Raw genomic sequence first — 144,179 nt, 5'->3', positions numbered from 1 at the left:
CGAATAAGTATTGCTAAAATAGACATAATGTCTGACGGGATAGCCGCAATCAATGGTTTTACAATGTTACTTATAATCCGTCTTGATTGCAAAATGTTTATTCATATGACCGGTTTCGGTTCCCCTAGAACCATCTTCAGATTTGTAACGATAATGATACTCATTTACTATTTCACGAATGTAAACCTTTTTCATCCTATCTAATCAACATCAAATGTACCAGAACGTACCTGATATTTCGGTTACAGGAGTAATCCGTGCACACACAGCAACCTTCACATGTGCGTCACATAAAACTGGTTGGCAGAATGCACGTCATTTATATTAATTATGTATAACACTATTACCGACAGGCGGCGCCTGGTACATTTTTTACAATGCATATGCACATACTGTATTCAGTAGATTTTTGTAATTAACTTTTTTCTCTAAAAATACTTAATTAAAATCTGTAGTGTCAAGGTGAAAATCTGTACCTATCAAAATTATAAAACACAGTGAAATTATCATTTTATACGATCTAGAAGCAAAGGGCGATTTTTATATCTATGGCGCTGGTGTAGACTTGTTTTCCTCCATGGTCTGCTTCCGTGGTTCCCGCCATTTCGGTGTTGTGCTGCGATCCGCTCAGCCGTCTGATGCCCATCGCCGTGGGCAGGAGGGCCGCGCAGGAGGGCCCTTCAACGACGCCAGGCGCTGCACGCATCTTCCAGCTTCCCAATCGTGCACCATCTCTCATCCCTCGGCCTGGACCTCCACACGCAACAGTTGACATCTTAGTAAGTCGTCATAAATACTAAAATTGGCGTTATGATTGAACTCGCTTTTGCTCGTTGAGGATTGAATCCGGATCTTTCTTTTTGTGGGTGTATATTTTAATTTCTTCCAAAATGTTAAGAAACCGTCCCATATGAGTTCTATGCAGGATGTCTAAATTTTGTTCAATGTTCGTGACTGAGTGCTTTCAGGCAATCATATGTGCCCCAAACGCTGTTTTGTTTTGAGAGTTGGTGTGCTCCCTGAATCTTGTCTCAAAGATCCTACCAGTCTGTCCTATATATTGTTCTTATAAATAAATATTCATCAACTGTTTACATGTATATCCGTTCACTACGGCCACTTGTTTTAAAATACTTACTCCTTTTCTACTTCTTGTTGGCTTCGTGGTAATCTTACTAGCCTGTATACCATCGAAGTAAAATATTCCCATTTGTATCGTGGTGGGCGACAAAAGCGCTCATCGATAACTAAATCTGTACACATATGTTTTCTGAATATGCTAATTTCATTCTTCCCATTTTTCTTTATTAGTGTTAAATCTAAGTAATGTATACAGTTGTCTTCTTCAAATTCCATAGTGAATTTAATTTTCGGGTGTTGAGAGCTCATTTTTTGTGCTCCATTTTCGATATCATTTTTATCTCCTTCGTGTAATAAAATAGAGTCGTCAACATATCTCCTGTCATATACAATTTCTAAACAGTCTGCGTGGTGTCTGTTTGTTCTATATCGTGTCTCCCTACCACTTTCGCGCAGCGACGCTCTGAGCGTGTTTTTTAGGAAATTGACTAGTTTGAACCTGGGACCTGTTGCTGGTAAGGAGACGCCAGACCACACGTGACATGTAGAATTCAGAAGAGTTCATTGAGACTAGCGATGATATAGCCAAATACTTAATGATTTCAGCGTCAGCTCCACTGCACTCCCTGTAAAAGAATCTTAATACTAACTAAATTTAGTGGAAGGGTGTCAAGGCATTCCTATTTTTAGTTAGCTGGTAAAATAACGTCGAAAATGCAGTTAAGTTTACCATTGGAAATTTTATTCTACTCACAAAACATCGTTTATAAATTGCACTATTGATAAAAGGAAATGTTTTAATACAGGATGGTAAAAACCAACTGCGTTCAACAAAAATGTGAACGAATATCCCCTGAGTGGGTTTCCAAGTTCTACAATGGATCGAAGGATGACCTATGCCATATCACAACTATAATCTAGGTTTAAATTAAGTTTCACAAAAGAGAAAACTATCAAAATGGTCTACAGTGACCCTCAATTATCTTTAATTACTTATCTAACTTGTCGTAAATTACAGTGGCTGATGTGGCTTCTCAATAACTATATAAAAGAAAAATCATCGCGTTTCAGATTTTTACTTCAAGTGGCAAATGTGAACACCATGAGCTTTAATTGACGATCGACACTAGTATTACGCAAGAAGGGGATGTAACAGATGAGACTTCTGCAGTTCTGAGTGAAGCTTTATGCGCCCTTATGCGGCATCGCGTGCGTTCATTACCTTGTCGGTGTTCGTCAGGGGGCGGCAGGCAGCACAGCTCCGTCCAGCTCGCCCTCTCGGAAGCAACTCTCTAGCAACTCTATCCTAACTTCTCCTTACTACAATTTACCGAAGTTGGTTTAAAAAAAAAACTATCTGGCTGTGTTTTCATCTGACCAATCAGGGTCTCAATGTTAACCTTAAGCTCCGCCTACAAAAATTCTGTCTATCCAATGAGAAACGTTATACTTTTCGTGGTGGGGCAATGTTTTTAAAGTTTGCAACGTAACAGACACGCGAAAAATTCTCACTCTAAAAACTTGCGGGTGGTGTGGACCTAGCGGTTAGCTGGCAACGTGGGTGTCCGTCCGTCCCTTATTGTAGGGCCTTCCAGCTTAACACGGTTCTGCTCTCGGCTTCTGTTCTCGTTTCTCCCCTTGGAACTGCGTCTGTCTCATGGTGGGAAGGTATGACATGCATTTAGGCATTCTTGTCAGTCTGTGGTATTCCATTTGCTCACTCATTACTCTTATTACTTTGGTTAATTTAATGTCACGATTTATTCGGAGCTATGAGACATACTACTGGATTTGCTTATCATGTCAGGGTTTTCATGGAAGGTGTTGGATTTGCCTGACACCTTACATATCACCACCCTTCGAACTTAAGTTTTGCACTGAATTTAGGCAATGATTGAATCGTTGTCTAAGTTAGTCAAAAATTATTGCTTTACCTAAATTTTGTTGCCTACTCTTCAGCCACGTTATTCTGGTTCTATGCTAGTTTGTATTACTAATTTATATTTTTATATTCTTCCAAATTATTCTCAAAAGTGACAAGAGAATAATATTTTTAGGCTATTATTAATTTTTAATTATTTTCTTTCTTTATTTAAGTGTGAAGTATGCTTTTTAAGAAGTTTTTTATCGAAAGTGAGGAGTCTTTCACATCGGTTTTCTTAGAAATATATTTTTTTTATAAATGTAGTAGTTAAGTAAAATCTATTCCTTACACATTTTCTAAATATCATGTACAAGTAAAATGTTTTTGTTTCTAAACACTCATTTCAACATTGTTACACTAACAAATAAGAATTGTTTCCAAGAATTGCGTTGACAAAGAAATATACATACACAAGTATTGAGACATTATCCTAACAAGTGGCACAAATGTTAAAAAAAGGGAAAACATCCAACAAGATAATTTTTTATTCTTCGTTTTTATAAGAAGAAAATAAGTAAAATATAATTATTCTTTTATTTTTATGAGGAGAAAATAAGTGGCATACAGTTTTATTGTTTATTATGCCTTATTTTTGTTCTTTATATACTGTCCATTTCAGAACTAATGACTTATTTTTATGGATAATCTATTTTTTTACTTAAGTCCATAGTCAATGACTGTTATTTTGTAGTTTATTATCTGTCTGGTGTGCTTAACTTACTTAGTTTTTCACACATTTCTTTTGCACAATTCCTACATCACATAATTTGATTTCACACATTCACACAATCCTATGAATGTTTAAGCATGAGGTTTGCGAATGTTTTTGCACAAAGGTGCGAGATGGATGTGGGCAAGTATTTGATGTACAGCTTCGTTCGTCATTCCTTGTTGGCTTTGCAAGTGTGTGTTGCTGTTGTGGAGGTCCCATTATGGAATGGAGCTGTGAGTGCAGAATCTGGTGGTTTACTGGCTTTGTATGCGTGAAAGTCATCGTTATGTGTCGCTGAAAGCGGTCGTTTTTCGTTGTAATACTTCGCAGACGACTAGTTTACAATAGGATAGGGATTTGGGAAGGTATGTCGTCTATTCTTCACCCATCTTCTTCCTTGGTCTCAATCTTGTAAATCTTCAACTTCTGTTCTTCCTGCTTTTTCTCTGCTTCTTACTTGATTCTTGGTTCTTCTCTGGGCAGGATATGGAAATATTTATTGATAACTAGTCGCTTTGAAGTTCTCCTCCTAATAACAGTTTGATAAATGGTTTGGACATGTCATTTCTACTTTGTGGACATTTTCTTCAGTTTCATGCATCAGCGTGCTGTTTAATAGCAGTAGTGTGACTTTTACACATATTTTTTGCCAGTGGTGGCTTGCCCAAGCCGTCTTCTCGTCAGGCCATGTTTTGCTCATTCCGCTGAGTGGGGGTGCTCGGAGACCTTTCCGGCATTCAGTGTTCGGCATCCCATCGCGTCTCTGCAGGGTGTTCCATCCCAGCAGGGTTCCGCCTAGCGGTTAAATTTATTGCCCACTTCAGTTAAAAGGGCCTTCTGTTGATCTCACTGTCCTTTCCCTTCTCTCGAAGCTTCTGCGTTGTAGGAATCGTGTCTTGCTAATTATGTCCTTTTCTTTCTTGATACTTCTCGCATTGCAACTTGTGGGTCGTTGCATCTCATCCTTGCTGGAGTTTTTACAATGGTTCTTACAAAAAGTTTTACTTAGTCATCTAACATATGTCTAGTACCTACATTATTTTGCGCCTTTTTAAAAGCTTTACAAATTTCGGCACCCTTTCCATGTTGCAATTCTAAGATATTTTGAATCTTAACTTCTACAAAAATCCTCAAATTCGTTTTTTATTATTGTGTAGTGTCGTGGTGTATAGCATTTTAGTATTTCATGCTGTTGGACTATCTACGCTTTATCCCTTCACCTTAATCTATGGTACTTTTGGTGTTATTTTTGTTTTTGTTTTTATTGAAACTACTTTCTTTTTCCCACTTTCCTCTCTCTTCAGTCTTCTTTCTCCTGACGATCTTATCTGCAACATAATCTTGAAATATTGTGCTGATTATTTACCAGTAATAAAATTAATCTTAAAAACTTTTTGATATAGCTCACATGGTGAAGTCCTAAGGTTTTGCCTGTTTTTGGGTTCATTAGTTCCACAGCATTATCATGAGCAATTCGGCTAATTATGACAGGTCCTTCGTATGCAGCGTAAAACTTATGTATTTTGTGTTTCTCTTTGCTGGAGAGATGGTGTGTTTTTACAAATACTTTCTGTCCTACTGAGAATGTTCTTTTAATTGCTGTTCTACCTCTTTCTTTTCTTTTAATAGCTGCCTGTCTGATGTTGGAGAGTGCTGTTGCTATGACCTGTTCGTGCTGTCTACATGATACAATAGGAAATCTAACATTTTCTCTGGTTATGTTTGGGGGTTCAATATTTTTAAGTACAGTAACTGGAGGTAGTAGTGTAGTGCTATGTGGCATTTCATTTATTACTTCTTGAAAATCTTTAAGGTATATATCTCAAGTGTTGTCTTTTGTCTGCATATAATCGGCATAAAGTGCCTATGTCCTTCATAGATCGTTCTGCTGGATTTACGCTAGGTTTGTACTTAGATATGTAGATGGATTTTATTTTGTGTTGTTTTAACGTGTTCTGCCATTGCACTGATTTGTATTGTGGGCTATTATCCGAAATTATTCGTTCCACTCGACCTACTTGTCTGAGAAAATCTTGTCTAAATGCTTTACTTATAGTAAGACCTGTTGCCCGTTTTAATGGTGTTAAGGTAACATATTTAGAAGTAAGTTCCAAAACGACAAATATGAAAATATATCCATTTTTTGTGCGTGGGAGGGGCCCCATCAAATCTGTTGCAGCTATTTGTTTTAATCTTTTAGGGATATTGGAAACATAGGTGGTTTGGTTTGGAAAGTGACGTGTTTAGCCCTCATACATTTTTTGCATTTGACTAATACTGTTATAATTCGTCTTTCCATATTAGGAAAATGGCTTGTTTGTTTTATTTTTAAAAATCATTTCTTTGGTCCAAAGTGGCCATTACTTAAATGTGTATACCATATGTACTTATTAATTAGTTCATCTGGGATATAAATTAACCATTCATTCGTTGCAACATTTCGTCTAAAAAATAAAACATTATTTTTTACGAGATAGTGCTGTCGAATGTCTGGAAAATCCTTACTTCTCCACTTGTTTGATTCCTAGTATTTCAGGATCCTTGTCCTGTTCTTTGCCTATGTTTTTCAATGCTGTCGTAATGTAGTTTTCGAAAGGTACTTGTTTTATATAGTACATTGTAAACTGTTCTGCTGCTTCCAAACCTATGTTATTGGATGCACCCTGTGGTCATCGTGATAAAGCATCTGCTAAGACATTCGCTAGTCCTGATATGTGTGTAATACTGAAGTGAAATTCTTGTAATATTAACATCCATTTTGCTAACCTCCCATGAGTTAGTTTGGCGGATAACAGAAATTCTAATGCTTTGTGGTCAGTGTATACTTTTGTTTTTCTTCCGAATAGGAAGTATCGAAAACGTTGGAAGCCCCATACAATGGCCAATGCTTCCAGCTCCGTGACTGAATAGTTTTTCTCGCTTTTTGTGAGTACCCGGCTGGCAAATGCAATTGTTCTATATGATCTTAGCCCTGCCTGTTCGTATTCTTGGAATAAAACAACCCCTAAACCTGTGGCTATCAGTGGCCATACAAAAATTTTGTGTTAGATCAGGATGTGCTAAAATCGGTGCTGTTAGTGCGTTTTTCACTTTTAAAAATTCTTCATTGGCTTGTTAGAGTGCCACCCTATACAATCCCATTAAGCTACAGGAATAAAGTATTCCAGGAGATATCTAAAATGTTAGATGACGATATTATTGAACCAGCTACCTCCATGGCATGTTTTTTCCAGTCAGTGCACATAGGCGTGTTGTTGCGAGAGAGTCGATCCAAATAAATTTTTTACAGAATCCGGTGAGACCTAGAAATCCTGAGAGTTTTCTTATTATATGGAGTACAGAATTCTTTGATTGCCGTTAGTTTTTCTGGGTCGGGCATTACCCCTTTCTCTGAAATTGTGCGCCCTAGAAATTTGACCTCTCGCCTTCCAAATTTGGATTTTGTTATATTTACCCCATGCTCTTTCATGATCTGTAAAAACTGATTTAATGTGTCGTTGTAATGTTCCAAGAGGGTTCTGCTATAATCACATCATCAACATAATAAGTAATTTTTTGTACAATTTGAGGACTGAGTATAGTATTAAATCCCATAAAAAACGCTGCTGATGATATGTTTAAACCAAATGGCAATCGTTTAAACTGGTAACATCTACCGAATACGATAAATGCTGTAAATTTTCTACATTCTGGGCCCAATTCTATTCGCCAGAAACTACTTCGTAAATCAATTGATGAAAGTATCTTAGCACCGTGGAAGTTTTGTATCAATTTCTCTAATTTTTCTGGGCGATCTGTCTCAGTGATTATGATTGTGTTGATCTGTCTGGAATCAAGCACTAACCTGATGCTCCCATCTCGTTTTTGTACAATATGGAGAGGGCTGTTATATGTGGAGGTAGCTGGTTCAATAATATCGTCATCTAACATTTTAGATATCTCCTGGAATACTTTATTCCTGTAGCTTAATGGGATTGTATAGGGTGGCACTCTAAATGGCTTGTGCTGTTTTACTTCAAACTTGTACTGAAAGTGTTTAATACTGCCAGTCTTAGGTAAAAATACTTCTGCTTTATCTCGTAAAATACCCTCTAATTCTCTTTTACTGTGTTCCGAAATACCTTGAACTTCTTGCAATTTTTCGTCGATTTCTTTATGGACTTCTAACATGAGTTGAGGCGATTCCCCCTTTAGTGCATACCATTCTAATTCTTCATCCTCTTTATCTCGCATCATTCTTAATTGTTTGTTTATGACTGGTATTTCTTCTAATTTTAGCTTTTGCTCAAAGAGAAGTGTGACATTCCCGAATGTTACGCTACCTTTACCCATACCTATTATCGCTCGTCTCTCATTTAAAAAATCTGCACCTTTAATCAAATCTACAGTTAGTTTAGGTATAATCACGAAGTTGGCTTCGATCTTTTGACCTTGACACGAAAGAGTTAACCTTGTTTGTCTCGTAACTTCCGCAGCATTGTTTCTAACAGGACCTCTTACTTTAATCTTACATGTTTTCAGAACTGGCAATTCCTCATTGGCATTACACTGCATGAATAAATTTTCTGAGATCGCAGTCAGTTCACTTCCGCTATCAATTACAATATTGACTGGGATATGCTTTATCATGGCCTTCACAATTGGTTGAATTTGAAAGGGTTGGTTCTGTCCTTCTTCTTGCATCATCGACTCCTCCACTGAATCATACATGAGTCTTTTTAGGAATTTCCCTTGTGAATTCTAACTTTCTGTAGGATAAGCTTCGACTGCTAATTCTCTCTCTTTTATTACCTCTTCTCTATTTCTTCCTTCATTTACGCTTTCTTCAGCATCCTCTACTTTTTCCTCATCCTCGTCTATCTTCTCCTTCTTCGTCGCTACTTCCACGTAGTCGCATCTAAATGCTCTAATTATCGCTTCATAACTTCATTCATTATATACGTTGGGTTGTGTGCCCACTCGTAACTTATTTTCAACTTCTGTCGACTGCGCATTATCCTCATTGAATTCGCTTTTCCTGGTTTCCATCTCAAATAGCTCTACAATACTAATTACTTCGTCCTTTCCTCCTACGTTCGTTGTGCATGCCTCTGGTAATTCATCTTCCTCGTCAGTATTCTCCCAATTAATTTCGTCCCAACACGATATTGTTATTTTCTTGTCTTCGTTTTCATCTGGTCCCTGCGGATTTGTTTCTTCCTTCTTCTCTTCTCGTGATAAGATTTTTACTTCTCTGTTCAAGGTGCTGCAATTGTCCTGGGTCGGTGCGTCATTCTCTTTGGCATGGGCGCTTAGCTGTCAATTCTAACGTTTATCAGGGTTTGGTGGTCTTACCTCCACCTCTTCTATGTGTATTCTCTTTTCTTGTTCAGCTTGTTGATAGCGGTTTCTTTGTTGATAATTTGTCGGTCTATTGGTTCTCCAGTACCTGTTCCGGTTGTTGTTATTCCCTCTGTAATAGTTGTTGCCGTTCCTGGGTGAATTATAGTTATTGCCATATTCTCTTCTAAATCCATAACCGGTTCTTCGTTGAAATCTATTGTCGTTTCTTGGTGCGAAGTTATCACATGGTTCGTAATTATTCTTTCTTCGTACTGTGTCTTGTGGAGTCCACTGTTTTTTGGTTTCGTTTTCACGTACGCTTCGTCTTTTTCTTACGTCATCTTCCGAAAATATGAACTCTAGTTCCCTTAGAATACCTTTAAATGGTTCGACGTATTTGCCTCCGCGACCTACTAATGATTGCTGGTATTTCAATGGTAGCTTCATCGCGCATAATTTAATCAACTCTCCGTCACTGCTTGGTACATCTAAGCATTGGTTTTTCTTTGCCATTAATTCGAAAAATTTCACAGGACTCTTCTCTCCTGAATTTTCAAAAGATGGGTTCTGTAATAATTCGTACTTCACTCTGTTCTGTGCTTCGCTGGACCAATATCGTGAGAGAAACTTCTCTCTGAAATCTTCGTACGATCGGCATGTCGCTGCAACATTCTGCATCGTTTCTGCGACTGTTCCTGACATGTGTGCACATATAAAGTCTAATTTGTGTCCTAGCGTCCAGTGTTCTGGTAATCCTACTCGGAATTGATCAATAAAAGTTCGTGGATGTAATGAGTTTCCTTCTCGAAAGTGTTGAAATTTTCTGACTGTGAGGAAATGATCGTTGTCGTACTTTGTCATAGTTCCATATGAAATTCGCGATTCTTCGTCACTTTTGTTTCTGATCATTTTTCCCGTCGTTCTTTCCTGTTGTGGTAGATCCATTGGATATTGTCCACTGTAACTTTCGCCTACCCTTGCGTAGTATCGTTGGAGTGTTACGCAATAATTTTCTTCCATCGGTTGTGAACGTGTAGCTGAATGCATTGCACTGTACTCTTCGCGACCTGGCTTTCCATTGTCACGTATGTTACTTTCCGCCTGTGATTGGAATCGCAAATGTGTAATATCTTCGTTAATTGCTTGTTTTTCCGGTGCTGTTACAGATACGGATGTGGTTGCAGACTCTGTGCTTGTTCGATCCAGTTCACTACGCTCTTCGATGGTTTGCAACAACTCTGTTCGCAATTTCTGAAACTGTCGCTTCGTTTGCGCTTCTATTTTGACTATGCGGTTATCAAATCTTTTCAGCGCTGCTTTCGTGATACGTTTGTGTAACACACTGTTTTCAACAATTTCACGCGCTGTACCTGCTGCTTGTCTAGTTATTACGTTTATGTGTTTCTCTAGTTTCTTGACTTCTCCCTGGATGTTGTTATGTAATGTTTTGATCTCGTCCTAAATGTCATTACGCAATGTTTGTACGTCCGCTTGTACCTTGTCAATGTCTGTTCTCAATTGATTGTGACTTGTTATTAAGTTTCCTATCACTTCTCGAGATTCTTTTGCCTCGTCTTCAATATGACTTAGGTGTAACTGAGTTTTTTTGTTTTGTTCTTTAATCTCACGCATTTGGCTCGTGGTTTCTGCATTTTGTTTTGTCGTTTCTGCATTTTGTTTTGTCGTTTCTGCATTTTGTTTCGTCGTTTCTGCATTTTGTGTCGTCATTTCTGCATTTTGTGTCGTCATTTCTGCATTTTGTGTCGTCATTTCTGCATTTTGTTTCGTCATTTCTGCATTCTGAATTTTAATTTGGTTCGAAATTTCTTTATTTTGTCTTGTCATGGTTTCCGTCGTTAATTGTAATAATTCTGCCAGATTGGTGGGTCCTATTGCGTTTTCTTCCGACGTCCTACGTTCTGTGTTTTCGGCCGAGTGTTGGTTCGCAAACGATTGCATTGAACTGTGCTGTGACACGTTTCTGCTCGCACTCCTTGTACTCTGTGGTGAGGGAGCTCTGATTACTTGTACTATGGGTTCTACGTATTCAAGACGCAAGTATGCTGACCTAGGTTTTCTGTGCCTTGACGTACATTATCCTCGTTATGGTGCGTTATATGTCCTATTTCTCGCGATACTGCATCGTCTGTTATACTGTCCTCTATTCTCTGTCCATCTTCATGCTGGGTCTCTGCCTCAATTCGGTCAAGGTCTCGATCTGCCATTGCTATACTTTCCGAATCCCTTATTTTCTGTTTCAAAAGCAATTCACGCGCCCTACTTCGCGTCAACATGAGCTCATACGATCTCACGCGTTTCAGAAACTTTTTGTTCACACAACTCGACACTTTCAAGACTGGCAATCCATTCACTTACTTGTTGGGTCAGAACCAACTTGTCGACGATGTATCCGCCACCTGTGCGCTTGCATTGGAGAGGAAACTTAATTCTAACAATAATTAAAATTCATAACTTAATTATGCTATTGTCTCTGACACTTTCTTACTATCTATCGCTGCAGCTACTGTTTTCGAGTATTTAAAACTTTAGGAAAAAAATTTTTTTACAAAAATTTTTCAACAAGATATTTTTCTGACCTAGTTAGGCATGTGGTCGACCTTCGACCATGGTATTTTACCATACTGGCAGGGTCGCCATTTTCTAAACAGTCTGCATGGTGCCTGTTTGTTCTATATCGTGTCTCCCTACCACTTTCGCGCAACGACGCTCTGAGCGTGTTTTTTAGGAAATTGACTAGTTTGAACCTGGGACCTGTTGCTGGTAAGGAGACGCCATACCACACATGACATGTAGAATTCAGAAGAGTTCAGTGAGACTAGCGATGATATAACCAAATACTTAATGATTTCAGCGTCAGCTCCACTGCACTCCCTGTAAAAGAATCTTAATACTAACTAAATTTAGTGGAAGGGTGTCAAGGCTTTCCTATTTTTAGTTAGCTGGTAAAATAACGTCGAAAAAGCAGTTAAGTTTACCATTGGAAATTTTATTCTACTCACAAAACATCGTTTATAAATTGCACTATTGATAAAAGGAAATGTTTTAATACAGGATGGTAAAAACCAACTGCGTTCAACAAAAATGTGAACGAATATTCCCTGAGTGGGTTTCCAAGTTCTACAATGGATCGAAGGATGACCTATGCCATATCACAACTATAATCTAGGTTTAAATTAAGTTTCACAAAAGAGAAAACTATCAAAATGGTCTACAGTGACCCTCAATTATCTTTAATTACTTATCTAACTTGTCGTAAATTACAGTGGCTGATGTGGCTTCTCAATAAGTATATAACAGAAAAATCATCGCGTTTCAGATTTTTACTTCAAGTAGGAAATATGAACACCATGAGCTTTAATTGACGATCGACACTAGTATTATGCAAAAAGGGGATGTAACAGATGAGACTTCTGCAGTTCTGAGTAAAGCCTTATGAGCTCAAAAATGCGGCATCGCGTGCGTTCATTACCTCGTCGGTGTTCGTCAGGGGGCGGCAGGCAGCACAGCTCCGTCCAGCTCGCCTCTCGGAAGCAACTCTCTAGCAACTCTCTCCTAATTTCTCCTTGCTATAATTAACGAAGTTGGTTTAAAAAAAAAACTATCTGGCTGTGTTTTCATCTGACCAATAGAAATATTCTTGGGTGAAACCTCCAGAAGACCCTTATATTTCAGTTTCTTGCTTAGGTCTTGTATCTTGGATTTTGAGTGTAGCCTTCAGCAGAACTAAAGTTAATCAAAGGAGGTCGATTAAAGTTTTGAGTAGTGTTTGGCATCTTTGTTGTAATATTGTGTGTTAATGTATAAAGTTTGTATGTTGAGTGCAACTGACAGCAACTTATTTTGGGGGCTTTCCACAACCTAATCCGCTCTGTCCTACTCGCCCAGGTATTTCACATCTCAAACAGCTTATAAAAAGCAGAGGTATATGATAGTGCCGATGTATTGAAAGGCAAACACGTGAGCTGGTATATGCCATGACATACTTGACCCGAAAGACTAGTCACGTTTATCAATTGCAAAATAGGAAGACGTGCTGCCATTTTTCCTCAACAGCAAGGGAAGTTCTATAGTAAACTTTTCAACATCTGATCCCAATAATGGAGTGATGTAAGTAATTCACAACACCAGAAAATAATTAATTTAGATCAACGAAGTTTTGGAGGGACACATTTGTGTAGGTAACACATTTAAGTGATGAAAACCGCGAAATCACAGTTTAATGCAAGCGCAAATATGAAATTCTGGTAGAGTAATAGCTCGTCCAGGGAGGCCGAGCAGTTCTAGGCGCTATAGTCTGGAACCGCGCGACCGCTACGGTCGCAGGTTCAAATCCTGCCTCGGGCATGGATGTGTGTGATGTCCTTAGGTTAGTTAGGTTTAAGTAGTTCTAAGTTCTAGGAGACTGATGACCTCAGAAGTTAAGTCCCATAGTGTTCAGAGACATTTGAACCATTTGGTAGAGTAATAACCGGTGTAACAGCCATAATATTGAATACAACCATGCAAAGGTGAGAGCATTGTGTCTTACTTGTTCCGGATGTCAGTTTGTGGCCTGAAGTTCCTTGCCTGTTGCACTTGGTAGGTCGATACAGGGATGGTTAACGCTGTTTGTGGATGATGCTGGGGTTCTCGTCCGATGATTTCAGGTATGTGCTCGAATAGAGACAGATCTGGTGATGAAGCAGGCCAAGGCAACATGTCGATACTCTGTAGAGCATGTTGGGGAGTGTTATCCTGTTGGAAAACACCCCTGGAATGTTGTGCATGAATGCCAGCACTAGAGATCGAATCACCAGACTGATGTACAAATTTGCAGTCCGGGTGCGTAGGATATCGACGAGACTGCTGCTGCTGTCATACGAAATCGCACACCAGCCCATAACTCCAGGTGTTGGTCCAGTGTGTCCAGCACGCAGCCAGGATGGTTTCAGGCCCTCAACTGATATTCTTCTAATCAACACACGGCCATCACTGGCATCGAGGCAGAACCACCTTTCATCACAAAACACAACAGATTTACATCCTGCCCTCCAATGGGTTCTCGCTTGACACCACTGAAGTCGCATATATATCATTGGTTGGGGGTCAGTGGAATGAACGCTACATGGCATCGGGTTCGGAACTGTCCTTGAAGTAACCGATTTATAACAGTTCGTTGTGTCACGTGGTACCAAATGCTGCTCAAACAGCTGCTGCAGATGCATTACGATTCGTCAGAACCGTACGCCGAACACGATGGTCTTCTCTCTCGGTAGTGCCACGTGGCCGTCTCGAGTTCGGTTTCCTTGCGAACGTACATTCTAGTGACCGCCGTTGCCGGCAAAAACGTACAGCAGCTACATTCCTTCCAAGTGCTTTTGCGGTGTCGCAGAAGGAACAGCCACCTTCCTGTAGCCCTATTACACGACGTCATTCTAACTCAGTGAAGTGTTGGTAATGCAGTCTTTGTAGCTTTAAAGGTATTTTTGTCTATCTAATACGACGGTTACAGCGTGTATTTAAAGCAAACCTGATTTGCATCCACATAGCTTTCAGATATGGGAACATGCGTACCATCTTTCGTTTATGTCCCACAACTCCTACCTTGTGTTCCGATTTCTCTCCGTGAGTGTAGAAGCCAGTACTGAGACACTTTTTCCTGGGAATTAATTTTGATGTTCTCTTAAAGAAAATTTACAATGTATTAGTAGTATGTCCACCAACTACCTGGATCACTATGTTTACATTTGTGGCTCTCGTACACAGAGGCTACTGTCTTAGTGACACAAGTTTTAACAGTTAAGTCATCATCCTTATTAGTTTAAAAGCACAACCCCTTTTCCACCTCCTCTCCATATCTCCAGCCAACCATAAGGCAGTATAAAAAACCCAGGATCATGAAAGAAACCAACTGTGCCTTATAGCCGACGTCTCCACCTCCCCATCCCCAACCAGTCACAGTGCAATATTTAAATTATTTGTGAAAATGCTGTGAAATTACATTATTTCCGACGCTCACACCCTCTTTCTCTCCTCCTCTTTCCAACTAGTACTGTTCAAATGAGGTGTAAAATGGTATCATATTATGCTATTTCCGACCCAGTCAGAATTTAGTACTTAAATGATGTTTCAGATATTAAGCAAAAAGAAAAAAAAATTTCATGACCTCAACTTGGAAGTTAAAGATATGCATTATTTCCCTTGAAACACATTCATAACTTCCGAAACATATTTACATACCTCTAGTGTCTTATTATTATGGTTAATATAAAAGGGGTCAAATTAAATATTTCCTGGGAAGGTCAAAGTCCTTTGTTTACACATAAACTGATACCTCTGACGTAATATTAACAATTATTCCAAGGTTCAAATGGTCCCAATGGCTCTAACAAGGGAACCTCCCCATCGCACCCCCCTCAGATTTAGTTATAAGTTGGCACAGTGGATAGGCCTTGAAAAACTGAACACAGATCGATCGAGAAAACAGGAAGAAGTTGTGTGGAACTATGAAAAAATAAGCAAAATATACAAACTGGGTCGTCCATGTGCAATATAGGCAATATAGAGGGCAGTGTGAGACGAGGAGAGCTGTGGTCCTGTGGTTAGCGTGAACAGCTGCGGAACTAGAGGTCTTTGGTTCATATCTTCCCTCGACCGAAAATTTTAACTTTTTATTTCCAGTTTATGTGACAAACCCTTATGTTTTCATCACTTTTTTTGGAGTGATTATTACATCCACAAGAAAACCTAAATCGGGCAAGGTAGAAGAATCTTTTTACCCATTCACCAAGTGTACTAGTTAGGTGGGTCGACAACATATTCCTGTCATGTGACGCACATGCTGTCACCAGTGTCGTATAGAATATATCAGACGTGTTTTCCTGTGGAGGAATCGGTTGACCTATGACCTTGCGATCAAATGTTTTCAGTTCCCATTGGAGAGACACGTCCTTTCGTCAACTAATCGCACGGTTTTGCGGTGCTGTCGCAAAACACAGACACTAAACTTATTACAGTGAACAGAGACGTCAATGAACGAACGGACAGATCATAACTTTGCGAAAATAAAGAAAGCAAAATTTCAGCCGAGGGCAGATTCGAACTAAAAGACCTCTCGTTCCGCAGCTGTTCACGCTAACCACGGGACCATGGCGCTCCTCTGCTAACATCGCCCTTAATGTTGCCTATCTTGGGCATGGACGACCCAGTTTGTATATTTTGCTTATTTTTTCATAGTTCCACACAACTTCTTCCTGTTTTCTCGAATGATCTGTGTTCAGTTTTTCAAGGCCTATCCACTGTGCCAACTTATAACTAAATCTGAGGGGGGTGCGATGGGGATGTTCCCTTGTAAGCATTATGGGACTCAACATCTGAGGTCATCAGTCCCCTACAACTTAGAACTACTTAAACCTAACTAAGGACATCACACACTTCCATGCCCGAGGCAAGATTCGAACCTGCGATCGTAGTAGCAGGGCGGTTTAGGACTGAAGCGCCTAGAACCGCTCGGCCACACGGTCCGGCTGTTCCAAGGTCAAAGGTGTGCACTATATACGTAAAATGGCTCCTCTGTGATCGTTACAAACATGTAATCTTTCCTTATTTCTTACGTCAAATACAATACTACTGTTAAAGAACTCTTTCAGCCGAAGCTATATATTCTCCCTGTATTTTACATGTCGAAAGTACTTACACACTAGTGATCCCTCTCATGGAAACTAATCATTCTCTCTCTCACACACACACACACACACACACACACACACACACACACACACACACACACACAGACGCACATACATACACACATCATTGCTTGTCTCATCCACACTCGTAAAACTGTGTCAGAATACCTTACTCTTACAATATATTACTGAGGGAATGAAAGGAGAAACAAACTAACCTATAAATTCCTGCTGCATCATAAAAACGTGGGCGGATAGAGTAAGCAAAAGCTGCGAACCAGAGGTTGCTGACGCGTTGCTCAGGAATGGTCATTCGTTCTCCGGGGTCGAAAGAGCGGTAAGAATCACCGCGTAGAAATCATAGCAATGACACAGGTGAAATCGGAAATTTTCAACGTTTCACTAACGACGTTACTGACCGCATAGGGAAAATCTTGAAAATGCGGAACGTCGCTACAATCTACTAATCCATCCGGAAGATTCAAGTACACTTAACATCTGCCAAGTATGCTCGCCATCCGCTGGGGAAAGCAGGAATTTATAGGATTCAGTGTCGTTGTGGGGAGGTGTATGTGGATACTATAAAAAGAACGCCCCAAAAACGACTAGAAGAGCATGCGGGCAGTTGCAGTCGAGGAGAGTTTGACAGATCAGCTGTTGTGGAACATGCTTTGCAACGAGAATACCACCACCTTCATTTTGATAGGACTCAATTACTGGCAACTACAAGCGGATACCACGAAAGGCTATACAGAGAGGCCACAGAGATTGTAAAAATCCCAGGAATTTCTATAGCAAGAAGGAGGGCGCGAAATTGAATAACACCTGGATTCCGGCGCTGAAGAAGACGTGTACCACTCATCTACCATCGGGTGACAGCAACGGCCAATTGCGCCCTTGCATTCAAAATATGTGACGTCACGCCACTGCACGGAAGCACGTGGAAGCGGAATTTTGCTGTAGTCAGTAGTGAGCCAGGATGTGCATCTGACATTCGAAGAAGCTACGATCCCCCTTGGAAACGGCGTCTACGGATGTGGACGAAACGTTGGGTTTCAAGGTGAAATCCGTTCCACCGCGGCATAATAGACCGGAACAATGTATTAACTGTGTTGAGAGGGGCGTATTAGTTGACACAGATTGGTCTATATAATCATGCGTTTTGAGCCAACTGTATGGGTCAAGATGTACAATGTATTGGAGCCATTTCGACGTCATGACAGCCATACTGTCTCATGCTGGTACTGTGTGCTCTAGTATTTGTACATTGTTGCATACAGCCCCCCCCCCTCTCTCTCTCTCTCTCTCTCTCTCTCTCTCTCTCTCTCACACACACACACACACACACACACACACACACACACACACATACATATTCATGCAAGCATGCATGCCATCTCTGCTTGCTCATATGACTGTGTGTGTGTGTGTGTGTGTGTGTGTGTGTGTGTGTGTGTGTGTGTGTGTGTGTGTGTGGGACGGAAGGGAGAGGGCTGTATGCAACAATGTACAAATACTAGAGCACACAGTACCAGCTTCAGACAGTATGGCTGTCATGACGTCGAAATATATATATATATGTATATATAGGGTCCTCTTTGATCGTGACAGGGCCAAATATCTCGCGAAATAAGCGTCAAAAGAAAAAAACTACAAAGGACGAAACTTGTCTAGCTTGAAGGGGGAAACCAGATGGCGGTATGGTTGGCTCGCTAGATAACGCTGCCATAGGTCAAACAGATATCAACTGCGTTTTTTGAAAAATAGGAACCCCCATTTTTTATTACCTATTCGTGTAGTACGTAAAGAAATATGATTGTTTTAGTTGGTCCATTGTGATAGATGGCGCTGTAATAGTCAGAAACATATGGCTCACAATTTTAGACGAACAGTTGGTAACACGTAAATTTTTTAAAATTAAAATGCAGAACGTAGATACGTTTGAAAATTTTATTTCCGTTGTTCCAATGTGATACATGTACCTTTGTGAACTTATCATTTCTGAGAACGCATACGGTTACATCGTGATTACCTGTAAATATCACATTAATGCAATAAATACTCAATTATGTCCGTCAACCTCAATGCATTTGGCAATACGTGCAACGACATTCCTCTCAACACCGAGTAGTTCGCACATGCATTGACAATGGGCTGACGCATGTTGTCAGGCGTTGTCGGTGGATCACGATAGCAAATATCCTTCAACTTTCCCCACAGAAAGTAATCCGGGGACGTCAGATCCGGTGAATTTGCGGGCCATGGTATGGTGCTTCGACGACCAATCCACCTGTCATGAAATATGCTATTCAATACCGCTTCAACCTCACGCGAGCTTTGTGCCGGACATCCATCATGTTGGAAGTACATCGCCATTCTGTCATGCAGTGAAACATCTTGTAGTAACATCGGTAGAGCATTACGTAGGAAATCAGCATACATTGCACCATTTAGATTGCCATCGATAAAGTGGGGGCCAATTATCCTTCCTCCCATAATACCGCACCATACATTAACCCGCCAAGCTCACTGATGTTCCACTTGTCGCAGCCATGGAGGATTTTACGTTGCCTAATAGTGCATATTATGCCGGTTTACTTACCGCTGTTGGTGAATGACGCTTCGTCGCTAAATAGAACGCGTGCAAGAAATCTGTCGTCGTCCTGTAATTTCTCTTGTGCCCAGTGGCAGAACTGTACACGACGTTCAAAGTCGCCATGCAATTCCTGGTCCATAGAAATAAGGTACGGGTACAATCGATGTTGATATAGCATTCTCAACACCGACGTTTTTGAGACTCACGATTCTCGCGCAATTTGCCTGCTACTGATGTGCGAATTAGCCGCGACAGCAGCTAAAAGACCTACTTGGCCATCATTATTTGTTGCAGGTCGTGGTTGACTTTTCACATGTGGCTGAGCACTTCCTGTTTCCTTAAATAACGTAACTATCCGGCGAACGGTCCGGACACTTGGAAGATGTCGTCCAGGATACCGAGCAGCATACACAGCACACGCCCGTTGGGCATTTTGATCACGATAGCCATACATCAACACGATATCGACCTTCTCCGCAATTGGTAAACAGTCTATTTTAACACGGGTAATGTATCACGAAGCAAATACCGTCCGCACTGGCGGAATGTTACATGATACCATGCGAAAAAACTGGCCCAACTAAAGCATTCATATTCTTTACGTACTACAAGAACATGTAATAAAAATGGGGGTTCCCATTTAAAAAGACGCAGTTGATATACGTTTGACCTATTTATTATGATTTTGATCATAAAATATATATAGTGGCAAATATTTCCAGTTCCGTCGAACATCATTACGTTGTTTTGACTTACCTGTATGCTGAGTCAGTTATTAAAACAAATAAATCTTTTTCGATTTCTTGACATTTTTCATGCAGTCATTTCGTCTTAGTTTTCTTGAACTTGCTATTTATTTCACTCCTAAGCTACTTGTATTTCTGTATTCCTGAGTCTCCCGGAACATCAGTAAACTGAAGTATTTCTTCTGTTACCCATGGTTTCTTCGCAGTTACCTTGTTTGTACCTATGTTTTCATTCCCAACTTCTGTTATCGACCTTTTTAGGGATGTACATTGCTCTTCAACTGTGCTGCCTACTGATCTATTCCTTATTGCTGTATCTATAGCGGCAGAGAACTTCAAGCGTATCTCGTCATACCCTGGTACTTCCATATCCCACTTCTTTGCGTATTGATTCTTCGTAACTATGTCTTAAATTTCAGCATACTTTTCATCACCACTACATTGTGGGCTATTATCCGAAATTATTCGTTCCACTCGACCTACTTGTCTGAGAAAATCTTGTCTAAATGCTTTACTTATAGTAAGACCTGTTGCCCGTTTTAATGGTGTTAAGGTAACATATTTAGAAGTAAGTTCCAAAACGACAAATATGAAAATATATCCATTTTTTGTGCGTGGGAGGGGCCCCATCAAATCTGTTGCAGCTATTTGTTTTAATCTTTTAGGGATATTGGAAACATAGGTGGTTTGGTTTGGAAAGTGACGTGTTTAGCCCTCATACATTTTTTGCATTTGACTAATACTGTTATAATTCGTCTTTCCATATTAGGAAAATGGCTTGTTTGTTTTATTTTTAAAAATCATTTCTTTGGTCCAAAGTGGCCATTACTTAAATGTGTATACCATATGTACTTATTAATTAGTTCATCTGGGATATAAATTAACCATTCATTCGTTGCAACATTTCGTCTAAAAAATAAAACATTATTTTTTACGAGATAGTGCTGTCGAATGTCTGGAAAATCCTTACTTCTCCACTTGTTTGATTCCTAGTATTTCAGGATCCTTGTCCTGTTCTTTGCCTATGTTTTTCAATGCTGTCGTAATGTAGTTTTCGAAAGGTACTTGTTTTATATAGTACATTGTAAACTGTTCTGCTGCTTCCAAACCTATGTTATTGGATGCACCCTGTGGACATCGTGATAAAGCATCTGCTAAGACATTCGCTAGTCCTGATATGTGTGTAATACTGAAGTGAAATTCTTGTAATATTAACATCCATTTTGCTAACCTCCCATGAGTTAGTTTGGCGGATAACAGAAATTCTAATGCTTTGTGGTCAGTGTATACTTTTGTTTTTCTTCCGAATAGGAAGTATCGAAAACGTTGGAAGCCCCATACAATGGCCAATGCTTCCAGCTCCGTGACTGAATAGTTTTTCTCGCTTTTTGTGAGTACCCGGCTGGCAAATGCAATTGTTCTATATGATCTTCGCCCTGCCTGTTCGTATTCTTGGAATAAAACAACCCCTAAACCTGTGGCTATCAGTGGCCATACAAAAATTTTGTGTTAGATCAGGATGTGCTAAAATCGGTGCTGTTAGTGCGTTTTTCACTTTTAAAAATTCTTCATTGGCTTGTTGATCCCATACTCATGGCATGTTTTTTCCAGTCAGTGCACATAGGCGTGTTGTTGCGAGAGAGTCGATCCAAATAAATTTTTTACAGAATCCGGTGAGACCTAGAAATCCTGAGAGTTTTCTTATTATATGGAGTACAGAATTCTTTGATTGCCGTTAGTTTTTCTGGGTCGGGCATTACCCCTTTCTCTGAAATTGTGCGCCCTAGAAATTTGACCTCTCGCCTTCCAAATTTGGATTTTGTTATATTTACCCCATGCTCTTTCATGATCTGTAAAAACTGATTTAATGTGTCGTTGTAATGTTCCAAGAGGGTTCTGCTATAATCGCATCATCAACATAATAAGTAATTTTTTGTACAATTTGAGGACTGAATATAGTATTAAATCCCATAAAAAACGCTGCTGATGATATGTTTAAACCAAATGGCAATCGTTTAAACTGGTAACATCTACCGAATACGATAAATGCTGTAAATTTTCTACATTCTGGGCCCAATTCTATTTGCCAGAAACTACTTCGTAAATCAATTGATGAAAGTATCTTAGCACCGTGGAAGTTTTGTATCAATTTCTCTAATTTTTCTGGGCGATCTGTCTCAGTGATTATGATTGTGTTGATCTGTCTGGAATCAAGCACTAACCTGATGCTCCCATCTCGTTTTTGTACAATATGGAGAGGGCTGTTATATGTGGAGGTAGCTGGTTCAATAATATCGTCATCTAACATTTTAGATATCTCCTGGAATACTTTATTCCTGTAGCTTAATGGGATTGTATAGGGTGGCACTCTAAATGGCTTGTGCTGTTTTACTTCAAACTTGTACTGAAAGTGTTTAATACTGCCAGTCTTAGGTAAAAATACTTCTGCTTTATCTCGTAAAATACCCTCTAATTCTCTTTTACTGTGTTCCGAAATACCTTGAACTTCTTGCAATTTTTCGTCGATTTCTTTATGGACTTCTAACATGAGTTGAGGCGATTCCCCCTTTTGTGCATACCATTCTAATTCTTCATTCTCTTTATCTCGCATCATTCTTAATTGTTTGTTTATGACTGGTATTTCTTCTAATTTTAGCTTTTGCTCAAAGAGAAGTGTGACATTCCCGAATGTTACGCTACCTTTACCCATACCTATTATCGCTCGTCTCTCATTTAAAAAATCTGCACCTTTAATCAAATCTACAGTTAGTTTAGGTATAATCACGAAGTTGGCTTCGATCTTTTGACCTTGACACGAAAGAGTTAACCTTGTTTGTCTCGTAACTTCCGCAGCATTGTTTCTAACAGGACCTCTTACTTTAATCTTACATGTTTTCAGAACTGGCAATTCCTCATTGGCATTACACTGCATGAATAAATTTTCTGAGATCGCAGTCAGTTCACTTCCGCTATCAATTACAATATTGACTGGGATATGCTTTATCATGGCCTTCACAATTGGTTGAATTTGAAAGGGTTGGTTCTGTCCTTCTTCTTGCATCATCGACTCCTCCACTGAATCATACATGAGTCTTTTTAGGAATTTCCCTTGTGAATTCTAACTTTCTGTAGGATAAGCTTCGACTGCTAATTCTCTCTCTTTTATTACCTCTTCTCTATTTCTTCCTTCATTTACGCTTTCTTCAGCATCCTCTACTTTTTCCTCATCCTCGTCTATCTTCTCCTTCTTCGTCGCTACTTCCACATAGTCGCATCTAAATGCTCTAATTATCGCTTCATAACTTCATTCATTGTATACGTTGGGTTGTGTGCCCACTCGTAACTTATTTTCAACTTCTGTCGACTGCGCATTATCCTCATTGAATTCGCTTTTCCTGGTTTCCATCTCAAATAGCTCTACAATACTAATTACTTCGTCCTTTCCTCCTACGTTCGTTGTGCATGCCTCTGGTAATTCATCTTCCTCGTCAGTATTCTCCCAATTAATTTCGTCCCAACACGATATTGTTATTTTCTTGTCTTCGTTTTCATCTGGTCCCTGCGGATTTGTTTCTTCCTTCTTCTCTTCTCGTGATAAGATTTTTACTTCTCTGTTCAAGGTGCTGCAATTGTCCTGGGTCGGTGCGTCATTCTCTTTGGCATGGGCGCTTAGCTGTCAATTCTAACGTTTATCAGGGTTTGGTGGTCTTACCTCCACCTCTTCTATGTGTATTCTCTTTTCTTGTTCAGCTTGTTGATAGCGGTTTCTTTGTTGATAATTTGTCGGTCTATTGGTTCTCCAGTACCTGTTCCGGTTGTTGTTATTCCCTCTGTAATAGTTGTTGCCGTTCCTGGGTGAATTATAGTTATTGCCATATTCTCTTCTAAATCCATAACCGGTTCTTCGTTGAAATCTATTGTCGTTTCTTGGTGCGAAGTTATCACATGGTTCGTAATTATTCTTTCTTCGTACTGTGTCTTGTGGAGTCCACTGTTTTTTGGTTTCGTTTTCACGTACGCTTCGTCTTTTTCTTACGTCATCTTCCGAAAATATGAACTCTAGTTCCCTTAGAATACCTTTAAATGGTTCGACGTATTTGCCTCCGCGACCTACTAATGATTGCTGGTATTTCAATGGTAGCTTCATCGCGCATAATTTAATCAACTCTCCGTCACTGCTTGGTACATCTAAGCATTGGTTTTTCTTTGCCATTAATTCGAAAAATTTCACAGGACTCTTCTCTCCTGAATTTTCAAAAGATGGGTTCTGTAATAATTCGTACTTCACTCTGTTCTGTGCTTCGCTGGACCAATATCGTGAGAGAAACTTCTCTCTGAAATCTTCGTACGATCGGCATGTCGCTGCAACATTCTGCATCGTTTCTGCGACTGTTCCTGACATGTGTGCACATATAAAGTCTAATTTGTGTCCTAGCGTCCAGTGTTCTGGTAATCCTACTCGGAATTGATCAATAAAAGTTCGTGGATGTAATGAGTTTCCTTCTCGAAAGTGTTGAAATTTTCTGACTGTGAGGAAATGATCGTTGTCGTACTTTGTCATAGTTCCATATGAAATTCGCGATTCTTCGTCACTTTTGTTTCTGATCATTTTTCCCGTCGTTCTTTCCTGTTGTGGTAGATCCATTGGATATTGTCCACTGTAACTTTCGCCTACCCTTGCGTAGTATCGTTGGAGTGTTACGCAATAATTTTCTTCCATCGGTTGTGAACGTGTAGCTGAATGCATTGCACTGTACTCTTCGCGACCTGGCTTTCCATTGTCACGTATGTTACTTTCCGCCTGTGATTGGAATCGCAAATGTGTAATATCTTCGTTAATTGCTTGTTTTTCCGGTGCTGTTACAGATACGGATGTGGTTGCAGACTCTGTGCTTGTTCGATCCAGTTCACTACGCTCTTCGATGGTTTGCAACAACTCTGTTCGCAATTTCTGAAACTGTCGCTTCGTTTGCGCTTCTATTTTGACTATGCGGTTATCAAATCTTTTCAGCGCTGCTTTCGTGATACGTTTGTGTAACACACTGTTTTCAACAATTTCACGCGCTGTACCTGCTGCTTGTCTAGTTATTACGTTTATGTGTTTCTCTAGTTTCTTGACTTCTCCCTGGATGTTGTTATGTAATGTTTTGATCTCGTCCTAAATGTCATTACGCAATGTTTGTACGTCCGCTTGTACCTTGTCAATGTCTGTTCTCAATTGATTGTGACTTGTTATTAAGTTTCCTATCACTTCTCGAGATTCTTTTGCCTCGTCTTCAATATGACTTAGGTGTAACTGAGTTTTTTTGTTTTGTTCTTTAATCTCACGCATTTGGCTCGTGGTTTCTGCATTTTGTTTTGTCGTTTCTGCATTTTGTTTTGTCGTTTCTGCATTTTGTTTCGTCGTTTCTGCATTTTGTGTCGTCATTTCTGCATTTTGTGTCGTCATTTCTGCATTTTGTTTCGTCATTTCTGCATTCTGAATTTTAATTTGGTTCGAAATTTCTTTATTTTGTCTTGTCATGGTTTCCGTCGTTAATTGTAATAATTCTGCCAGATTGGTGGGTCCTATTGCGTTTTCTTCCGACGTCCTACGTTCTGTGTTTTCGGCCGAGTGTTGGTTCGCAAACGATTGCATTGAACTGTGCTGTGACACGTTTCTGCTCGCACTCCTTGTACTCTGTGGTGAGGGAGCTCTGATTACTTGTACTATGGGTTCTACGTATTCAAGACGCAAGTATGCTGACCTAGGTTTTCTGTGCCTTGACGTACATTATCCTCGTTATGGTGCGTTATATGTCCTATTTCTCGCGATACTGCATCGTCTGTTATACTGTCCTCTATTCTCTGTCCATCTTCATGCTGGGTCTCTGCCTCAATTCGGTCAAGGTCTCGATCTGCCATTGCTATACTTTCCGAATCCCTTATTTTCTGTTTCAAAAGCAATTCACGCGCCCTACTTCGCGTCAACATGAGCTCATACGATCTCACGCGTTTCAGAAACTTTTTGTTCACACGACTCGACACTTTCAAGACTGACAATCCATTCACTTACTTGTTGGGTCAGAACCAACTTGTCGACGATGTATCCGCCACCTGTGCGCTTGCATTGGAGAGGAAACTTAATTCTAACAATAATTAAAATTCATAACTTAATTATGCTATTGTCTCTGACACTTTCTTACTATCTATCGCTGCAGCTACTGTTTTCGAGTATTTAAAACTTTAGGAAAAAAATTTTTTTACAAAAATTTTTCAACAAGATATTTTTCTGACCTAGTTAGGCATGTGGTCGACCTTCGACCATGGTATTTTACCATACTGGCAGGGTCGCCATTTTCTAAACAGTCTGCATGGTGCCTGTTTGTTCTATATCGTGTCTCCCTACCACTTTCGCGCAACGACGCTCTGAGCGTGTTTTTTAGGAAATTGACTAGTTTGAACCTGGGACCTGTTGCTGGTAAGGAGACGCCATACCACACATGACATGTAGAATTCAGAAGAGTTCAGTGAGACTAGCGATGATATAACCAAATACTTAATGATTTCAGCGTCAGCTCCACTGCACTCCCTGTAAAAGAATCTTAATACTAACTAAATTTAGTGGAAGGGTGTCAAGGCATTCCTATTTTTAGTTAGCTGGTAAAATAACGTCGAAAATGCAGTTAAGTTTACCATTGGAAATTTTATTCTACTCACAAAACATCGTTTATAAATTGCACTATTGATAAAAGGAAATGTTTTAATACAGGATGGTAAAAACCAACTGCGTTCAACAAAAATGTGAACGAATATTCCCTGAGTGGGTTTCCAAGTTCTACAATGGATCGAAGGATGACCTATGCCATATCACAACTATAATCTAGGTTTAAATTAAGTTTCACAAAAGAGAAAACTATCAAAATGGTCTACAGTGACCCTCAATTATCTTTAATTACTTATCTAACTTGTCGTAAATTACAGTGGCTGATGTGGCTTCTCAATAAGTATATAACAGAAAAATCATCGCGTTTCAGATTTTTACTTCAAGTAGGAAATATGAACACCATGAGCTTTAATTGACGATCGACACTAGTATTATGCAAAAAGGGGATGTAACAGATGAGACTTCTGCAGTTCTGAGTAAAGCCTTATGAGCTCAAAAATGCGGCATCGCGTGCGTTCATTACCTCGTCGGTGTTCGTCAGGGGGCGGCAGGCAGCACAGCTCCGTCCAGCTCGCCTCTCGGAAGCAACTCTCTAGCAACTCTCTTCTAATTTCTCCTTGCTATAATTAACGAAGTTGGTTTAAAAAAAAAACTATCTGGCTGTGTTTTCATCTGACCAATCAGGGTCTCAATGGAACCTTAAGCTCCGCCTACAAAAATTCTGTCTATCCAATGAGAAACGTTATACTTTTCGTGGTGGGGCAATGTTTTTAAAGTTTGCAACGTAACAGAGACGCGAAAAAGTCTCACGCTGAAACTTGCAGCTGTTGTGGTCCTTTTAGCGTTATCGTAAGATCTATACTGTTCTTCTGGAGGGCTCTATCTTTTAACATGGGCTGGGGGGTGGTCCTAACGTAACAGCGACGCGAAAAAGTCTCACGCTAAAAACTTGCGGGTGGTGTGGACCTAGCGGTTAGCTGGCGACGTGGGTGTCCGTCCGTCCGTTATCGTAGGGCCTTCCAGCTTATCACGGGTCTACTCTCGGCTTCTGTTCTCGTTTCTCCCCTCGAAACTGCGTCTGTCTCACGGTGGGAAGGTATGACATGCATTTAGGCATTCTTGTTACTCTGTGGTATTCCATTTGCTCACTCATTACTCTTATTACTTTGGTTAATGTCACGATTTATTCGGAGCTATGTGACATACTATTGGATTTGCTTATAATGTCAGGGTTTTCGTGGAAGGTGTTGGATTTGCCTGACACCTTACAAATTTTCTCAGCTATATCAGGATTTTCATCAAGTAATTCGTTTTCCAAGTGATTTACAAAAATGTCAACCAGCGTCCCAGCTAAACAGTTCCCCATTGCCAACCCGTCTATCTGTTGATAAATTTTACCATTGAAAGTAAAGTAATTGAACGACAAGACTCTTTCCAATGTTTCCACTAGTTCAATCACTTCCCCTAATGCCAATTTACCATCAGTGAGGAGATTTTTCTTAATGATCTCAATCGTTTCTTTTACGGGAATGTTTGTGTACAGATTGGTGATATCCAATGAAGCTAGTGAGGCACCCTGAGGTATAACTACATCTTTAATATCCTCGGCAAATTCATAGCTATTCCTAATGTTAAAAGTCCGACGATATGTATATGCCACCTTCAATCTCTTAATTAGCTCTTTATTTAATTTATAATTTCTGCTACTGGTATTATGACAGACATAAGGAAACAAATAGACAACAGTGTGTTTCTCTTCCAGGAGGAGGAAAAGTTTAAATTGAAAGTAATGAACCCGCAAATTCCCGAATTACGGTCACAAATAAAGCTCCATAAGGTTGAAAAATCGATTCGCCCAATCGTCAATAAGTTGTTAATGACAACGTCACTAGTACACCCAGTACAACACAAAATGGCATTCTTCATATCCACACTTATTCATATACATACAATCCCACTCAGCCCCCATGATGAACAAAAGAAATTAACATTATCATAGAAATTGCATGTAGAAATGGATACAACCCAGATGTAACTGATAAATTTAACAACAAAATCAAAAAGAAACAATGCATACCTACTAAATCAGATTCACAAGAAGGAAAAAACACATTCGTCCGCATACCCTTTATAAGTAAAATTTCTACCAAATTTGCCAATCTCTTTCGAAAAACTGGTATTCAAATTTCTTTCAGCACTAACAGCAAGCTACAACAGGTCATCATCCACAACAGTAAGACAAATAACCAATGCCACCACAAATCAGGTATTTACAAACTCATATGTGACAATTGCCCACAGTTCTACATAGGCCAAACTGAAAGGAGTTTCAGGTATTTACAAACGTTTATGTGACAATTGACCACAGTTCTACATATCCCAAACTGGAAGGAGTTGCACTACAAGATGCCATGAGCATATGGATGCCTTCCGGCCAAATAACTTTGATAAATCCACATTTGGGATGCACCTAAAAGACCATAGTCACTCAGCCATTATAGGCAACCTACAAATACTACACACTGTGAACAAAGGAAAGAAAATGAATCCTCTCGAAGAGCTAGAAATTTACATCCTCAGCTCTAGCTCACCAGACCTTATTCTCAACGAGGAAGTGTAGCTTGCAAACAAAATATCTTCATATATTTCATGAAATATTCAAAAATAAAAACTAATTATCCTCTAATATAATGACAAAGTAATATTCTATGGAAATTCGATGTATCAGTCACACAACAGTTCAAGTGTCATTATCGTAATTTGTAATAGTCATATTGTAAACACAAGCTGTAACTGCCATTGTGTAATTTGTAATAGCTTTCAAAATTTCATGTTTGTGACATCGTCGTACTTCCTAGATCTAAGTTCTCTGACAACAGTGTGGCTCAAAACAGTTCTAGCTGTCATTTTTTAATTTTTAATTTGTAATACCTTTCAGTAATTTCGTGTATATAACATCATTGTACTTCCTAGATCTAAGTTCTCACTCAAAAATTTGGATCAAAAAATTTCATAATGTGGATCAAAAAACTTTGCAGTCTATTATAGCTTTTTAAGTTTCTGTATGTGCAACGCCCTTGTACTTCCTGTGGCTAAGTTCTTTGACCATAACCTACATGTTTCTGTATGAGCAATATCTTTACACCTGCTACGTCTAAGATCTTTGACCACAGCCCACATGTTTGTATGTAAGCACAGCGTATTTCACGATTGCACATCGTAATAGTGAAATATACAGCTAAACTTTATAAAACTGAAATATGGACGTGAAAATGATAATAAGTGTATAACTAAGTGGAAAAACAGTCACCACAGCATAAGTATAATAATGATGCTTCATCTTTATGTAAGTATATATGTACTTTCGACAAATGCTTTCTTGACACATACAATTGTCCAACTTGTATCTGTTTAGTCACCAGCAAATAATTTTTTTTGTATTTATACAGTGATCTCCAGCAATATAAACATGTACATATATGTATAATCACCTGAGGATGGGCACAAGCCCGAAATCGGTCGTGTGACAATAAATAACCTTTTATTGTGACTGGTAGCAGAAATTTTTCTACAACCAATAAAGGAACAGTCACGGAGTTCAACAGCATCCACTATGGATAAAATTAATTTAATTTATTCCTTGTAATTGAAGTTGACCAGTGGTATCTTCTGCATTGTGGCCATTGACGTTCCGGTTACCTTCCGTGGTCGTTGAGGTGATATTCGGCAGTGTATTTTCCTCGTCGTGTTGTTGCTGTCCAGTGCAGCGTGTAGTTCGACAGCTGAGGTGTTGTTGGTCGCTGTGGGCGCCAATGTTCTGTGTGTCGTTGTATTGAAATCTTGTGGTCGCTTTGCTGGTTGTGTGGAGCGGAACTAATTAGGTTGATTGGTCGGTCGGCTGTCTGTCGGTTGGGTTGCCTTCAGTGCTGCCTGTCTCACCTAAACGGGCGTTAGTGTTACAATCCCAGACCGACACTTGGAAACTTCTAAACGCCGCTCCTTGTGTGTTACATAGTAATTTCGCTGTTCGGGTTTTCGTTATTTGGTTGATGTGTGACCATCAGCCAAGTATTAAGACCTCTTAATTTAATGTTTTTGTGTTGCCCTTAAGGCATGAGATTGTTATTCTTTTATGTGGGGCCTTCAGCCGAATTTTACATGATCTTTTAAGATAAGGCCTTCGGCCTCTTAAATTGAAACTCTTTTTCTAGGCCTTAAGCCGTTAAACGTATTTTGGTGATATGTGGCCTTCAACCGAGTTTTAATATCTCTTAAATTAATGTTCTTGTCTTGCCCTTAAGGCATAAGATTCTTATGCTTTTGTATGGGGCCTTCAGCCGAATTTTGCATGAAATGTTTTAAGATAAGGCCTTCTGCCTTTTGATTGAAACTCTTCTTATTGCTTAATATGTGGCCTCCAGCCAAGTTCCATTAAAATTAAATTGATAAGGCCTTTAGCCTGTTTATATCGAAGATTTAGAAAATATTCTTGGGTGAAACCTCCAGAAGACCCTTATATTTCAGTTTCTTGCTTAGGTCTTGTATCTTGGATTTTGAGTGTAGCCTTCAGCAGAACTAAAGTTAATCAAAGGAGGTCGATTAAAGTTTTGAGTAGTGTTTGGCATCTTTGTTGTAATATTGTGTGTTAATGTATAAAGTTTGTATGTTGAGTGCAACTGACAGCAACTTATTTTGGGGGCTTTCCACAACCTAATCCGCTCTGTCCTACTCGCCCAGGTATTTCACATCTCAAACAGCTTATAAAAAGCAGAGGTATATGATAGTGCCGATGTATTGAAAGGCAAACACGTGAGCTGGTATATGCCATGACATACTTGACCCGAAAGACTAGTCACGTTTATCAATTGCAAAATAGGAAGACGTGCTGCCATTTTTCCTCAACAGCAAGGGAAGTTCTATAGTAAACTTTTCAACATCTGATCCCAATAATGGAGTGATGTAAGTAATTCACAACACCAGAAAATAATTAATTTAGATCAACGAAGTTTTGGAGGGACACATTTGTGTAGGTAACACATTTAAGTGATGAAAACCGCGAAATCACAGTTTAATGCAAGCGCAAATATGAAATTCTGGTAGAGTAATAGCTCGTCCAGGGAGGCCGAGCAGTTCTAGGCGCTATAGTCTGGAACCGCGCGACCGCTACGGTCGCAGGTTCAAATCCTGCCTCGGGCATGGATGTGTGTGATGTCCTTAGGTTAGTTAGGTTTAAGTAGTTCTAAGTTCTAGGAGACTGATGACCTCAGAAGTTAAGTCCCATAGTGCTCAGAGACATTTGAACCATTTGGTAGAGTAATAACCGGTGTAACAGCCATAATATTGAATACAACCATGCAAAGGTGAGAGCATTGTGTCTTACTTGTTCCGGATGTCAGTTTGTGGCCTGAAGTTCCTTGCCTGTTGCACTTGGTAGGTCGATACAGGGATGGTTAACGCTGTTTGTGGATGATGCTGGGGTTCTCGTCCGATGATTTCAGGTATGTGCTCGAATAGAGACAGATCTGGTGATGAAGCAGGCCAAGGCAACATGTCGATACTCTGTAGAGCATGTTGGGGAGTGTTATCCTGTTGGAAAACACCCCTGGAATGTTGTGCATGAATGCCAGCACTAGAGATCGAATCACCAGACTGATGTACAAATTTGCAGTCCGGGTGCGTAGGATATCGACGAGACTGCTGCTGCTGTCATACGAAATCGCACACCAGCCCATAACTCCAGGTGTTGGTCCAGTGTGTCCAGCACGCAGCCAGGATGGTTTCAGGCCCTCAACTGATATTCTTCTAATCAACACACGGCCATCACTGGCATCGAGGCAGAACCACCTTTCATCACAAAACACAACAGATTTACATCCTGCCCTCCAATGGGTTCTCGCTTGACACCACTGAAGTCGCATATATATCATTGGTTGGGGGTCAGTGGAATGAACGCTACATGGCATCGGGTTCGGAACTGTCCTTGAAGTAACCGATTTATAACAGTTCGTTGTGTCACGTGGTACCAAATGCTGCTCAAACAGCTGCTGCAGATGCATTACGATTCGTCAGAACCGTACGCCGAACACGATGGTCTTCTCTCTCGGTAGTGCCACGTGGCCATCTCGAGTTCGGTTTCCTTGCGAACGTACATTCTAGTGACCGCCGTTGCCGGCAAAAACGTACAGCAGCTACATTCCTTCCAAGTGCTTTTGCGGTGTCGCAGAAGGAACAGCCACCTTCCTGTAGCCCTATTACACGACGTCATTCTAACTCAGTGAAGTGTTGGTAATGCAGTCTTTGTAGCTTTAAAGGTATTTTTGTCTATCTAATACGACGGTTACAGCGTGTATTTAAAGCAAACCTGATTTGCATCCACATAGCTTTCAGATATGGGAACATGCGTACCATCTTTCGTTTATGTCCCACAACTCCTACCTTGTGTTCCGATTTCTCTCCGTGAGTGTAGAAGCCAGTACTGAGACACTTTTTCCTGGGAATTAATTTTGATGTTCTCTTAAAGAAAATTTACAATGTATTAGTAGTATGTCCACCAACTACCTGGATCACTATGTTTACATTTGTGGCTCTCGTACACAGAGGCTACCGTCTTAGTGACACAAGTTTCAACAGTTAAGTCATCATCCTTATTAGTTTAAAAGCACAACCCCTTTTCCACCTCCTCTCCATATCTCCAGCCAACCATAAGGCAGTATAAAAAACCCAGGATCATGAAAGAAACCAACTGTGCCTTATAGCCGACGTCTCCACCTCCCCATCCCCAACCAGTCACAGTGCAATATTTAAATTATTTGTGAAAATGCTGTGAAATTACATTATTTCCGACGCTCACACCCTCTTTCTCTCCTCCTCTTTCCAACTAGTACTGTTCAAATGAGGTGTAAAATGGTATCATATTATGCTATTTCCGACCCAGTCAGAATTTAGTACTTAAATGATGTTTCAGATATTAAGCAAAAAGAAAAAAAAATTTCATGACCTCAACTTGGAAGTTAAAGATATGCATTATTTCCCTTGAAACACATTCATAACTTCCGAAACATATTTACATACCTCTAGTGTCTTATTATTATGGTTAATATAAAAGGGGTCAAATTAAATATTTCCTGGGAAGGTCAAAGTCCTTTGTTTACACATAAACTGATACCTCTGACGTAATATTAACAATTATTCCAAGGTTCAAATGGTCCCAATGGCTCTAACAAGGGAACCTCCCCATCGCACCCCCCTCAGATTTAGTTATAAGTTGGCACAGTGGATAGGCCTTGAAAAACTGAACACAGATCGATCGAGAAAACAGGAAGAAGTTGTGTGGAACTATGAAAAAATAAGCAAAATATACAAACTGGGTCGTCCATGTGCAATATAGGCAATATAGAGGGCAGTGTGAGACGAGGAGAGCTGTGGTCCTGTGGTTAGCGTGAACAGCTGCGGAACTAGAGGTCTTTGGTTCAAATCTTCCCTCGACCGAAAATTTTAACTTTTTATTTCCAGTTTATGTGACAAACCCTTATGTTTTCATCACTTTTTTTGGAGTGATTATTACATCCACAAGAAAACCTAAATCGGGCAAGGTAGAAGAATCTTTTTACCCATTCACCAAGTGTACTAGTTAGGTGGGTCGACAACATATTCCTGTCATGTGACGCACATGCTGTCACCAGTGTCGTATAGAATATATCAGACGTGTTTTCCTGTGGAGGAATCGGTTGACCTATGACCTTGCGATCAAATGTTTTCGGTTCCCATTGGAGAGACACGTCCTTTCGTCAACTAACCGCACGGTTTTGCGGTGCTGTCGCAAAACACAGACACTAAACTTATTACAGTGAACAGAGACGTCAATGAACGAACGGACAGATCATAACTTTGCGAAAATAAAGAAAGCAAAATTTCAGCCGAGGGCAGATTCGAACTAAAAGACCTCTCGTTCCGCAGCTGTTCACGCTAACCACGGGACCATGGCGCTCCTCTGCTAACATCGCCCTTAATGTTGCCTATCTTGGGCATGGACGACCCAGTTTGTATATTTTGCTTATTTTTTCATAGTTCCACACAACTTCTTCCTGTTTTCTCGATTGATCTGTGTTCAGTTTTTCAAGGCCTATCCACTGTGCCAACTTATAACTAAATCAGAGGGGGGTGCGATGGGGATGTTCCCTTGTAAGCATTATGGGACTCAACATCTGAGGTCATCAGTCCCCTACAACTTAGAACTACTTAAACCTAACTAAGGACATCACACACATCCATGCCCGAGGCAAGATTCGAACCTGCGATCGTAGTAGCAGGGCGGTTTAGGACTGAAGCGCCTAGAACCGCTCGGCCACACGGTCCGGCTGTTCCAAGGTCAAAGGTGTGCACTATATACGTAAAATGGCTCCTCTGTGATCGTTACAAACATGTAATCTTTCCTTATTTCTTACGTCAAATACAATACTACTGTTAAAGAACTCTTTCAGCCGAAGCTATATATTCTCCCTGTATTTTACATGTCGAAAGTACTTACACACTAGTGATCCCTCTCATGGAAACTAATCATTCTCTCTCTCTCTCTCTCACACACACACACACACACACACAGACGCACATACATACACACATAGCTCTGCGTTTCATACGTCACATACTCCTTGCAATCATGTGATTTCTAGTAATCATTGCTTGTCTCATCCACACTCGTAAAACTGTGTCAGAATACCTTACTCTTACAATATATTACTGAGGGAATGAAAGGAGAAACAAACTAACCTATAAATTCCTGCTGCATCATAAAAACGTGGGCGGATAGAGTAAGCAAAAGCTGCGAACCAGAGGTTGCTGACGCACGATGATAACTTCTCACCAACGCGTTGCTCAGGAATGGTCATTCGTTCTCCGGGATCGAAAGAGCGGTAAGAATCACCGCGTAGAAATCATAGCAATGACACAGGTGAAATCGGAAATTTTCAACGTTTCACTAACGACGTTACTGACCGCATAGGGAAAATCTTGAAAATGCGGAACGTCGCTACAATCTACTAATCCATCCGGAAGATTCAAGTACACTTAACATCTGCCAAGTATGCTCGCCATCCGCTGGGGAAAGCAGGAATTTATAGGATTCAGTGTCGTTGTGGGGAGGTGTATGTGGATACTATAAAAAGAACGCCCCAAAAACGACTAGAAGAGCATGCGGGCAGTTGCAGCCGAGGAGAGTTTGACAGATCAGCTGTTGTGGAACATGCTTTGCAACGAGAATACCACCACCTTCATTTTGATAGGACTCAATTACTGGCAACTACAAGCAGATACCACGAAACGCTATACAGAGAGGCCACAGAGATTGTAAAAATCCCAGGAATTTCTATAGCAAGAAGGAGGGCGCGAAATTGAATAACACCTGAATTCCGGCGCTGAAGAAGACGTGTACCACTCATCTACCATCGGGTGACAGCAACGGCCAATTGCGCCCTTGCATTCAAAATATGTGACTTCACGCCACTGCGCGGAAGCACGTGGAAGCGGAATTTTGCTGTAGTCAGTAGTGAGCCAGGATGTGCATCTGACATTCGAAGAAGCTACGATCCCCCTTGGAAACGGCGTCTACGGATGTGGACGAAACGTTGGGTTTCAAGGTGAAATCCGTTCCACCGCGGCATAATAGACCGGAACAATGTACGAGGGTCAGTCAAAAAGTAATGCCTCCTATTTTTTTTTCTACGTTTAATTGTCAGGAAATTTAAATGCAATTACATAGGTTGAAAACCACAACATTGAGGATCATTTTGTCATTTTTCAATGTAATCTCCGCCCATCTCTACAGTTTTGGTCCATCTTTGAACAAGGGCATGTATCCCAGCACGGTAAAAATCACAGCTCTGCTTCCTAAGCCATTGACGCACGGATGTTTTGACGGCCTCCTCATCTTCAGAATGAATCCCACGATGAGCTTCTTTTAGTAGCCCGAACAGATGGAAGTCTGATGGTGCCAGGTCAGGGCTGTATGGGGGATGAGGCAAAGCTTCCCATCCAATTTTGACAATCTCGTCAGAGGTGTGACGACTGGTGTGTGGTCTTGCATTGTCATGCAAAAGAAGAACATCTGCCATTGATTTTGTTGGGCGAACTCGCTGAAGACGTGCTTTAAGTTTGTTGAGGGTTGTGACGTATTGAACAGAATTTATTGTGCATCCCTGCTCCAAAAAATCAACCAGAATCACACCCTCTGTATCCCAGAAAACTGTTGCCATAACTTTCCCTGCCGATCGCACAGTTTTGAATTTTTTCTTCCTCGGCGAGCTTGTGTGACACCACTCCATTGACTGCCTCTTTGATTCGGGTTCAAAAAAATGCACCCATGTTTCGTCCCTGGTCACAATTTTTTTCAGAAACTCATCTCCCTCCAAACGGAAGCGCTGCAAGTGTTGGGAGGCTATTGTTTTCCTTGCCTCTTTATTCTGATCGGTTAACATTCTTGGAACCCACCGTGCACAAACTTTTGAGTACCCCAATTATTTAATAATCGTGATCACACTGCCTTTACTAAGAGAAATAATGCGACACACTTCATCTGCAGTCACCCGACGGTCACCACGAATGATGTCATCAACTTGCTGAATGTTGTGTGGAGTCACTGCACTCACCGGCCTGCCGCTCCGCTTTTCGTCAGTCAACGGTGTTTGCCCTTCAGCTTCCTTACAACGACGAACCCATCGTCTAACAGTGCTGACATCCACTGTCACAACACCATACACCTTCTTCAGTCTTTCATGAATGCGTATGGGCGTTTCACCTTCTGCATTCAAGAATTCAATCACACAACGCTGTCTCAAACGAACATCGATGTCGGCCATCATACAAACTTCTGCTGTGCTGCCACCTGTTGACACAGAAAGTTACTACTGCAGTGGATTGCAGAAGAAGGTTTGAGGAATGGCGCCAAATTCAAATTTTTCACTTAACTTAATTTCTTTAAGTAGAAAAAAAATGAGAGGCATTACTTTTTGACCGACCCTCGTATTAACTGTGTTGAGAGGGGCGTATTAGTTGACACAGATTGGTCTATATAATCATGCGTTTTGAGCCAACTGTATGGGTCAAGATGTACAATGTATTGCAGCCATTTCGACGTCATGACAGCCATACTGTCTCATGCTGGTACTGTGTGCTCTAGTATTTGTACATCGTTGCATACAGCCCCCCCCCTCTCTCTCTCTCTCTCTCTCTCTCTCTCTCTCTCTCTCTCTCTCTCTCTCACACACACACACACACACACACACACACACACACACACACATATTCATGCAAGCAAGCATGCCATCTCTGCTTGCTCATATGACTGTGTGTGTGTGTGTGTGTGTGTGTGTGTGTGTGTGTGTGTGGGACGGAAGGGAGAGGGCTGTATGCAACAATGTACAAATACTAGAGCACACAGTACCAGCTTCAGACAGTATGGCTGTCATGACGTCGAAATATATATATATGTATATATAGGGTGCTCTTTGATCGTGACAGGGCCAAATATCTCGCGAAATAAGCGTCAAAAGAAAAAACTACAAAGGACGAAACTTGTCTAGCTTGAAGGGGGAAACCAGATGGCGGTATGGTTGGCTCGCTAGATAACGCTGCCATAGGTCAAACAGATATCAACTGCGTTTTTTGAAAAATAGGAACCCCCATTTTTTATTACCTATTCGTGTAGTACGTAAAGAAATATGATTGTTTTAGTTGGTCCATCGTGATAGATGGCGCTGTAATAGTCAGAAACATATGGCTCACAATTTTAGACGAACAGTTGGTAACACGTAAATTTTTTAAAATTAAAATGCAGAACGTAGATACGTTTGAAAATTTTATTTCCGTTGTTCCAATGTGATACATGTACCTTTGTGAACTTATCATTTCTGAGAACGCATACGGTTACATCGTGATTACCTGTAAATATCACATTAATGCAATAAATACTCAATTATGTCCGTCAACCTCAATGCATTTGGCAATACGTGCAACGACATTCCTCTCAACACCGAGTAGTTCGCACATGCATTGACAATGGGCCGACGCATGTTGTCAGGCGTTGTCGGTGGATCACGATAGCAAATATCCTTCAACTTTCCCCACAGAAAGTAATCCGGGGACGTCAGATCCGGTGAATTTGCGGGCCATGGTATGGTGCTTCGACGACCAATCCACCTGTCATGAAATATGCTATTCAATACCGCTTCAACCTCACGCGAGCTTTGTGCCGGACATCCATCATGTTGGAAGTACATCGCCATTCTGTCATGCAGTGAAACATCTTGTAGTAACATCGGTAGAGCATTACGTAGGAAATCAGCATACATTGCACCATTTAGATTGCCATCGATAAAGTGGGGGCCAATTATCCTTCCTCCCATAATACCGCACCATACATTAACCCGCCAAGGTCACTGATGTTCCACTTGTCGCAGCCATGGAGGATTTTACGTTGCCTAATAGTGCATATTATGCCGGTTTACTTACCGCTGTTGGTGAATGACGCTTCGTCGCTAAACAGAACGCGTGCAAGAAATCTGTCGTCGTCCTGTAATTTCTCTTGTGCCCAGTGGCAGAACTGTACACGACGTTCAAAGTCGCCATGCAATTCCTGGTCCATAGAAATAAGGTACGGGTACAATCGATGTTGATATAGCATTCTCAACACCGACGTTTTTGAGACTCACGATTCTCGCGCAATTTGCCTGCTACTGATGTGCGAATTAGCCGCGACAGCAGCTAAAAGACCTACTTGGCCATCATTATTTGTTGCAGGTCGTGGTTGACTTTTCACATGTGGCTGAGCACTTCCTGTTTCCTTAAATAACGTAACTATCCGGCGAACGGTCCGGACACTTGGAAGATGTCGTCCAGGATACCGAGCAGCATACACAGCACACGCCCGTTGGGCATTTTGATCACGATAGCCATACATCAACACGATATCGACCTTCTCCGCAATTGGTAAACAGTCTATTTTAACACGGGTAATGTATCACGAAGCAAATACCGTCCGCACTGGCGGAATGTTACATGATACCATGCGAAAAAACTGGCCCAACTAAAGCATTCATATTCTTTACGTACTACAAGAACATGTAATAAAAATGGGGGTTCCCATTTAAAAAGACGCAGTTGATATACGTTTGACCTATTTATTATGATTTTGATCATAAAATATATATAGTGGCAAATATTTCCAGTTCCGTCGAACATCATTACGTTGTTTTGACTTACCTGTATGCTGAGTCAGTTATTAAAACAAATAAATCTTTTTCGATTTCTTGACATTTTTCATGCAGTCATTTCGTCTTAGTTTTCTTGAACTTGCTATTTATTTCACTCCTAAGCTACTTGTATTTCTGTATTCCTGAGTCTCCCGGAACATCAGTAAACTGAAGTATTTCTTCTGTTACCCATGGTTTCTTCGCAGTTACCTTGTTTGTACCTATGTTTTCATTCCCAACTTCTGTTATCGACCTTTTTAGGGATGTACATTGCTCTTCAACTGTGCTGCCTACTGATCTATTCCTTATTGCTGTATCTATAGCGGCAGAGAACTTCAAGCGTATCTCGTCATACCCTGGTACTTCCATATCCCACTTCTTTGCGTATTGATTCTTCGTAACTATGTCTTAAATTTCAGCATACTTTTCATCACCACTACATTATGATCTAAGTATATATCTGCTCCTGGGTACGCCTTAAAATCCAGTATCTGATTTCGGTACCTCTCTCTGACCACGATGTAATCAAACTGAAATCTTCCCGTATCACCCGTTTTTCCAAGTGTACCTCCTCCTCTCGTGGTTCTCGAAGTGAGTATTCGCTATTACTAGTTGAAATTTATTACACAACTCAATTGATCTTTCTTCTCGCCCATTCCTTGTCCCAAGCCCATATTCTCCTCCAACCTTTTCTTCTACTCCTTCCCGTACAACTGCATTCCAGTCCCCCATGACTATTTGATTTTCATTCGGATTTACGTACTGTTTCGGGATGCACTCAGCCTTGTGATACCAATTGAGGAGCTACTCGACCGAATAGTAGCGGCTACGGTCAAAGAAAACCATCACAACGACCGGGAGAGCGGTGTGTGAGACCACACGCCCCTCCTATCCGCATCCTCAGCTGAGGATGACACGGCGCTCGGATGGTCCCGATGGGCCACTTGTGGCCTGAAGACGAAGTGCTTTTACGCACTGTATTACCCTTTCAATATCCACATATACTCTTCATCTGCAGCTTTCGACGTCGGCATGTGTACCTGAACTATCTTTGTAGGAGTCGGCTTCCTGTCAATTATGATAAGTCTCTAAACGACTGGGAAATCATGGCCTTGGTCATACGAGTTCCGATTTCAGTTGGTAAGACCTGTTGGTAGGGTTCGAGTGTGGTTCAGACCCTACAAAGCCCTGGGTACTTGTCAACAAGACACTGTGAAAGCTGGTCGTGGGTACATAACGGTTCAGGCTCTGTTTACATGTAATGGACTGGGTCCTACGGGCTAACTGAACCATTCATTCAATGGAAATGGCTATTTTCGGCTACCTGGAGAGCACTTGCAGCCATTCATGGACTTCATGTTCTAAGACATCGATGGAATTTTTATGGGTGACAATGCGCCATGTCAATGGGCCAAAACTGTCCACGATTGGTTTGAAGAACTTTTTGGGCAATCAGGCGAATGATCTGGTCACCAAGATTGACCGACGTGGAACCCATCCAACATTTATGGGACATAGGCGAGAAGTCAGTTCGTGCACAAAATCCTTCACTAGCAAAACTTTCGCAATTATGGACGGCTATAGAGGCTGCATGGCTGAATCTTTCTGCAGGGGATTCTCAGCGATTTGTAGAGTCCATGCCACGTAGATCTGGTGCACTACGTCGGGTAAAGAAGGTCCGACACGATATTAGGAGGTATCTCATGACTTTTCATTACGTCAGTGTTAGGATTGTTGAAGGGATTCCCCAGCCTCAGGCGCTGTAGCAGCAGTAGAGCACCATTCAGCTGAATCGGTTCAAATGCTTCAAATAGCTCTAAGCACTACGGGACTTAACAGCCGAGGTCATCAGTCCTCTAAACTTAGAACTACTAAAACCTAACTAACCTAAGGACATCACACACACCAATGCTCGACGCAGGATTCGAACCTGCGACTGTAGCAGCCGTTTCGGACTGAAGCGCCTAGAACCGCTCGGCCACAGCGGCCGGCCCAGTTTTAATCTGCCAGGAACTTTCGTATCAGTGCACCCTCCGCTGCAGAGTGAAAATCTCATTCTTCATTAGATATGTGTCGAAGTCTCTGTACAAGTGTACAGGTATATTTTCAAACTTCTCAGTAAAGGTGTTTGGGTAGAGCCAAGGTTATTGCTGAACGTGGTGGTCTTATGGGGAGCCTCTGCGGATTTATTCACGTATGCGTCAGTGTCGCTCCCTCACGCCTCCCGCCCCCCCCCCCCCCCGCCCCCTCCACGATCAGGCAAAAGGAGAGCTTAAAAAACATAAAACACGCTTTGCTGCTGTCGATCACGTTCGGATTTCATTAAATGGTTTTGAACGATTGTAGTCGTTCCACAGATTACACCAGAACAATTGACAAGACACAGCTTAAGGGGACCACACCCTACCTATCTAACCCATGTTAATTTAGGCAAGTATTTGACCCATTTCTGAAAAAAAAAAACTATTTGATGTAGGACCTTAATATTTTCACTGTGGGGTTACATGATGCTAATAGATTCAACTGCAGTAAAAGCTACTTTATCCATTTTATAGTTTTTCAGAAATACTTTTTCAAATTTATCAACAAAAAATATTAAGTTTTTCTGCGGAAAATACTTTTTTGTGAACTTTCTAATGGGGGAATATTAATGAATGTAGTACCAGAGGTGGATCTTTATGTTATGCAGAGTCTCTGAAAACGTCATTCATTTATCTATGATGATTTCTGATATAATGGGGTATTGTACTGAAAATTGACTTTAAAGAAAAACTTTCGAAATTCGTTATTTAAAGTAATTAAAACTGTCGTGCTGCATATGATGGCCCTTCTTTGGCCTCTAGCAAGTCTTCACCTTCTTTTTCACCTTTCTGGGTGTTTGTCTTGTTTTCTTGGCCATATTAGATGCAGACCTATCTGCATCGGCTACCCTCATTTTATCGCAATGTTGCAGCCCAGTGATCATATTTTCACGAGGATTAATTGCCAGCTTTTTCAGTACCCAACACTTTCCAAAATTACCCCAACTGAATGTAATAACAGCATCATGAACTCCTAGTTCCATTGTATGCATGCCTACAAATACAGTTTTAGGAAGGCGGTTCCAAATTATGCTGTTGAAACATTCATTTGGGTTCTTTGTCTGCCCATGCAGACAATTCCTTAGAAGATCAAGATGAGCCAAGTCTCTGAAAATAGGTTAAATTGCTGTAATAACAGCAGCAGGAAGAAAAATGGTGAGAGCTTCTTTGATGATGCACTTTTTGAAGAATTACAATTAGAAACATCGTTGCCAGGCGACATAACCTCTTGTACAGAAAGCTTTCTAAAGTTGCTTCCTGGAAAAAAATTTTTTTCAGGTAAATCCTTTTCAGAATACTTGTATAAAACATAATCTACGAAATATGATGAAAACCAACAATCGATTGTTTTCGACCTGAACCCTCTCCTAAAATTCACATAATCCTCTCCGTTTTTCATTATTTCCCACGCTGTCTGCTTCTACCTATTCCCCCATTTCCCTGTATTCATACAGTACGTTTATTTTATTGAAATTGTCTATGCAATCCATGTGGACTGTAGCTACGATTTACAATCGTTAAGTCTTTCTTTAATTGGTGTGTGTATTGTGTGCGTGTGTTGAACCGGGGACCTAGAAACGACAGAGACGTTTCGTCCCGCCTTAGCACACAGTGGTCCACAACCCGACAACAGGCCACAGCAGTCCCCCCACACCGCCGCCGCCCCAGATCGAACCCAGGGTTATTGTGCGCTTTGGCCGCTAGTGGAGTGGACCTACCCCCCACCCGCCCCACCCCCGCAACGAGTGTTTGCATAGTAGAATACTTATGGCATACGTGTGTGTGGAGACAGTGTTTGCGCAGCAATCGCCGACATAGTGTAACTGAGGCGGGATAAGGGGAACAGCCTGCATTCGCCGAGGTAGATGGAGAACCGCCTTGAAAACCATCCACAGGCTGGCCGGCACACCAGACCTCGCCTCGATATTAATCCGCCGTGCGGATTCGTGCCGGGGACCGGCACGCCTTCCCACTCCGGAAGCAGCGCGTTAGACCGCGCGGCTAGACGGGTGGGCAAGAGAAGGGGTAGTGTTCATGATGTCCTTTCTCGCACCCTCTGACGCATTTCCGTGTCTAGTCTGAGCGGTGGTGTCTTCCTTGGTCACCCATAAGAAAACCGCATGCTCTGGGTGTCGCGTTTTTCACATTCATTGCAGTGTCAAACGAAGGGGTGAGATGTGGGTCAGAGAGGTTTGACCATCTTCCCATCGTTTAACATGCTCACGGTGCCATCGGGAAGGTTTGTGGTGAAACTCGTTGTTAACGTAACATTATTAACCCAACTCAAACCACACATGAACTTCTCAGGTCTGGCATTTTTTTCGCACGTGTCATCACCTTGCTGTTTGAAGTTCCGCCAAGCCGGAGGGTGACGCTTTTGCACCATTACAGAGGAAGGTTACAGGGATCTTTGAGCCAAATGTGAATATTCAACAACTCACTGGGACACAATTACAGGGTTTAAAAGAAGTGAATCTTTATTCGTGATGCACAGTGTGTTTTGAGACTACGATGCGGGTTGCCAGAATGTGGCTACTCAGTTTTGACAATAATGCATCCATATCCGTTGCGTATGTGTTGCAGGTAACGGTACATCTCCAGTAGTGTCGCAGCTGTCGTTGGGAGTTTTTATGTCGTTCGATTGCAGTCCGGTAGCGTGCACTATTTGGAATTGGGGCAGTGCTGTATTTACAGAATATACTCGTCCATACAGGGCCCTTCTCCGTGATACGCGCCGCTCACTGATATTAGTCCCTCGCACGAACAAACACTTTCAATTCACAGTTTACTTAATATTAATCACCGTCTTCGAATAATGTGCCACAGGGGTAATATCAGTTCCCATCAGATCACCGGAGTAAGCGCGGTCGGGCTTAGCTGGCAGTTGCATGAGTCACTATCCGGGTCTGCCGAGTGCTGTTGGCAAGCGGGGTGCACTCAGCCCTTGTGAGGCAAACTGAGGAGCTACTTGAATGAGAAGTAGCGGCTCCGGTCACGAAAACTGACAACGGCCGGTGACGCCGAAGGACTGAGGCGAACGGTCGGCACTGTTGTGCCTTCATGGCCTGTTCGAACAGCGTTTGCATTGTTTGTTCGTCTTTCTGTATTTCACATTGATAGCGGGGTACATATTAATTGAAGAGTGTGTAAGTAGGCTGTTTAGGTTTTTTTATTGGTAACGCCACCTCTGTATGAAAATCACTGGCTGTGCTGTGTGCAGTCTGTGGCTGCTTTGCATTGTTGTAATACTCGCCATTGTAGTGTTAGGCAGCTGGCTGTGAACAGCGCGTAGCGTTGCGCAGTTGGAGGTGAGCCGCCAGCAGTGGTGGATGTGGGGAGAGAGATGGCGGAGATTTGTAATTTGTCATGAACTGCTATATTTATATATGATGATATCAAGGTAAATACATTGTTTGTTCTCTACTAATATCTTTCATTTGCTAACTATCCCTATCAGTAGTTAGTGCCTTCCATAGTCTGAATCTTTTATTTAGCTGGCAGTAGTGGCGCTCGCTGTATTGCTGTAGCTTGAGCAGCGAAGATTTTTGTGAGGTAAGTGATTTGTGAAAGGTATAGTTTAATGTTAGTCAGGGCCATTCTTTAGTAGGGAATTTTGAAAGTCAGATTGCGTTGCGCTAAAAACATTGTGTGTCAGTATAAGCACAGTCCTGTATAAATTGTTCAAAGGGGACGTTTCATATGTCGACCCTTAGCCTAGGATACCTCACTGGAATCTTCTGATTTTTTCTTGTAGTTTGTGTAATTAGTGTAGCTATTGTTTATTGCTAGCGCGTAATTATATAGAGAATTTCCTTTGTAGTTGTAGTTTTTCATTGTTGTACAGTAAAACAGTTGTGGCATGCATGTAGATTTGCACCAAGTATTTCGCAGCTGCGCTGGCAATTAAGTAGACATTATTTCCATTGCTATGTTATTTTATTTTGCTCTTCAAATTGCGCTTTTCTGTGTTATAGTGTGAAATACTGTGACAATAATGGCGTGTGAAAAACGTAATACTAGGCTCCAAAGTAAACTGAGAAATGACAGTGAAGACGAAAGCAGTGTGTTAGCGCCGCAGAGTAATGAATTAACTAATGTTCAAAGTAGTAATTTGGTAATTGCGCATAGGGAAATGGAGCGGGTGGCAAACAGTGGTGTAGACAGTGAAACAGGCAGTGAATAGGGAAGCGTTATCGATCGATTGGTCGACAACAGCTCGCCTGAGGAATCGGGAATGACAGAACACAATATTGCAAATACTGCAGACTCAGGTTTTGGGTTCCCACCGTTTTCTCAAATGAGTCAAGACACATTTTCCACTTGTCAAAATGTGAATGTTGCCGGTGCAACTTCACTGCCGAAAAGCACTGAGGAACATGTTTCAGACACCAGTGCATTGTTATTACAATTAATGCAACACATGGGACAAAAGCTTGAAAAGTTAGACACAATGGAACAACATCAGAGACAAACACAGCAACAGTTAGACACAATGGAACAAAATCAGAGACAAACACAGCAAAAGCTTCAAAAGTTAGACACAGTGGAACAAAATCTTAAAAAGTTAGACTCATTGGAACAAACACTTGAACAAACACGTGAAGATTTAACTACTGAGTTACATAACATTGAATCGAAATGTCAAAAAGTCTGTAATGACGTAAAAACACAAATTTGTGAGCATTTTCAACCTATTTTTTCGCGGCATGAAAATGCATTACAGAATCACGAAGCAGCCATAAAAGAACTGCAAATTATTGTTCATGAAAATCATGAGACCTTGCAAGCTAAATTTGACTCAGTTGCATCTACCGATTCGGTTACGCAACTTGCAAAAACTCAGGAAAACTTTAAGGACACAGTAGATACTCTGAAACTTGGTTCAGAAAAACACACTGAAGAAATAAGGACACTATCGGAGAAAGTAGCCGAACTTTCGGATCAGGTCACTAACTTATCTACAAAGGTAGGTGATGATCTGAATGACACAAGACCCGTAGCCTTCACTGACACAGAAGAGTATGAACAAATAAGAAAATTCAAACAAAATCAGAAACAAATTAATACACAACACCAAAGAGAAACCCGGGAAGTACAAGATCAGCTGACACAAGTAATACAAGAATTACGTATTTCAGAGGACATTGGCGCTCCCACACGGGAAGAGGGACTTAGAAACACGGAAAAGCCGCAAAATAATAACACAGGGCATTTCGGAAGTTATGAAAGAAATTGGCAATGTGCACCGAATTTTGAGATGGAACGGCCGACACAAACTAACAATGACCGATATACGACTCGCCGACATGATGATTTTGACTATAAGCTGTTCATTACTACACGTAAATTCAAAACATTTAAGAATTCTGGCAACGACATTCATCCACAAGCATGGCTCCATCAATTCTCTCATTGTTTTCCTCCCAACTGGTCGTTGGAACACAGATTAGAATTTATGTGTGGCTACTTAGAGAATGAACCAGCTGTAAGAATGCGATCGGTCATTCACGATTGCCACAGTGAAGGAGAATTTTACCATGCCTTCCTCTCAGCATATTGGTCTCAAGCCACGCAAGACCGAATAAAACATGGCATCATAATGATGAAACATTTCGAACAATCTGAATTCTCCAGTCTTGTGAAATATTTTGAAGACATGTTGCACAAGAATCAGTACCTGTCAAACCCATACAGCCCCTCAGAACTCATCCGCATTTGCTTAATCAAATTACCTGAACATTTACGGCATATTATTTTAGCAGGACGTTGCAAAGACGACATTGAAGCTTTTCAGGGACTGTTACAAGAACTAGAAATTGACACTGATAATCGCGGAACGCGAAAACAAGGACACAACAATTACAGGTCACATCCGTCACAATTCCGTGACGACAGAAACAATAACCGGACACGACTGGTCTATTCTTACAACGCAAATCGTGACCAAAATAGACACCACCCGTACGACAACCGTTGGCAGAGTAATAATAGTTACAAAGAAAGATCACACTTCCGTAGTAATGAATATGACAGAGACAATCATAGAAACAGACAATATGACAACCAGAACTATTATTATCACGGGAGACAGAATAACTTCAGACGCAACAGTTCAGCGCGCAGTTACGATTCCGGGAGAAATTCTCCACCACGTGACCGACAAGAAAGAAACTATGGAATCTACCGACATGACGACAGACGATATGATCGTAACGACAGACCTGAATTGCATCAGAACTGGCGGGATTCAAACAGAGCAGAGCCTTCTCGGCAAGGTGAATTTGTAGAAGTTAGGTCTCCTAATCCCAATAACGACGCGCGCCAACAAAGAGACAGACAATGACTCGCGCCGCGGGCACCCACGTGCGCCGGCTGGCTCAGAAAAAAAATAACATTGACGCTAACCTTGTGAAAAATTACCGACGTATACTGCATGATAATTGCGTTCAAGCTGAAATTCTGCGTACTAGGAAGAGTAAGTAACGACTATCAGGCTTACATACTTAGGACACATACTGGTACTGCTAATGAGATTTTAATGCAACATTTTGGTTTACTTGAAAATACATTCTGGGTTTAATGTACTTTCTGTGAGATACCAGACGACACAGTGGTTAGTTTAAGTGACAACTACACGGTTTTATCACGACGCTTCTAATGAGTGACAATTTACAATGTTGCTTTTGTAGTGTTTCTGTTTTATTTCTGCACAGTTTTTCTGTTTTATTCTGCAAAGTAAAACATGTTTTAGTAGTAACTTTTGTGGTATAGCTACAATGAGATTGCCTTTTCTGTAGCACAACAATACGTTACAGCACAGTACTTTCTTCATCATGGCAATAAGCGTAATAACTAAGATATCTATACATAAAGCATTTCACTTTTGTTTATCATGAGGTAAGTACATTGACTTCTGCAGAAATTAGCTTTTGGAGGACGATAAGTACGACACTTCCACAGAATTATCTTACAGCAAGACGCACATTTAGCGCTACAGGACACGCATTTGAGTGATTAATTTTGTACTTAAAACATTTATTTTTAAAGATATTTGAAGTACAATGATACAAAGGTTTTCAGTGATACATTTCATTTCATTGCTGTAATCTGTAACACCTGAGGGTATAATTACATTAATCCTCAGGGGGGTATACGCCTACTTTGTGTACCATGTGTGTGGCAACCACAAGGAACTCTCGCTAATATGGTATTTGCTTATACAACTTTACACATCGGTACCATATTTCTCTAACACAGAATTACACAGCTATCTGATCATTTAACTGAGAGATAAACATTTTTTTATTACATCAGTGACAGATGTTTACGCAATTACACAGTTGGATAACTTCACACTTATGAAATTGTATTTTGTCTGTACTGTGTGAACTGTTCATATTTTTTCGGACCCATTGTGATACTATGAGAGCTTTGAATGATGTATTTGGTATGGGATCATGATTTTTAAAGTACGTTTGAGGCAGATGACACTTTTGACATGAGCAGAGAATTTTTTTAGGTTTTGACATTATTGCAGAAAGCTAATACGTTTTTGAGATTTGACTGAGGTGTTATGATGTTATTTTTTATGACGACGATGTGTATTATGCTGCTGAGGTATGTATATGATTAATAAGCTGGTGCTATATGAGGAATTTGGTTATGCTATGTATTTATTATGATGAAATATTGAAGTGTCATCGCAAGATTGACGTGTCGACGAATATATATATGTGTAATAAGGTAAGGAGTAATGAATAGTGATTAGGGACTCTGACTTATGGAAAAGGATGTTGGAAATCAAGAATCATACTTTAGAATTATGAAATGTGTGTACATGTGTGAATCATGTGTGAATGTATCACAATGCTGGCGAAAATTTTTTGGACACTGTTATATCAATAGCATTTTGTTTCTACACATTTGCAACGCAAATTCTTGACCTGTGAAACATTTTATATGAGACTGTCACTGTAGCAGAAACTGCTGTCGTAAATATTTCCGTAAGAAAGTTAAGTGACCACCTGCACGTAATGCGTCGCGGGCACCCACCTGGGCGACAGCCGCCTGAAAAAAAAGCCATTAGCCTTTCAGCGGCACAGGTAAAAAAAAAAAGGGGGGGGGCCATTATACTCGCTATTGACATTTCCTTGTCGAAAGCATACTGTGGAGCTCGTAATTTATGATATTTACTGAAATGCTTATGAATTGATGGGAAATATTCTTACATCTGCAAACCTGATAATGACAAGTGTCTTTCTACGAGAGTTGAGAGCTACTGACTTACGAAATGCCACATGACTATTGAATGATATTTGTATGCTTTGGTTTGCATAATTGCTTATTTCATTTGACATCTGTTTTCCAGCTGTGTTGCAGCATTGGTTTCATAAAATAAAATTAAATGCATTTGCTAATGTGAACACTTTGTCAACAGATCTATTAAATAATAATTTTGTGATCCACATTCTTCAAAAAAGGTGCACTTGGAAAGGAAAGAACAATAAGAAGGGACTAGTAACAGTAACTGCATACATAATATTCTTTTCAAGTACATGCTAATATTTCTTTTACAATAAGTTGTTGTGGTGCACCACTTTAATTACGTAGACATTAAGATGTGAATATACATTTCCCTTATTTGCATTGTTGTCTTTAGTGTAATGTTTTTTTTTTTTTTGCTTGAGCTATGCCATGTTTAGATATAAGTTATTTCTGCTGCTATTTGCCAGGCATAGTGCTACTGCACTTTAATTTGTGTTACTCTGCTAAGCCAGATTTATTTTTTTGTTTGCTGCACATTGCCTCATATTAGTTGTAATGTTGAATTGCTTGGTAATTTAGATTTACTGTAGCTTGCTTTGCGATTTTCCATTTTTTTATTGCTGTTTATATTAATTGTTTTATGTGCTGCTGCATTGCCTCGTCCCTTAGTTTAGCATCTGAGCTCAGTAGATTTAAGTTAGCTTAAGAGGGGGTAGACTATATAAGAAACTAACTATTTTAGATTTATAAGAAATAGGATACTGTACAGTGGAGAAAAACTATTATTGACAGAGGATGTGAACAAAATACAGAAGGCAGGCTTAGATAGGACTTTTTGGGAATAATGATGAACAAAAGGAGATCTCCATGCAAAATACTGCAGTAAAACAAACCCTGTCCTTTCCCTTTTGTGTTATCCCACTATATGTTTGTGTACCCTTGTGTATTTGTTTTCTTCCTGTCTCTGTGTAGTTTCATAGAATTTTTTCTTCTTTTAATATTAAGCTACATTCACTATGATGAGGAATACTGTTATCCTCGAATATAAATGGCATTAATAATATGTTATTTACCTTATAAATATGCTTACACATTATTTATTCTGTTTTGTTTTAATGCTCATGTGTGAAGTTGATGTTTCAAAAGTGATTCTGATCTTTTATTTTTGTACTCATGTCATAATTCCTGTAACACTGATGTATATGTTCATTTCTATTCTTTTGTAATGCCTGTACTACAAATGTTATCTGTATTATTATGTTCTTTAATGATGTATTTTGTACCTTTGTTATTGTATTTTTATGTTACCAAATTGTAATTGTTACCAGTTCTTCAAATTAAGTAACATTTCACTGCACACGTTTCTGTTGGTCATAGTACATGGACAATATGTGAGAAGTAGGGACTGATAGTGTTTGCACGTGTGTTAATGATTCAGCAAGGGACTGGACAACAGCATTGCTGGATCTAAGGACAATTCCAGAAACTTTGTGAGTGCACAAGTTGTGGTTTATGGACTTCCTATATTGTCCGCAAGACTCTTCGATGGTGATTGTGCACCTGCACATTTGCGACAGATGGCTGCTGGCTGTCTCTACCAGGACTACAGTGGGTCTGCATCTTTGATGGCCCACCAATTGCTACAAGGACTGCAGTGGGTCTGCACCTCTGGTGGCCCACCAGTACCGTAATTTCTACCAGGACTACAGTGGGTCTGCTCTGTGATGACCTAACTACCAATATTCTTCAAAACGTCGACTGACTCTGCTGTGGGTTTACTCTGTTGTGGCCCATTACCTGTCTGCATGTCGAGTCAGCACTGTCTTTCCGTTGGAAGGACAACACTACTTCTTCAAGACTGCATGGAAATCCACTACGTCTGTGTGCACTGTCTTTTACTGGTCAGACTTTGAGAAAAACACTGCAATTTTACTGTGATGAATGATGAGGACTGTCTTTATGGACTGTGAGAGAATTTTAGCTTTTGACCAACATTGTATCAATAAGTGTGTGCCTTTGATTTCTTTGTTATTGTAATTGTGAAAAAATTTTTAACAAATATGTATTGGCCAGTGCCCAAAAAAATTTGTAAAACTTTTTTTGGGTAGCATGGGGGCTATGTAAGTAGGCTGTTTAGGTTTTTTTATTGGTAACGCCACCTCTGTATGAAAATCACTGGCTGTGCTGTGTGCAGTCTGTGGCTGCTTCGCATTGTTGTAATACACGCCATTGTAGTGTTGGGCAGCTGGCTGTGAACAGCGCGTAGCGTTGCGCAGTTGGAGGTGAGCCGCCAGCAGTGGTGGATGTGGGGAGAGAGATGGCGGAGATTTGTAATTTGTCATGAACTGCTATATTTATATATGATGATATCAAGGTAAATACATTGTTTGTTCTCTACTAATATCTTTCATTTGCTAACTATCCCTATCAGTAGTTAGTGCCTTCCATAGTTTGAATCTTTTATTTAGCTGGCAGTAGTGGCGCTCGCTGTATTGCAGTAGCTTGAGCAGCGAAGATTTTTGTGAGGTAAGTGATTTGTGAAAGGTATAGTTTAATGTTAGTCAGGGCCATTCTTTAGTAGGGAATTTTGAAAGTCAGATTGCGTTGCGCTAAAAACATTGTGTGTCAGTATAAGCACAGTCTTGTATAAATTGTTCAAAGGGGACGTTTCAAGTTGCACTGGTATACTCCCACACGAAAGCCGGCCCACGAGCTATGGCTTCAAGTCAACACTCCTCGTCTCCTCCCCACCGACTACACTACTCGATTGTTCAGTATCGATAGTCCAGGCTCTCTTTTAGCAGAGATGTGTAAAGGAAGACTGAGAAGTCTGCGTTCAGATTTAAGTATTTGTAACATTTGAATGTAATGACATTCGTTACTACATGCAATGAATAAAACAATAATCTAAAAAGAGAAAGAAAAATACACTACTGGCCATTAAAGTTGCTACACCACGAAGATGACGTGCTACAGACGCGAAATTTAACCGACAGGAAGAAGATGCTGTGTAATGCAAATGATTATCTTTTCAGAGCATTCACACAAGGTTTGGCGTCGGTGACGACACCTACAACTTGCTGACATGAGGAAAGTTTCCAACCGATTTCTCATACACAAACAGCAGTTGACCAGCGTTGCCTCGTGAAACGTTGTTGTGGTGCCTCGTGTAAGGAGGAGAAATGCGTCCCATCACGTTTCCGACTTTGATGAAGGTCGGATTGTTGCCTATCGCGATTGCGGTTTATCGTATCGCGACACTGCTGCGCGCGTAGGTCGAGATTCAATGACTGTTAGCAGAATATGGAATTGGTGCGTTCACGAGGGTAATGCGGAACGCCGTGCTGGATCCCAACGGCCTCGTATCACTTGCAGTCGACATGACAGCCATCTTATCCGCATGGCTGTAAAAAACGTGCAGCTGCCTCTCCATTCCTAAGTCAACAGATGGGGACGTTTGGAAGACAACAGCCATCTGCACCAACAGTTCGACGATGTTTGCAGCAGCATGGACTATCAGCTCGGAGACCGTGGCTGCGGTTCCCCTTGACGCTGCATCACCGAAAGGAGCGCCTGCGATGGTGTACTCAACGACGAACGTGGGTGCTCGAATGGCAATACGTCATTTTTTCGGATGAATCCAGGTTTTGTTTACAGCATAATGATGGTCACATCCGTGTTTGGCGACATCGCGGTGAACGCATATTGGAAGCGTGTATTCGTGATCGCCATTCTGGCGTATCACCCGGCGTGATGGTATGGGGAGCCATTAGTTACACGTCTCGGTCATCTCTTGTTCGCATTGACGGCACTTTGAACAGTGGACGTTACATTTGAGATGTGTGTCTCTACCCTTCATTCGATCCCTGCGAAACCCTACATTTCAGCAGGATAATGCACGACCGCATGTTGCAGGTCCTTTATGGGCCTTTCTGGATACAGAAAATGTTCGACTGCTGTCCTGGCCAGCACATTCTCCAGATCTCTCACCAACTGAAAACTTCTGGTCAATGGTGGCCGAGCAACTGACTCGTCACAATACGCCAGTCACTACTCTTGATGAACTGTGGTATCGTGTTGAAGCTGCATGGGGCAGCTGTATCTGTACACGCGATCCATGCTGTGTTTGACTCAATGCCCAGGCGTATCAAGGCCGTTATTACGGCCAGATCTGAGTGTTGTGGGTTACTGATATCTCAGGATCTATGCACCCAAATTGCGTGAAAATGTAATCACAAGTCAGTTCTAGCATAATATATTTGTCCAATGAATACCCGTTTATCATCTGCATTTCTTCTTGGTGTAGCAATTTTAATGGCCAGTAGTGTATTTATATAAACATCCCAGAGCTGGTTAAATAATTTACCTTCATCACAGTGAGACAGGTGGTTGCGTAACCTGACGCTGCCACCTGTCCAGTGTCAAATGCCGTAGCTCTCCACTCTCCCTCTTCATTATGTCGACATTAATGCTGAAGGGCACTCCATGCCGAGGGTGATCGATAGTGTTGCTAACGCCTGTCCAAGTCCAGTCACTGCCTTCGCGTACAATACAGCCAGCACCTGCACACTCACTCACGAACCCGAGCACACCACCAACGCACGGTATGCTAACACATGCACTGACACGCTCACTGTTTGTCACAAAATAATAGGCAGGAAAGTGACGCTTAAATTATTATTAAGACAACCCCTATACAAACGATTTGTTTTAGGGGTTCCGTGCCTTGATCGGTAAAAACGGAACCGTTACACGACCGCTTTGTTGTCAGTGTGCCTGTCTGATTGTCTATTTGTCCGACTGTTGAAAACCCTTTTTATCACGAATGGGTGGATGTATCAAGTTGAAATTTGTGTGGTGTGCTTAAACCTGCGGTCCCTTGACCTTGTTCAAAATTGATGCCTCTAAGTCAATGCAGTGAAAAGATATGACCATTTATTTCACACATTTTGATACTCGCAAACCCACTCATCATAAACTATAGGGTACTTTCCACTAACCTAGAAGCATGAAGTTTGGCAAGAAGCAGGGCTTCACATTACAACTAATTGTAAATCTGTTAGTTCACTCATGCTTATAAATTAAGGATAATGCTAATACATGGTGAAACAACGCTCTCGTGAGCGGTTTGCTAGTTTAAATCACCCCGGGGTATGACCATGCAGTGCATTTGATCTGCGGTCGTCGCACGTTGGCGCTAGCAGCAGTCCACACATGCAGAGGTGTGTTGGTGCATGTCTGAGGACGGTGCAGCGAGTGTGCAGACGTTTTCAGACGTGCTAATGGTGATTGTGTGTTGAAAATGGCTCAAAGAACACACGTCGATGACGTTATGAGGGGAAGAATACTATGGCGACTGGAGGCTGGTCAAACACAGTAGGTCGTAGCACGGGCCCTCCGTGTGCCACAAAGTGTCATCTCAAGATTATGGCAACGATTCCAGCAGATAGGAAACGTGTCCAAGCGCCGCAGTACGGGACTTCCACAGTGTACAACACCACAAGAACACCGATATCTCACCATCAGTGTCCGCAGACGGCCACGGAGTATTGCCTTACTTGGGACCGTACCGCAGCCACTGGAACAGTTGTGTCCAGACACATAGTCTACAGACGACTGAGCAGACATGGTTTGTTCGCCTGGAGACCTTCAAGGTGCATTCTACTGAACCCTGGTCGCAGGAGATCCCGTAAAGCCTGGTGCCAAGAACACAGTAGATCGTCATTGGAACAGTGGTCCCAGGTTATGTTCAAGGACGGGTCCAGGTACAGTCTGAACAGTGATTCTCGCCGGGTTTTCATCTGGCGTGAACCAGGAACCAGATACCAACCTCTTAATGTCCTTGAAAGGGACCTGTATGGAGGTCGCGGTTTGATGGTGTGGGGTGGGATTATGATTGGTGCACTTACACCCACTGCATGTCTTTGACAGAGGAACTGTAACAGGTCAGGTGTATCGGGACGTCATTTTGCACCAGTATGCCGCCCTGTCAGGGGTGCAGTGGGTCCCACCTTCCTCCTGGTGGATAATAACACACGGCCCCACCGAGCTTCCATCGTGGTGGAGTACCTTGAAACAGAAGATATCAGGCGATTGTAGTGATATGTCCGTTCTCCAGACCTAAACCTCATCGAGCACATCAGGGATGCTCTCAGTCGACGTATCGCTACACGTCTTCCAACCCCTACGACACTTCAGGAGCCCTGCACAGCACTGGTGCAAAAATGGGAGGCTATATCGCAGCAGCTGCTCGAGCACCTGAACCAGAGTATGCCAACCCATTGTGCGGCCTGTGTACGTGTGTATAGTGATCATATCCCATATCGAAGTCGGGGTACATTCGCAGGAAACAGTGGCGTTTTGTGGCACATGTGTTTCGGGATGCTTCTTTCAACATATCACCAATACCGTGGACTTACAAATCTGTGACGTGTATGTTCCCTATATGCCTATGCTGTTAGCGCCAGTTTTGTGTAGTGCCACGTTGTGCGGCACCACATTCTGCAATTATCCTTAATTTATGAACATGAGTGTATATAAAACGAAAAAAGTAATTTCTGACACTTGTTTCCTGACTGTCTGTCCGACCGTCCGACCCCCGAATGTATCAAGTTGACATTTATGTCACATACTGAGGCCTACGGTCCAAAACTGAAGCCTTTTAAGTCAATACAATCAAAACATACCGCCATTTATGTCACACATTTTCGTATCCATTCATTTTCATATTCACTCATAAATCTTATAGGGTACTTCTCATTGGCTAGAATCATGACGTTTGCCAGGACGAAAGCGGAAGTAAAAGGGGAAAAGCTCATAGGAAAAAAGGTTTTCTTTCATTTATTATCCGACTTTCTCTGTCTGTCCTTCGATTAACATACGTTTTTCTCAGGAAGGGGTAGATGTATAAAGATGAAATTTGTCACATACTAAGGCCTATTATCCCTCGGTGGTGTATAAACGTTAAAATTCTAAGTCAATGTAATCAAAAGATACGGTCATTTATGTCACATACTTCGATAATAGCAAACTTACTCGTCAAAATCTATAGGGTGCTCCCTGCTGATCAAGAATAATGAAATTCGGCAGGCAACAAGGTTCCACAGTCCAAGTAAAGGAAAAAGAAATCAGAAAATTGCTTATTGTTAATGAAACCAAACGAAAAAATTTTGTTTTGTCATTTGTTATCCTACATTAAACTTAAAATTGAAGTATTCCCGGGACCGATATCCTTCCAGTATCAATGTCGATAATAAAAATCGTCGAGGTTTTCGACTCTCGGTATGGATGAACTGTCTGTATACGTAGTTAAGTATGTACTGAACACTCAGTGTGTGACCTATTCTTTTTAATGCTAGTGCGCGTTGGGAAGATATGCATTGTGTCAGACTAAGTGTTGTAAAAAATAACTGCAGTCTGAAGGCCGCCAAAAACATATTTGTAGAAATGAAGCAATTATACATGCTTTGATAAGAAATTAAGGGGAAGTTTTCAGTTTTGTAGGGTGTATTAGACCATTTCCGGCGATTTTTTTCAATTCACGTTTGAAAGTGGCTGTGAGGAATTAGCCACAGTAGATACTTAATCTCTTGTCAGCTGTCAAACAGAGTAGATGTGTTTTGGTACTATCGGTGACGAAGCAGATAATTTGTATTAAATTTTGCTGTAGGAGGATCCACACCATACCTAGTACCAAAGTCACGCTGAACAGTTATTACTGACCCGCACTACGCAAAACGCAGAACAAAAAACTGTTTTTGTTTTCCGGACAGCATTTTTACTAGAACTGAAGTGGGCGCACACTGCTGCCACCTAGCGGGGACCATGTAAAACTCGAGAGTTCGCTCTTTCCAACAGTATTTTATTCACGTACATATCTCAAATAACATAATAGTTACGATTTTCTTTTAAAAAATCGAGTGGTTCTTTTTGATACAGCCGTTATTTTGATCACAACCTATTTACTTTTCTATTGAACTTTTAACAAGAAACGCCAAAAAAATGTGTTTTCTACTCACAGTTTTGATAGTCTTATTTTTGATATCGGGCAACCGCAGCCAAAATTCCCGCCGCCGCCGCCGTCTGGTCGCCGCCGCCGCCGCCCTTCTCGCGCGCCGCCACCATGTCCCAACCCACCACCACTACCACTATCATTTTCACCTCTCCCTCCGCTGCTCCAACCACCATCACATGGAGCTCATCCTCCACCCCACTTCCCGTCCTTCCTTCTCTCCCTGTCCACCCCACCCCTGCGCCACTTTCGGCTGTACCCACCCCCAACTCCTCTTCCCCTATCACTGTCGCCCCATCGACAGCTACTGACTTTCTGCCGCTCCCCGCACCGCCTCCGACAGGCTCCAAGCCAGCACGGATCTCTGCTCGACGTTCCACAGTCTCAGTGACACCCACGCCCCCACCGTTTGCTTCTTCCGCTGCTCAGGGTGGTCCTGCCCCCCGCCATCTCCCCCTGCAACCCGTCCCCCTGCCCCCTCCCCACCCAGTGGTGTCCACGAAACCTTCCAAGCGCCCGAATGCTGACCCTTCCCCCGAAGTCTCCTCCAAAAAAACCCCCAATCCCCGTGACCCACCCACTCCCATGGACGCGGCCCCGACCCCCACCCCCGCCACGCCTGCCACCCACACCTTTGTCCTCTCCAATCCTGACCCTCAATTCCTTGATGCCCGCTCCCTCACTCTCGCCATCCGGAAATACTGCCCCAATGCTCCCATCTCCCAACTGATTCCTCGCAAGGACTCGGTCCTCATAAAATCCCCCAATGCTTCCTTCCACACCGACCTCCTCTCCCGCATCCCTCGTATCCAATTTGGCCAACGTGCAACCCTCACCCCCTACCACACCCCGTCCTCTCCCCGTCAGCCTCAACCTCCCCGACGTCCGCCGACCTTCACCGCTGTGATCACGAAGCTTAGCCCCGTGATCACGGAGGCTGAGGTGTTGGCGGAACTCAACTCCCGGCCCGACATCGAAATCCGCTCGGCCCGTCGCATCTTCAATGATGCCGGGCCGACTTTTCTCATGCGGATATTCACTGAATCCTCCTCCTCCATTGACCGCCTCCTCACCGAGGGAGCTCTCATCTACAATCAGCGCCATAAGGTGGACCCCTCCCGTTCCCCTGTCCAATCCTACCGCTTCCAACGCTGTCTCACCTACAATGACCGCGTTACCTCTGCCTGCAAGAACCCCCCTACTTGTCCCCACTGCAAAGCCTCCCACTTCCTCAAGCATTGCCCCAACCTCACCTCTCCCCCCTCCTGCAACACTTGTAATGAACCACATCCTACCTACTCCTCGAAGTGTAAAGCGAAACCTCCACCAGTAACCCCTGAGCTCACCGTCCCTGTCCGTCCTGTTGATGACCCCATCCACCCCAACAACTCGCTCCGCCCTCCCCCTACTGCTGAGGACATCATCCGTTTCACCACCATTGTGCTCCAAAACATCCACCCCTTCCAGCGCTCCCACACTCTTTCCCAAATCGCCCTCGCTGCCCGTTCCATCTTCCATCTTACCACCTATGGCACTTACTCCCACAACCAGGCCCACTTCACCTTCACCCCCCTCACCACCCTCGTCTAACTCTCCACTCCCATGGTACAACAACCGTACCGTATCCTGTACCACAACATTCGCTCCCTGCCCACCCACAAACTCCTCTTCCTCCACACCCTACGTCAGCACCGCGTGGATGCCTTCGTCCTCAATGAAACCTTCCTTCAGCCTCGTATCTCCGTCTCCACTGCCCCTTACACCCTACATCGTACCGATAACCCGTACCCTCTGGCACGTGGCGGAGTTGCTATAGGCCACCTCAAGCACCTCCCTGTCCGGCCCCAACCTCTCCTTAACAATCCTGCTGAGCATCTCACCCTCAGCCTCTTCTTCCCCGCCCTTACCATCACCTGTGCCACCATTTATGTCCGCCCTCGCACCCCCATCCCGTATGATTTCCTGGCCCACATTGACCGCACCTTCTCCACCTACGTGATTGCCGCCGACCTCAATATCCACAGCCGCGATCCTGCCGACCTCCGGCGGTGGCATCAGTTTCTCACCACTCTCCAGGGAGACCTGGTTCCCCTGCCCCAGCACACCCGGCCCGAATCCAACACCACTCCTGATGTAGTCCTTGCCTCTCCCAACCTCCTTGGGCGCATCACCGCGGATGTCCTTGACCTCATTGGCAGTGACCATGCTCCTGTCCTCCTCACTATCTCTAACGGTCGCCATCCCCGCCACGTTCCTCGCCCTGACGTCCCTCCTAAACTTGTCCATGATTACTCCCGTGCCAACTGGGATGCCTACCGGGATTCCATTCACACCCAGGTTGACAGCCACGACCTTACCCTCCAGTCTCCTGATGACATCTCTCGCACTGCTGCCTTCCTGCACCAGACCTTGTCTGACGCCGTCGCCACCCATATCCCCACCAAAGCCGTCCACCCTCACCGCCCCGCCCTGCCTCCACAGGCCGTCCTTCTCCTTCGGGAGTCCCGCCGCCTCTACCGCTCTTTTCTCCGCACTCGTGACCGGGATACACTTACCCCCCACCGGCAATTACAGCGACACATCCGCAACCTGCTTGTTGCGAAGAAACGCCGAGCCTGGCGCCAGACATGTACCCACCTCAACACCACGCTCCCCATCAACTCTTCCAAGTATTGGTCTGCTTTCCACCGCCTTACTGGGAACCGCCCCACCCCCCAGTACCCTCTCCTCCTTAATGACCGTCCCTTTCCTGACAACCTCAGTAAGGCCAACCACTTTGCCTCCCACCTCTCTGATGTTTTTTCCATCCCAGATGATCCCCACTTTGATTATTCCCTCTTCCCTGATGTCTTGGACCGTACGAATACCTCTGTTCCTCCCCTTGCTCCTAGCTTCCAGTACTTGGGCCACACCCCACCATCTGCACTTAACACTCCCATCACTACACAGGACATCAGCCTCACACTCCGCACTAAACGCAACACTGCACCCGGCCACGACTGCGTTACCTACCGCCACCTCAAACACTGCCCTCCCTCCTTCCTTTCCCTCCTTGCCGCCCTCTACAATGTCATCCTTGCCACTGGCTTCTATCCCGACCTGTGGAAAACCTTCCGTATCCTGATGTTCTCCAAACCCAATAAGCCTCCATCTGATGCCTCTTCCTATCGTCCTATCTGTCTCACGTCGGTGTTCAGCAAGCTCTTGGAATCCATCCTTTCCCGGGGCATCCATCTACACCTCCACCAAAACCACCTCCTCCCAAACACCCAATGTAGCTTTCGACCTTCCTTCTCTGCTGATGACCAACTCCTCCGCCTCACTCATCTCCTCTCCCTCCAGCTTAACTCCCGTCGCTCTGCCATTTTTGTCTCACTTGACCTTGAAAAGGCCTACGACCGTGTCTGGCATCCCAGTCTCCTGTTTAAACTCCAAACCTACGCCCTTCCTATCAACTACATCCGTCTGGTGGCCTCCTTCCTCTCCCGCCGCCCCTCCTACGTTACCATCCATCATGCCAATTCCCGCACCTTCTACCCCTCTGCCGGTGTGCCCCAGGGCTCTGTCCTCTCCCCTCTCCTCTACCTCCTGTACACAGCAGATATGCCCCAACCCCCCCCTCCAGTGCACCTCTTGCAATATGCTGATGACACTGCATTCCTCGCCCTCGCTCCTACCCTCCAACGGTCCCAACGCCTTCTCCAGAATCACCTTGACCTTTTTGCTGCATGGTGTTGAAACACGTATGTAACGCAGCAGCGATGGCGAGGCATTGTAGCATCTGTGACCAGAGAGTATGCGCTTGACCGCGCGAGTGTTGCGAGCGGTTCTCAGCCAGTAGCAGTCAGTCAGTCGTTGCGAGTCTGTCAGTTTAGTCGTTGCGAGTCTGTAACTCGGGCTGTAGTCGTCATGCAGAGCGGTCGGTCAGTAGTAGCAGCCCAGTGCGGTTGTGTGATGTAGGCGGTCGGCAACACTGGTCAAGATGAGGAATAAGGTATACTGTTAATTAATATAATCATTAGATAATGAAAAATTTTATTTATTGTAATTATTCTCCAACAAGTCTCCCAATAATAATTTTTTATTTCAAAAGCATTTTCTCAAAAATTTAATTTTTTATTGAACTCAAGATTTCGTTGCACTTCCCATTTCATTCCATTTCTTTTGAAGAAAAATTCCACTAAAAATCACAAAAAAAAAAGGGGAGAATATTATTATTTGCAATGCAGTTCCTCCAAGCGGTGCGCAACAAAAAGAGCAGATATGTGACATCCATTTATTCTGAGGTAAGACTTTAATTCTGATTGTTTTACACAGGGCCAAAGACCGATATTTCGGTTTAATTGAATTTTCTTGTCACTGAATGGACTTTACTTTTGAAGGATTTATATTTGAGTCAGATTGCGAATTTCACAATTTTGTTGCCATTGTCAGTACATTTGATTGTGGGCAGGTTACGCCTAGAGCAGTGTCCATTAGCATCCTTAAATAATATTGCTTTATTTTCTTTTAAAATTACGGTGGGGAGGTTACACTTGGCTCCCATTTCTATTGAGTATTGTCATTTACATTTCTTCTAAAATATTGCGGGGAGGTTACACTTGGCGACACCCAGTCCAGGATCGAATTTCGTTGAGAGTCTTTTGAAAAACAGTCACATATCCGCTCTTATTTGCTTAAGTATAATTAGGATTTGGCGCTACGCTTTTATTAACTTGTGACTTTCTTTCTACAGGTCAACGGCAATTTGTTGCTCTGTTGTATTTGTGTGTTGATTTTGCATTGTGCTTATTTATTTTCTGAAAAATTGTGACTATTGTAAAAATGCCGCGAAAGACTGTGAATAGTGTATCGCGAGGTATTTTGAATGAAATTACCGACTTAAACAGCGTGACCGATAGTAATTATGACACGCAGTGTGATGATGACAATCCTGCGTTCACTAACAATCAGTGCAATACAACCATTAATGATGACTTTTATCTTAATGATGAACAAGCGAACTCAATTGTCTCTTCTGTTCATTTGACGACAATTGATGACGCGGGACGCTCCATTGTAATGAGCGATACCCAGCTTAACACACCCGATTTGGAAAACTCAAGTAATGTGCAGACTAATTTGTCTAATGAAAATGAACAGGGTACACAAAGTACAACGGATTTATTTAATTCCGGAACAGTGTCTGATAGTGCACATCCGACTGATAAACCTTTTTGTAAATTACAGAATGACCAAATGGTCACACAAAACGCGACAATTGTAGATACACCATCAAACAGTACTGAGAATAGAGTAGGTAATGTCACCTTGGAGCAACTTATGGCAATATTGATAGAACAGAATAAAAGGCAAAGTGAGAAAATAGACAACAATTTCAAACAACAGAACGAAAAATTAGACAAACAAAGGGAAGATAACAAACAAGATAACGAAAATCTCAAACAACAACTCAATGAACAGGTCAAACAACTTAGGGAAGATAACAAACACTTAAATGAAAAACTTGACAATAATGACGAAAATTTCAAACAACTTAGGGAACAGAACAGACAGCTTAGTGAGCAAATTAGAGACGTTGCCGCGCAGTGCCATGACACTAAGGAACAGTTGCGCGTGGAAATTGAGGCTTGTTCTCAAAAAAATAGCGAAGAAATTAAGACTGTTGCGCAAGAATTAAGGGAAATGCAGACAGCCGCAACAGAAACACTCAGAGACGAAATTAGCGGAGTCGCTAAACAGTGCTCTGAAAAAGCTGCACAATTACGGGACGAGTTTAAAGCAATGACGGTAGAACTTTCGCGCACAGTGGACGCAAAGATAGACGCGAAATTCGAACAGCAGAACACTCAGATTAACGAGCGCTTTAGTCAGCACATACAGAACAGTGATACGCGTTTCCGCAAATTTATTCAAGATCAAAATAAAGTCAAACGTCAGGTTATGGAAACAATCACTGCACAAAGACAAGAGGACAAACGTAAAATGTTTGCGAAAGCGAAGACGTATGTAGATAATAATATTACTACAGTGTCCGGCAAAATTAATACCATAGAACAATTGAACGCGGAATTAAGGGATGAAATTTCTGATCTTAAATCAAAAACAGATACACACACAGTAAATATTCAAACAGTGACAGATAGATTCGAACAATTAGATCTAACACAGGATTGTGATGTTATCAAAGGTGATGTTAAAAAACTGAGCGAAACTACGCGCAAGTTGCAAAAACAGATTAATGCGTCTGATTCTAAAACCGATGATCAGGTTAAAATACTGACTGAAAAATGTGATGAATTGGCCAGTCGTATTGATGCTATCGAAAATACTAATGACAATAAATCAGACGATACTGCACCGGTTTCATTTATCCAAACGCCTGAATTTCAAAATTTACAGCAGACAATTAATGAGATCGATTCATCTCACAATACGTTACGTAGGAAGTTATCAAATTTACAACAAGAAGTAACAGAGATGAAAAACATTTCAGTTAATAACATACCACAACAGACGTCACTATATGAACATGTGTCAGACTCACGCAGCGTGTATAATGTGAACAATTTACAGAGACTACGAGACGTAAAATCCGAAAAGCCACGCGACTTGAAATCCGAAATGACACAGACGAACAGATTCACACACAAACCTGAACGTGTTATCAAACTGAGTGACGAGAACGTAGATTTCGAGCAATTTGCATTTGTAAGAAAATGTAAAGAATTTAATAGTGACAGAGCACAGATACACGATTTGCACTGTATACGACAATTTATTCTTGTACATTCACCGCTACTACCTGTAATGCAGAAACCAGCTTTGAACAAGATGCGACAATTTATTTTTGTATTTACAACAGCATTGCCTATAATGCAGAAACTAGAATTAACATGGATACAACTATTTGCTTTTGAATTTTTACCGCCATGGCCTGCAACGCAAAAGCTAAAAATTATTTGCAGTGCGTAAATGACCTCAGGGGATTCATTACGCTTTAATGAATATGTGCCGTAGCGAGCATAGGGCCCCGAGCTGTAGTAGTGCTGTTTCATCTTTAGTTTTCTGCACTGCTGCCTTCTCTTCTACTATCCTTTATATCTATCAAAACTGCTCTTTAACTATTGCTCTACCTAGTATTAAGAAACAAGTAATGAATACCCGATGTGACAAACTTTTACCGCATGTGACAATTTTCATTAGACACTATGTCCAGAACCAGCGTAATTTTAATAACGGATAAAATCGTAATCATCAGTATGTGTAAAATTAACAGCAAACGCATTTTTTGGTAACAATAGACTTTTTCACCACAACAGCATGAAAGTGAGCCGCTTAGCATGCCTAACCAACAATGCAGTCTACAAGGTCAACCAAACTTTAATGTTTCGCCGCGTGCACGTATAGTCCCACCCCCAACAAATAGTAACGCATGGCAGCAAAGAAATAACTACGTACAGGCAACACACCATTTCAATTCGTATCGCAATACGCCGTATAGAAATTACTATCTTGACAGACGTAAAAATAACGAGCACAATTTTCAGCGTACATTTAATAACAATCGATCTTTTCAGCAGCAACAACCTTGGCAACAACATATTATGATGAATGAAACAGACAATAGGTGTCATCCATAGCGTAACACGTCAATAAGAAATAAAAGAACAGTTCGTATAGTGGATATGCCACAACATTCTCCCGTAAATAATAACACGTACGATAAATTTTAACCAGATACAGCACAGATTGCATATTACAGTAACGCAAACATTACTTTTGACACGCAGAATTTTGTTCACGTACATAAACCCGCTACATATTGTTAAGAAAAAAGATGGCTCACTTCGCCTTGTACTTGATTCACGTCACATTAATGACATTATTATTAATGAAACAGACCGACCACAGACACTAGAGGAACTTTTACAGAAATTTCACGGTACAGCTATTTATTCCACATTAGATTTGAAATCGGGATTTTGGCAAATTCAACTTCATCCGAACTGCAGAAAATACACAGCTTTTCTCTGTTTCGGCGACTGTTATCAATTTTGCAAATTACCATTCGGCTTAACTATTTCCTCTGCAGCTTTTATTCGCGGTTTGAGCACTATACTTCCGACAGAACTTAAAGACAGAATTACGACGTATGTAGACGACATTCTTATCGCAGAAGCTAACTGGTATGAACACAATCTGATTCTTGAACAACTGCTGCAAACTTTTCATGCACAAGGACTTACAGTTAACCTCAGTAAATCGCATTTTGGCAAAACTTCTATAAAATTTCTTGGACACGTAATTTCAGCAGAAGGCATTGCGCCTGATCCAGAAAAACTTCAGGCTCTACGTGACATTAGTGTTCCTACGACGAAGAAGCAATTACGCAGTTTTTTGGGCTTAATTAATTTTTTTCGTAAATTTATTCATCACTCTGCTTTAGACACACCCAGATTATGCCATTTAACAGGTAAAAACAGTATTTGGTCTTGGGATAAGCAAGCTCATTCTGAATTCATGAACCTGAAACATGCTCTGTTGAATGCTCCACTGTTATCGCACCCAGATCTTACTAGAAATTTTTCCATTGCCACCGACAGTTCCAATACCGCTTTAGGCGTACACATTTTTCAGGAAATTGAAGAAGATGGTTCAACAGTTATTAAAAACATCGCATTTGCAAGCCGCATTTTGTCACCCGCTGAACGAAATTATTCTGTTACAGAACTTGAAACATTATGTGTTGTATGGGCTTTTACGAGATTTAGGCACTTTCTTTATGGCAGACATACCACCGTCTACACAGACCACAGAGCGATACAATTTTTACTTTCGGCTAAATTCACACACGATAGATTAAGTAGATGGAAACTGTATTTACAGGAATTTAATTTTACAATAGTTCACATTCCCGGCACGCAAAATGTTGTAGCAGACGCACTATCGCGTTCTCTCGGCAACAATCAGCAAGACGTAGCAACCAACTTCTGTAAAACAAATTTCAGTGTCATGTACATTCAGCAAGTTGCATTTGAAAACTTTATTTCATCGTCATTACAGGACATAGCACGAGAACAAAATAAAGACAATGTGTGGAAAGAAATTAAACACCTTTGGCTAGATAAGAATAATGTTACGATTAGAAACCACTACACTGTACGCAATGACATTTTGTTTCGCCGCTCTCATCCTGACAGCAACAATTGGTTATTATGCATACCTGACGAACTGGTCAACAAATTAATTTGGTATACTCATTTAAGCTACGCACATTACGGAGCACGAAAATGTTTTCTTATACTGAGACAGAACTGTTATTTTACTAACATGGAAAAACGTATACGACGAGTTTTAGCGTCTTGTAAAATCTGCCAGAAAGCTAAATCAGACACCACTTCACATATTCCTCCTTTATATCCCATTATACCTGTTAAATTAAGACACATGGCCGCAGTAGACATTTTTGGTCCGATTCCGAGAACTAACAGAGGTTTTTGCTACATTTTTGTCGCTGTTGAGCTCACTTCAAAATTTGTTACTTTCACTCCATTACGCAAAGCTACTGCTAAAACTGTTTCGAAAGCATTTGTAAAACATTTTCTATCTCATGTAGGGCATGTGATGAAAGTAATTTCTGACAATGGATCTCAATTTCGTAGTAGCGTATGGACACGCATGTTACGAGCCAGAAACATTTCTCCGATCTATATATCCAAGTACCACGCTTCTTCGAACCCCTGTGAAAGATTAATGAAGGAAATTGGTAAGCTGTGCCGAATATACTGCCACAAAAGACATATTGATTGGGATACACACATACTCTCATTCCAAGATGTAATTAATTCCATTCCAAATGAATCCACTATGCTATCTCCGACTGTTATACTGAAAAACGTTGAACCACCGAACAAAATTAAAGAATTAATAGAATTTCCCAAAAGTCGTCGCCTACGACACCATGAAATAATTGACATTGCGCTGAACAACATCAAACGTGCCGCAGAGCGCCGGAGAAGACAGCAAAAACAGGTTTGTACACGCCGCGTCTTTCACGTTGGACAGAAGATACTAGTACGTACACACTATTTATCCAGCAAATTAAAAGGTAAGTGCAGTAAATTTGAACTTCTATACGCAGGTCCATATCGGATTCGCAGCATCCCTCACCCCAATGTTGTACATGTCGAAACTTTGAGAACTAGAAAATCGAAAGGCAATCACCATATATCAAACATTAAACCGTTTATTGAGTGAAACCACTGTATGATTCAACACACTATGATGCCATTTACTAATGCAATTATTTCACGTGACTAATTACTGATGATTATCGTATTTTTTCTTGGCAAGTGCCCGGCAAGGTAAGGTTAGCAGGTCGCTCTTCTTGTCGTTACACATCAGACCGTGCACATTTTCCATTTTTTTTTGTATATGACTGTACTCCAGTTTTGTTTGTGTGCACTATGAAATAGTTAAGATATAACACACACCAGTCGACTTTGACATTTTTTTTGCCTTATGACATCTCAACATCGTGACTGTTTCACATTTTTTTTGCTGCTGCATTGTATTATTCTGTGTATATCTTTGTTTTTTGAACACTGTCAATGTTTTTGACATATTACGTTTTCTGTCATGTTATGCTGTAGGGTTAATTGTGTCACCATAAACCAGTCATTATTTAGTGGGTATATGATTTAAATGCAAGACATTAATCTCTGTTCATCAATTTCAGAAAGAAATGATGTATGTAAGAAATAAATTCAACAGAAATGGGAATTTCACCTACGGAATAAACGAAAGGAGATGCAATAACTTTATGAGGAAGAGTAAATGGATCAGGATTAACAAACATTAACAAGAATATACAATACTCATCACAGAATAGCAGTCTTAACTAATTTTTTCTTTCAGAATACAAGGTGATTGATGCAGGCTGTCAGAGAGAACTACACATCTTAGTTTTAGTGATGAAATATGCTAGAGATAAGGAATAGTTATGTAATGAGTAATGAAGTGATTTTTTGCAGATGATAGTGAATACTGATGAATAATGATGAAGGATATGCTGTTATGAATAATGAAGTTTTTCTTTACAGGTGATGATAATAATGAAGTTATGATAATATGGATAATGAAGTGATGGATAATGAAGTTTTTTCTTTACAGATGAGGATAATGTTGAAGTTATGCATTTATGCTACGTAGTTATTTAAGTATTTGTTGCAGTTTGCTTTGACAGCAGGTGTTACATTGCATAGTAGGATGACGGAAAGTTTTGGAAAGGACAGCTATGGAACACATTTTTATACACATTTCACTACCTGTTAATTCGAAGTTCACTACTTTTCAGCATAGTGTGCGTTTCTTCTTTCAGGTCAATAATCCGTTTTTGTATTTTTTCCAGGAGAAGTTTTTCATGACACTTACTAAACCTGTTACTTATTATACCTGTTCTAGTACTTGCATTTTTATATTTTTTACCCATTTGTGTCTATCGTTTATAAATGTGATCACATGTACTGCCTTGTTACATAATCTTGCTACAGCTGACTCATGACGAATGACGTTACCTATCCTCATTTGCTGCAATAGGTCAAAAGCAAATAGTGTTATGTTTCAGCAATTAATTATCGATCCCAACGCAATGCATTGCTACCAAAAAAATGTATTACCAGTCCCACATAATGTCACTAGTTTATGATAATTCTGAATAATACTGATCAACTCTGAATAGCATGTCACTTGAGTAATGACCTCTTAATGAGACTATATTCAAAATGATGCTTTGTCACTAGCTAATAACTGCCACTGTCTATTATAATGATACTACGTATAATGCCTGTGATTATTAATGATTTGCCTGTAATTGACTGATTTTAATAATGACTTTGTAATGGTCTGAATACTACTGAAGGAGGAACACTGTTTATTGTAATGTTACCACTTATAATGCTTGTGATTACTAATGATTTGACTGTAATTAACTGATTTTAATAATGCCTTTGTAATGATCTGAATACTACTGAATGAGGAACACTGTTTATTGTAATGAGTACTTGTAATGCCCATGATTATTAATGCTATGACTGTAATTAACTGATTTTTAATAATGACTTCGTAATAATCTGAATAATACTGAATGATGATTTTATTCAATACTTGCTGGCCACTGAGTGCCAATAATTAATGTCACTCCACGAATTGTTATTAATTATGCCATTGATTAGCTCTTGTTTCCAATGTTGATACTTTGTTGTTGGAAATGAATGTGACTGTTTCATAATGCTTTGTAATTAGGAAAAGACTAATGATTCTTAATAGATTGGAATGACATAATTAATTAACTATGGTACTGTTTAATAATGCTTTGTAATTAATTAAGGCTAATAATCCTTACTATATTGAAATGACAAATGATCAATTAATTAACGGTAATTAGACAAATGATTAATTAACGACAAATGATTAATTAACTGTAATTAGACAAATGATTAATTAACTGTAATTAGACAAATGATTAATTAATGACAAATGATTAATTAACTGTAATTAGGAAAAGGCTAATGATTCTTAATTATACTCTGTAACTGGAAAAGAATGCGATTATTTAATAATGCTTTGTAACTAGGAAAAGAAGATTACTGGTTCTATGTAAAACAATTAATGAACATTTTTCTGTAATACTACATACATGGTACAGAAATGTTCAATAACTGGGCTATGAATGCCGCACACTACTACTGTAATTGACAATATTATGTGACTTAATGTCCTTCACCTTATGAGCTAACTACCCTGAATTACTGCAATGTCCATTTGTCCTGTTTATCCTAGTGATCATGGAGCACTATCTTTGGTTTTGCACTAATTCTACGTTGGTGTGCCTTGTAAGAGTGTGGTGTTGACACGACATGCTGTCCACCACCGTGAGCAATGAAGACGTTATTATGGTCCCACTGTTTGGTGTACCTAATGTACTGCCAAAATGAAAACATGGAACATTACTACGACAGTTCAGTGTCTTTGCTACACTGATAAATTCTGATGGGAAAAGATCTTCAAGTTGTGTCACTTGGTGTTGTACTTCTGTGGAAAGATATGGACTTTCAGAGCAGCTGTGTGCAATCTAAAGTGCTACAACCATGATGCAATCCTTCCCTTCCTTATCCTGATTCTTGTCACATAAAGAAAAAATTTTTTTGGTAACATCGTTTATGTTCATAGGTTATACATTTTTCGATTCGCTAAACTCCAGTGTGAGTACACTTATGTCACTTTGGACATGATTTTTTGCCATTATGTTTATTTGTTGTGAAAATGCTAAAGACATTTTTCAGTGCATGTACACTTGTCAACATAATATTTTTTTTTTTTTTTTGCCAGTCTGTTTATTTGTTCTGAATATGCTAAAGAATTTTTTTCAGTGCCTGTGCACTTTATTATCTGTCAAATAATTTGTATATACTTTTCTGATTTGCTACTATGTTTTGTACTCACATTTTGTCTTTGTCTGATATATTTTGTACTTAGTGCGTGTGCACAACATATACTTTATGTACTACATCTAATTATTCTTGCCAGTCTGTTTATTTGTTCTGCATATACTAAAGAATTTTTTTTCAGTGCCTGTGCACTTTATCTGTCAAAAAATTTGTACATACTTTTTTTCTGATTTGCTACTATGTTTAGTATTCACATTTTGTCTTTGTCTGATATATTTTGTACTTAGTGCGTGTGCACAACATTTAAATATTCTGTAAGTTGTAGAATTTTGTTAGTTAAAGAAAAATTTTGCCGCGCTTGGCAAGTCCAAATGACTCACCATCGCTGCCAAATTTTTGCCCCCCCAGTGGAGGGTTATGAAACACGTATGTAACGCAGCAGCGATGGCGAGGCATTGTAGCATCTGTGACCAGAGAGTATGCGCTTGACCGCGCGAGTGTTGCGAGCGGTTCTCAGCCAGTAGCAGTCAGTCAGTCGTTGCGAGTCTGTCAGTTTAGTCGTTGCGAGTCTGTAACTCGGGCTGTAGTCGTCATGCAGAGCGGTCGGTCAGTAGTAGCAGCCCAGTGCGGTTGTGTGATGTAGGCGGTCGGCAACACTGGTCAAGATGAGGAATAAGGTATACTGTTAATTAATATAATCATTAGATAATGAAAAATTTTATTTATTGTAATTATTCTCCAACAAGTCTCCCAATAATAATTTTTTATTTCAAAAGCATTTTCTCAAAAATTTAATTTTTTATTGAACTCAAGATTTCGTTGCACTTCCCATTTCATTCCATTTCTTTTGAAGAAAAATTCCACTAAAAATCACAAAAAAAAAAGGGGAGAATATTATTATTTGCAATGCAGTTCCTCCAAGCGGTGCGCAACAAAAAGAGCAGATATGTGACATCCATTTATTCTGAGGTAAGACTTTAATTCTGATTGTTTTACACAGGGCCAAAGACCGATATTTCGGTTTAATTGAATTTTCTTGTCACTGAATGGACTTTACTTTTGAAGGATTTATATTTGAGTCAGATTGCGAATTTCACAATTTTGTTGCCATTGTCAGTACATTTGATTGTGGGCAGGTTACGCCTAGAGCAGTGTCCATTAGCATCCTTAAATAATATTGCTTTATTTTCTTTTAAAATTACGGTGGGGAGGTTACACTTGGCTCCCATTTCTATTGAGTATTGTCATTTACATTTCTTCTAAAATATTGCGGGGAGGTTACAGTGTAACCAATGGCTCCTGAAACTCAATCCTTCCAAGACCCAGGCAATCATCGTAGGTCGTACCACTCGCTCCTTCCGGCTCCTGGATTTCTCCCTTACTGTCTGCGCACGTCCTGTCCGTCTCACCCCCACCCTCACCTACCTTGGCCTCACCATTGACCGTCACCTCACCTGGACCCCTCATCTCCGATCCATCCAATCCAAAGCCCACAACCGCCTCCGCCTCTTCAAACTCCTCTCTGGCCGGACATGGGGGTTGCACCCCTCTACCATCCTCCACACCTACAAATCCTTAATCCGTCCCATCCTCTGTTATGCCAGTCCTGCCTGGATATCTGCCCCCCCCAAATTCTATCAGTCCCTCCAGATCCTTGAGCGTCATGCACTCCGCCTCGCCTTCCGTATCCGCCTCCCGTCCCCCACGCGGCTCCTCTATGATCTCATTCCTTTCCCCCATCTGCTTCTCTTCCTCGAACATATCCGCATCCTCTACACCTCCCGCCGTCTTGAACCCCCTCACCCCCTGGTTGCTCCTCTCCTCTCCCATCCTCGCCCTCTGCCCCGTCTTCACCGTTGTGTCCCCCCTACCCTCCATCTCTACACCCTCCATCTCCTTTCCCAAGGTGGCTTCCGTCAACTCCCCCTCCCGGATGATGCCCTCTCTCCCTCCATTTATCCTTCCTATCAACTCTGATCCTCCCTCCCCCTCCTTTCCTCTGTCCTTTCCCTGGGCTCCCTCTTCCCCCCCCTTCCGTCCTGTTTCCTCCCCACTACACCTCTCCCTACCTCCCTTCTCCCCCCCAGTCCTTTTGTATTCCCCTCCTCTGCCTACCCCCCTCCCTGTCGCGTCTGCCCCCCACCCCTCTTATGGGTCCTCATCCTCCATCAGCTCCTTTCCCGGTTCCCCCCCCTTCGCTTTTACTCTCCTTTCCCCCCCTTTTTGTTTTCCCATCTCCTGTTCAGTTTCCCCCCACCTGCTCTCGACTGTGGTGTCACCTTTGCCGACTTTTTCGTGCTGTGTTCTAGTGACTATTCAGTGTTGTGTTGCGAACAGAAACCATGCTGTCGCTGGGTGTGCGTTTTATATACTTTGCGAACAGAATCCAGACTGTCGCCGTGTTTTTTTTAATTGTCTATTGTTTCCCCTGTCTGCTCCGTATGTATTTTTATTCGCTTCATCATCCCTCTGTTGTTTGTTTTCATTTCCCCATTTTCTTTTCACCTTGTTACTCAATGAGTCCCCGATTTTATCGCCTGTTTTTTATTATTATTTATTCTCCTGCTCTTTGTCAGAAAACCTGTAGGCTGCAGAGCGGCGTCCTAAGCTGCTGCCAGCCCGCCCCCTTCGGGGGGAATTGAAATTCAATAAAGGAAAAAAAAAAAAAAAACCAAATTCCACATGCTGAATACAGTTTTTCACACTCGCTGTTAAAATACTTCCTTGCCGCGCCATAACTTTTTAAAATACTGTCACCTGAAGATGCATCCCTGATGATGCGAAAAAGGCTGTGAATTTTTATTAAAAGTTTTTTAACAGCCAGTGCGGAAGATTTTTAACAGCTTTCAGTCAGTCTTTTCTTTAAAACCCTCGCAATACAAAAGAGGGTGGCGGGGGGTACTTTGTGCCCACTTTTTGAAAATATTGTAATCTAGGCAGTTTCTTTATATTTGAAAATTAAAAAAAATATTGTTAATGAATTTTTCGACCAGACGTGTTTAGACTTTTTAGTTAAATTTAACCTAAAAGTTTAAGTTTCGGTAGTTTTCACATTTTGCAGTGAAGATCGTATTCAATATTTCCTGGTTCAGGGCCTTAGTTACACATTAGAATCCCTTTAAATTTATGTTTGGGGGGGGGGGGGGGAGGGGGTAAAAATCTACAATAAAAAATGAATTTTGAATTTTTGAAGTTTTTTAAAGATAATCATAAAGTCGGTGATACACGTTATTGTTATGGCATTCTTATTGCAGAGAGCGTGGTAGAGGATATTTCAGACTCTGGATCCGGAATACACATTTTTAAAAATTATTTCAGGCTGGGCAGAAGGTACCCTCCCTTCCCCCACCCTTGGTAATGCTCGTTATGAAAAATGCTTTAGTGTTTCTAGCGTTAAAGTTGACTTGTTCGTCACAAGCGCAGCGGCAACCTTTCCCTTGTTTGCTCTATTTTCGATCTATTGCCTGGCCTTACTGACAAGGGAACCTCCCCATCGCACCCCCCTCAGATTACTTATAAGGTGGCACAGTGGATAGGCCTTGAAAAACTGAACACAGATCAATCGAGAAAACAGGAAGAAGTTGTGTGGAACTATGAAAAAAATAAACAAAATATATAAACTGAGTAGTCCATGAGCGAGATAGGCAACATCAAGGATAATGTGAGCTCAGGAGCACCGTGGTCCCGTTTTTAGCATGAGCAGCTACGGAACGAGAGGTCCTTGGTTCAAGTCTTCCCTCGATTGAAAGGCTTAATTATTTATTTGCAGACAATTATTATCTGACGTGTTTTCCTGTGGAGGAATCGGTTGACCTATGACCTTGCGATCAAATGTTTTCGCTTCCCATTGGAGAGGCACGTCCTTTCGTCTACTAATCGCATGGTTTTGCGGTGCGGTCGCAAAACGCAGACACTAAACTTATTACAGTGAACAGAGAAGTCAATGAACGAACGGACAGATCATAACTCTGCGAAATTAAAGAAAGTAAACTTTTCACTCGAGGGAAGACTTGAACCAAGGACCTCTCGTTCCGCAGCTGCTCACGCTAACCACGAAACCACGGCTCTCCTGAGCTCATACTGTCCTAGATGTTTCCTATCTTGCGCATGGACTACTCAGTTTGTATATTTTGCTTATATTTTTCATAGTTCCACACAACTTCTTCCTCTTTTCTCGATTGATATGTGTTCAGTTTTTCAAGGCCTATCCACTGTGCCAACTTATAACTAAATCTGAGGAGGTTGCGATGGGGAGGTTCCCTTGTGAGCAACTCTTTAGTAAAGATTAGCTCCACGTCCGGTTTTCGTAATTTGAAGTCATTCTAAATCGAAACGTACCCTTGAGACTTCAAAAAACACGCTATACGGTACGAATTCGCAGTTGCTCCCTACGGAGAGATGATCTGTTTAGCCAACTCCCGGGAATGGAGACTGAACTCTCTTTGGGACAGCACAGTCTTTGGTATTTTTACCCCACATCTAAAATTGTCATTATATTTGCGTAATATTTATTTACTTAGATCCAATTTCTTTTAAAAAAAAGAAGAAAAAGTACACAAATTTCTACATAAATTGTGCTAAAATTATTATTGCGCCTGCGAAATCTCCATCGCACTGAAGCATCGAACTGTTGTCTTAAGTAGTTCGTCAGCACCAGGTCCACCTTTCGATGAACCCGTAATTTTTTCCAGTTCTTTTTGCAATGAATTTAACCTCTTTAACAACTAAAGCTTATCGACAGCAACTGATCGTACTTCTCCGTTTTCTTTTGGCGATTCCTACATTCGTTTCATTTAACAAACCACAAGACTGGCAAACTTCTAAATATTTCCACTAATTCTCAAACGAAAAGCCCGTTCAGCTGTTTCCGAACCCATTCCTACTCCACAACACAGCAAATTGCGCAAAATAAACACTTTAGCGGGCGAGCCAGATGTGACCAAGATATGTGATATTAGTCAGAGACTATGAAATCCAAGGGCTTTGCACAATAAAATCTAATTTCAATTGTTGTTGTTGTCTTCAGTCCAGAGACAGGTTTGATGCAGCTCTCCATGTTACTCTATCCTGTGCGTAGGTCCGTCAAATTGCACAACCTTCAATATTATCTACAGACGGCCAGTAATGTTGCACAATATGAACTACTACGCAATATTATTGACAGTTAGGATTCACAGGGACAAATATTTTCAGTTTTACTCAGATAAACGTTTCAGTCGGAGTTAGCATCTTGACTGGCTATTGTGCGGTCACTGCTGATTTGTTTTAGACTCCTACTGCTGGAGACAGCATCTGGACTGAAATTAATATTCTTTGAGCTTCCAGGATTGGGAAGTCCAGAAATTAGACGGACGGTACAATACATCATTCAGTAATCGTCCCCCGATGCGCCGACCACCACAATATGTGTTTCGTATTGTTGTGCAAGCTCCTAATGTGCAAGATGTGCGTTTCCTGGTAGACCTACCACGGTTGTATCACGTGAATGTTCACATTTATCAACTGGCGTCTCAGTTACCTTAGCACAGATTTTACTTCACTGTTATCTAATCTCATGCCTCGTATAATAATGATAACAGCAATAGATTACAGATTCCGGTGCTGCGACAGATATAAATACTGGATCCGAAGTACAGACAACACAGCCCAAGTGCATTCTCCTTTAGTCACTGGCCTAGCACGAACTCAAGGCAAGGAAGTCATGGACGGCAAACTGCAGTACATCACTTTCTACAATGGTCAGAAGATGCCCATTGTAGGCCTGGGTACTTGGCAGGTATGTTAACTACAGTGTCACGCACACAGGGTAGCAAAGTGTCCGAGGGGTATTCTAAGGGATTACGGGAATCTAACGGTTAAAAAAAATTATCCCGTATCGAACAAATACGGGACGCCAAAAACAGTATTTAGTATTTTTCCGATACTTTCTCTCTTCCGTGTGTCGAAATTATATCAGTGTTAGGCCCATATATCCGAACTCAACATAGTGAAATATGAATTTTTCTTACAACACTTTTGTCACACTAAAGATGCAATACATCACGTTACTTATTTGTTATTAGATCATACATTTGCCTTAGTTAACTGTAGCCTAATTTAATTAATTCAGTCTATTTATTCCTGGAAAACATGCTCTAAGAAGAAGCAAGAGAAACGACGCAGCACGATTTGTACGAATGGGACGGAAATCAATAGACGTGATTTACATGTACACATAAAACAAATGATTATAAATTCAGAAAAAAATTGGATGGTTTATACAAGAGAAAGGGCTTCACAAATTGAGAAAGTTGATAACGCACTAGTTATGGAAGCCGTTATCCGGCTTGGTATTGATTGATGGAGTTTTTGCATGTCATCCTGAGCGATATCGTGCCAAATTCTGTCCAACTGGTACGTCAGATTGTCAGATCCAAACTGGTTGCAGGACACTGCCCATAATGATCAAAACGTTGTCACCTGGGCAGAGACCCAGTGACCTTGCTGACCAAGATACGGTTTGGCAAGCATTAGAAACTCTTACCGTGTGCGGACGTGCGTTATCTTGCTGAAATGTAAGCGCAGGATGGACTGCCACAAAGGGTAACAGAACGGCGCGTAGAACATCGTCGACGTAACGCTGTGGTGTCAAGCAAAACGGAGTAACTGCTTACACAAAGGTCCAGATGTGGACGAACGCATTATTGACTTACTCAATTTGTAGAACACTTTTTCTTGAATAGATCAAGCAGTTTTTCTGAAGTTTTAACCCTTTGTTTGTCTGTACATGTAAATCACATCTATCGGTTTTGTCCGGTCCAGATAAGTCCTTTATAGTGCGTCGTTGTTTTTGTCATACGGTGTACGCCGAAAATCTGATACATTGCTTCATTTATACAAGCGAATGCTGCGGACCCAAATGGATGCCAACCACATGCAGACCAAAGACGTCAGTCATCGACCGTCTACGCTTGAATGTCTAGCGAATACGATTAACATCGAATAATAATGTCTAATTTATCTCCGAAGCGGGTTAAGTGACTACATAGTTATTTGAAAGATGGAGAAATTAATACTGTTTTTAGACTACAATGATTAGCGTTAACTTTTCTATTCATTTCATTGCGTATGTCCTTCCATTAATAAAATAACAGCCGATAGGTGTAAAAGTTTGGAGATGTCATTGACGTCTGCTATTGGGGTGTTACAGCAGTTAGTAAGCCTACACACACACATGCTGACCATCACACATTCCCTCTGAACGTGTAGGTGTCTCTCTAAATAGTGTGTTTTACGTTTGGGATCACAGTCACTTTGAAACTCATCAAAAAATCCTTTTTCTACATGAAGCTATCTTCTACTTGAAATAAAAAATTCTCTCCGTCCGAAGAGGCCCCTGAAATCCCAGCGGTGCCGACCAACAGCGGTGTCTTCCTCAGCCGATAGGCATCGCTGGATGTGGATATGGAGGGGCTTATTGCCAGCACAGCATTTCTTGACTGTTGTCGGTACACTGTGGCAAGGCCGTTGACGTTTGAAATAAAGTTATTTTTTCATTTCGTCGCTTATTAGTTAATTTCATTCGCTTGTGAAATATCAAGCCGTCTGGTAGCAAGAATAACAACAAACGTCTTTTGCAGCTTCATGCAGAAAAGAAATAATACTGGAAAGAGCTTATATTCTTGCTAAATGTTTCCCCAATTATTTACTTTTGCGATCTGGGTTTAGGGTTCTTTGACCCATTGCTTAGTATTTCGTCAAGCAAATATAAAAAAGTGTTCTTTCTTTCTCGAAATAATGTTCCGCCAACTACTGTCAGTAAAATCAACAGAAAAAGTAAATATAAAAATGCATAGAATTTAGTTAAAAAGTCTTTAAAGTGGTACTTTTATGTCATATAACAAACTGAGCCATGTAATTTTCTAAGGTTTTATTGTTTCTTGTGCAGCTGAAATTGTGCATAACTTTCTTTGTTATATTACTCAGAACATTAAGAAGTGTTTCCTATTTAATATTATTTTTATCATTATTCATCCCACTAGGCCTCTTTGATTATTTACGAACGGGGCGCGACTTGCTTGTAGCAAATAACAAGATATAAAGATTGTATTTAAAAAGAAAAACAATATCACGCAGGAAATTGGCTTGTTTCAAAGTCTCCCCAATTTCCTCCGCCAACAAAATATGCAGACCACAAGACGACCCCGATGTGAACAAATGTGCACTGCTCCAGGTGTAAATAAGTGTTCTATAAAACATTGTATGTGAGAAAACTAAATACATTAGATTTCAAAAATTTCCACCTCATGTAACGTGTACCTAGGTATCGTTTCCTATTGTTGAGCAAAGCTGATTGTTGGACGGCCCCGTGTTGCACAAGTTAACAGTGCCGTGATTTATAACTTTAAACTTAATGAAATTCAAATAAAGAAAATGAATCTGATTAAATGCCGGAGGAAAGTAACTGTGTGCTCAACGGAAACTATAACTCTGTACTGAAGAACAAAATGAGAGTTACGTGATATGAAATGCAATGTAGAACTGAAATAACCAAGAAAAATGAATTACTGCACTACCTGCCAGCAAATAACTCTTTGGAATGACCAATACAGTTCACTGAAAATTTAGGCCGACGCGTGACAATCTTCATTACATACAGTTTGCTCCAGAAGGCTAGGTGAGATCTGCCCTGGAATAAAAGTAACTTACTTCTTCCTCAGCAGGCTGTGTTTGTGTCTGGAGTACTGACGTTCTAGAAAGGAAATACAAATCCGCAGACGCCTCAGCTAAAGATAAATAATCTTCTCTAAATTTTTTTGCTTCAAAGAAACAATCTGTCACTGCGTGTGGTGTAAGGTGCAATGCACACACGACACAATATTTAAAGCTTTACTATGAAAATTGAGAGGTGGATTTACTTTAAAGAAAATCGCTTTTAAGAAATCAAACTGATTATTGACAAAAAGACTGCACAGCATAAGGAGACTCTAACAATTACACATCATTACATAAGATAGCACAAACATCTGAATCAGTTGAGCTAATTGTAACATAATGAAAAACAAAGGCATCAAATTAACATTGGTCATGAAACTTATTAGTTGTCTTCAGTTAATGGTTTTGAAAAGCAAACATTTCATTCTTGCGTCTGTCTTCATTAATTTTAAAATTCCTTAAAAATCTTTCCCGTCGATATAAAAAACGAGACAGTTTTTTAAATGAGTTTTCATCTTCATGATTAGGTGCTCCGGATATTTTCTCCCAAGCCGGCCGGAGTGACAGAGCGGTTCTAGGCGCAACAGCCCGGAACCGCTCTGCTGCTACGGTCGGAGGTTCGAATTCTGCCTCGGGCTTGGATGTGTGTGATGTCCTTAGGTTAGTTAGGTTGAAGTAGTTCTAAGTTCTAGGGGACTGATGACCTCAGATGTTAAGTCCCATAGTGCTTAGAGCCATTTGAACCAATTGAAAGAAATATTGCACTGAAATATCAGCACCAACTAGTTACTAATGACATTCTTCCAGGTAAAATTCTAAGCCCGAAACTGAAAGTGTAGGGGAGGGGAAGGCTAAAGTTTTTCCTACAATCATAAGTATTTGCTGCCACTCAGTTATGAGGTTACAGTGATGGATTTTAATAGGAAACTGATCATCCAAAATAATACTTAAATGATTAAATTCAGATATAGAAGACCGACTGCTCCAGGAGCTAACAGAACAATCTTTTATTTTACTACACAAGAATAATTTCGCTATATCTACACTATGTGATCTAAAGTATCCAGACAGCCCCAGAAACATACGTTTTTCATATTAGGTGCATTGTGCTGCCACCTACTGCCAAGTACTCCATATCAGCGACCTCAGTAGTCATTAGACTTTGTGAGAGAGCAGAATGGGGCGCTCTGCGGCACTCAAGGACTTCGAACGTGGTCAGGTGATTGGGTGTCACTTGTGTCATACGTCGGTACGCTCGATATCCACACTCCTAAACATCCCTAGGTCCACTGTTTCCGATGTGATAGTGAGGTGGAAACGTGACGGGACACGTACAGTACAAAAGCGTACAGGCCGACCTCGTCTGTTGACTGACAGAGACCGCCGACAGTTGAAGAGGGTCGTAATGTGTAATAGGCAGACATACATCCAGGCCATCACACAGGAATTCCAAACTGCATCAGGATCCACTGCAAGTACTAAGACAGATAGGTGGGAGGTGAGAAAACGTGGATTTCATGGTTGACCGGCTGCTCATAAGCCGCACATCATGCCGGTAAATGCCAAACGACGCCTCGCTTGGTGTAAGGAGCGTAAGCATTGGACAATTGACCAGTGGAAAAATGTTGTGCGGAGTGACGAATCACGGTACACAATGTGGCGATCCGATGGCAGGGTGTGGGTATGGCGAATGCCCGGTGAACGTCATCTGCCAGCGTGTGTAGTGCTAATAGTAAAATTCGGAGGCGGTGGTGTTACGGTGTGGTCGTGTTTTTCATGGAGAGGCTTTGCATCCCTTGTTGTTTTGCGTGGCGCTATCACAGCAAATGACTACATAGATGTTTTAAGCACCTTCTTGCTTCCTGTTGTTGAAGAGCAACTCGGTGATAGCGATTGCATCTTTCAACACGATCGAGAACCTGTTCATAATTCCCGGCTTGTGGCGGAGTGGTTACTCGATAATAACATCACTGTAATAGACTGGCCTGCACAGAGTGCTGACTTGAATGCTACAGAACACCTTTGTGCCAGGCCTCATCGACCGACATGGACACCTCTCCTCAGTGCAGCAGTCCGTGAAGAATGGACTGCCATTCCCAAGAAACCTTCCAGCTCCTTATTGAACGTATGCCTGCGAGAGTGGAAGCTGTAGTGAAGCGTTAAGTGTAGGCCAACACCAGACTGAATTCCAGTATTACCCATGGAAGGCACCACCAACTTGGTAAGTCATTTTCAGCCAGGTGTCCGGATACTTTTGATCACATGGTGTATTTTCTGTCATAATGATTGTGTTACAGAATTCATAAGTTGTATACAGGGTCCCCCAGAAGCAGTCTGGAAAGCGTTTCGCAGGGGGTTATGCTGAGAAACAATTGTTGATAAAAAAAATTAGATACGTTGCACCGTTTCCGAACTAATTAGCCTAGAAGTTAGCCAATCAGGCTTGCGAATTCAATCGATTTTTACATTTTTGTCAGCTTTATATTTTGACTAAAGTTCAGTCTTGATCACACCATTTATGTTTCAATGACATAGGTAACCGGTTTCGGTTATTTTTACATAACCATCATCCGCCCCAGTAGCTGAGTGGTCAGCGTGACGGATTGCCGTCCTCTGGGCCCGGGTTCGATTCCCGGCTGGGTCGGAGATTTTCTCCGCTCAGGGACTGGGTGTTGTGTTGTGTTCATCATCATTTCATCCCCATCCGGCGTGCAGGTCGCCCAATGTGGCGCCGAATGTAATAAGACCTGCGATATGGCGGCCGGACCTGCCCCGCGAGGGGCCTCCCGGCCAATGACGCCAAACGCTCATTTCCATTTCCATCATCAGACCCATGGCTCCCTTAGGATGGTAGGCGGAGCTCTCCTCAGCTGCTACGAAGTCAACTGATGACTTCGTAGCAGCTGAGGTTATGTAAAAATAACCGAAACCGGTTACCTATGTCATTGAAACATAAATGGTGCGATCAAGACTGAACTTTAGTCAAAATATAATAATCTATTGATCACGGTATTCCAAAAAGTTTACCAAAATTTGTCAGCTTTCTTGTTTGATTTTAGGCGAGACCGTCTCTGACGGGCTGCTTGAATTTGCGAACATTACTGTCTAACAGTCTAACTTCAGTGCTAATTAACTCTGAAACGGCTCGAAGTATGAAGTATTTTCTTAGCAATTTTTTCTCATCACACAATACACTGCAATACCTTCACAGCTTTTTCAGACCGGCTCTGACCACCCCGTATATCACTCAAATAATCAGGCAGAAACAATAAAGAGACCTGGGTTCGAATCCCCAACTTGACACAAATTTCCATTTGTCTCTTCAGACTGCATATACAGAGTGTTTCCGCAAGAGCGTGTAAAAATTTAATATGGTATAGGAGAAGCTCCACTGAAAAATTTGAGGTAGGGAACCTGGAGAAGCCAGCTTAAGGAGATAATAGGAATAAAATCACATTACTGTGTACTTTCTTGTTTTCGTTAGTTAACTGCTAATACCATCATTGACCATTTGTACGGTATCTTACAAAATGTGCTGAAACTAACGACTGTCAGCTTCAATGTAAGCATGACATCGACGAACAAGATTCTGACGCACCCTGAAAAATACCCCTGGCGTGTTTCGAATCACATCACAGACAGCTACATTTCTGGCAACTAATTACATCTCGGTATCCACTGGGATACGCAGGTGAGACCGGTGCCGCGCGGCTCCTCTCAGCTTGCATAATCATTGCCGCTCCCTTCATTTAAAAAATGACGGCATATTGGACGTGAATGGTGGGGAGTGGCTAAAGGGCAATGCTCAACGGTACCATGTTATAAATATCATATATTGCCTGAGGACGGACCGATAAGTGGTGCGAAACCGGTCGCAGATTTAATAAAAATCATTGATACAGCCAGTGCGGAATTTTCTTTGAAGCAATAAACATTCCTGTATTGACCGACCACGTGTGGCAGGCATGCAACACCATAGCACAAACGAACATCCGGCACCTGTACATCACGATGCATCTATATTTGCATGCTTTCTTTCAACATTCTGGAGGTAGCACCGGTTATTAATGTACCAGCGTTTCACGTTTGCAATGCCCTCTCTCGAGCTTATACTAACCTGTGAAGATGTAATGTTACTTACTTAAATATGTTATCTAGACAAATGTATTTCCGAAATTCCATTTATCTACGTTCATTATTTTTTGGTATTGCTATTTTTTCTGCCAATGTATATATTAATTATATCATACATTTCAAGAATTTTATATTTAAATGACCTAAGTATTCGAAAAAGAAACGAACAAATTAGTAACCGAAGCGAGACTCGCTCCAGCGATTACCAGTCTCGTGCGCAAGCGATTTTTCCCACATTGCTCCACGTAAATGCTCGCTGAACATCATGCTTTGTTAAAAAAATTTGAACTGATGACAATCGACCCAGGGTCCCGGACAGGGTGGCGAGACCGCTTAAAATCGACCTTATTTTACTGCATTAAAGGTAGTTCAAATGGCTCCGAGCACTTTGGGACTTAACATCTGTGGTCATCAGTCCCCTAGAACTTAGTACTTAAACCTAACTAATCTAAAGACATCACACACATCCATGCCCGAGGCAGGATTCGAACCCGCGACCGTAGCGGCCACGCGCATTAAAGGTGGTTGGAAAAGTTAAAAGACGATTCTCTCGAGAATTTCTGAGAGTTGCATCTACCTAATTTTGCTGATTGATATTAAGTTCTGAACTTCACGTACCATTAACATAAAAAATTATAGTGTTCCGATTGGCCTTGTAGTTTCCTTCGAAGCGACTATCTTGCGGCGTGCAAACAATTACATGTTGCAGGAGGCCTTGCAGGGCCAACAAAAACTGATTTGCAATCAATCTATCTATCTATCTAGAATGAGATTTTCACTCTGCAGCGGAGTGTGCGCTGATATGAAACTTCCTGGCAGATTAAAACTGTGTGCTCGACCGAGACTCGAATTCGGGACCTTTGCCTTTCGCGGGTAAGTGCTCTACCATCTGAGCTACCGAAGCACGACTCACGCCCGGTACTCACAGCTTTACTTCTGCCAGTATCTCGTCTCCTACCTTCCAAACTTTACAGAAGCTCTCCTGCGAACCTTGCAGAACTAGCACTCCTGAAAGAAAGGATATAGCGGAGACATGGCTTAGCCACAGCCTGGGGGATGTTTCCAGAATGAGATTTTCACTCTGCAGCCTTTCTTTCAGGAGTGCTAGTTCTGCAAGGTTCGCAGGAGAGCTTCTGTAAAGTTTGGAAGGTAGGAGACGAGATACTGGCAGAAGTAAAGATGTGAGTACCGGGCGTGAGTCGTGCTTCGGTAGCTCAGATGGTAGAGCACTTACCAGCGAAGGCAAAGGTCCCGAGTTCGAGTCTCGGTCGGGCACACAGTTTTAATCTGCCAGGAAGTTTTAATCTATCGCTTGAGCCTTGTCCCGCAGTTACGGCAGTGTCAGTCATCGTTAACCAGATTTGGCATGTTAATGTTTAAGGGGTGGCCAGATGCCCTACCTGCCGCCGCCTCGTGACCTCCCCCCCCCCCCGGGACGGAATTAGTGTACCCCAACTGTTTGCGTCGAGTGTAATCCATGGAATAGTGCGAAAGTGTTCAGATGTCTGCAAGACGTGTAACTAAGGCGAAAGAGGGGGAACCATCCCGGTATTCACCTAGCGGGATGTGGAAAACCCCCGAAAAACCACATCCAGGCTGGCCGGCACATCGGCCCTCGTCGTTAATCCGCCGGGCGGATTCGATCCGGAGCCAGCGCACCTACCCGAGTCCAGGAAGCAGCGCATTAGTGCTCTCGGCTACCCTGGCGGGTAAACAAAAATAATTTTCAATAATTCATATAAATATTGACTGAATTTAAAAATTGAAAATGCTGTCATAATCCACTGACTACGTGGCACAATGTTATGTAAAAGACTTAAGAGCCGGCCGGTGTGGCCGTGCGGTTCTAGGCGCGTCTGGAACCGCGTAACCGCTCCGGTCGCAGGTTCGAATCCTGCCTTGGGCATGGATGTGTGTGATGTCCTTAGGTTAGTTAGGTTTAAGTAGTTCTAAGTTCTAGGGGACTGATGAGCACAGATGTTAAGTCCCATAGTGCTCAGAGCCATTTGAACCATTTGAAAAGACTTAAGACTATCAGGCATTTATTGTAGATCACAATTGTTTATATGGGTTGAGATGCAAGTTCATAGACTATATTCATTCAGAATTTGAGAGTGGCCATATTAGTTAGCTGCAACAAACTTTACACTTAATTTCAAAACTTTTACGAAACATGTTCTCACTGACTACTACCCTTCCCTACAAAATAATAAAAGGAAAAAAGTTTATCGCTTACTACATTTTCGTTGTTCATGTAATAAAACTTCACCAGCGGGAAAGACGTCGTAATTTATTGCTTCTTCGTTACCAAATCTTGTTGTGACGGATTCTGCAGACACTAACAACATATGCCACCGAAAATACCTGCAAAATTATTTCATTCTACGCCACACGTACAGCCGTGACAAAAGTCGTGGGACGCACTTATACAGGTGGCAGTAGTATCGCGTACACAAGGTATAAAAGGGCAGTAGATTGGCGGAGCTGCCACTTGTAATAGGTGAGTCATGTGAAAAGCTTTCCGGCTTGATTATGACTGCACGACAGTAATTAGCAAACTTTGAACGCGAAATGGTAGTTCGAGCTAGACACATGGGACATTTCGTTTCGGAAATCACTAGGTAATGCAGTATCCCGAGATCCACAGTATTTAGAGAACACCAAATTTGAGGCATTACCTCTCACCTCGAACAACACAGTGGCCGGCGGCCTTTGCTAAGCGACCGACGGCAGCGGCGTTGGCATAAAAGTTGTAAATGCTAACAGACAATCAAAACCGCGTGAAATAACCGCAGAAATCAATGTGGGACGTACGACGAACCTATCCGTTAGGACCATGCGGCGAAATTTGGCGTTAATGGGCTATGGCAGCAGACGACATCGCCTGCAGTGCTTCTCCTGGGCTCGTGACCATATCGGTTGGACCCTAGACGACTGGAAAACCATGGCCTGGTCAGGTGAGTCCCAGTTTCAGTTGGTAAGAGATGATGTTAGGATTCGAGTGTGGGCAGACCCTACGAAGACCTGGACGCAAGTTGTCAACGAGACGTTGAGCAGGCTGGTGGTGGCTCAGTAATGGTGTAATCTGTGCATACATGGAATGGACTGGGTCCTGTGATCGAACCCAACTGATCATTCATTGAAAATGATTATGTTCGGCTACTTGGAGAGCATTCGTGGACTTAAAGTCAAAATTTTTATGGATGACAATGTGCCATGTCACAGTGACTCAGTTGCTCACGATTGACTTAAAGAACTTTCTCAACAACTCGTGCGAACGATTTGGCCATCCAGACCAGCCAACTTGAATCACATCGAACATTTATGACATATAATTGAAAGCTCAATTTGTGCACAAAATCCTGCACCAGGAACACTTCAGCAATTATGGACAGCTATAGAGGCAGCGTGGCTCAATACTTCTGCAGGGGACGAGTTGTAGAGTCCGTGCAACATCGCCTTGCACCACCACTCCAGGCAAAACCAGGTCCGACACGACAGTAGGAGGTATCGCATGAATTTCCACTACTGGCCATTAAAATTGCTACACCACGAAGAAATACAGATGATAATCGGGTATTAATTGGACAAATATATTATACTACAACTGACATGTGATTACATTTTCATGCAATTTGGGTGCATAGATCCTGAGAAATCAGTACCCAGAACAACCACCTCTGGCTGTAATAAAGGCCTTGATACGCCTTGGCATTGAGTCAAACAGAGCTTGGATGGCGTGTACAGGTAGAGCTGCCCACGCAGCTTCAACACGATACCACAGTTCATCAAGAGTAGTGACTGGCGTATTGTGACGAGCCAGTTGCTCGGCCACCATTGACCAGATGTTTTCAATTGGTGAGAGATCTGGAGAATTTGCTGGCCATGGCAGCAGTCGAACATTTTCTGTATCCAGAAAGGCCCGTACAAAACCTGCAACATACGGTCGTGCATTATCCTGCTGAAATGTAGGGTTTCTCAGGTATCGAATGAAGGGTAGAGACACGGGTCGTAAAACATCTGAAATGTAACGTCCACTGTTCAAAGTACCGTCAATGCGAACAAGAGGTGACTGAGACGTGTAACTAATGGCACCCCATACCATCACGCCGGGTGATACGCCAGTACGGCGATGACGAATACACGCTTCCAATGTGCCTTCACTGCGATGTCGCCAAACACTGATGCGAACATCATGATGCTGTAAACAGAACCTGGATTCATCCGAAAAAATGACGTTTTGCCTTTCGTGCACCCAGGTTCGTCGTCGAGTACACCATCGCAGGCGCTCCTGTCTGTGATGCAGCGTCAAGGGTAACCGCAGCCATGGTCTCCGATCTGATAGTCCATGCTGCTGTAAACGTCGTCGAACTGTTCGTGCAGATAGTAGTTGTCTTGCAAACGTCCCCACCTGTTGACTCAGTTATCGAGATGAGGCTGCACGATCTGTTACAGTCATGTGCAAAAGATGCCTGTCATCTCGACTGCTAGTGATACGAGGCCGTTGGGATCCAGCACGGCGTTCCGTATTACCCTCCTGAACCCACCGATTCCATATTCTGCTAACAGTCATTGGATCTCGACCAACGCGAGCACCAATGTCGCGATACGATAAACCGCAATCGCAATAGGCTACAATCCGACCTTTATCAAAGTGGGAAACGTGATGGTACGCATTTCTCTTCCCTACACAAGGCATCACAACAACGTTTCAACAGTCAACGCCGGTCAACTGTTGTTTGTGTATGAGAAATCGCTTGGAAACGTTCCTCATGTCAGCACGTTGTAGGCGTCGCCACCGGCGCCAACCTTGTGTGAATGCTCTGAAAAGCTAATCATTTGCATATCACAGCATCTTCTTCCTGTCGGTTAAATTTCGCGTCTGTAGCACGTGATCTTCGTAGTGTAGCAATTTTAATGGGCAGTAGTGTACATCCGTGTATCTTAAGGACGTGGCCTCATAAACACTGAGATACGTGGAGAACGAACTTTTACAGCTACAAATTCTGTTCACATGTCTGTCTTGAGCGAAATACTGGGACTATATTCTTCTAGTATTTGACGATGAGAACACTTTTGAACTGCTAAAAACTTTATGTATAATTTCAAAACTTTACGAATTTTTTTTCTCTCTGAAGCCACCCAGAAAACCTTGAAAGGGAAAAAAAGTTTATCACGCCCTGTGACTTCGCAGGCGGTAAAACCATCGCATCAGAGAAGATGTTTTAATTTATTTCTTCTTTATTACTAACTATATTCGCTATATATTTTGCGAACAGTATCCACATACAACAGTGAACATACCTGCAAAATTGTATCATTATACGAAACATGAGTTCACGAGATTTCTACGTCTCCGTCTACATGATTACTGTGCTATTCACAATAAAGTGCCTGGTAGAGCGGTCAATGAATCATCTTCAAGCTGTCTCTCTACAGTTCTACTCTCGAACGGCACGCGGGAAAAACGAGCACTAAGTTTTTCTGTGCGAGCCCTGATTTCTTTTATTTTATCGTGATGATCAAATCTCCCTATGTAGGTGGGTGCCAACAGAATGTTTTCGCAATTGGGGTGGAAAACTGGTGATTGAAATTTCATGAGAAGATCCCGTCGCAACGAAAAACGCCTTAGTTTTAATGATTGCCACTCCAATTCACGTATCATGTCTGTGGCACTTTCTCCCCTATTTAGCGATAATACAAAACGAGCTGCCCTTCTTTGTACTTTTTCGCTGTCATCCGTCAGTCCCACCTGATTGGAATCCCACACCGCACAGCAATACTCCAGAATAGAGCGGACAAGCGTAGTGCAAGCAGTCTCTTTGGTAGACCTGTTGCACCTTCTAAGTGCTCTGCCAACGAATCGCAGTCTTTGGTGTGCTCTACCCACAATATTATCTATGTGATCGTTCCAATTTAGGTTATTTGTAATTGTAATCCCTAAGTATTTTGTTGAATTTGACGCCATTTGGACTGAGATACGTCAAAAAAATAGCCTTTGCTTATAAAGGAGCACAAATTTCCCATAATATTCTTAGTGTGTAATGTTGTGTGCCTCACTGCTTTTTTTGAACTAATTTGTGCCTGATTTTATTCTGAGAAGCTCAGTAATGTATGTAAATAGCGTAAATGTAAATGTGACTCAAAATGTACTTGAAGTGAAGTGAAGCACAGCTGGGCAACAAGAAACCCTTAGCGCGCAATCCCCGCAACGATAGTAGTTGTGAATCCTTTGAGTATGGACTCTAAAAAAACAGTTGGTTTATTTTAAAAAATGAAAGAGGACTGTTGATCTGTATCTTGTGGAAAGAGGGCGTGTTGCTACGCCGTCGCTCCGAACGTATTGTTACAAGTAATGAAAATCTCTGTTTCAGTGATAAAACCGAGTAAAGTATGTGTAATAGTTGCAAAACATTTATGTATAAAAATTTTCTGGAAAAGAAGAATAGAAATATCTTGTTTTTTGGAAAAGGACGTGAACTTAATTGTCGTCGCCGGCTATCAGTCGCCAGAACTGTAAGTGTACAAAGTTCACTAACATATAGGAAATGCGTAACAATCTCTCATAATTTCTTAGTTACAGTAATTGTATTATGTTCTTGTATAATAGTATGGTGCAGAACTCCACTGACCAATATTGATGTAGCAGGACGTGTAGTTTGAAGGAAGTTTGTGTGCCAAGTAATCTCCTTTTCTCACGAAAAGCAGATTGCTGTTTGATCTTATTTTCTTACAACAGTGGTCCCTTAGGTATGAAAAGCTACAAAAACGTAGGCTCAAAGCTATCCGCAATACGGCCAAGTAACCAACAGACTCATATTTCTTCCCCCAAATTATAATACACTTCTGGCCATTAAAATTGCTACAGCAAGAAGAAATGCAGATGATAAACGGGTATTCATTGGACAAATATATTATACTAGAACTGACATGTGATTACATTTTCACGCAAATTGGGAGCATAGATCCTGAGAAATCAGTACCCAGAACAACCACTTCTGGCCGTAATAACGGCCTTGATACGCCTGGGCATTGAGTCAATCAGAGCTTGGATGGCGTGTACAGGTACAGCTGCCCATGCAGCTTCAACACGATACCACAGTTCATGAAGAGTAGTGACTGGCGTATTGTGACGAGCCAGTTGCTCGGCCACCATTGACCAGACGATTTCAATTGGCGAGAGATCTGGAGAATGTGCTACCCAGGGCAGCAGTCGAACATTTTCTGCATCCAGAAAGGCCCGTACTGGACCTCGTGCATTATCCCGCTGAAATGTAGGGTTCCGCAGGGATCGAATGAAGGGTAGAGCCACTGGTCGTAACACATCTGAAATGTAACGTCCACTGTTCAAATGCCGTCAATGAGAACAAGAGGTGACCGAGACGTGTAACCAATGGCACCCCACACCACCATGCCGGGTGATACACATGTCCAATACACGCTTCTAATGTGCGTTCTTCGTGATGTCGCCAAACACTCCTAACACGAGGCGTCACAACAATGTTTCACCAGGCAACGCCGGTCAACTGCTGTTTGTGTATGAGAAATCGGTTGGAAACGTTCCTCATGTCAGCACGTTGTAGGTGTCGCCACCGGCGCCTACCTTGTGTGAATGCTCTGAAAAGCTAATCATTTGCATATCACAGCATCTTCTTCCTGTCGGTTAAATTTCGCGTCTGTAGCATGTCATCTTCGTGGTGTAGCAATTTTAATGGCCAGTAGTGTACGTCAGCTACTGGTGCAGAAGCTGATCATTCAGGTACGAGTTACGACTTAAAAAAAAAATCTCAATCAAAAATCATTCTCTCTCTCTCTCCAAGCACATATATAAATTTTCATATTATTAAGACAAAAGTCATTTTATAAGTGACTTCCGAAAATTAACATAATTTCAATCATTTTGTAGACTGTTTCTTAACTGAAATTATGTAACACATTAACTCATTTGTAAAATAAGGAGAGATTTTGAGCTGTTAAATGGAAGAGAGGTCCAGTCTTTAAGGACTCGGGACTTACTGGCTATCACAATTTCAGGCCAAGGTGGGCGAAGTGGGTAAAGCCGTGGACGCGGCCCTAGCAGCCGGCTACAGGCACATCGACACCGCCTACTCCTACCGCAACGAGAAGGAAATAGGTGAAGTGCTGAAGAAGTGGTTCGATTCTGGGAAGCTGAAGAGAGAAGACATCTTCATCGTCACCAAGGTAGGTAGCTAACTAACGTATACCCGCTAACTAATGCGGCTCGCATTTTACCTTCATGGTTCACCTGGCCATCCTGTGCAAATAAATCATTCCACTGCTATGTGCCTTGTCCCGTAGTGACGTTACACTTCGTTGTAGTTGTAGTCTGAAGACTGGTTTGGCGCAGCTCTCCACGATACTCTGTCCTGTGCAAGACCCTCCATCTCTGCGTAACTATCGCAACCTGCATCCGTTTAATCCACCACAGTGCGGCCCCGGGAGTAGACAACATTCCATTAGAACTACTGACAGCCTTGGGAGAGCCAGTCCTGACAGAACTCTACCATCTGGTGAGCAAGATGTATGAGACAGGCGAAATACCCTCAGACTTCAAGAAGAATACAATAATTCCAATCGCAAAGAGAGCAGGTCTTGACAGATGTTAAAACTGCCGAACTATCAGTTTAATAAGCCACGGCTGCAAAATACTAACACGAATTCTTTATAGACGAATGGAAAAACTGGTAGAAGCCGACCTCGGAGAAAATCAGTTTGGATTCCGTAGAAATGTTGGAACACGTGAGGCAACACTGACCCTACGACTTATGTTAGATTAAGGAAAGGCAAACCTACGTTTCTAGCATTTGTAGACTTAGAGAAAGCTTTTGACAATGTTGACTGGAATACTCTCCTTCAAATTCTGAAGGTGGAAGGGGTAAAATACAGGGAGCGAATGGCTATTTACAATTTGTACAGAAACCAGATGGCATTTATAAAAGTCGAGAGACATGAAAGCGAAGCAGTGGTTGGAAAGGAAGTGAGACAGGGTTGTAGCCTCTCCCCGATGTTATTCAATCTGTATATTGAGCAAGCAGTAAAGGAAACAAAAGAAAAATTCGGAGTAGGTATTAAAATCCATGGAGAAGAAATAAAAACTTTGAGGTTCGTCGATGGCATTGTAATTCTGTCAGAGACAGCAAAGGACCTGGAAGAGCAGGTGAACGCAACGGACAGTGTCTTGAAAGGAAGATATAAGATGAACACCAACAAAAGCAAAACGAGGATAATGGAATGTAGTCGAATTAAGTCAGGTGATGCTGAGGGAATTAGATTAGGAAATGAGACACTTAACGTAGTAAAGGAGTTTCTGCTATTTGGGGAGCAAAATAACTGATGATGATCGAAGTAGAGAGGATATAAAATGTAGACTGGCAATGGCAAGGAAAGCGTTTCTGAAGAAGAGAAGTTTGTTAACATCGAGTATAGATTTAAGCGTCAGGAAGTCGTTTCTGAAAGTATTTGTATGGAGTGTAGTCATGTATGGAAGTGAAACATGGACGATAAATAGTTTGGACAAGAAGAGAATAGAATCTTTCTAAATGTGGTGCTACAGGAGAATGCTGAAGATCAGATGGGAAGATCACATAGCTTATGAGGAGGTATTGAATACAATTGGCTAGAAGAGGAGTTTGTGGCACAACTTGACTAGAAGAAGGGATCGGTTGGTAGGACATGTTCTAAGGCACCAAGAGATCACAAATTTAGTTCAAATGGTTCAAATATCTGTGAGCACTATGGGACTTGACGTGTGCAGAAGTTGTACAAAGCTGTATCACTTTTCAACATAATCTCGCCCACGTTCAATGCAAGTCCTCCAGTGCTTACAAATTGCATAAATTCCTCTAGAAAAAATTCTTTTGGTAGTCCGCGCAACCACTCATGCACCACATGGCGTACCTCTTCATCAGAACGCAACTTCTTTCCTACCATTGCGTCCTTGAGTGGTCCAAACATATGGAAATCACTTGGAGCAAGGGCTGGTGAGTATGGTGGATGAGAAAGACACTCAAAATGCAGGTCTGCGATTGTTTCAACTGTTGTACGGGCAGTGTGGGGCCTTGCATTCTCATGCTGCAAAAGGACACCTGCTGACAGCACTCCACGTCGCTTTGATTTGGTTGCAGGCCGCAGATGACTTTTTAGGAGATCTGTGTATGCCGCACTGGTGACAGTGGTCCCTCTAGGCATGTAATGTTCCATAATGACGCCTTTTTCGTCCCAAAAGAGAGACCTTCCCTGCTGATGGTCCTGTTCGAAACTTCTTTTGTTTTGATGGTGAGGAATGGCGCCATTCCTTGCTCGCTTCCTTGCTCGCTCTCTTCGTTTCCGATTGGTGGAAGTCAACCCAGGTTCCGTCCCCAGTAACGATTCTTGCAAGGAAGCCATCACCTTCTCGTTCAAAGCACCGAAAAAGTTCTTCACAAGCATCAACACGTCGTTCTCTAATTTCAGGAGTCAGCTGCCGTGGCACCCATCTTGCAGACACTTCGTGAAACAGGAGCCCATCAGGCACAATGTTGTGTGCTGACCCATGCCTAATCTGTAAACATGCTGCAGTGTCATACAGTGTCACTCGGCGATTTTCCTTCACTATGGATTCAACTGCTTTAATGTTCTGTGGAGTCACAACTAGCTGTGCCTGACCTGGACGAGGAACATCTTCCACTGAAGTCACACCATTTGCGAACTTCCTACTCCATTTTTACACTTGCTGCTGTGACGAACATGCATCACCGTACTGAACCTTCATTCGTCGACGAATTTCAATAGGTTTCACACCTTCACAACGCAAAAAAACGAGTAATAGAACGCTGTTCTTCCCTGGTGCAAGTCGCAAGTGGGGCAGCCATCTTTATACTGATATTGCGACGGTATGTGTGCATCTGCACTATGCTGCTACCTACAGGCCATTCTGCACACTGTTTGTAGCACGCTTACCAACTTACAGGATAACGGCGCGAAATTTCGATCAGTTATTACAAATTTAAGGTTTTCATTTGACTCACCCTCGTAGGGATCAAGAAGATAAGAGAGAGAAATTTGAGCTCATACGGAGGCATATAGACAGTCGCTTTTCCCTCTCTCTACCTGCGAGTGGAACAGGAAAAAATACGACTAGTTGTGGTAGATGGTACCCTCTGCCACGCACTGTAAGGTAGCTTGCGGAGATGCAGAATGAAAGGAAGGAACAAGAAACAGCAGATTGCTCTCACGGTGAGACATCTTCACAAGCGAAAATAGACTCCGGTACGATGGGGAACACGTAAATTAACTCTAACAAAAATAAAGCGACTCGGTTGTTTTCCATGATGTCACAACGTGATGCAATAATTACGAAATTTTGGACCACTCGGAGATAAAGTGCGCAACTTTCTGGACACAAACCACGTTCACCTATCTCTATATGTGTCTGGTAGGTTGTAAAACCAGGACGCCTCTATGAAAGTGAATTTAAAAAATGCTAACTAAATCGCATAAGTAATACAGATAATCTTGCTATTGACTCCTTCATTGTGCCCATGATGCGTTTGGGGCATAGGCCATCGTCAGATGACCTGGTAATAAGTACTGAGACGAGTGCAAATAATGATATGATACAATACCGCTTTACCTATGAAATGAGGTTACGTATAAATCTCAAATTAAATTAATTGTGCAGAGTTTTGAAGAACATAAGTACATACCGCCATTATATGCTTTGTCAAGACAAAAATGTGCTGTCGTATGCAAGAAGAAGACCTAACCAGTAGCCGGTCACACTTACTGTGTCAAGGCATGGGTTATGGAGCCATGACGTAAACTCGTACCACTGGAGGGCAGCACTTCTGATGACGTGTAAAACAGAAATGTTACTATAAAGTACACTACTGGCCATTAAAATTGCTACACCACGAAGATGACGTGGTACAGACGCGAAATTTAACCGATAGGTAGAAGATGCTGTGATATGCAAATGATTAGCTTTTCGGAACATTCACACAAGGTCGGCGCCGGTGGCGACACCTACAACGTGCTCACATGAGGAAAATTTTCCAACCGATTTCTCATACACAAACAGCAGCTGACCGGCGTTGCCTGGTGAAACGTTGTTGTGATGTCTCGTGTAAGGAGGAGAAATGCGTACCATCACGTTTCCGACTTTGATAAAGGTCGGATTGTAGCCTTTCGCGATTGTGGCTTATCGTATCGCGACATTGGTGCTCGCGTTGGTCGAGATCCAATGACTGTTTGCAGAATATTGAATCGGTGCGTTCAGGAGGGTAATACGGAACGCCGTGCTGGATTCCAACGGCCTCGTATCACTAGCAGTCGAGATGACAGGCATCTTATCTGCATGGTTGTAACAGATCGTGCAGCTCCCTCTCGATCCCTGAGTCAACAGATGGGGACGTTTGCAAGACAACAACCCTCTGCACGAACAGTTCGACAACGTTTGCAGCAGCATGGACTATCAGCTCGGAGACCATTTGTGTAGTTACCCGTGACGCTGCATCACAGATAGGAGCGCCTGCGATGGTGTACTCAACGACGAACCTGGGTGCACGAAAGGCAAAACGTCATTTTTTCGGATGAATCCAGCCAGGTTCCGTTTACAGCATCATGATGGTCGCATCCGTGTTTGGCGACATCGCGGTGAACGCACATTGGAAGTGTGTTTTCGTCATCGCCATACTGGCGTATCACCCGGCGTGATGGTATGGGGTGCCACTGGTTACTCGTCTCGGTCACCTCTTGTTCGCATTGATGGCACTTTGAACAGTGGACGTTACATTTCAGACGTGTTACGACCCGTGGCTCTACCCTTGATTCGATCCCTGCGAAACCCTACATTTCAGCAGGATAATGCACGACCGCACGTGCCTTTCTGGATACAGAAAATGTTCGACTGCTGCCCTGGCCAGCACATTCTCCAGATGTATCACCAAATGAAAACGTCTGGTCAGTGGTGGCCGAGCAACTGGCTCGTCACAATACGCCAGTCACTACTCTTGATGAACTGTGGTATCGTGTTGAAGCTGCATATGGGCAGCTGTACCTGTACACGCCATCCAATCTCTGTCTGACTCAATGCCCAGGTGTATCAAGGCCGTTATTACGGCCAGAGGTGGTTGTTCTGGGTACTGATTTCTCAGGATCTATGCACCCAAATTGCATGAAAATGTAATCACGTCAGTTCTAGTGTAATATATTTGTCCAATGGATACCCGTTTATCATCTGCATATCTTATTGGTGTACCAATTTTAATGGCCAGTAGTGTATTTTCGCTGAGGCTGTGGTTTTTTTAATGTTATTCGTAATCATTTCTAAAATTGTGAACCTCAGATTCGAACTGATGCACCATACATTCGCCGGTAGAAGCAGGGTACTTGATGGTGCGGTATTGGTTCAGTAAGCAAATTTCTGCCTCATGACTTTGCATAAGATCTTTACGTCTTTGTCTGTAATGAGTCACGAAACACTGAGCACGAGCTTTAACTTAGAAGACTAAGAGATGCAATGGATTTTGATTTGCCATCCTTTTGCGGAGCGGAGCTATTCTTAGACCCATGATGGGTTTTATCCGTCCTGCTGATACTTGTGACTGAACGATTCATTGTTACTGTGAAAATCTGTCGGAAAAACTACGATTCCTCTGCGTTAGAGAGATTTCTCCATTTGTGTACTCTGTTCAGTGGACTGAACATCCAATAAAACTCCGCCAATGTGGGACTATTCGCATTCTGCACCTGAAGCATGAACGATGAGCATATTCCTAACCGCTGTACCGGCAAAAGAAAAATTGCAGTCGTGGTTTTCGCACTTGAATTTACAATCCCGAGTGAAATGTTGCAACTTGGCAGTCCATTCTTTGAATTGAATTTTATCCATATTTTGCACCTGCAAACGTCACTGTATTTAATAAAGTATGAATTAAAGAAAAACCTTTGGTAGAAAATTTTCGTGTTTTTTTTTTTTTTTTTTTTTTTTTTTTTTTTTTTTTTTTTTTTTTTTAATACACGATTCATTTTTGTCTCTGTGGGTCTATCATCAGATTAACTTGTCAATACATGATTTATTTTTGATCTTGAATGAGGTGAAATGAATGCCCCTGTCATGAAAAGGTTCGATATTACGTTATGAGTTTTGTAAACCAAATGCGAAAAATATATGGGAAACAGTGGTAAAAATGAAGAGTTCAAACTTACCATATAATCGAAGAAAACCGTTTTCAATTTTTTAATAAGTTACACAGCTGGAGCATTCTCGCTGTTATCCCACGCATCTTGGCTGCAAATTTCGTTAATCTGGGAATTCGGTCTGTTGTGCTGCTGTTCATCAATTGCCTTCCAATGGGTGCTTTCACACAGGATAACGCCAGCCCACATACCGCTTTTGCAACCCAACATGGTCTACAGAGCGTCGACATGTTTCTCTGGCCAGCTCGATCTCTAAGTCTGTCTCCAGTCGAGCACATGTGGGACACCACTGGACGAGGACTCCAGCGCCATCCATAACCAGCATTAGCCGTCCCTGTGTTGACGGTCGAAGTCTAGTTGGCATGGAAGTCCATCCCATCAATTGACATACGGCATCTGTACAACACAATGTATGCGCTTTCGCATGCTTGCGTTCAATACTCCGTTAGTTACACTGGTTATGAATGTAGCAGCATTTGACATTTTCTGTGGATTATCTCTAGTTTACATTAACTTGTCAATTTGCAATGCTAATCACTTACTCATGTTATCTATACTGTTGTATTGCCGAAATTTCATTACTGCATGTTAATTACGAGGGTCACGCCAAAATAAATGCACACTATTTTTTTAAAACTCCACCTCTTATTCTAAACGTTTGAAAGCCTTAAAGTGTGTAGATACATCCTTTAGGAACAATATTTTAATTTCTCCACATAATTTCCATCCCTCTCAACTGCCTTACGCCATCTTGGAACCAGAGCCTGTATACCCGCAAGGTAAAATTCTGGACCAACCTGCTGGAGCCACTGTTTGGAAGCGTGCACAAGGGAGTCATCATCTTCAAATCTTGTTCGACGAAGAGAGTCTTTCAGTTTCCCAACGAGATGACAGTCACATGAAGCCCGGTCAGGACTGTAAGGCGGGTGTTTCAGTGTTGTCCATCCGAGTTTTGTGATCGCTTCCATGATTTTCTGACTGACATGCGGCTGTGCATTGTCGTGCAAAGCAAAACATCCTGCTTTTGCCGGTGTGGTCGAACACGACTCAGTCGAGCTTGAAGTTTCTTCAGTGTCGTCACAGATGCATCAGAATTTATGGAGGTTCCACTTGGCATGATGTCCACAAGCCAGAGTCCTTCGGAATCGAAAAACACCGTAGCCATAACTTTTCCAGCAGAAGGTGTAGTTTTGAATTTTTTTCCTTGGGTGAATTTGCATGATGCCACTCCATTGATTGCCTCTTCGTCTCTGGTGAAAAATGATGGAGCCATGTTTCATCACCTGGGACAATTCTTCCAAGAAATTCATCTCCACCATTCTCGTACTGTTCCAAAAGTTCGCTGCATACCGTTTTTCTTGTTTCTTTGTGAGCCACTGTCAACATGCTGGGAACCCACCTGGCACAAACCTTTTCTGACGCCAACGCGTTCAGTACTCTCCAAACACTTCCTTCCCCTATCCCAGGGTAGCGTGACAATTCGTTCACTGTGATGGGTCTGTCAGCAGTCACCAATTCGTTAACTATCTCCATATTGTCTGGAGTATGTGCAGTACGAGGCCTGCCGCTGCGAGAACAACCCTCAATATTGTCGTGCCCACTTTCATCATGTAACCTGTTTGCCCACCGACTAACTGTACTGCGATCGACAGCAGCATATCCATACACCTTTTTCAACCTCTTGTGGATGTTTACCACTGTCTAGTTTTCACAGTACACGAATTCTATGACAGCACGTTGCTTCTGACGAACGTCAAGTGTAGCAGCCAATCTTGAAGACATGCTGTGGCGGCGCCACTCACGGGAACAGCTTGAACTAAGTTTGAAAACAAGCGGGAAGGATGTATCTACACACTGCAAAACTTTCACACATGCAGAATGAAAACTGTATTTTTACAAAAATAGTATGCTTTTCTTTTGGAGTGGCCCTCGTACTTTTTGGTGTTCCGATTTTTTGTCGTGCCAGTGTATTTATAGTGTAATAAATCCTTTGTTGTTGACATTCTTTAGCGAAGATACTGAGTGGGTAACTTCTTTTCCAGCTGCCCATGATGGGTATGCGACAGTCGTCGGTCGAGAAGTACCTCAAGAAGTCCCTGGCTGATCTCCAGTTGGACTACGTAGACCTCTACCTGGTGCACAACCCTGTCGGCATGCAGGACGTCGACGACGGGACCTTTCCCCCCAAGGGCAAAGACGGGAATGTGCTCCTGGACCTAAACACAGACCACGTCAGCATATGGAAGGTAATGCATTTATTGCAGGTAACTGCAGCATAACTGGGCACGAGCAGGGAGTAAAAGTACCGGCCTTCTGACACCCAGAGGAATATTGTTTGGACAAACGTGGCCACACTGCGCTCAAGGACAATGTACTGGCAGTGGAGGGCACGGTCGTTCGTCTCTGTTGCGAATCCCCCAAGCTGCGAGGTGAGGCGAGTAATCTGTTTTCCTCTCCGCAAGAAAAAACGCACCGTTCCCTAGTGTTAACAGGGATCGTCGGACGAATGATATTAATGTTTAAAAGTGATGTAAATTTAAAGCTGGCAGAATGAATGTGCATGGTGAACAATGTAGTGGCCGTCCCTCAACCATGACTGTTGCTGTGGTGAAAAACATCGCAGAAATGATTGACACGGGACTAGATAAAAACAACGTTTCCAAATGTATCGCCGAGCGGAGTGGCCGCGCGGTTTGAGGCGCCACGTCACGGACTGGGCAGCTCCTCCCACCGGAGGATCGAGCCCTCCTTCGGGCATGGATGTGTGTGTCTTAGCATAAGTTACTTTAAATAGTGTACAAGTCTAGGGACCGATAACCTCAGAAGTTTGGTCCTTTAAGAATTCACACACATTTGAAGATTTTCCAAATGTATCGAGATCTCATCTGCTATAAAATCATTACTAACACACTTTATATATGAAAATTGTTTGCCAGGTGGGTACTAGAACTTCACAGACTAACACAAAGACAGCAAAATCGCGACTTCAATGGAATTTCTCGAACGCTTCCAAATGGAATGTTAGTTCCTTGAATTTGCACCCCCGATACGAAAAGACAATCTGTGCTCTGGCGGCATCCCTGTTCATCATCAGCTAAACAATTTAAAACCGTCGTTTTGCGCCGAAAAATGATGGCCACTGTCTTTTGCGCTAGTGAAAGGCGTCTCCTCATTCAATTTTTGCCCTATGAGGAAACAGCGCTGCGTGGTACTGAAATTTTCTAAAAAGAAAATCTTACGGCGGGAAATGGTAGAACGAAACAAGGGGGATGTTATCGAAAGCAGTCTACTTGTTCTATGATAAAGCACGTCCCTCAATAGTAAATCCCACAAAGCAGTTTTTGGATTCATTCGGTTAGGAGTTCATCAACAACCCTGCTCGCAACACTTCACATTTTCCTCTTGTGAACTCTCTGACGTTATTTATGAGTGCTAACAGGTTTTCTGCAGATGGTTTAGGTCTAGATTTCTGTCGACAGTTGGCCGAAAAAGCATTGGATAACTTTTTTGATGAACATACTGGAGAGCTCTTCCATTAGCTCAGAAAGTTCAGTAAGGATGATGACCAAGTCGAAATATAAGCCGGCCTCTCGTGGCCGAGCGGTTCTAGGCGCTTCAGTCTGGAACCGCGCGACCACTACGGTCGCAGGCTCAAATCCTGCCTCGGGCATGGATGTGTGTGATGTCCTTAGGTTTGTTAGGTTTAAGTAGTTCTAAGTTCTAGGGGACTGATGACCTGAGATGTTAAGTCCCATGGTGTTCAGAGCCATTTGAACCATTCGAAATATAATCGTTGATAAATATAGCTGTGACTTTCAAATTTTTCGTACATATTCCTTTTGTTTATTAAACAATTCAAATGTTCAAATGTGTGTGAGTTCTTATGGGACCAAACTGCAGAGGTCATCGGTCCCTAGACTTACACACTACTTAAACTAACTTAAACTAACCTGTGCTACGAACAACACACACACACCCATGCCCGAGGGAGGACTCGAACCTCTGGCGGGAGGGGCCTATTAAACAATTCAGTACACTTAATTCCTGAATATGATACAGCCATAAAGACCTTCCTGAAGAATTTGATGGTTAGACCGGTCTCTGCAAGCGTTTCCCTGAAATGTATTCAGAATTCCAAGCTTTAGATTGTACTCGTCATTTGCGAAGCAGCTGAATGTGACGGAATTTCGCAGATCTTAATGTTTCAGTGGTATCCCTGAGATCAGAGATGATATCCGATTTTATTGAAAAATTTGTGGAGAAAAAAATGTGTTGCATATTCGTAAAGTGTAGTTGTGGTACACACAACCGTAGAGAACAGTAATAAGACTTCGCCGACCATTCTGGAGGAACTATGACGTCAAAGATATTTATCTAAGAAAATTTAATGCGAGTATAACACCCAAGTTTGCCCCACGTCTGCCATCTTTCACCAAGAACATGTGATGAAAATTTGATCACTTTCCTTTGCCAAAAAACATTTGATAGTGTAACACCGGCCATAGCCAAGAATCAGTAACCTAATTTTGTGCTCAGTATGAGTAATGACAAATGCCAAACACATGCAGGAACGTCTGGAACTGTCGAAATATCATTTGAAGTGGTTAGAAGAGAAAGGAGGTTCAAAAGTGGTTCAAATGGCTCTAAGCACTGTGGGAGGTCATCAGTCCCCTAGAACTATTTGAACATAACTGACGTAAGGACATCACACACATCCATGCCCGAGGGAGGATTCGAACCTGCGACCGTAGCAGCAGCGCGGATCCGGACTGAAGCGCCTAGAACCACTCCGCCACAGCGGCCGGCGAGAAAGGAGGATACTTTGTCAGTCACAAAGCAACTGTTGATGAGACATGGATATACGACCATGAACTACAGAGAAACTGGCACAGCATAGAGTCATAACATCGGTCCTTATCTGCAGCAAGGAATTTCAGTGCCAAGCTTCTGCTGGAAAGTGGATAATGACAGTATTTTGAGATGTGAAACCTTAATAGTTGATTAATTACACTCCAAAGGCCCAAAGGTCAACACTAGCAGCAGTTGTGAGTTATGGCGAAATTTCAAATACTAAATAAAAACGAAAGTGAGATTTAGCTTGAGGGTAGTGACTCCCTTTTACTGATGGTGAAAAAGTCCACTGGATTCCAAATCGTGGTTCTGACCTGGTGGACCTCCCACCGTATAGTCCTGATAGAGTTTCAGGTGATTTTCCGGTTTCTGATCCAATGAAGGGTCACCTCCATGAATCCAGTGTTTACTTGGATGACGAAGTTGTGGAGACAGTGCAAGTGTGCAAGTGCATAAAGCCACAGAGCTTCCTCAAGGGCGGAATTAGGAACATTGGTAAGGGTTGGGCCAGGAGAATGGGAGTTGAAGGACATTATGTACGACTTGTAGTGGCATACATTGCATAGTGCACTTAAAATTGTACTCATTTGTATCAGTGACTCCTTTCCCATCTGTCCATTCTTAAGGGGACCACACTCTGCCTCTCCAATCCATGTTAATTTAGGCAAGTATTTGACCCATTTCCGAAGAAAACTATTTGATGCAGGACCTCAATATTTTTACTGTATGTTACATGATGCTACTAGAGTCAACTGTACTAAAAATCTACTTTATCCATTTTATAGTTTGTAAGAAATACTTTTTTTAAATTTATTAACAAAGAATATAAAGTTTTTCTGCAGAAAATATTTTTTATCTACTTCCTAATGGGGGAATATTAATGAATGTAGTACCAGAGGTGGCTTTCTATGTTATGCAAAGTCTCTGAAAATTTTATTCGTTTATCTATGATAGTTTCTGATATAATGGGGCATATATAGGGAAAATTTTAGTTTGCAGGAAATTGACTTTGAAGAAAGAACATTTGAAATTTGTTTCTTACAGTTAATTAAAACTGTCCTGCTACATGTGGTGGCCCTTCTTTGGCCTCCTGCAGGTCTTCCAGCTTCTTTTTCACATTCCTGGATGTTTGTCTTGCTTTCTTGGCCATATTAGATGCATCGGCTATCCTTATTTTATCGCAATGTTGCAGCCTAGTGATCATATTTTCACCAGTATTAAATCCCATCTTTTTCAGTACCCAACACTTTCCAATATTACCACAACTGAATGTAATAACAGCATCATCAACTCCTAGTTTCATTGTATGCATGCCTACAAATATAGTTTTAGGAAGGCAGTTCTAAATTATGCTGTTGAAACATTCATTTGGGTTCTGTGTCTGCCCATGCAGACATTTCCTTAGAAGATCAAGATGAGCCAAGTCTCTGAAAATAGGTTTAATTGCTGTAATAACAGCAGCAGGAAGAGAATTCTGGTGAGAATAAGATTCTCCAGTTACCTGAGCCCTATTCTATTTGCACCACGAATTTTCTCCTGACGGACGCAATCCATGACGTGGCTTATCATCAGCGGAGGACATACGGAAGAATATGGCCCAAACATGTTCATTGACTCCAAATTTATTTTTCCTAATTGCCTGCCCATAATATACCTGCAAGTTTTCAATCACACTTGAACAAAACTAACCGCGTGTTTGAAAGCGTTTTCTATACAAACAGCACAAACAAAAGAATACCGACCGCTGCACTCCAAGGATAGCCAACACACTCAGGAGTAAGAATGAAATCCCTAACGTGCAATGCAAAGGGATATAAATATCTAAAATACACTAATGGCCATTAAAATTGCTACACTAAGAATAAATGCAGATGATAAACGGGTATTCATTGGACAAATATATTATACTAGAACTGACATGTGATTGCATTTTCACGCAATTTGGGTGCATAGATCTTGAGAAATCAGTACCAGAACAACCACCTCTGGCCGTAATAACGACGTTGATACGCCTGGGCACAGAGTCACACAAAGCTTCGATGGCGTGTACAGGTACAGCTGCCATATGCAGCTTCAACACGATACCACAGTTCATCAAGAGTAGTGACTGGCGTATTGTGACGAGCCAGTTGCTCGGCCACCATTGCAAAGACGTTTTCAATTGGTGAGAGATCTGGAGAATGTGCTGGCCAGGGCAGCAGTCGAACATTTTCTGTATCGAGAGAGGCCCGTACAGGACCTGCAACATGCGGTCGTGCATTATCCTGCTGATATGTAGGGTTTCGCATGGATGGAATGAAGGGTAGAGCCACCGGTCGTAACACATCTGAAATGTAACGTTCACTGTACAAAGTGCCGTCAATGCAAACAAGAGGTGACGGAGACGTGTAACCAATGGCACCCCATACCATCACGCCGGGTGATGCGCCAGTAAGACGACGACGAATACACGCTTCCAATATACTTTCCCTGCAATGTCGCCAAACACGGATGCGACCATCATGATGCTGTAAACAGAACCTGGATTCATCCGAAAAAATGTTTTGCCTTTCGTGCACCCACGTTTGTCGTTGAGTACACCATCGCAGGCGCTCCTGTCTGTGATGCAGCGTCAAGGGTAACCGCAGCCACAGTCTCCGAGCTGATAGTCCATGTTGCTGCAAACGTCGTCGAACTGTTCGTGCAGATGGTTGTTGTCTTGCAAACGTCCCCATCTGTTGACTCAGGGATGTAGACGTGGCTGAACGATCCGTTACAGCCATGTGGATAAGATGCCTGTCATCTCAACTGCTAGTGATACGAGGCCGTTGTAATCCAGCACGGCGTTCCGTATTACCCTCGTGAACGCACCGATTCCATATTCTGCTAACAGTCATTGGATCTCGTCCAACGCGAGCAGCGATGTCGCGATACGATAAACCGCCTTAGCGATTGGCTACAATCCGACCTTTATCAAAGTCGGAAACGTGTTGGTACACATTTCTCCTCCTTACACGAGGCATCACAACAACGTTTCATCAGGCAACGCCAGTCAACTGCTGTTTGTGTATGAGAAATCGGTTGGTAGCTTTCCTCATGTCAGCACATTGTACATGTCGCCACCGGCGCCAACCTTGTGTGAATGGTCTGAAAAGCTAATCATTTGCATATCACAGCATCTTCCTGTCCGTTAAATTTCGCGTCTGTAGCACGTCATCTTCGTGGTGTAGCAATTTTTGTGGCCAGTAGTGTATATGCAGAAAAGTGGGTGAAAGAAAAGTGGGGGTGCCACGTAAACAGACGTGGTAGGAAAATGCTCTTTAAATACTCGAAAAAAAAATTTTTTCAGCGAAATACTTTTCAGAGTACTTTAATAAAACCTTAATCTATCGAAATGTGATGAAAACCGGAAATCGAGTTTTTTCGACGTGAACCACGGTGTGGTCCCCTTAACGCCACACTTGGGTACAGCGTGCTGTTAATGTAATGGTGTGGTGTAGTCGGTGCGTTGATCTGCACGTTGGGTTTGCTCTGTGCAGGGGATGGAGGCCCAGGTGGACGCTGGACGGGCGCGCTCCATAGGGCTGTCCAATTTCACCGCGCGCCAGATCAAGCGCGTGTGGGAGTCTGCGCGCATCAAACCCGCCAACCTGCAGGTGGAGATGAACGCCTACTTCCAGCAGCGAGAGCTCAGGGCCTTCTGTCGCGCGCTGGACATCACCGTCTGCGCCTGGGGTCCGCTGGGCACCCCTGGCATCTACACCTTCGTCGAGAGGCATGGCGGCGATGTCAACAAGTACGTACTTCCTAATCTCCCATCAACAGACGACTTAGGCACAGTGTGGACGAAAGTCATGTGAAGGGACGATGGCTCGACTCGATCGTTGTCTGCTGAGTCATCTGCGGTGCATTTGTCTCCGCGCAGTTCTGATGAAAATGGATTTCTAACGCCCAAAATGCAAATCTGCAACTATACGACTCGCGGTAGACCGTCAATTGTCACTTGTGATTACGCAGAGGCGACGAGATGTCCATTGTCATGGTTGGTTGTTATGGGGAAGGAGACCAGACAGCGAGGTCATCGGTCTCATCGGATTAGGGAAGGACGGGGAAGGAAGTCGGCCGTGCCCTTTGAAAGGAACCATCCCGGCATTTGCCCGGAGTGATTTAGGGAAATCACGGAAAACCTAAATCAGGATGGCCGGACGCGGGATTGAACCGTCGTCCTCCCGAATGCGATCCATTGTCATGTTTAAAGCTTTCCTGACGTACTGATTGTTCCATAAAAACACGGGAGAACTGCCGGATATCAGTAACGTCCTGCCACAGGCAGGCACACGTTACTGATATCTGGCAGTTCTCCCGTTTTTTTATGGAACGAGATGTCCATTCATCGCCGGCTGGAGTCGCCGAGCGGTTCTAGGCGCTACAGTCTGCAACCGCGCGACCACTACGGTCGCAGGTTCGAATCCTGCCTCGGGCATGGATGTGTGTGATGTCCTTAGGTTAGTTAGTTTTAAGTAGTTCTAAGTTCTAGGGGACTGATGACCTCAAAAGTTAAGTCCCATAGTGCTCAGAGCCATTTGAACCATTTGTCCTTTCATCGAACACTTGTGTTCATCCTAGACCCAGCTGACCTTGGAAACCTGAATTCACGTCTGATCTCTGACACACTATGACCCGTACATCTTTCACCGATTTTCAATCCCACATCCACAAACTTGCGACATGCTGCCCTGTTCATTTCACTCATTTCTATTACAGGCTACTGAAGTATCGTTTCGACAGTAGCAGCGAAGTAATAACTACACTAAAAAATCATTACAGGCTAAAAATATGTACCAGGCTGTGATTGGTAAGAAAAATTTCTCATTCTTCGTAGTGAAGCTCCAATCATCAACACACAAGCTGAACTTTGGTACAGCCCTCTGTGGGCTCAGCTTGAAGACAACTCCCATAAAAATGCTCACGTCTGTATGAATAATATTCTCTGCTGCTAGTGTAAAAATTCGTGGTCTGCTTTGCTATGAAATTCATCTCAACTGTCAACCAATTCTTCAGCATTCTGTGCACTACTAAATGAATAATTTACACTGTTTCTCATAAGTCAAGGAAATTCTTCAGACCTAAAGAAGTAACAAAAGTATTTTTTGTCCAATGCAGCTGGAAGTGTAGAGGGAATGATGTAACTTTCTGTTGATCTATTGTGGAATTGGGACAGCGGCTGGTCAAATATTTAACAAAAAATTCGCCGAACAGGCATGCAGATTGAGAAGTTGTTTTATTTTATTTTCGTTACCAGTTTCGGCATTTCATTATGCCATCTTCAGGCCCCATACCACTTCACAAAAGTAATAGGTATTGGTATATTGGGGCCATATGTCTCTGGATGTCGTGAATTCTCAAGTGCATCCTTCAAAGAATTGACTGCAATTGCGTAGTCAAATTTTCAAAGGAAGCACTTGAGAATTCACGGCATGCAATATGCCAACACCGATTATTTTGGAGAGGCGCATATGGGCCCTGAATATGGCATAATGAATTCGCGAATTTAGTAGCGAAAATAAAATAAAAGAAATACTCAATTTGCACCGCTGTTTGGCGAACTTCTTTGTTAAAGGAACAATGCAATGTGGATAAAACAGTTCCAAACAAATAAGCTATATTCGAACTCAGAATGCGGTAGAAACCATTAACTCCCTTATCCCTAATTCTCTAAGAACCGGAACGTCCAAAAGCTTGTTTTATACGTATCTAAATGTTTGTGATGTCATATCACCTGAGCTGGCAAGGAGACTTAGGTATCGATGTCGGTCGGTGAGGCCTGGCACGAAGTCGGCGTTCCAAAACATCCCAGACGTGTCCTATAGGATTCAGGTCAGGACTCTGTGCAGGAGAGTCCATTATAGCGATGTACATTATGAACAGGTGCTCGATCGTGTTGAAATATGCAATCGCCATCCCCGAATTTCTCTTCCATATTAGGAAGCAGGAAGCTGCTTAAAACGTCAGTGTAGGCCTGTGCTGTGATAGTTCCACGCAAGAAAACAAGGGGTGCAAGCGCCCTCGATTAAAAACACAACCACACATAACACCACCGCCTCCGAGTTTTACTGTTGGCACCACACGCGCTAGCAGATGACGTTCACCGGGCATTCGCCGTACCCACATGCCATCGGATCGCCACATTGTGTACCGTGATTCGTCACTCCACACAACGTTTTTCCACTGTACAATCATGCACTGTTTACGCTCCTTACACAAAGCGAGGCGTCATGTGGCATTTGCCGGCGTGACGTGTGGCTTATGAGCAGCCACTCGACCATGAAGTCAAGTTTTATTACCTCCCGCTTAACTGTCATAGTACTAGCAGTGGATCCTGACGCAGTTTGGAATTCCTGTGTGACTGTCTGGATAGATATTTGGCCATTACACATTACGATCTTCTTCAACTGTCGGCGGCCTCTGTCAGTCAACAGATGAGGTCGGCCTGTACGCTTTTGTGCTGTACGTGTCCCTTCACGTTTCCACTTCACTATCACCTTAGAAATAGTGGACCTAGGGATGTTTAGGAGTGTGGAAATGTCGCGTAGAAACGTATTACACAAGTGACACCCATTCACCTGACCGCGTTCGAAGTCCGTGAGGTGCGCAGAGCGCCCCATTCTTCTCTCTCACGATGTTTAATGACTACTGAGATCGCAGATAAGAAGTACCTGGCAGCAGGTAGCAGCACAATGCACCTAATACGAAAAACGTATATTTTTGGGGGTGTCCGGATACTTTTGATCACATAGTGTAACTGGTCTCGGAACAGAAAAGCAACTACCATCTCACTGCAGTAGAAAAGCGTCAGGACCGGATGAGATATCGTTAAGTTTATACAGAGATTATGCGAAAGAAGTTGCCCCCCTTCTAGAGGCAGTTCATTGTAGATCGCTTGAGCAATGAAGGGTACGAAGGGCCTGAAAAAACCGCAGGCCATTCTCGTTTCCAAGAAGGCTCGTACGAAGCCATAATTACAGGCCTATATGGTTGCGGAATTATGGAACCTGTTTTATGCTCATTAATTATGATGTTTTTGGAGAACGATAATCTCGTCTATACAAATCAACATGGATCCTACAAAGAGAAATCTTGCGAAACTCACTTTGGTCTATTCCTGCATGAGATTCACAACACTGTGGACTTCGGCGTTCAGGTTGATGCTGTGTTCCTCGACTTCAGAAAGGCATATGACACCGTCCCGCACTGCCAGTTACTGTAGAGCAGTAATAACCGTGTCGGACCAGATTTGCAACTTGATTCAAGACTTTCTTGCAGAATGAGTACAGCAGGTCGCTCTTAACGGAACAAGATCGGCAGATGTAAAGGTAGTTTTGGGGCTACACCAGTAAAGTATAACTCGACCATTGCTGTTTACAACGTACGCAAATGATCTAGTAGATTTCGCACAAGCTCTTTAAGGCTGTTCGAAAATGATGCGGTTGTCCATAAGGAAGTAACAACGCTAGAAGCCAGTAACGATTTTCAGAAGGGCTATAAATGACTGACGAATGGTGCAGGCTCTAGGAACTGACCCTGAACGTAAGCAAATGAAAGATATTGCTCATACATAGAAAAAGAAGTCCACTACTATAGAAGTACATTATTGATTAATAACTGCTGGAAACAGTAGTCAGCGTATAATATGTAGGAGTATCTATCCGGAGCGACTGTAAGTGGAATGACCACATAAAACAAATAGTAGGAAAAGTAGATGAAGAATCTTAAGGAAACGTAATTCATCTGCTAAAGAAGTGGCTTACAAGGAGTTTTTTTCGCCGGTTTCTGAGTTGTTCTTCAATCTAGGTCACCTAGAAAGCAGGAGATCCTGTGTTCGAATCCCGGTCAGGCAGAGATTTTCACTGGTGGCCACTGATTCCGTTTAATCTCGCAATGCGACTGGCATCAGTAATACCTTCCCTTCTCTTTCCTTTCTCCCCCCCCCCCCCCTCCATCTTCAGTTTACATGTTGATTCTACGAAGGACTAAGGCCTCTTAGAATTTTTAGTCAGATCGGTTGACAAAATTTTACTTTCATAGTCAGTGCACGTTTTTCTTGTTGCTCCCCTTAATCTCATTTTGATTTCAATGCTGTAGTAGTTCCCCTTAAAACGGTACGACACGTTTAAAAGTGGAGCAAGAGGAGATAGGGAAAATCCAATGAAAAGCGGTGAATTTCGTCACGGGGCCGTTTAGTTTCGCCGACAGCGTTAGCAAGATACTCAGCAAACTCCGTTGGCAGACGTTGCAAAAGAGGCTTTGTGTATCAGGGAGAAGTTAACTATTGAAATTTCGAAAGAACGCTATCCAGGAAGAGTCTGACAACATATTACTTTCGCGCACTAATGTCGCGCAAAATGACTGCTACGAAAAAATTCGAGAAATTAGAGCCAATACAGAGGCTTACCGACAATCAATATTCCCATGCGTCTTTTCCGAGTGGGACAGGACAGGTTCCTTCAGAGTTGGGTTGGGTTGTCTGGGGAAAGAGATCAAACTGCGAGGTCATCGGTCTCATCGGATTAGGGAAGGACGGGGAAGGAAGTCGGCCGTGCCCTTTCAAAGGAACCATCCCGGCATTTGGCTGGAGCGATTTAGGGAAATCACGGAAAACCTAAATCAGGAAGGCCGGACACGGGATTGAACCGTCGTCCTCCCGAATGCGAGTCGAGTGTGCTAGCCACTGCGCCACCTCGCTCGGTTGCTGGCTCCCTTACCTACTTTACAGGGCGGGCAAAGTCCTACAAGTTCTATGATGAGGCGTGGACGTCCCACAGCTTGTCACCTATTCACAGTGTCACCATCACTGAACCTTTTTATGTGGATACGTTAGGGCCCCAGACAATTTAACTACACTCATGCTCATAAATTAAGGATAATTGCAGAATGTGGTGCCACACAACGTGGAACTACACTAAAGTGGTGCTAATAGCATAGCCACATAGGGAACACACACGACACAGATACGATCACCATGCACACGTACACAGGAAGAACAACGGATTGGCATATTCTGTATAAGGTGATCGAACAGCTGCTGGGGTACAGCATCCCATTCTTGCACCAGTGCCTGTCGGAGCTCCTGAAGTGTCCTAGGGGTATGAAGCCATGCAGCGATACGTCTACCGAGAGCATCCCAGACGTGCTCGATGGGGTTTAGGTCTGGAGAACAGGCAGGCCACTCCATTCGCCTGATATCTTCTGTTTCAACGTACTCCGCCACGATGGCAGCTCGATGGGGCCGTGCGTTATCTTCCATCAGGAGGAAGGTGGGACCCACTGCACCGCTGAAAAGGCGACATTCTGGTGCAAAATGACGTCCCGATACGCCTGACCTGATACAGTTCCTCTGTCAAAGACATGCAGGGGTGTACGTGCACCAATCATAATCCCACCCCACACCATCAAACCACGACCTGCATACACGTCCCTTTCAAGGACATTAAGGGCTTGGTATCTGGTTACTGGTTCACGCCAGATGAAAACCCGGCGACAGTCACTGTTCAGATTATACCTGGACTCGTCTGTGAACATAACCAGGGACCATTGTTCCAATGATCATGTACTGTGTTCTTGACGCCAGGCTTTACGGGCTTTCCTGTGACCAGGGGTCAGTGGAATACATCTTGCACGTCTCCGGGCGAATAAACCATGTGTGTTCAGTCGTCTGTAGACAACTGTTCCAATCGCTGCAGTAAGGTCCCGAGCAAGGCTACCTGCAGTACTCTGTGGTCGTCTGAGGGCACTGATGGTGTTGAACACTGTGGATGTCCCGTACTGTAGCGCCTGGACACGTTTCCTGTCTGCTGGAATCGTTGCCATAATCTTGGGATCACACTTTGTGGCACACAGAGGGCCCCTGCTACGAAATGGTGTGTTTGACCAGCCTCCAATCGCCCTAGTATTCTACCCCTTATAAATACATTAATATGTGTTCTTTGAGCCATTTTCAACACACAGTCACCATTAGCACGTATGAAAACGTCTGCACACTTACTCGCTGCATTGCACTCTGACATGCACCAACACACCGATGTGTATGTGGACTGCTGCCAGCGCCGTGCGACGACCGCAGGTCAAAGGCACCGCACGGTCATACCTCGAGGTGATTTAAATCCGCAAACCGCTCACCAGACGGTTGTTTCACCATGTATCATCATTATTCTTAATTTATGAGTATGAGTGTATCACAAAGATATAATAAAATAGACTCAAAATGTTCATTCGGTAATTTTCTGGCAGGCTTCGCAGCCGATAGGGCGCACAGCAAGGGAAACTGGGCCAGTGGTAAATAGCACGAACGGGTTAATACCAGGGAGACTACGAGCAGTGAAACGCCCGTATCTTGTACGGCGAGTAGGAACATTCCACCCTGGATCTTTACGCGAGAGAGGAAACCAATGTAGGCACAGAACGATGAAATATTCTGGAAGACAGAAAAGAAAACTGGAGGACAGCAGATGCAAGGTACTGCGTCCGAGAGCAGGGCAGGCCTTCAAAGCGCGTATATAAAGGTCATACAGGAGCAGCGAAAATGAGATTCGGCGCAGAAGTTGAAGAGAGCACAAGTGGATGGAACACTGAGCAGCTTCTAGATGGTAGCAGCCACTGCTGATGGGACGATAAAGACTTCAACCACGAGAAGATGGTGGCACTCGGGTGGACGCCACTGCAGGTGTTAGATATGTAGCAACTTTATCTTGAAACTTCCTGGCAGATTAAAACTATGCGCCGGACCGAGACTCGAACTCGGGACCTTTGCCTTTCGCGGGCAATTGCTCTACCAACTGAGCTACCCAAGCACGACTCACGCCCCGTCCTCACAGTTTTACTTCTGCCAGTACCTCGTCGGGGTACAAAGAAGGAGCCTCCTAGAAGATTGTGAGCCTAAAGTCTGAAGACAGGCACAATCGGGCGTACCCTGGAAACGATGAAAGATTTCACCGGCTAAACCTTCTAACGCCAGATCAAGTTAAAGTCCAAAACCAAATTAACATCAAGATGCAACGGCCTTTATCAAGACCACCCCTTGTGACCATCTCGATAAATATTGAGGGATTCTCTAGTCATAAGAGTGTTTTATTAGCAGACATGTGCTATAAGCATAAGTGTGATGTATTGTTGGTGCAGGAAACACACCGGGGAGCCACCAGCCACAGACCTAAAATAGCAGGAATGGATTTGGCCATTGAAAGACCTCACGACAAGTATGGGAGTGCCATTTTCATCAGACCCGGGCTCAACGTAACATCAGCCGCAATGACAGAAGTAAATAACATTGAAGTACTTACCATTCGCGCCCAGAAGTTCTCTGTGACGTCTGTGTACAAACCACCAGATGTGTACTTTGTTTTCTATGAGCCAAACAATTTTACAAATGACCATATTAATTTTGTCATGGGTGATTTCAACTGCCATGGTGAAGCATGGGGGTATAATGAGACTGATGAGAATGGTGTACAGCTTGAATCCTGGGCTGACACTAACGACCTACAACTCATTCATGACCCAAAACAGCCAGCATCGTTCAACAGCAGAAGATGGAGAAGGGGATATAATCCTGACAACATCTTTGTGAGTAGGAAGTTGGCAGCACAGTGCATGAAGCTTGTTGAAGAACCTATCCCAAGTACACAACACAGACCTGTCGTTTGTGTTGTGAATGCCATGGTTAAACCAGAGGAGGTGCCTTTCCGAAGATGGTTAAATTTCAAAAAGGCAGACTGGCAGAAATTTAAAGAGCAATTGGACGAAGAGAGAAAATCCCTCCTCGACCAGATGAGTGTGGTAGATTTATCGATCTTGTGAAAGGGATCTCAAGGAAAAACATCCCAAGGGGTTGCCGTACCCAGTACATCCAGGGTCTGACCGGCAGCAGCAAGGTCTTACTTGACAGGTACCAAAACCTGTTCACTCAGGACCCCTTCAGCGAAGATACGATGGAGGCTGGGGAGGAACTAATGCAGGCTATTGCTGAGGATAAGAGATCACGGTAGTGCAAACTAGTCGAGAATCTTGACATTAAACAAAACAGCAGACGTGCATGGAAATTACTGAAAAACTTAAGTGGGGACCCAACTGACCACCAGCAGAAGAACAACGGGGTAACAGCAAATCAGATTGCTAGCCAACTTCTGAAGAATGGGAAAACCAAAGGGAAAAGAGGAAGAGAAAGAATTATACCCCAAGAACAAAAAGATTATGGACTCCTCAATGCTTCATTCACAGCAACCGAACTGGAAGACGCCATTCAGAGTATGAAACTGAATAAGGCCGCTGTAACTGATGACCTTAGATCGGAGCAGATAAAACAGTTTGGGCCCAAAGCTCGAAACTGGTTACTACAAATGATGAACACCTGTATTAAAGAGCTGAATATTCCAAAACTATGGCAGCAGGCGAGAGTGGTGGCTTTACTAAAACCTGGCAAGGAGATAAAGGACCCCGAAAGTTAGAGACCAGTGTCACTACTATGCCATCTCTATAAGATACTGGAGCGGATGATTCTCAACCGGGTGGCAGAAACTATAGATGGAAAACTCATAAAGGAACAAGCCGGTTTCAGACCAGGAAGATCTTGTTGTGGGCAAATACTTAATCTGACGCAACATATAGAAGACGGGTTTGAAAAAAAATTAATAACTGGAGCAGCTTTCATAGATCTTACTGCTGCATACTACACGGTAAATCACAGAAAGCTATTGCGCAAATTATATCACCTCGCAGGGGACTGTCGGTTGACTATGGTTATTGGTAGTCTTCTGCAGAATCGAAGATTTTATGTCTCCCTAAATGGTAAGAACAGTAAATGGCGACTGCAGAAGAATGGCTTACCACAAGGAAATGTACTTTCTCCCATCCTTTATATTGTGTACACTAATGACCAACCTATACCTCAAGATGCAAGACTGTTCGTACATGCTGATGACACAGCTGTGGTGGTCCAGGGGTCCAATTTTGATGCAAACATCTGGAAATCTCTCTAGAGCTCTTGTAGAACTGGCTCAATACTATGACGCAAATCACCTCAAGCCAAACCCTGACAAAACCCAAGTATGTGCTTTCCACCTGCGCAGTAGAGATGCTGGAGTTGAGCTCGACGTTTCATGGCAAGGTAAGAAGCTAAAGAACTGTCCAACACCTAAATACCTTGGGGTTGTACTCAACAGAACGCCTTCCTTCAAGCAGCATTGCCAAAACACCAAGGCTAAAGTCTGCTCCAGGAATAACATCATCTGCAGGCCGACAAACTATGAATGGGGAGCTCAGCCATCAGCACTGGGAACATCAGCACTTGCCCTGTATGTTTCTGCAGCAGACTATGCAGCGCCAGTATGGGAAGCATCTGCACATGCTAAACAGGTTGATGTAAGTGTAAATGAGACAATGCGAATTGTTACAGGCTGTCTCAGACCCACACCAACGGGTAATTTGTACCTACTTGCTGGAATTGCCCGATCCAAGACCAGAAGGCAGGTGGCAGCAGACGCTGAGAGAACAAAGAAAGAAACAGATTCTCGACACCCACTGAATGGGCAAGTCACTCAGGCTCGGAGGCTTAAGTCTAGAAATAGCTTTATTGCAAGAACCAAGATCCTTGACGGTTCACAGGAAGATAATAGTCCGTAAATGGGTGAATGAACAAACCGCACTGCAGATAATACCAAAAGAGTAAATGGCACCTGGAAACAAACTTCCTTATACAGTGTGGAGAACACTAAATAGGCTGAGGGCTGGTGTGCCCAGATGCAAAACTAATCTGTGCAAGTGGGGACTGCTGACTAACGATGATGACGTTCTTTGCGGATGCGAAGAGGTACAAGACGAGGCACATCTGCTCATGTGCCGACTACTGCCGGAACTCTGCAGTTTTAGTGACCTGCTACAAGCCAACGACAAAGCCGCACTGGTGGCTAACTATTGGAAAAATAAAATTTGATCTGGACACGGAAAAGTAAAGTAAAGTACTTCGTCTCCTACCTTCCAAACATTACAGAAGCTCTCCTGCGAAACATCCCCGAGTTCGAGTCTCGGTCCGGCACACAGTTTTAATCTGCCAGGAAGTTTCATACCAGCGCACACTCCTCTGCAGAGTGAATATCTCATTCTGGAAACATCCCCCAGGCTGTGGCTAAGCCATGTCTCCGCAATATCCTTTCTTTCAGGAGTGCTAGTTCTGCAAGGTTCGCAGGAGAGCTTCTGTAAAGTTTGGAAGGTAGGAGACGAGGTACTGGCAGAAGTGTGAGGACGGGGCGTGAGTCGAGCCTGGGTAGCTCAGATGGTAGTCGGCTCTCAGCCGTGGCAGCGTGCGGACGGCCCCGCGCGCCGGCCAGTGCTCCGCTGCAGGTGTTTGTTTACTTCCGCGTCGTAGCTTTAAGGCTTGTGTACGTCCACTGTGAACAACATGTCGAGCGCTTACCGCCGTGCGACCCTTAAAGTTTCCTTCCCAGCTGAACGTGCGCGACCTCGTGCACATGAAGTTGAAACGTTCATACTTGAAGAAGTTCGTTTAGATCCTAACCACGTTATCGGAATCCATTTTTCCATCACGAGTAATGACAAACACCGAGGTGTGTGAAGATGTTATTCCCCGCAATGCCAATGGACTTAAGTTCAAATACTCTGATGGTCACGTCGGAGCTGTAACACTCGCAGAGTACGGTCAACGTACGATTAGGGTGTTTGAACTACTTTTTGAAGTGCCGAAGGACGAAGTTGTCTCTGCGTTACAACCATACGGTAACGTCATCGGTTACGTAGAGGAAAAATGGCAAACCTTGACGACCTACCATGTCCTTAATGGTGTGCGTCAGGTCAAAATTGAACTGAAAAAACATATACCATCATAGCTGACAATTGGCGGGGTGCAAGCCATTGTCATGTACGACGGCCAACCCCGAACATGTGCGGGTTGTGGACAAGAAGGCCACGCCAGATCCGCCTGCATGCGACGCCGCCTGATCCAGACGTCCCCAGCGGTGATCACTCAGATCCCTTTGACATATGCCAAGGTTGCCAAGGAAGGTAGCACCTCTACACAGGGTCTTCCCGGCTCCGTTGACGTCGTCATCAGGTAGATGCAACCGCTACTGAAATTCCTTCTGAGGTGTCACAGACGCCAGATCCTGACCTGCCGAATCATCGCAGCACTGTGACTGAAAATGCTACTGAGATGGACGTTGATCCGGGAGTTGTACCTACTTCTGCTTTCCTTCAGACTGGTCCGGAGTCAGACGAAATCCACCCGCAATCAGACTCTGAACGACATGTTCGAAAACAAGGGTCGACACGAAAGAGAAAGAAACGTAGCCGCACACCCCCTGATGAATCCATTCTACGGATGGATACAAGGGATGCAGACCCGAAGAAGGACGACAAACCGCTCTTTGATGACCAAAGAGTCTGATGCGAACGACCCGCCACAGGCGACCACGGGCAACGAACACCCCTCCTTACTGGCGCCGTCGCCCCCACAGGTTGACGTTGGAGAGAGCCTATCCGCTGAGCCGAAAACTACGTCTCCTCTCCACGTGGATGATGTGCACAGCCGATGCCCTACCGCAGTATCAGTCTCCTGGGCGGACGACCTGGAGATCGAAGGGACTGGGGTGGACGCTGCTGATGATGGGGCGCCCCCATCGGTTGCGCCCGCGCCCGCAAACTCTCCACAATAGCAGCCTCTTCAGCGGACCGGCAAGATCGACGACCTCTCGCTCCTGAAGGAGGAGCGCCACCTGTGCCTGTGGGACTACAACACCAGCATTATCGTGTCGCAACGATTAACCTCGCGACCATTCGTGCGCCCCACAAACTAGCGCTGCTCCGCGATGTGATTTATGATGCGGACATAGATAATGCGCTTTTTCAGGAAGTGCATGTCGCCGATTTTTCACCACATGGCTTCACGGCGCATCTTTCTCCCGCTTCGGACACCGGTTTTGGTGTTGCCATCATCTTACGAGAAGGTCTTCCTGCCGAAGATGTCCTATACCTCCCCAACGGCAGAGCTACGGCCCTTACTCTCTTTGGTGTACGCATTGTCAACATTTATGCGCCGTCGGGCTCCAGCTACCGCCGTGAACGCAATGCCTTCTTCGCGAATGAAGTTACACCCCTTTTTATGGGACCACACGATGACTGGGTCATGGGTGGAGACTTCAATTGCACCCAGCGACCTCAGGATCAATTGCCGCGAGCTCTGGAAACAGTCGTCACGCGGCTACAATTTGTCGACACGTGGAGACATGTTCACGATGATCTTATGGGCTTTACGTACTACACTGCGCACTCCTCTAGCCGACTGGATCGCATCTACATCTCGCGATCCCTAATTCAACACACTCGACAGGCTGAAATCTGGCCTGTTGCTTTCTCAGATCATGAGGCTTACTTCTGTGATGTTGTTCTCACAAGACAGGCAGTATGGCACGGACGTGGTTTATGGAAACTGAACACGGCACTTCTTAATTCACCTGACTGTCGACTTCTAATAGAAGACACTTGGATCACATGTAATAGACGCCGTCCCAGATATCCGTCTACCATATCGTGGTGGATCCAGTGCGCAAAACCTGCTCTTCGAAAAACTTTGATCCGGTATGGCAAAGATGTTGTAGCCTGGAGGAAGAGCACTATGGACTTTTACTACAGGATCCTACGAGAATGCTCCACGATGCCAGCCTCCCCTGAGTGCCATACAAGGATGAACCATGCTAAGGCACAAATCTCTAATCTCATGCGGAGGCATTTGGAAGGAGCGATAGTACGATCTCGTACTGCTGATCGCATGCCTCATGAACATCCGTCGATGTACCATATCATCCAAGAACGCCACAATCGACGCCGAAACTTGATTCACGTCCTAACAGACCAAGAAGGGCGTCGCTACGTAACCCAATCTGCAATAGGGAATGTGCTTCATACCCACTACCAGCAGCTCTACGCCGCAGTTCCACATTCCCCAGAGTTGATCGAGGAAGTCTCGCAGCTCCAGTGGTATCCCAGGAGATGCGGCGATTGGCTTGATGTCAGAGGTGACTGATGATGAAGTCCACGATGCGATCCGGGCAGGAACCAACAATCGCTCCCCAGGACCCGACGGTCTTCCCCTCGAATTTTATCGCACCTTCCGTGATTTGTTAGAGTCCACCTTCACCTCCATCTGTCGGGAACTGAGGTCTCCAGACGTACCTGTGCCGGACGCTTTCATGGAAGGAATTATTATTCCTGTACATAAACCGCATAGTGGCAACAATATCAGTGACTATCGGCCCATCACGCTCCTTACAGTGATATGAAAATCTTCACTCGCCTTTTGGCGGCGCGACTTAAAAACGTTGCCCGATATGTTGTGTCGCCAGACCAAGCACCTTTGGGAGGGGATAATAATATCCGCACGGCTTTATGCCGCTACAGGGATATGATCGCCGTTACCCAGGCACAACACCTCTCTGGGGCACTTGCGTCTTTGGACTTTAGTCAAGCTTTTGATAGGGTTGACCATTCTTTCCTTACGGCCGTTCTCCACCATATGGGTTTCCCAGTCGCCGTTATCACGGTAGTGATGCGCCTTCTGAGGGGTGCCTCATCCAGGATTATGTACAATGGCAGACTCACTACTCCGATAAAAATAGGTCGATCCGTACGTCAAGGTTGCCCTCTATCAGCGGTTTTGTACGCCTTTTCCTTGGAATCCTTGCTATGTGGATTAAGACAACGTTTGGTATGGTTGTCCATAGATCGCTACCGATTCTGTTGCACGGCCTATGCTGACGATGTAGTCATTTGTTTACGTAATGCCGACGAGGTTCGAGCTGTTTTGACGTGGGTAGCGACTTACGGTGAGGCATCTGGTAGCTCTTTAAACGTAAGTAAGTCACAAGTTATGTTCATTGGCACGGGACTTCCCGTGGAGAGCGTTACACCTCTCACCACCGTTGATACCATTCGCTGTTTGGGAATAGATTTTTCATCTGATCTCCGGCGTTCAGCCACCATCAACTGCCGACGCCTCCTTTTAATGATCAGAGCAGGTCTTAAGGACCATCGCCTTCGATCTCTAGATATTCTCCAACGAACTCGATATGTAAATATACACTCCTGGAAATTGAAATAAGAACACCGTGAATTCATTGTCCCAGGAAGGGGAAACTTTATTGACACATTCCTGGGGTCAGAGACATCACATGATTACACTGACAGAACCACAGGCACATAGACACAGGCAACAGAGCATGCACAATGTCGGCACTAGTACAGTGTATATCCGCCTTTCGCAGCAATGCAGGCTGCTATTTTTCCATGGAGACGATCGTAGAGATGCTGGATGTAGTCCTGTGGAACGGCTTGCCATGCCATTTCCACCTGGCGCCTCAGTTGGACCAGCGTTCGTGCTGGACGTGCAGACCGCGTGAGACGACGCTTCATCCAGTTCCAAACATGCTCAATGGGGGACAGATCCGGAGATCTTGCTGGCCAGGGTAGTTGACTTACACCTTCTAGAGCACGATGGGTGGCACGGGATACATGCGGACGTGCATTGTCCTGTTGGAACAGCAAGTTCCCTTGCCGGTCTAGGAATGGTAGAACGATGGTTTCGATGACGGTTTGGATGTACCGTGCACTATTCAGTGTCCCCTCGACGATCACCAGTGGTGTACGGCCAGTGTAGGAGATCGCTCCCCACACCATGATGCCGTGTGTTTGCCCTGTGTGCCTCGGTCGTATGCAGTCCTGATTGTGGCACTCACCTGCACGGCGCCAAACACGCATACGACCATCATTGGCACCAAGGCAGAAGCGACTCTCATCGCTGAAGACGACACGTCTCCATTCGTCCCTCCATTCACGCCTGTCGCGACACCACTGGAGGCGGGCTGCACGATGTTGGGGCGTGAGCGGAAGACGGCCTAACGGTGTGCGGGACCGTAGCCCAGCTTCATGGAGACGGTTGCGAATGGTCCTCGCCGATACCCCAGGAGCAACAGTGTCCCTAATTTGCTGGGAAGTGGCGGTGCGGTCCCCTACGGCACTGCGTAGGATCCTACGGTCTTGGCGTGCATCCGTGCGTCGCTGCGGTCCGGTCCCAGGTCGACGGGCACGTGCACCTTCCGCCGACCACTGGCGACAACATCGATGTACTGTGGAGACCTCACGCCCCACGTGTTGAGCAATTCGGCGGTACGTCCACCCGGCCTCCCGCATGCCCACTATACGCCCTCGCTCAAAGTCCGTCAACTGCACATACGGTTCACGTCCACGCTGTCGCAGCATGCTACCAGTGTTAAAGACTGCGATGGAGCTCCGTATGCCACGGCAAACTGGCTGACACTGACGGCGGCGGTGCACAAATGCTGCGCAGCTAGCGCCATTCGACGGCCAACACCGCGGTTCCTGGTGTGTCCGCTGTGCCGTGCGTGTGATCATTGCTTGTACAGCCCTCTCGCAGTGTCCGGAGCAAGTATGGTGGGTCTGACACACCGGTGTCAATGTGTTCTTTTTTCCATTTCCAGGAGTGTATATATCGCATCCCGAGTTCCCCATGTAGCAAAAGTTGTACCTTTCCCGATTACTGCGGCAAGTCGCATGTTGGCAGCGATGGCATCTTTCGTCAGCCCTGGGCTGTTGTTCAAAATTAACTATGCAACCCTTACTCTTCCCCGTGAACGAGGTGGGATAGGTCTGTTTCACGTGCCGGATAGAGCTCGCGCCCTATCTGTCAGCTCCCAGATGACGGTATGGACACGTTGCCCAACGAGCCTCACTGGTCCCCTCCTGTCGGCATATTCGCCGGTCTCACTGTCAGCCCCAGTGATGATCTCGGATGTTCCAGCCCAGTTCCATTATATACGATACTTCTTTCTTGAACTCAGTTATCTACGCCTCACCTTACCAAGACAACTTTTACTCAAGACAAAGGCAGTCTACAATGTCCTCCAATGAGGTCGTCCACCTAACCCGATTGAACAAAAGTTCCCCCAGGTTGACTGGCGTCATGTATGGCGCGCCGTGTTCGCCTGTTACCTCGACACGAATGTTCAACCTGTCTGGTACCTAACTGTCAATGGTAAGCAAATCAACCAATTTCGCCTTCATCGTATCCACCTCGCCCAATCACCTCTATGTTCCACGTGTGGAGTGCCAGACAATGATGAACATCGGTTTGTTTGCGGACCGGCGGCGGAGGTTTGGCACTTAGTTCGTCGTATTGTGGCTTTTCTAACGCGGCACATTCCGAATCAGATTACTCCCCTTTCAATCTTATTTCCGGAACGTGACTATTTTCCTCGGACAAACACCAATGCTGTGAATTGGATTCGCGGACATGCCATTCACTACCTATTTGGACAAACTGTCAACTCTGTACTCGATTTTTGGACATACCCCAATGACCGTTATTATGTCGTTGTCCGTCACCCAAAATACAGACAATTTTTCTCAAACTTCCTTGGTAGTGCTTTCCACGACCCGCCTCGCGGCTGGAATGTGTTAAGCCAAGAGAGAAGTTTTCCTGTTTGGAACCAATGAACATTTCTGAACAATTTAACGGAACACAACAATTTCGAGAAGACGTGACTCAACATATTACCAGCGGGGCGCAGAAGGCCTCTGATCAACTACAGAACAAAAAGAAAAACAAAAAGAAAAAGAAAGGAAAAGAAAAAATAAAATAAAAATAAAAAGAATAAAAATAAAATTAAGAATAAGGAAGATTTTTGTTTGTTTGTAAGGATAGCCCTAACCTTGATTTCCCATATTTCCCCTGGTATATAGGTAGCTCTCTGGAGCAGGTTTAGTCAGGAGCCAACGCCTGAAGTGGACCAGATTTTTTTTTTGTTATTGGATGAACAGTGGCGGTGGCACTTAGGGTTTTTTTAATAAATAAAAAAATTAAAAAAAGAGTTTCTAGGCCCATGATAAAAAAGCGGTTCCAGAAAAAAATAAAAAACAAAAAAAAGCGGTTCGAGGCAAAAAAATACAAAAAAAGATGGTAGAGCACTTGCCCGCGAAAGGCAGAGGTCCCGAGTTCGAATCTCGGTCCGGCACATAGTTTTAATCTGCCAGGAAGTGTCATATCAGCGCATACTCCGTTGCAGCGTGAAAATCTCATTCTTTTCTTCCGAATAATATTGAATATCTCATTGGTATTGGATATCTCTCTCCCTCAAGTAGTTGTCGTATACAGTTTCATTTGCTAGTAGGAACAAGTCACTGTTTAGTGCCTGTCTTCTAGTTAGTACGAATTATGTCACGGCGGCAGTGATTGAATAGTTAGGCCAAGGGGCCAGTGATTCAGGAGTGAGCGGAACGAGTTGTAGCAAAGACACTTGTCTGTGTCAGTAGTGATAAAATACGAGAATCACACTGTGAAGACGTTTCTGGCTCAGCCCGTAGGGATTTGTAGGAAACTGTTTGCAGAAGAAAGGGTAAAGGGTCGTAACTTTTATGTTAACAGTCAAATAAACTGGTTTAAGGGAGATGTTGTACCTTACTACTTCGGCAGACCAGCGCAGTCTAAATCCCGTCTTACCCCCCTTGGTACAAGAACTTGTCAGTTGTTCCTACGCTGCCTACACCACCTTACGTAGCCCAGAACGTTCTATTCCCTCTCATCTTCGTTGTAAAGGTCACTCACAGTGTCGTTAACATCCTGATTGCGCCACGCAGGTCATACCGACACTGTATTGGCAACCTGGTCGAGTACCGGGATGCGACTCATGCTCACAAGAGCAGCACACGAAATGACGACCACTTCCACGTTTCCGAGATGCTCGTCCCCAAAGCCAATTCACAACAATCCACCTTGCGTCAAAGTCTCTTCTGTCAACAGATTTCCCCATTTGTGTCGCTTACCATCGCTAGAATGATTACCCACTCGCCTATCCTCTGCTTACATGTATTGTTTGACACGTTACGTGACTGCATCTTCACCAGTCGGCAATCGTTGTCCCGGTGGACAGCGGTCACAACGTTTTGCTTATCAGTGCACGCTTGCAATTCCAGTGTGCCGAGATACGACCTGCTGGGAGATGAAGTCGTGAAGCGCATCGCGCAGAAACACGGCAAGACCACCGCCCACGTGCTGTTGCGCTTCCTCATGCAGCTGGAGGTCGTCGTCATTCCCAAGAGCTCCAACCCCGCTCGCGTTAAAGAGAACTTCAAGGTGAGTGTGCACTACTAACATATTGTCCAGATTACACCCCCTAGGCCTGGAATACCCAAGCTGTTTTATCACTGTAGGCACTTGAGATGAATCTCGTGTTTTTTTCGTAATGTTATCTTTCATCTGTTAATTTTTTATATTACATTGATAGACTTAAGTGCTGTAAAATTTCTGTTTCTGTGTCTTGTTTTAAAACAAAGGAGTTGTTGCACTTCACTATTTAGGTTCAATGCTCACCAAAGACGTTTCTCTTGCAATGGCTACAAACAATTTTCTGCATCCTTTCGTCTTTAGAGTCACACATATAACAACGCTTCTTCATCGCTGGAGCTTTTTCTTTCACTATTGCACTTTCCATGCAATGAATAACAGGTTCCTGAAGTACTAATTTCGGTCTTCTTTTGATATGGGGTGGAGCCAAATCTTTAGCGAATTCGGCAAGAAGTGTCTGATCCCTGTTTTTGATATTTTTGACGTGATATGTCTGGTTTTTATTTAAAAAATAGCACATTTGCTGAAACTCCACACACATCAACTGAGTTCGTGAATATTGCCAGGTGCCATCTTACTTTCCTTTTGCAGGAGTAAGTAAGCACCATCTGATCTAATGATTCTACCCCGCCTTACGTCTCATTATACAGGGCTATTACAAATGATTGAAGCGATTTCATAAATTCACTGTAGTTCCATTCATTGACATATGGTCACGACACACTACAGATACGTAGAAAAACTCATAAACTTTTGTTCGGCTGAAGCCGCACTTCAGGTTTCTGCCGCCAGAGCGCTCGAGAGCGCAGTGAGACAAAATGGCGACAGGAGCCGAGAAAGCGTATGTCGTGCTTGAAATGCACTCACATCAGTCAATCATAACAGTGCAATGACACTTCAGGACGAAGTTCAACAAAGATCCACCAACTGCTAACTCCATTCGGCGATGGTATGCGCAGTTTAAAGCTTCTGGATGCATCTGTAAGGGGAAATCAACGGGTCGGCCTGCAGTGAGCGAAGAAACGGTTGAACGCGTACGGGCAAGTTTCACGCGTAGCCCGCGGAAGTCGACGAATAAAGCAAGCAGGGAGCTAAACGTACCACAGCCGACGGTTTGGAAAATCTTACGGAAAAGGCTAAAGCAAAAGCCTTACCGTTTACAATTGCTACAAGCCCTGACACCCGATGACAAAGTCAAACGCTTTGAATTTTCGGCGCGGTTGCAACAGCTCATGGAAGAGGATGCGTTCAGTGCGAAACTTGTTTTCAGTGGTGATGAAGCAACATTTTTTCTTAATGGTGAAGTGAACAGACACAATGTGCGAATCTGGGCGATAGAGAATCCTCACGCATTCATGCAGCAAATTCGCAATTCACCAAAAGTTAACGTGTTTTGTGCAATCTCACGGTTTAAAGTTTACGGCCCCTTTTTCTTCTGTGTAAAAAACGTTGCAGGACACGTGTATCTGGACATGCTGGAAAATTCGCTCATGCCACAACTGGAGACCGAAAGCGCCGACTTCATCTTTCAACAGGATGGTGCTCCACCGCACTTCCATCATGATGTTCGGCATTTCTTAAACAGGAGATTGGAAAACCGATGGATCGGTCGTGGTGGAGATCATGATCAGCAATTCATGTCATGACCTCCACGCTCTCCAGACTTAACCCCATGCGATTTCTTTCTGTGGGGTTAGGTGAAAGATTCAGTGTTTAAACCTCCTCTACCAAGAAACGTACCAGAACTGCGAGCTCGCATCAACGATGCTTTCGAACTCATTGATGGGGACATGCTGCGCCGAGTGTGGGAGGAACTTCATTATCGGCTTGATGTCTGCCGAATCACTAAAGGGGCACATACCAAACATTTGTGAATGCCTAAAAAAACTTTTTGAGTTTTTTTATGTGTGTGCAAAGCATTGTGAAAATATCTCAAATAATAAAGTTATTGTAGAGCTGTAAAATCGCTTCAATCATTTGTAATAACCCTGTAGTATTTTATTACATCAGCTTTAAAAGCATCTTCACTAAATACAGTTAATTTATGATGCATTGTGGAGAATAGTACTACATTTTTACACTTTTTTGGAATGTATAACAGTAGAGTACGAACGCTCTCCTTTTGGCAAAAATTCTCTAGGGAAGAAAATTTTATTTTGTCGAACTGTTCCTACAAGCGTCAACTTATCTTGTAGCAGGAAATCTGCCATATCAGTGGATGTGAAGAAATTATCCATTGCCGCAATAGTCTGTTGGAAGATGACTGAAAACATCGAAATTAACATTTTCATCTCTATCATTTTCATCTTTTCCGAGATATGGTAACCGTTTCCGCGTATAGAAATTTTTAGTGTCACTCATATAGAATATTTTCATTCTATACTTATCAGGATTTCAACTCACACATGGTGCAAATTGTTCATCGATAGCCAGTTCCGTTTGGTAGATAACATTGTCTAATATTACGATTTATGTCCTCCTAAATATCTCTAAATGTAGACAATTTATCTTTCACTCTTCCAACATTTCTTGTAGCTTTATCATCGACCCACAGAAACAATAACAAGTCTTCGAAACTCTGACGACCCATTGTGGTTCTAAATATTGGTGGACCGTACTTTTTGCTCCACAGTACTCCTATATTGGACAAATTGCTATTTAGATGACCAGCTGCTGTCAAAAGACTACTCAGTGTTCTTATTTCTTTACTACCATATTTTCTCCAACTCTTCTCGAGATTCTTTTCCTTAGATATCCTTTCAGACCTGTCGCTAGTAAACTGTACAATTTCTTCTGTAATATCTGAACAAAAGTATAGTTCAAATCCGCCTGTCGGAATTACAATAGTTTTCAAAGGGGGGAGTTTGGCTGTATCAACTTCACATTTTATTATATTACGTTTCCTTAGCTTTGTTTCCTTACGTGCAGTTTTATTCGATACTTTCAATACTTTCAGTACTATTGGTATTATCTTCATCTTCTAGGTTTGAAATATTTGCTAAGTCATACTCATCTACGTTTGAAATATTTGCTAATTCATGTACATCACTTTCTTCACTGACAATACTTACATTACAATGTTCCCGGTCTTTATCTTCATCATTTAGTATATAGTCCGAATCTTTATCAATAAAATCGCTGAGACCATCAGATTCTACCCATATTTCAAGAATTACTTGATCTCTCAATTTTCTGTTAGGTATGTTGTAAAAGTAACAGTAAATATGACATGTGGAATAATGGGGTCTACTGCCGGATGCTTGTGTCGCTCTGGCCCAATATTTCGGCCACGTAACTCGTCTCAGGTAGCACCTGAAGAAGGCAAAGAGTTACGTGGCCGAAATATTGTGCCAGAGCGACACAAGCATCCGGCAGTAGACCCGATTATTCCACATGTCAAGATCTCGCTGGGAAAGCCTGAAGAGTTACAACAGTAAATATGTTTCGTTGCTACCATATACCATTCAGCAATGGACAATTACATTGCAGAAGTGTGCAAAGGAATAAGAAGACATGAAATCAGTTTGAGAGACTCGACTCAGGTGCTAATGCATGAATATTTTTAAAAATCAGTTTAAGCATACATACAAAACGACATTAAATCTTGGTGCTTATCGTTTATAGGACGAAAACATGAAGTTAGGACAATAGCTAAATGACGAAATTGCAGTACAAATACTTATGACTGATAAAAAAGACAATATGCAATAATGAATCACAGTGAATGATCTTAGGTGTTCTAGGGGTTGATAAGGATGACTGTTGATTGTTATAGCCCATAAGCGACTTTTCTATGGCAGTTATAACGGGAAGTAACAAATTCAATTTGCTCTAAATGGAGCATATCTCCTGGATGCTTGGTGCGTCTAGAAAAGGTAGCATCAAAACCCGTACTGCTGTTCTTGTTCTACATCAAATCACTTGAAAATAATTACATATTATTTGTATTATTTAATGCAGAAGTACGGGGTACCGTAGATAACACAGTAGGATGAGGGTAAGTTTGGGTGATGAGAAGGTAGTGGGCTGAAACAATAACGTGAACTAATGAGAGGAATGTGGAGAGGATCATTATGGAGCAATGTGGTAATATTAGGAAACCAGCTCTAACAAACAGATCCTCTGATTAAAGGAGGAGTGCCGTAGTGTACCAATATGACTATTACTTTCCATTATAGGGTGGTGGTAGGGCGAGTAACAGTAATATTTCAATAAAGGAAAGAACATGACGGTACCGTGTGGTAACATTAGGATAATTGAGGGCAACAAGCAATTCCATGATTAAAAGAGGCATGCGGTAGTATAATAGTCTGTCAGATTAAAACTGTATCTTGGACCGAGACTCGAACTCGGGACCTTTGCCTTTCGCGGGCAAGTGCTCTATCAACTGGGCTACCCAAGCACGACTCACGACAGGTAGAGCACTTGCCCGGATCCCGAATTCGAGTCTCGGTCGGGCACACAGTTTTAATCTGCCAGGAAGTTTCATATCAGCGCACACTCCGCTGCAGTGAAAATCTCATTCTAATAGTGTGACTTTTGTTACGTGCGATGGAGATGTAACACGCGATGTAACCTAGTAGGATGTGAGTAGAGGACGGAAATTAGGGCATCATGGTAGGATAATGTCATAACGTTTGTGTTACTGGTGGAAATAACTGGATCACGACATTATAGAGCGGGTAAGGCAATAAGACATGGTAACTGGACGTAACAGGAGGTTAATCCTGTAACACAGGACAAAGGTCATTAAGTAGTGGACACAGACTGGTCAGTACCAGCGCTGTGGGTTGAGCGAATTCTGTGGACTAAGCTGTACATTCTGTTTCACCAATATGGGCAACACAACAGCCATACTACAAGTATGCTTTACTACCTGAACGTTGTAGCGTACAGTCCTCATCAGTATTGTAGTGCCACAAGCAAGCGAGCGCGATCGCACGCGCACACACACACAGACACATGCCGCGTGCAATGTTCATCATCTCCTAACATTTTTTTTTCATGCAGGTTCCACAGTTGCTATGCATTTTCTGAATGACCCCTGCAACTATTACTTTCTTTTCAATTTTCGTATTATCGCACAAGGCGATTTTCAGTTACCTAGATATACACTACTGGCCATTTGTTACACTTAAAATTGCTAAACCACGAAGATGACGCGCTACAGACGCGAAATTTAACCGATAGGAAGAAGTTGCTGTGATATGCAAATGATCAGCTTTTCTGAGCATTCACACAAGGTTGGCGCCGGTGGCGACACCTACAACGTGCTGACATAAGGAAAGTTTCCAACCGATTTCTTCAAAAATGGTTCAAAAAATGGTTCAAATGGCTCTGAGCACTATGGGACTTAACTGCTGTGGTCATCAGTCCCCTAGAACTTAGAACTACTTAAACCCAACTAACCTAAGGACATCACACACATCCATGCCCGAGGCAGGATTCGAACCTGCGACCGTAGCGGTCACGCAGCTCCAGACTGTAGCGCCTAGAAACGCACGGCCACTCCGACCGGCACCGATTTCTCATACACAAACAGCAGTTGACCGCCGTTGCCTGGTGAAACGATGTTGTGATGCCTCATGTAAGGAGGAGCAATTGTCGTATTGTAGCCTATCGCGCTGGTCGAGTTCCAATGACTGTTAGCAGAATATGAAATCGATGGATTCAGGAGGGTAATTCGGAACGCCGTGCTGGATTCCAACGGCCTCGTATCACTAGCAGCCGAGATGACAGGCATCTTATCCGCATGGCTGTAACGGATCGTGCAGCAACGTTTCGATCCCTGAGTCAACAGATGGGGACGTCTGCAAGACAACAACCATCTGCACGAACGGTTCGACGACGTTTGCAGCAGCATGGACTATCAGCTCGGAGACCATGGCAGCGGTTACCCTTGACGCTGCATCACAGACAGGAGCGCATGCGATGGTGTACTCAACGACGAACCTGGGTGCACGAATGGCAAAACGTCATTTTTTTTCGGATGAATCCAGGTTCTGTTTACATGATGGTCGCATCCTTGTCTGGCGACATTGTGGAGAACGCACATTGGAAGCGTGTATTCGTCATCGCCATACTGGCGTATCACCCGGCGTGATGGTATGGGGTGCCATTGGTTACACGTCTCGGTCACCTCTTGTTCGCATTAACGGCAATTTGAACAGTAGACGTTACATTTCAGATGTGTTAAGACCCGTGGCTCTACCCTCCATTCGATCCCTGTGAAACCCTACATTTCAGCAGTATAATGCACGACCGCATGTTGCAGGTCCTGTACGGGCCTTTCTGGATACAGAAAATGTTCTCCAGATGTCTCACCAACTGAAAACGTCTGGTCAATGGTGGTCGAGCAACTGGCTCGTCACAATGCGCCAGTCTCTACTCTTGATGAATTGTGGTATCGTGTTGAAGCTGCATGTGCAGCTGTACCTGTACACGCCATCCAAGCTCTGTTTGACTCAATGCCTAGGCGTATCAAGGCCGTTATTACGGCCAGAGGTGGTTGTTCTGGGTACTGATTTCTCAGGATCTATGCACCCAAACTGCGTGATAATGTAATTACATGTCAGTTCTAGTGTAATATATTTGTTCAATGAATACCCGTTTATCATCTACAGTTCTTGTTGGTGTATCAATTTTAATGGCGAGTAGTGTATCTGTTAGCCGTTTGATTATAAAATATATGCGCTGACAAATATTGCCTTTTTTGCTGCATTGTATCTGCATTATCATCTGTCTTGCGAAACGATATGCTTACCCTGTGAAACATATATTACAACTGATATAATAAATAACTTACGAACTTGCAGGTGTTTGATTTCGAGCTCTCCGCAGAAGACATGGAAGCCCTGGAAGCGTTAGACAAGGGACGGAAAGGCAGACTGGGGACCGGAAACCTCCTCCCTGGGTAACTATATTATAATACTCGTATTTATTTCATCTTGGCAATAAGATATTTTTTCGCTCAACTTCTCTTTTCGAACATCATTGTTACATCTTTCAAACCTATCATCAAGAACGAACATTACAGTACTCACTAGTTACTGATTCAGATAGTTCAGCGAAATCTCAGACATGTCCATTAATAACGAATTGAGTGCGTAATCAGTAATGTTAATAGTAATATTAATAGTAACAGGAACACAATAAAAATAGTAGCAGTAACAGAGGGACATCAGAACTGACTCAGTTATAATATATCTATCAGGAGGAGATCCGAAGTGCAGTATCTGCAAAGAAGCTGAGAAAAAAATCTGCCACATGTTGAGCCGTTGCAAATAACATCGCTTAGGCTGGTTACAGATAGAGGCACAGTGCTGTAGCTGAAGTGATCCACTGGAGCTTGTGTCAAAATTACCGTCGGCCAGTGGCAAGCAACTAGTGGGACCACAAGTCAGAAAAAGATGTTGGAAACTCTAACAATACCACCACTAAATAGTAGATTAGAAATCAGTTTAATAATGTTGCTCTCGCAGCATATGTTCGCTTAATCGGGCAACAACTAAGTTATTCACTGTGGATGGTATCGTCAGAGTAGAAATAATGAAGTCACTGTAAATAAGTCATTAATTTGGCACTTATCTTGAATGTATTCCCACGTAGATTTCGTCATGTCGTTATGGCTCATCTTGTTGATTCTAGGCTGCTAGAAGGTCCGTATCTGTATTTTAGCAATATTTGAAGACCTAACAAATGCGTTTTTCAGGAAATTCTTAATGATCAAACAATTCCAGATCGGAACAATGGCATGGTAGAAATAATTTTTGACTTGGTGTTCACGATCCACATTTTTAATAAATTTCTTGTAAATTCACATATACTTCTTCTTAATTGCCACATCATCAAGGAAACAGTTTTATATCAATCTTCCACATATTTAATTTCCACTTTAACCAAACACAAGACTTGACTGTTGTTTTACAAAGCGAAATAACAACATAACTTCTGCAAAGTCAAACAAAGACTGCTCTGTGCGCATTCACGCCAAAACGATTACAAGTAGGTCAAAGATTATGGCAGTCTCCCAGAAATAAATTCACACAAGAACCATGTCTGTAATATATCGATACATCGGAGTACCTATACATTAATAAAACCAAATGTGAATATTGTCACAAAAAATATGTCTGTTACTTCGCAGAAAAGTAGTTCGATATTACTGGTATCGAGAACTAGGGTTGGAGTGCCGTAATGGTCACGTAAATAAAGAACAAAGCGAACATGCCAGTCTACTGTGGGAGACCTCTACTTCAGACAGATCTAATGCTTTAACACAGTTCGTCAGCCATCACAATAATTTGTAGAGAAAAAGGAAGTCTGGATTGCTGACTCTGTCAACCCAAGTACTAGGAGTATGGACGATAAACAAGTGAAAAATTTGCCACATAAGACGACCTGAAAATCGAACTGAGCGACTCTGCCATAAACTAGCGAAAGTGATCCCGTTGGGAGCAGTGCCAAATAACCTCTCTAACCGTTTGAAAACGATTGGACGTGACTACATATCCGTCTGATAAGTACAAAAAGCCAAGTTTACTGACATCTGCACGAACTATCCGCCGATACATCAAGCATTCCTAGACGCTTAGGAAGTGTCCGATTTGTGATAACCTACGAAATCCAGAATACTGATCTCAACTGCTGTGTTTACTGAAAAAATAATAGTATTAACAATAAAATAAAATCCAAGAATTTCTTGTCTATTATTTATAAAATTTCCAATATTATTTGTCAAGTATGAATGTACCATACGCTTTAGTAGTTACTGGCGTTTCACAATCTGTCGTATCTCTGTTCCAGGATTGATAAACATCCCGAATTCCCGTGGTACGAACGCTACTAGTTCAGAGCAGAGGAAGACTGATAATTAGCAGTGGTGTGGCTGGCTTCGACCGAAATGTACCCTTGTCAAAAAATGCTCTGCTTTAATTAGAGAGTATTTTTGTTACATTAAAACTGTACGAATAAAGTATGTTATTTACTAAGAAACCGCAACGAGCAATTTTTTCTGGAATTGCCACACAACATCCAAACTAGGATGAAATTTATAAAGAACAAAATGTTACTATAAAATTTAATCTATTCCATGATAAATTCATATCAGTATTTGAAAATACCTCTCCGCAGAAGCTAATCAGAAGGGACACTAAATAGTCATGTAAAAAACCATGGATCACTAAGGGAAGTAAATTATCTTTTGAACGGAAAAGGGAAATGGCAAGAACAAGTAGAGACCCTGCAGTAGTTGCGCGCTACAAAAACTACTCAAAATTACTAGGAAAGGTTATTAAAACCTCAAGAAACCTGCACATAATGTCAGAAATCAGTACGTCTGACAACAAAGTTAAGACAGTATGGAATATAGTGAAGCAAGAAACAGGACAACCAACCACAGAACAGGATAACATTACTGTTGAATTGAATAAAATGGTTATAAATGGCAAGTCACAGGTAGCAAAAGTACTTAATAATCATTTCTTAAACATAGTAGAAGGCATAGGCACCAACAGTTCAAGAGAAAGATCATAGCAATATGTTGAAGAAGTAACTCTCGTAAAATGACGTTATATGAATCCATCACCAGCCTCTTCTTCTAAAATTAAGAGACTCATACATTCTCTCAAGAATAAAAGCTCTTCTGGTTTTGATGGTGTTTCCAATAGAGTACTAAAGACTTGTTCCATATAATAAGTCCAATATTGTCCAAAGTATGTCATGCATCAGAAACTCAAGGCATGTTTCCAGAGAGACTAAAATATGCCATTGTTAAACTCCTCTTTAAGAAAGGTGCTAAGAGAGACATCAGTAACTATCGACCTATTTCACTGCTGACATAATTTTCCAAAATATTTGAGATGGTGGCCGGCCGAAGTGGCCGTGCGGTTAAAGGCGCTGCAGTCTGGAACCGCAAGACCGCTACGGTCGCAGGTTCGAATCCTGCCTCGGGCATGGATGTTTGTGATGTCGTTAGGTTGGTTAGGTTTAACTAGTTCTAAGTTCTAGGGGACTAATGACCTCAGCAGTTGAGTCCCATAGTGCTCACAGCCATTTGAGATGGTGATGTATTCTAGAATAGTATCCCAGCTTCCAACTGAGGCGCCAGGTGGAAATGGCATGGCAAGCCGTTCCACAGGACTACATCCAGCATCTCTACGATCGTCTCCATTGGAGAATAGCAGCCTGCATTGCTGCGAAAGGTGGATATACACTGTACTAGTGCCGACATTGTGCATGCTCTGTTGCCTGTGTCTATGTGCCTGTGGTTCTGTCAGTGTGATCATGTGATGTATCTGACCCCAGGAATGTGTCAATAAAGTTTCCCCTTCCTGGGACAATGAATTCACGGTGTTCTTATTTCAATTTCCAGGAGTGTATTTTCCGTGACCTATCCCAAGGCATTTGATTGTGTGAATCATAGTATACTCCCAGAAAAATTGACGTTTTATGGGATTGATGGTATAGCCAACCAATGGTTCGTGTCATACCTAAGCAAAAGAATACCGAAAGTTATACTTAGTGGTAATTCAACCAACAGAATCCAGGGACATAATTCTGACTGGAAAGCAAACACGTACGAGATTCCCCAAGGCTCAATCTTAAGTCCACTACCGTTTCTCATATATGTGGAGGATCTACCCTCTAATGTACAACAAGCAGAATTATATCTTTCTGTAGGCGACACCAGTATTGTAGTCAATCCCATTCTACACACACAAATGGAAGAAATGGTGAACAAAGTTCTCAAAAGTGTCATAGACTGGTTTTCTGAGAATGGTCTCACCTTGAATTTCAAAAAGACACATCATATTCAGTTCTGCACCTGTAGAGGTACTGCACCAGTGTTAAGTGTAACACATAGTGATGAAATAATACGTAGGGTGGAAACTTCAGAATTCTTAGATGTCCATATGATGAGAATTTAAATTGGAAAAACACAAACTCCTAAAACAACTTAGTTCAGCCACGTTTGCACTTAGAATCAAAGCAAATTTTGGGGAGAGAGAAATCAGTAAATTGACATATTTTGCTTATTTTCACTCAGTAATGTCATATGGAATGATGTTCTGGGGTATCTCATCTTTAAGAAAGGAGGTCCTCACTGCCCAAAAACGTGCTACAAGAATAATATGTGGTGCTCACACGTGATCATCTTGTAGACATCTGTTTAAGGAGTTGGGCATTCTGACTACTGCTTCACAGTATATTTATCCCCTCATGAAGTAAATCTTGTGAATAATCCACTACAGTTCAAAAGGAACAGTGAGGTACATAATTACACTACTAGAAGAAAAAAATGAGATTCATTGATCAACGTTAAGGATGTCTTTAGCACTTAAAATGTCTAACAGACAGCAAGGTAAAATTTGAAAAAAATCGAAAAAGTTTCTCTTTGACAACTCCTTCTATTCCGTAGAATAATTTCTGTATTCGGAATGTGTAAAAGGTGGTGGGTAGGAATTGCTTACTCAGTCCGTTTTAATTTCGGGGAAAAATTATATGGTGATGTTTAGAGTACAAATAGATGTACAAAATAATTTCTAATATGAATGTAAAATGACTCGTTCCACATCACGACGATTTATCGTGCAAAATGATCCATGGAACATGAAAGTAACTAACTAACTAACTAACTGACTGACTTTCGTACATTGAAAATAACTCATTTCTACCGACAGTTGTCGCATAGTGCTTCATATTCAGAATGAGCGAATCCGTTATTACTTGTTACTTTGTAATATACTTTTACAGTAAGGAGTTAATCCCTGTCCGTGCCTGCCTGTGCAACTGTGTTCATCAATATAGAGAGAGATCGATTTTGACCTGCTGTATAACAAGACAGGATGCCGACCTAAATTTAAATATTATTTTATGTGTGTGTCACATGTAGCCAGGAAAAATACCCGGCTAATAACTGCATAACACACATAAGCCGCGCGGGGTAGCCGCGCTGTTTGAGGCGCCTTGTTACGGTCCGTGCGGCTCCCCCCGTAGGAGGTTCGAGTCCTCCCTCAGGCATGGGTGTCTGTGTTGTCCATAGCGTAAGTTAAAGTTAGATTAAGTAGTGTGTAAGCCTAGGGACGGATGACCTGAGCAGTATGGTCCCATAAAACCCTACCACAATTTAAAAATAAAAAAAAACCACACACACATAAAGAGCCTTCTCTCACAGGTATTAGTTTGGAACAAGATAATTAAAAAAAAGTCGCTTCTTGATTATTCAAATGGTTCAAATGGCTCTATGGGACTTAACATCTGAGGTCATCAGTCCCCTAGATCTTAGAACTACTTAAACCTAACTAACCTAAGGACATCACACACATCGATGCCTAAGGCAGGATTCGAACCTGCGACCGTAGCGGTCGCGCGGTTCCAGACAGAAGCGCCTAGAACCGCACGGTCATCTTGATTATTGAAAGAACAATAATAATATCTGCAGGCTGAAGACTTGAACATGACAGTTCCAAAATCCAACGTCCATACACAAAGCGAGTCACAATCAAAGTCCAGAGAGGAAGAGCAAAATTTGAAAGCCCGAAGGAATACACAAGAGTTTACGTTCAGAATACTGCTGATGAAAATCGAACAGATATATTACAAAGTCCAATTGTGTTCTTGATGTCAGAGGCAACGTATCTTCTGTGTGGAGGTGTAGGCCCATAGCCATCAGCTCCTTCAGACGAAAGTCGCCATGGACGTCAGCGTGGTCGTAGTGATGACTCCAGAATGAGATCCTAGAAGTGGTTTCTCATTTGGCTATGACCAGGAAACACATTTGGAGGGAACTGCCATGCATCGGCCTAAGTACTAACAGGGCACCAGGATACTGAAGGGATTCCTTTCAGTCACGTGGCCTGCAGAGGAGAAACGATCCTCTGGTGGTGCTTGGGTTGCTAGCTGGGGGTTGGGTGGAGCCCAGCCATCTTTTTTTCTGGAGTCTGAAGAGGTTTCTCCTGCGAGGTGCCTGACTGTAAAACTCGCCTGTGTTGTTGGTTGCTGGCTGTGTAGGCGCAAGGCCTCGATACAGCAGTGTAAATCACAGTGTAATCAACTGGCGAACTAACCTGAAAATAAATAATGTGGTGTTCATATACTTAACCTCTACCTCTATACAAGCACGTAAAAGCAGACTCTAGAAAAATAAGTAAAAGCTATTGGCTGTTGTATAATAAGTGTGCAGCCATGCCACTTGCAATGCATTGACATATCCAACCAGCACCTGCATGTACACCCAATGCAACTCACAAAATACTGTAAACGAAGGAGCCCGAGAGACATGTAAATCAGCTGTCAGCTTTGAGTGCAGCACCTGTTGTGATTCTTGACTGATCAGAGCAAAACACGTTTATGATAGGCTCGTGTACATGTCGTACAACGGTGGATTTCAATTTTGCCCACTTCACAATTTAAATTATGTACTACATGACAAATCAGAATCTATGAGAATTGGGAAATTCACCCAAAAAATGAGAGCATGTGTGACTACTATTTTATAAATTAACACTAAGATGTGTGGAGGAGGTATGTGACCAACGTTGCATTTATATGCTATAACTGTTGACACAATTCGAGACTGCACTGTTTCTCTAAGATACTGCGACACGTGATCTTAAAGAGGAAAGACATTATATACAACTAGTACAACTGACAGATTGATCCTATTTAGCATTATCTGCTTCCAAAATCTCCGATTTGGAACCTCACTGTGTTCATGATAAATAAAAAGAAAGACACACTATGAAGGAGCGGTCACAAACTGACATTGGATGAAGATGCGAAATGGTAAGCTTTGGTAGCCGATGGATAAACGTGTGATGCAATTTCACCATGCAGCTGGCGAGAATAGTAAACACGGGACATGTCGGTATCAGGGCATACAGTCTTTGCGAATTTCACTCCGTATACTTAGTTGAAAAGTAACTAAGCCTCATAGACAGGGATGTGGACGATATGCAGAGATTTCAGCATTGACGAGACGACATGTAACTGGGCTCAAACAATCCGGTTGGAGTAATTGACGAATCGCCCTGCATTTGAATAGGAGCGATGGTACTATTTGACGATGTTGACAGGAAAGTGTGTGTGGTATCGATAGCAACGATGCCACGTCCTAGGTGCAAGTTGATAAGTTTGCACTACGAGACACCGACGACAGCGCCCTCTAGCCGGCGCTGTGGAGCTCTACGAGCGTCGCTCCGGATTCAGCCCATTTGATCAAGAGCACAGGGCCTGGAAACATCGCTTCAACTTCAGAGGGTGTTGGCTTGCTATTGAGACTTTGTACTACTTATGACGGGTCAAAGGCTTGCTCATCATTGCAAAGTTATGTAACCATTTAGTAACTTGTTTTTGCCTACAGTAAACATCTATCATTTGACACGCAGTACCGACGTGTTTTACCTTTTCCTGCTCCTACTCACTTCCTACATTCGGCCTACCCTTCAGTTTACAGGAGAAGACCCACGCGCCGACTTCCAGGCGGGATACAAAAGTGTGAACCACGGTGGAACAGAGCATGGTGAAGGAAGTGGTCGACCTAGAAGACGACAAAACAGGAACACCGAGCAATCATTGAAGAGGCACTCAGAGCTTCGGATTCTACATCTACATCTACATTTATACTCCGCAAGCCACCCAACGGTGTGTCGCGGAGGGCACTTTACGTGCCACTGTCATTACCTCCCTTTTCTGTTCCAGTCGCGTATGGTTTGCGGGAAGAACGACTGCCGGAAAGCCTCCGTGCGCGCTTGAATCTCTATAATTTTACATTCGTGATCTCCTCGGGAGGTATAAGTAGGGGGAAGCAATATATTCGATACCTCATCCAGAAACGCACCCTCTCGAAACCTGGACAGCAAGCTACACCGCGATGCAGAGCGCCTCTCTTGCAGAGTCTGCCACTTGAGTTTGCTAAATATCTCCGTAACACTATCACGCTTACCAAATAACCCTGTGACGAAACGCACCGCTCTTCTTTGGATCTTCTCTATCTCCTCCGTCAACCTGACCTGGTACGGATCCCACACTGATGTGCAATACTCAAGTATAGATCGAACGAATGTTTTGTAAGCCACCTCATTTGATGATGGACTACATTTTCTAAGGACTCTCCCAATGAATCTCAATCTGGTACCCGCCTTACCAACAATTAATTTTATATGATCATTCCACTTCAAATCGTTCCGCACGCATACTCCCAGATATTTTACAGAAGTAACTGCTGCCAGTGTTTGTTCCGCTATCATATAATCATACAATAAAGGATCCTTCTTTCTATGTATTTGCAGTACATTACATTTGTCTATGTTAAGGGTCAGTTGCCACTCCCTGCACCAAGTGCCTATCCGCTGCATATCTTCCTGCATTTCGCTACAATTTTCTAATGCTGCAACTTCTCTGTATACTACAGCATCATCCGCGAAAAGCCGAATGGAACTTCCGACAGTATCTACTAGGTCATTTATATATATTGTGAAAAGCAATCGTCCCATAACACTCCCCTGTGGCACGCCAGTGGTTACTTTAACGTCTGTACACGTCTTTCCATTGAGAACAACGTGCTGTGATCTGTTTGCTAAAAACTCTTCAATCCAGCCACACAGCTGGTCTGATATTCCGTAGGCTCTTACTTTGTTTATCAGGCGACAGTGCGGAACTGTATAGAACGCCTTCTGGGAGTCAAGTAAGATGGCATCTACCTGGGAGCCTGTATGTAATATTTTATGGGTGTCATGAACAAATAAAGCGAGTTGGGTCTCACACGTGCTGTTTCCGGAATCCATGTTGATTCCTACAGATTAGATTCTGGGTTTCCAGGAACGACATGATACGTGAGCAAAAACCATGTTCTAAAATTCTACAACAGATCGATGTCAGAGATATAGCCCTATAGTTCTGCGCATCTGCTCGACGACCCTTCTTGAAAACTGGGACTACCTGTGCTCTTTTCCAATCATTTGGAACCTTCCGTTCCTTTAGAGACTTGCGGTACACGGCTGTTAGAAGGAGGGCAACTTCTGTCGCGTACTCTGTGTAGAATCGAATTGGTATCCCGTCAGGTCCAGTGGACTTTCCTCTGTTGAGTGATTCCAGTTGCTTTTCTATTCCTTGGACACTTATTTCGATGTCAGCCATTTTTTCGTTTGTGCGAGGATTTAGAGAAGGAACTGCAGTGCGGTCTTCCTCTGCGAAACAGCTTTGGAAAAAGGTGTTTAGTATTTCAGCTTTACGCCTGTCATCCTCTGTTTCAATGCCATCATCACCCCGGAGTGTCTGGATATGCTGTTTCGAGCCACTTACTGATTTAACGTAAGACCAGAACTTCCTAGGATTTTCTGTCAAGTCGGTACATAGAATTTTACTTTCGAATTCACTGAACGCTTCACGCATAGCCCTCCTTACGCTAACTTTGACATCGTTTAGCTTCTGTTTGTCTGAGAGGTTTTGGCTGCGTTTAAACTTGCAGTGAAGCTCTCTTTGCGTTTGCTTTCATCATTATCATCGATCCGACATGAAACTTTCAGTGCCACAAAGACCATTAAGAAGTGGCTCACAGAAAGGTTTCTGAGCTCACAGCGTCCCTTATCATGACTACCATTGACATCTGTACACCAACAAGCCCATTTGCAGTCATGTCGGGCACATTCGACTTGAAATCTCATTGAGTGAAGTGGAACTGTCATCAGTCCCCTTTCGAACTGTGTTCCGATGATCAGTGAAGTCGTGTCTACAGACGCCCCAGATAATGGTGTGATGCCAACTTGACTGTCGCCCGCCGTATAGCCCGACAGCCAGGAATGTTGGTCTGGGGAGCCATTTCATTTCTTAGTAGGACCCGTTTGGTTGTCATCTGCAGTAACCTTACAGCACAGAGATACGTCGACGAGATTCCTTTCTCTTGTCTTCATGTTTGAGTCCTGTTGCGGCTCGCGTTGGTGCCGCGTGTAGGTTTCTTCCGAGACCGTATCGTTTAGTTGGCATGGTTGCGTATTCACTGTCGCCACTCGGTTTCTTAAGCGCTCCCTGTGCGCTAGTGGCAGCAGCGGCGCTTATCGATATGTAGTTCTGCTGCCCTATGTTTGGGGCGACTTGGTTCTTCTAGCGTATCGTGTGAGTGCGGAGTTTGGTTGGGGGACGCAGGAGCAGAGCGACAACACGCCGGGACCGCTGGCGACGTGTATGGACTGCCGGCTGGAAGGGCAGTGGTCACGAGGGTGCGCGACCTTGTCGAAACCGGATCTTGCATGTTTGAGTGCATTGCAATTCACGTAGAGAAACCTCCACCATTGTGAAATCTTGCGATTCTCCAGTGACTTGGGTTCGTGTTGCTGCTCGTAGTGTCGCCGAGGCGAAGAGCAGCGAGTGGAGTACCTGGGGGTGGCGGATCTGATTAGCCTTCCTGAGTTTCTAATTTTCAGCATCTTACATTGTTAACTTCAACCAGCGATATTTTTCCTGTCTTGTGGCCGCTAACGCCCCAGTTACCTGCCCGGGGGGTTAGTGTATGTAACGGCAGTGTACATTTCCTCGCCTTGCCGCCGTTGACCGGTGAGGCGTAAAAGTTTGACAGCTTCTTGATTGTAGGTTGGGTGGCGTTCTTCTACCATAGTGCTAGTCATTCCTTCTTGTTCTGGGCGCTCTAAGCACAGTATTCTGCGGGGAGAGCCCAGACTGCCGGTTCCGGCTTTGGCGTAATTTCACATCTTGCATTTGTTTTGTTGGCTGTCAGGTAGCCTCACCAAGATTATCATTAGCCACTCGTTAGACTGCCACTAGTCCGAGTTACCATCTTGTGATCTGAACGCAACTCTTGGCTGCCTTTCTCTTCGGTCGCGAAAGTGTTTTTGGTGTGACTTACTCAGAGTCCGATTAGTATTGAATTATTAACTTACCATAATTTATCTTACCTGTTTGGTGATACGCTGTTTTTAATTAAATTTTGCTATGCCATTCGCCATCTTACAGTATATTCTTAAATTTTTGATAATTGCCATTATGGCGTTAAAGGCCCTCAGCCGTGATTGTGGTTACTTGCTTAAAATTCTGGTTGCGACCACATTGGCTTGTTTTCCAAAATTATTTACTTTCTGTATTTTATATATGTTTGCTAATTTTTTTAATGATTGCGTTAAAGGCCTTCAGCCGCGATAGTGGTTATTTGCCTTAAAATTCTGATTGTGATCTCATTGGGATGTTTAAAAAATTATTTGCTGTCTGTATTTTATGTATTTGTTAAATTTTAAATTACTGCCATTTTTCGCGTTAAAGGCGAACCATCTAGGGCACCAGTTGGATAAAATTTGGGATGATGTGGCACAGGAAGACATCCAACGACTCTATCAATCAGTGCCAAGTA

The 144,179-nt window shown here is 42.7% G+C and overlaps 1 protein-coding gene and 1 non-coding gene across 2 annotated transcripts; one reads left to right on the top strand and one right to left on the bottom strand.

Annotated features, from left to right (window-relative positions):
- The first annotated feature begins 77,467 nt into the window (after positions 1 to 77,467).
- On the top strand, positions 77,468 to 132,738 carry LOC124716786 (1,5-anhydro-D-fructose reductase-like). Its single transcript, XM_047243334.1, has 6 exons — positions 77,468 to 77,542; positions 92,629 to 92,796; positions 100,836 to 101,039; positions 107,163 to 107,419; positions 125,671 to 125,830; positions 132,637 to 132,738. The coding sequence occupies exons 1-6, from the start codon at positions 77,468 to 77,470 to the stop codon at positions 132,736 to 132,738; spliced, it is 966 nt and encodes a 321-aa protein (XP_047099290.1).
- Trnas-cga lies at positions 114,396 to 114,470 on the bottom strand. Its single transcript has one exon. It is a non-coding gene; the product is annotated as a tRNA-Ser (tRNA).
- Positions 132,739 to 144,179: the final 11,441 nt, after the last annotated feature.

Source organism: Schistocerca piceifrons, chromosome 9 (assembly GCF_021461385.2).
Source record: "Schistocerca piceifrons isolate TAMUIC-IGC-003096 chromosome 9, iqSchPice1.1, whole genome shotgun sequence".
Lineage (NCBI taxonomy): Eukaryota > Metazoa > Arthropoda > Insecta > Orthoptera > Acrididae > Schistocerca > Schistocerca piceifrons.
The sequence above is the reverse complement of the archived record's forward strand: the minus strand, read 5'-3'. Positions and strand labels throughout refer to the sequence as shown.

What these genes read in the sequence shown, in the direction of transcription:
- LOC124716786 (XM_047243334.1), top strand. Translation starts at nt 77,468, where the DNA reads ATGGACGGCAAACTGCAGTACATCACTTTCTACAATGGTCAGAAGATG. An exon ending in TAGGCCTGGGTACTTGGCAG is followed by an intron (nt 77,543 to 92,628) that starts GTATGTTAACTA and finishes TCACAATTTCAG; the next exon opens with GCCAAGGTGGGCGAAGTGGG. An exon ending in ACCACGTCAGCATATGGAAG is followed by an intron (nt 101,040 to 107,162) that starts GTAATGCATTTA and finishes TGCTCTGTGCAG; the next exon opens with GGGATGGAGGCCCAGGTGGA.